Source organism: Phyllostomus discolor, chromosome 9 (genome assembly GCF_004126475.2).
Source record: "Phyllostomus discolor isolate MPI-MPIP mPhyDis1 chromosome 9, mPhyDis1.pri.v3, whole genome shotgun sequence".
NCBI lineage: Eukaryota > Metazoa > Chordata > Mammalia > Chiroptera > Phyllostomidae > Phyllostomus > Phyllostomus discolor.
The window spans coordinates 82,858,731-82,988,049 of record NC_040911.2 but is presented as its reverse complement, the minus strand read 5'-3'; the positions used below and the strand labels follow the sequence as shown (position 1 = coordinate 82,988,049).

The 129,319-nt window shown below is 44.2% G+C and overlaps 2 protein-coding genes and 2 pseudogenes across 5 annotated transcripts; 2 read left to right on the top strand and 2 right to left on the bottom strand.

The window, feature by feature from the left end:
* Nucleotides 1-20,285: 20,285 nt before the first annotated feature.
* LOC114506267 (signal-regulatory protein beta-1-like) lies at nucleotides 20,286-25,482 on the bottom strand. Its single transcript, XM_028523877.2, has 3 exons — nucleotides 25,150-25,482; nucleotides 21,367-21,687; nucleotides 20,286-20,787 (listed from the first exon to the last, which is right to left on the bottom strand). The coding sequence occupies exons 1-3, from the start codon at nucleotides 25,415-25,417 to the stop codon at nucleotides 20,372-20,374; spliced, it is 1,005 nt and encodes a 334-aa protein (XP_028379678.2). The 5' UTR covers nucleotides 25,418-25,482; the 3' UTR covers nucleotides 20,286-20,371.
* A 202-nt stretch (nucleotides 25,483-25,684) lies between these two features.
* Nucleotides 25,685-26,699, top strand: LOC114506269 (annotated as a pseudogene).
* A 16,454-nt stretch (nucleotides 26,700-43,153) lies between these two features.
* On the bottom strand, nucleotides 43,154-129,080 carry LOC114506266 (signal-regulatory protein beta-1-like). Of its 4 annotated transcripts, none has more exons than XM_036009650.1 (6): nucleotides 99,334-99,455; nucleotides 95,191-95,541; nucleotides 88,995-89,315; nucleotides 88,153-88,467; nucleotides 83,890-83,998; nucleotides 43,154-44,053 (listed from the first exon to the last, which is right to left on the bottom strand). In XM_036009650.1, exons 1-5 carry the CDS (start codon nucleotides 99,401-99,403, stop codon nucleotides 83,892-83,894), a joined length of 1,164 nt encoding a protein of 387 aa, XP_035865543.1. In that variant the 5' UTR covers nucleotides 99,404-99,455; the 3' UTR covers nucleotides 43,154-44,053; nucleotides 83,890-83,891. The 4 variants fall into 4 exon arrangements, with proteins under 4 accessions (XP_035865543.1, XP_035865544.1, XP_035865542.1 ...); XM_036009651.1 differs by lacking the exons at nucleotides 83,890-83,998; nucleotides 88,153-88,467 and adding exons at nucleotides 45,971-46,079; nucleotides 50,292-50,600; XM_036009649.1 differs by lacking the exons at nucleotides 43,154-44,053; nucleotides 99,334-99,455 and adding exons at nucleotides 83,247-83,347; nucleotides 128,970-129,080.
* Nucleotides 117,766-118,569, top strand: LOC114506275 (annotated as a pseudogene).
* Nucleotides 129,081-129,319: the final 239 nt, after the last annotated feature.

The following is a 129,319-nucleotide window of genomic DNA, read 5'->3' as shown; positions in this document are numbered from 1 at the left end:
TGGAAAATTGAGACCTAGAAGGCTTACTAGACTTTCCAAGGTTTAGGGGCAAACCTGGGCTCGGGAACACATTGGGTCTATTGTAATCTATTTCCTGGACCTGAACATCTGTCACAAACACTTGGCAGTCACATCTTACCTTCTAGATTCAGGATGAAATATCAACATGGATGAAGTTGTTCCTAAATGCCCAATATCTCCTGAGCCAAAACAAAGGGAATCATCACCAGGCAGAATCTCAACAAGACTGATAATTACACTCACCCATTTCCAACTGGAATGTGATTGGAGCCAGGTAGCAAGTACCTGAGAAATCACCACGATTCAGTCAAGGGTGTTCTTCCCCACGTAGGAAGACAATGAGTAGGTGTGGTTTCTTCCTATGTCAGAGGTAGCTTCTGGGAATCATGAGACCAGAAGGATGGGTCTTGAGTGTCTCCCACTTCCAGGTTTTGATTGGAAAAGCCCTCCTGGAGGAGCTGAGTCACTTTCTTGCTACTCTATCTTTCCCTGGTCTGCACGGAGAGTACTACTCCCAGCCCTGCTGTTCTCTTGTTCTTCAAGGGCATCCCATGTTTTCTTCTCCTCACCACTCTCTGAGTTAATGTCATGAAAAACAGGGAGATGAGAGCGTCCCTTTGTCTGCCAGGACAACTGGTCTTCCCCAGTAACATTTTCCTCAAGTCCAGCCACATTCCATGGCGTCCAACTGGCCATGGAGAAGTCACATATTTCTCTCAAGCTGAAAAATGTGAGTATGGCAGCTTGGGGCTGCTATAATGAAGCATCATAAATTGGGTGGCTCACACACAACAAAAACTTATTTCTTACAGTCCTGGAAGCTGGAAGTCTGAGACCAGGGTGCCAGTATTGTCTGGTTCTGGTGAGAATCCTCCTTTGGGTTGCAGACTCCTGACTTTTCCTTGTATTCTCACATGGTGGAAGGGGGAGCCAGCTCTCTGGCCTCTTCTTACAAGGGCACTAACTCTACTCATAAGGGCTCCACCCTCATGGCCTAGTTCCCTTTCAAATACTGAACCTCCAGATACCATCACATTGGGGATTAGATTTCAGCATAGGATTTCTGGAGGACACAAACATCAGTTTGTAGCAGATTTCCGTAGTTTTTACCTAATACCCTTTTCTGTTCCAGGATTTCATCCAGGATACTACATTACATTTAGTCATCATGTCTCCTTAGTCACCTGCCCACTGTGACAGCTTCTCAGACTTTCCTTGTTTTTGATGACCTTCACAGTTTCGAGGAGCACTGGCCAGGTATGTTACAGAATGTCCCTCTACTTCAATTTGTCTGATTTTTTTTCAAAATTAGCCTGGAGTTCTGGGTTTGGAGGAGGAAGGTCACAGAGGAAAAGTGGCATTTTCAACACATTATATCAAGAGTACATACTATGGACATGATTCATGATTGTTGGTGTTGACTTATGACTGCCGGTACACCTTTGTTGGCTTGGCTAAATTGTCTTTGTCAGGTTTCCCATAGTCAAGTTATTCTTTTTCCTCCTTTCTGTCCTCCTTGGAAGGAATCACCACATGCAGCTCACACTTCGGGAGTGGGGAGGTAGGCTTCCCCTCCTTTAGGATGGAGCAGCTACGTTAATGGAGACTTTCCTGCACAGGACTCATATTTATTTCATATCTGGGGCTATAATCTGTCATAGTCTATTTGGGCTGATGTAATAAAATATTGCAGACTAGTTGGCTTATAAACAACATAACTTATCACTCACAGTCCCAGAGGCTAGAAGTCTGAGATCCGAGTGGAAGCATGGCTGGGTTGGGGCTCTTTTTTGGATCACAGATTTCTCATTATATCCTCACATGGTGGAAGGGACTAGGGAGCTCTCTGGGGTCTCTTTTATAAGAGCACTAATATCGTTCATAGGAAGGACCTTCCAAAGGCCCCACTTTCTAATGCCATCCACATTAAGCATTAGAATTCTAATGTGAATGGGGGGGGATACAAACATTTAGACCATAGCATATTCCAATAACACTTTATGTTAATTATTTTGCTCAAATTGTTCCAGCTTTAGCTTTTGGAAGGGGCTTTTAATTGGTTTCCATGTCCCTTGAAATACTCTAATTATTTGTTTTGGGTTTTTTTTTGGTGTTTTTTCCCCTTCTTATTTTTCTGGAGAATGTTTTGATGGAAATTTTTAAACACAAAGAAGAGAGTCATATTTAACGAAAGGGTTTAGGATACAAAAGCCAGGTGACTGAATTAAGAAAAATTTTATTTTGAAATCAATCATCTAGTAGAAACTAATGTCCTTAAGGAAGTATTCATTCATCTATTTTTTTTTTTTCAAAATGGGATGGCCTATTACCTGGCACTCTGTATTCTGGAACCAGGATAAAGACAGGCAGTCCCTTCCCTGTTAGCACTAACATCCTGTTTGTGGAGGAGACAAATGCATACAGCAGCTCTCCCTTTGCACAGCGTTGGCATGTGTGAATCTCAGTTACTACAGTTTAGTTAAATAACATCAGTCCCCCAACACACAGTTCCAGTTGCAGTTACCACAGTAAATTTATCAGGAGCAATTGCATAAAGCACACACTTGGCTGCTAGCTCTTCTCCAGTTCACAAAACCGTGTAGCCAACAACTGCTCATCAGGATCAGCCGCCCATCATGTCACTTCTTTCAAAATCTGTGGTGATGGATCCCTGTGACTGCTACTGAGTTTACACATAGACAGCATATTGCTGTGTTATCTCCTCGTCTCCCACGTGACATTAAAAATTGAGTAATTATAAAAGGCACATGGCAACAAAGATAGAAGTGCAATGGGGAAACAAAAAGTGATTGTGCTGAAAGTAAAATTGAAATTCAATCCAAGTGAAGTTGACAGAAGAAATTGCTGCCCGTGGGAAAGTTGACACTGATACTGTTAGAAAGAGTCTAGAAGACCTGCCAGAGGAACTTGGTAAAAGCAAACTCACCACGTAAAGGAGGAAAACGGGAAGTCCCAGAGGAAGTGACACCACAAGACTTCAAATTGATGGAACTTTGGTAAAGGTTTCACAGCATTGAGAGCACAGGGATAAAATGTTGGAAGGGCATCCAAACTTACAAGGGAGTGTGGTAGTTCATCAAGGCTCAGCAAAGAGGCTGTTGCATTGTAAATTATACAACAAGAAGAAGGAAAGTTCCATTCAAAATATTCTTGATAAATTTTTAAAAAGAAAGCCCTTCAGTTCTCAATGTTTTTAATGTTTCAAATTGCAGTATTTTAAATAAATGTTTTACTATTTTTATTTCCCTATACTTTTATAACTGACAGTAAGAGAGTTTCTAATGTTTTGGGAAAAAAATTAAAGGTCACAGAGCAGTCATGATTTCCCCCATTGATGACTGAGGTCATTTTCCATGGTTTCCGTTTGCCCAGCCATTTTCCCAGTATTTTGTGGGATATTCATTTAACTGCAAAAGCCTTCATGGATCCACTTCCCTCTTCCATGGAGATCCACGTGTCATGTTGGGGTCTGCTTTGTCAGCCCGGGCACCTGAGTGACAGTGACGTGCAGAGCTCCACACAATGCACATGTCATTTAAGTAAAAAGTAAAAACATTGTTTAAGTTCTTGGGATTTTTTCCCATAGCATAATCATGTGATATTAGTTTTTAAAAAATATTTTTTATCTTTCAATTACAGTTAATGTACAATATTATATTGGTTTCAGGTGTACAACCCAGTGATTAGATATTTATATAATCTAAGAATTGATTCCCTAGATAAGTCTAGTACCAATCGGACACTATATATTTTCACTACAATATTGCTGACTATAAAGAGTTTCTGTAGTGTAGTGGTTATCATGTTTGCCTTACAATATTGCTGACTATATTCTCTATTGTAAATAATGCTGCAACGAACATATGGATGCATGTGTCTTTTCAATTTACTTTTGAAATTTACTCTTCAGATAAATACCCAGAAATGGAATTGCTGGGCCCTTCTTTGTGCCTTATTATAGCCTTTATTTTAAAGCCTAGTTTGTCTGGTACAAGTATTGCTACTTCAGTTTTTTGTTGTTGTTGTTGTTCCCATTTTACTGCAATATTTTTCCATCCCTTTACTTTCAATCTGTGTGTGTCTTTTGATTTGAAGTGAGCATCCTATAGACAGCATATGTAAAGGTCTTGTTTTTATTACCTATTCAGCCACCCTGTGTCTTTTGCTTGGAGCATTTTAGCCATTTTCTTATAAAGTAATTCTTGATAGATATGTATTTATTGCCATTTTATTACTCATATTTTGATCACTTTTCCCTTCTTCTTTAAAAAACACCCTTTCACCTTTCTTATAATACTTGTTTCTTATAATATCTGTTGTGTGGTAATGAATTATTAGATTTCTCTTGTCTGTGAAGTTCTTTATCTGTTCTCTGATTTTAAATAATAGCTTTTCTGAGTAGAGTAATCATGATTGTAGGTCTTTTCTTTTCAATCACTTTGAATATTTCAAGCCAATCCTCCTGGCCTGAAAAATTTCTGTTGAGTAATCAGCTGACAGTCTTATGGGGACTCCCTTATAGGTAACTAACTGCTTTCTTGTGTTGCTTTTGAGATTCTCTTTTGTCTTTAACTTTTGCCATTTTAATCATGATGTGTCTTGGTGTGGCCTCTTTGGGTTTGTTCATCCTGTTTAGGCCTCTTTGTGTTTCCTGAACTTGTGTGCCTATTTCCTTCACCAGGTTAGGGGAGTTTTCTGTCATTATTTTTTCAAATGGGTTTTCCAGTTTTTGCTTTCTCTCTTTTTCTTCTGGCATGCCATATGATGCAAATATTGGTATGCTCAATGATGTCCCAGATTCCCCTTAAGCTATCTTCGTTTTTTTGTAGTCTTTTTTCATTTTGCTGTTCTGACTGGATGTTTTCTGCTACCTTGTTTTCCAAATTGCTGATTTGATCTTTATCTAGTCTAGTGTTGTTCTTTATATTAGTATTAATCCTACTTGAGTGGTCCTTTTTAGGTTTTCTAACTTTTTGTTGGAGTTCTAAGTTCATCTACTCTTCCCCTAAGTTCATTGAGCATCCTTACAACCAGTGTTTTGAACTCTGCATCTGATAGTTTGTCTTCATTTTGTTTAGTTCTTTTTCTGTAGTTTTGTTCTGTTCTTTCACTTGGGACATGTTTCTTTGTCTTGCCATTTTGGCTGTCCCTCTTTGTTTCTATGTACTAGGTAGAGCTGCTATATCTCTCAGTCTTGGTAGAGCAGCCTTATGTAGCAGGTGTCCTGCGGGGCCCAGTGGCACAGCCTCCTCAGTCATCTGAGCCAGGCACTCCAGGTGCCTCCCTCCCATCCCTGTGTGGGCTCTGAGCACCCTCCCATTGTAGTTCAGCCTTGATTACTGTTGGCAAATCAGTGGGAGTGCATGACTCCCTGACTGATTTGTTGCAACAATGGATGCAACTCTAGCAGAGGAGCTTCAGAGGCCAACCCTGTGGAGCAGGACTTGCTTCAGTGGGGCTCTGGTGCCCACTGAGTTCACTCCTTGCGTGTGTCCCTGGTGGAGATGGTTGGGTGGTGCTCCAGTGTGGTAATCTTGCTTTTCTCTATGTTCTGTGGTAATGTATTTTCAATTACAAATTAGAATAATTTAAAACTCATGTCACCTTTTTCTTTGAAACCTTGCAATGGCAACCATTTCACTCAGAGCAAAAGCCCAGATCCTTGAACACAGCAGGAAGATTCTACTCCCATGGACTTTGCACATGCAGTTTCCTGTCACTCAGGCTCTTCTGCCAGGTAACCACAGGGCTCACTCCCACTTTTTTTTTGTTTTAATCTGTACTCAGACTTCCCCTTCTCAGTGATGGCCACACAGACTACCCTGTTTAAAATACATTCTACCCGACGGATTCCCCCAATTCTCTTGTCCAGCAATACTTTCATGTTTCCTTAATGCTTATTAATTTCCATATACTCTATGGTTTACTTATTTATTATGTCTATTATTTACTATAATTTCCTCACTAGGAAAAGCTCCATGAAGGCAGCTACTTCATCTCTTTTACTCACTAATACACCCCAAGTTCCTATAATGGTTCCTGGCACAGAGTAGGTATCCTATAAATATTTGTATGATATGTGTGAATTGCCCAGTGTAACACCTCCCTGAGACCTGAAGGCTATGTTAAGGGTAAATCTGTGGAAATTATGTCATTAACTGAGTTTCCCAAGAGAATACTTAGCGAAAAACAAAAGCATCTTATACAGATGCAAGAAGCAGAAGAGCCCAAGAGCAGAAAACCACAAACCCTATACCCCACACTCACCCTTCCCCATTAGCAGGAGCTCCTGAAATACCATGGGGTGGAAGTGAGATTACAGACATTTGAGAAGAGTAATGATAAGCCCATGAGCTCTAGATCAGCTGCCTGAGTTCAAATCACAGCTCTACCATTTACCAGTGAGTAACCTTGAACCTTTTGTACTTCCCTTTGTTATCTGTGAGGAAGAGGTGAGAAGATGTTTTCTTTTGGATATAATGGTCACATGAAATAACAGTCACAGGCATTTGCAATAGTGTCTGCACATGGTGTGTGTTCAATAAATTGAAAAGTTATTACTTGTTAGATTTCCTGAGGCTTTGAGGGTTTAACAGATTAGATGATATAGATTGGATATAGGTACAGATACACATATGGACATGGATATAATTACATTTATATATATCGCTCAGAGAGGAGTCCATATCTTTTCTCATCTTCATTCTTTCCTCCTCACACCCATCCATCATGGAGGAGGAACTCCAAGGTAGTAATGCACAATAGTTCTACTGATTTTACCAAAAGCAAAACTTGCTTGTCTTAAGAGTTTGGGAGAGGGCTGGGGGTAAGTTTAGAGAAATAGAAAGGAGGGAGGGTGGCTGAGAGACAGAGAGAACTAAAGATTTGTTCATGTCATTTCATATAGACTGAGAATGATTCAAGGAGAACAATAAAAAAAGGCTTCTCAAGAATTCCATGTGTATGTGAGGGTGCACTTCCTTGAGTCATCTCATACACACACATACATGCATCACAAGTATACTCGTATATAGAAGTGTGGCCTATCACTCTGGTGCACAGGTTGTTTTGAGGATTAATGAAATTATAATATATATTAGAAACTTAGCAAAAATTAGGAACATAAAAACCATCCAACACATCCTTAACAAAAGTGTGCCAATAAGGACAGTAGAATCTGAACTCTGCCAATCTCCGAGTGGCTGGGTGGGTGATGAATATTGTTTCTCCCTCTGTGTTTTCTGATTTTCCACAATCAGCCTCCACTGAGAAGCCATATCACATGGTTAAAAGAATGAGCTCTGGAGCTGCTTGGCTTGGACTTGAATCCAGCTGAATCTCTGCCTCACATAGGTGGCATTGCACAAGTTACTTTCTCTGCCTCGGTTTCCCCATCTGCAAATGCAGGATAATAGTCATACTTCTCACACGAGCATGTTGAGAGAATTAAACAAGTTAATATGCATAGAGCTGTCACTGTTGCAGTTTGAAGCATCATCTATTTTGATGCCTCTGGTAACATGGTGCTAGTGATGGACCCCCAGAAAAATGCTCAGATCCCTGATTTTATGCTCTCAGATAATGTCTTGTCCTGGGCTTTTTGTGAAAGCAGTGGGTGATGCACCCTGCTTTTCTGGAGGGTCCAAACCTTTTGAAGAGTAGGAGGATGTCCAAGAGTAAGCAGAGTATATTGTATGCCAAGGCATACTCACCTGTAAGGCCCAGCAGCAGACTAGCAGCAGGCAAGGAGTAGGGAGGGGCCAGGAGGCAGGGACAGGCACACTGGAGGCCTGAGGAGCCTGTTCTGTACTAATGTGTGCTGGGAGAGCCCAGACTCTGCTCTGTGAGAAGAGAGGCCGCACTTCTTGTGATATAAGAGGAAGTCCCCAGGATGGGGTGCAATGGCTGTGAGACAGTAGCTGGCTATTAGATTTGAGACAACACTTGCTTCTAGATTGTGAAATAGAATCAGGCAGAGAAGACAAATACAGGGTGAGGAAATGCTCATAGTTTTTAGCCACAGATTGAGGAATTACTCATCTTAGTTGTTAGAGAGAATTGGACACACCTACAGGAAATAGTGCTTCCCCTGCATGGGGCCTCTTCTCTCCACTGGACCTCTCACCCCATCTGAGATGTTTATGGTGGTACCCCACTTGGGGCCCAGGACAAGAAGGGTCTGCAGTTGTGGGCTGTGTCCTAAACTTCCAAGTCAAGGACCCTAGGATGAGACCACAAGCTAGCCAGCTTGTGGCTGCATCCTCACCAGCCTCACCAAGAGCTATTCAGCTGGAGAAGAGAGAGGGTTTACCAGAGACTATTTGACATTGAGACAGAAACAGATCTGCTACTGAATGACTCCATGTTCTACCCTTTATTGTTGGGACTGGTAAAACTTAGCCCAAATGCACAGTGTGCTCTGGACCTCAGAATCTATGTGCTTCCATCCAACAAAAGGAATAATACCCTGACTTCTTTCAAAAGAGGAAGTGAGTTATTAAGACCCACCAAGTACACTCCCAAGCATTTATTTCAGAGAAATAAAGCTTACATTGCAACCAAAACCTGTGTGCTAGTGTTTAGCAGCTTTCTCTGTAATAGCAGAAAAAATGGAAACAATCAAAAAGGTTATGTAATAAGTGAAAAGTTAATCAAACTGTAATACCTTGTAATGCCTCCATACAAGGACATGCTACTTAGCCACAGAAAGAAATAGATTATTTTAAAAAGTTGTTTTTATTTGTTTATTTTTAGAGAGGAGAAGGGAAGGAGAAGGAGATTGAAACATCAATGTGTGGTTGCCTCTCACGTGCCCCCTACTGAGGACCTGGCCTGCAACCTAGGCATGTGCTGTAACCAGGAATTGAACTAGCAACCCTTTGGTTTGCAGGCCTGTACTCAATCCACTGAGCCACACCAACCAGGGCAGAAATAGATTATTTACATGTGCAACAACTTGTAAGTTTCTCGAAAGCATTATGTTGGGTATGTAAAGCTAGTCTCAAAATTTCACATACTATTTGATTCCACTCATATAATATTCTTAAAACTATAGAGTGGAGAGCAGACTGGCATTTCCAGAGGTTGGCACAGTGGGCATGGGTCACTGTAAAGGCAAGCACAGGGGACCTCTGTGGTCATGGAATTGCTCTGCATCCTGGTCATGCTGGTGGTGACACAATCATACATGGGAGGGATCAGCATAACAAAGCAGGAAATGTTACAAGATTTAGCTGTAAGTACCAACCTCATAGTTGTTGTAATGAAGACATGGACTACTCAGTTATCCAAAGTTATACTGCAATGACATCAGGGTAATGGGAGTAGAAAGTGTGCATGTGCGGCATGAGGTCAGGAGTAAGACTTATGTCCCACCTTCCTTAGCAGGACGTCCACACATAAATCTTGAGGGTCAGAGATCAAGAAGTGCAATAGAAGTGTGTCGTATGAGGTGCAACAGTAAACTCTAAAATAATCAGTTCACAGAGTGGAGAATGGTTGCTTCTTGGAAGTAGAAAACAGTGGGTGGCTCGGGAAACTCCAGTTTTCACATGTAGAACTTGTAGAACTCTTTGATTCTTTAAACATGTGCACATGTAACTTTGATGAAGGTAGAAACTAATTATAGATAATTGATGTTGTAATTGTACAAATAAAATGTGTACATACTATTAGCACTAGTTAGGGTTTCATAAGCTTGGTGGATATAGAATGATGATTGAAATCAATTACCATCTTAAACAGTACTAAAAATACACTAATAATAGTAATTATTGTTTTTAAAGTTTTCATGAACTAGAAAGTGTTAAACATAGTTCTAATTAAAGATGCCTAAGACCATTAAGGAGAAAAATTATGTACTGAGAGTCAAAAAGTAAACTTTAATAGATGTATATCATGTCCATGAATTAAAAAATCTTAATAGTATAAAGATATAAATTTATGTGAATTAATATATAAATTTAATACAGTCAAATAATAATTTAAATATAGTTTTTCATGAACTGTGAGAAAGTCATTCATGGACAGCAGTGTGGTGTTGCGGTGATGGGGGGTGAGGGGTATAGGGGATTAAATGGTCATGGAAAAAAATACAATAAAAAATATAAAGAATGCATTTTGGCCAAGAGTAACACACAATTTTGAAAACAAGAAAAGGTGGGAAGATTTCCCAATAGTGCTATGAAAACTGATTATAAAACTATTCTAATTAAGTTAAGGAAGTTCTGACAGTGAGATAGACAAGTAGCTCAATGCAACAGAGAGCTCATAGAAAGAAGCATGTATTTATGCAGACTTGACATACAGCAAAGGTGGCCATGCGGACCAGTGAGTGTGGGGCAAATCATCCTTGTGGAATAAAAAAGATCCCAACTACCTATAGCGCATGCACACACACACACACACACACACACACACGGAAAATCTGCCTAGATCAAAGGCATAAATTATAAGAGCAAGGCACGATCAAATATTAAAAACCATTTTTGGTGAACCAAAAGCTCCCAAATGACCCTGACTTGCTTCTTTGCAGCTCACACTAGGGAAATAGGAGGGACTCTCCCATAGGTGCCATGGAGCAAAAATTAGAGTGTTTATTGCAAAACATTAGATCTAGCTTTAATGCAATACAAATTGTAGCACATCTTACAACAGAAAACTATAGAGCATGGAAAATAAAAAAAATGGGGATACATATATAACACACAAAACTGTTAGGCAATAAAGTTCCAGAATGTTGTATACAGTATGATAGCATTTAAATAAAATTTAAAGCATGCAAAGTAAAATTAAATATTTCATGAAAATATGTCAAAGATTTTCATATATATTGTAAAAGTATAAAATTACACTCAAGAAAATAACACCAAATTCAGAATAGATTTTTCAAAATGAACACAAATCATCAGGCAACATGTTACTATTTTGCAAAGACTTGGTGGTAGGTCCATGGGTTTTTTACATTATTCATTACATAGTTCAGAATACCAGAATGCTTATTCAGCTTAGTGGTTTTAAATATCTATGTGATAAAATGATGTCATACTTGCAAAATCTCTGGATAAAGTAAAATCTTCTCTGAATATTAAAGACTGTTTACAATAAAAAAGAATGGAAACTTGTTACCTTGCCCTGAATGGGCCTCTTTTGGGAAAAGGCAGGGCCAGTTTGAAGCTCAGTGCATCTAGGTCCAGACATCTTGGATTCTCCATGACCAAAGTTCATTTCTGACTTATCTTCATCATCAGAGAGCAGGACCATTAGGAGGGTACATGGAGGACCATGTTCGTGGTTCAGGTGGGACTGGCAGAGTAAAGGGCCAGGGTTTTGGGTCACCTGCAGGTCCTTGAAGCTTCTTATCTCCAGTGGAGCCCCTTGGAGAAGGCAGGAGACAATGCGTCACAGGGCATGGAAAGATGTAGTGACATTCATTATTCATTCATTCAGTCCCTCCTTTTAATTCCGCAAATATTTATCAAGCACATACTAAGTGCCAAGCACTCTTTCCTGGGTTGGGGGTACAGATCAGTTTACCTGAACCCCTCCTCTGAGTTCTGCTCCCCCTTTCAAACCCACATTCATCTTCACCACTGGTCAGCACCCCCAAGTCTCTCGGGTTGTATTAGTTGATTTTAGTTCTATTTTTCTGTTTATATCAAAGATATATCATATGAACACTGAAATATATAGCAGTTTATGGAGGACTGTTTTTAGTTTGGGTCTCAGAACTTTGGCCTTTATTCCACCTCCACACTTTGGACCACCATTGCCAGGGTCCTGGGGCACTTAGTTTGAAAACCTTCAAAATCTAAGACATGATACAAGGTAGAAGAGTTGATAGCCTCTAAGATTCCAAAGATATATAGAGAAAATAAAAGCTTTCACTACCTTCTGCTGAGGCTGAATCAATCTTGTGGAGACCATGTGACTATGCAGCCACACCCTGGACTTCTCCTGACAGCCCATGAGGTTTGCCCTGACCTTCCTCCTTAAGGACTAAGGCCTGCCTCCAACTCACCTGTTACAGGTTCCACCACCTGCGGATGTAGGTGACTGTGAAACTCATCACCAGCAGCACCTTGAGGCCCAGGAGAAACATCACAAAAATAATGGCAGATGTCTGTGAACCTAAACACCAATGGGCAGAAGAAGACATCAAATGGAGCTCTGTGAGTTTAAATACCTCACAGCACTTAGGAGACAGAGGTGACCTAGCTGTTCACAGGAGTGGAGGTGAGTGAGCTTCTATGCACCCCCAATAGGCTCTATGTGGTATGGGGTGCTGTGGACAGTATGAGGTTGGCTGGATTGGAGGATGTACCTCATGCTGCACCATATAGGTGAGCACCCTCTGCAGTGATACATTCATCAATTGCAAGCTTTCCATGCTTTAGGTCCCATTGCTCTTCTGCATGTATGTGGGTTTCTCAGTTCTCTTGAACATATGACTGTTGTTCTCTAGCCAGGTGAGATGCGCACTCTGTGTACAGAATCTCTGTGCCTGGCAAATAATAGCCACCAAGCCCGGCAAATAATATTCTGAGGAGAATGAAGACTAGGACACTGTCACTGCAGGGGGGACTGACACAGCACAGAGAAAGCTGACAATTACTATAGGAAGTCCACTGTGGGAGACTGGGAGCTCCTTGAGGGCAGGTCATCTGCTAGGGCCTGGTACAGAGATGATCCCTGTAGGCATTGATTAACATATACATGCCTAAGCAAATGTACAAATGAATGAGAGTGTGAATGTATCAGTGAATGTATGCTGGGATAGATGGATGGATGGATGGATGGAAGGATGGATGGATGCATGCATGCATGCATGCATGAATGGAGAATGATTGGGAATCTGAATGGGATCAAACATCCTACTCTTTTCTTTCTTTTCCAATTTGGAATCTGGTCACAGGCTACAACACGAATTAAACTTAATGACACTGTGCTAAGTGAAATAGGCTAGTCACTAAATGGCAAATACTGCATGGTTCTACTTATATACGTATCAAAAGGTGTCCTATGGAGGGAAACTCTCCCCTAGAGAAGGAACATAGCCCTGCCAATGCTTTGCAGAGTTCTGTCCTCTAAAACTGTGAGACAATAAATTTGTCTTGTGTTAAGCCACTAAACAGGTAGTCACAGTGCCAATAGAAATCTAATCCAGGGAGTCAGGAACGTTTAAAGAGGACAGATGTAATTAAAGGGACAGACACAATTTAAAGTTCATAACTTGTGTTTTTGATCAAGATGGTGGAATAAGTAAATGCAGTACACGCATCTTCTTATGAACACATCAAAATTACAACTAAACTGCAGAACAGTCATCATTTAGAACCACCTGGCTTCTAGATGAACAGAAGAAGCCACATCTATTCTTGTAAGAGAAACAGAGATGTGGAATGGGCTGGTCACACACCCATGTGTGGTGGTTAAAACATTTTGGAGGGATATGAACTGTGGAGGTTCTCCCTGAGGAGCAATGAGTCCCTGACCCACACCAGGCCAGCTGCCCCAGAAATGCAGTGCTGGAAGAGAGTCCCCATGGCTCCTTGCTGTGAAAACCAGCAGGGATTGTGGCTGAGAGAGACAGAGAGTGGCTGGAGTCCCAGGCATTCCTCTTTTTATTTTAAAAAATAATTCTTTAAATATTATTTTTAGTGAATTTATTGGGGTGATAGTCTGAAAAAGAGAAATACCATATGATTTCACAAATACATATAAAATATAGTGAACAAAATAATCTAACAAACAAAATAGAAACCAGGCATCTCTCTTAAAGGGCCCACACCCAGACTTAACCAGACTCACTCTCTCAGAGCTCCAGCACTGGGGCAGCAGTTTGAAAGGTGCCAGGGGATGGGAAGAACTGAAATGTCTGGCTTTGTGGCAAGGCTAGAGAGGCAGCTTTTTCCTAGACAGAAATGCTGGCAGATGCCATTGACCTCTGCTAAGCCCTCCCCTGCTGGCACAGGTGGGCACTATGTCTGAATTTCCATCAATGTGGCTAACATTGTTAGCCCCTCCCTGGTGACTCCCTGAGACCCCATCCCACACAAGTTGTGGGCCTACCCAGGCCATGTCTATGGTGTTCTTTGCAAATGGCCTATCTTGGCTTATTCTTCAGACTTTTCTAAAATCTCTCAAGGGTCCACAAACCCTTAATAAGCTGCATCTGGCCTCAGTGTGTCCCAGACCTCCTGCTAAGTGGCCCCAGACCCAGCATTAGTGGCAGCCAACTTCAGTGTGCAGCTGGGCCTCTCCCAGGCACCTCCAGGCCCAGCACAAATAGCAACCATCTGCAAATTATTTTGTAGCTCATGCAGGGTAGCCCCGAGATGGCCCCAGGCAGTGGCTGGTCTTTTTCTGCACCTCCAGGGAGACTCCAGAATCAGGGAACCCAGTGGACAGCTTTTGACAACAAAGGAACACCACCTAACCACCTCCCAAATTGACATAATCAAGGGGTGGGCTCATTGGGCACCAGAGCCCCAATGAAGTGAGTCCTACTCTGTGGGGTCAGCTCCCGCACAGCAGCTCTTTTGCTGTAGTCACAGCCAGTTCTCCCAGCTGACTGGCCTGAGGACAGGTTCCTATCATTGATATACCAACATCAATCAAAGCTCAACCACAACAGGAGGATGCACACATCCCACACTGGGGGTGCACCTAGAGCACCCAGGTAGGGTGGCTGGGAAGGCTGCACCACAGGGCACTATAGGACACTTACTATATAAAGCCACTCTACAAAGATTGGGAGATATAGCAACTCTACCTAATCCATAGAAACAAACACAGGGAGGAAGCCAAAATGAGGAGAAAAAGAAACATGTACCAAATAAAAGAACAGAACAAAACTCCAGGAAAAAAACTACAAAAAATGGAGACAAGCAATCTACTAGATGTAGAGTTCCAACACTGGTTACAAATACGTTCAGTGAACTTGGGGGGAGAGCAGGTGAACTTAGTGAGAATGCAACAAAAGAATAGGAAACATAAAAATGCAGATAGATGCTGTGGCCAGGTGGCTAAGTTGCTTGGAGTTTTGTCCCATGTACAAAAAGTTTGTGGTTCAATTCCTGGCCAGGGCACATACCTAGGATGTGGGTTCGATCCCCAGTTGCGGTGTGTGGGAAAAGCAACCCATCAGTGTTTCTCTCTCATATTGATGTTTCTCTCTCTCTCTCCCCCACTTCTTCTCTCTTTAAAATAAATAAATATATTCTTGGGCAAGGATTAAAGAAAATGGAGATAGAATATGTTTAAAAAATTAAAAAATGGGTCTTCCGGCAAGATGGAGGAATAGGTGGATGCACCGTACCTCCTCGCACAACCAAGATTAGAACAACAATAATTTACAACAATAATTTACAGATAGAATAACGCCCAGAACCGATAGAGGATTTATCTGAATGGAAGTCGGACAGCCAAGAAGTTGAAGTAGACCCGTTCATCCAGACTGGTAGGAGAAGACAAGCCGGGCGGGCACAGGGCTGGCACGGGTCGGTGGCGCGCGGAGGTCAGGGAAAGTTTGGCTCGAAATGGGCACGACAGCCATCTGGGGTGCAAGAATGCAGCGGTGATCCCTGAGTACGCAAGCTGTGGCTGGCGGACCCAGAGGGGCAGCGATTGTGGACCAGGGCAGAATTCACGGCCCAGGATCCCAAAGAAGGGTCTGGGCCCAGGAGAACGGAACTGCCGCCATTGTTCCCTCCGGTCCCCACTCCCACCCCCACCCCTGCCCCCACATATAACGTCACAATCTAGTGACTGGGGTGCCCAGCCCCAGTGAACACCTAAGGCTCTGCCCCCCACCATAACAAGAGTGACCAGACCAGGGGAAAAAAAAGGAGAGACAGGGAAAAATATGTTTTCAACAGAGCAGATCAGTCCCCCAGGACTCATCCTTTTGAGCGACCAAGAAATAGCCAATCTATCAGATGCACAGTTCAAAACACTGGTGATCAGAAAGCTCATGGAATTGGTTGATTTTGGGCGCAATTTAGATGAAAGGATGCAGGTTACCATAAAAGAGATGCAGGAAGATACGCGGAGGAGAGCCAATAGTGAAAGGAAGGAATCTGAGTCTCAAAACAATACAGTGGACCAGAAGGAAGATAGAATCAACCAAGCAGGAAAGCATGATGAAATAAGAATTCAAAAAATCGAGGAAAAGCTTAAGGGCATCCAGGACACCTTTAAACGTTCCAATATCCGAATTATAGGGGTACCAGAATTGGACGGGGAAAAGCAACAGATTGAGCACGTATTTGAACAAATAATAAAGGAGAACTTCCCCAATCTGGCAAAGGGAACAGTCTTCCAAGAAATCCAAGAAGCTCAGACAGCCCCAAAGAAGTTGGACCCAAGAAGAAACACACCAAGGCACATCGTAATTACATTAGCCAAGGTAAAAACGAAGGAGAGAATCCTAGAAGCAGCAAGAGATAAGGGGACAGTAACCTACAAAGGAGTTCCCATCAGACTGTCAGCTGATTTCTCCAAAGAGACCTTATAGGCAAGAAGGGGCTGGAAAGAAATATTCCAAGTCATGAAAGACAAGGACCTACATCCCAGATTCCTCTATCCAGCAAAGCTTTCGTTTAGAATGGAAGGGCAGATAAAGTGCTTCTCAGATAAGGTCAAGTTAAAGGAGTTCATCATCACCAAGCCCTTATTTTATAAAATGCTAAAGGGACTTATTTAAGAAAAGAAGATAAAGAAAAGACATGTATAGTAAAAGGACAGCAAACTCACAAATATTAACAACCACACCTAAAGCAAAACCAAAAGAAACTAAGTAAACAACTAACAGGAACAGAACCACAGAAATGGAGATCACATGGAGGGTTAGCAGCAGGGAGGTGGGAGGAGGAGAGAGGGGGAAAAGGTATAGAGAATAAGTAGCATAGAATGTAGGTTGAAAATAGATAGGGGGAGGGCAAGAATAGTACGGGAAATGTAGAAGCTAAAGAACTCATAAGTATGACACATGGACATGGACTAGAGGGGGGGAATGTGGGTGGGAGAGGGGGCACAGGGTGGAGGGGAGTGAAGGGGGAAATGGGACAACTGTAATAGCATAATCAATAAAATCTATTAAAAAATTCAAAAATGAAGAACACAATAACTGAAATGAAGAATACATGATAGGGAACAGTAGAGTAGATAAAGCTGAGGATCAAATCAGTGATTTGAAAGATAAGGAAGAAGAAAACACTCATTCAGGACAGCAAAAAGAAAAACAAAAGAAAATGAAGATAGTTTAAGGAGTCTCTGGAATTACTTCAAGCATTCCCACATTCACATCATAAGAGTGTCAGACAGAGAAGAAAGCAAGAAATAGTAAAGCATTTAAAAAAATAATGACAAAAGACTTCCCTAACCTGGTAATGAAAGTAGACAAACAATTTCAGAAAACACAGAAGAGCCCAAACAAGATGAACCCAGAGAGACCCACACCAAAATACATCATAATTAAAATGACAAAAGTTAAAGGCAAAGAGAGAATCTTAAAAGCAGCAAAAGAAAAGCAGTTAGTTTCTTACAGGAGAGCTCTCATAAGACTGTCTCAGCTGAATTTGAACAGAAACTTTGTAGACCAGAAGGGATTGGCATGAAATATTCAAAGGGATTAAAAAAAAACCCAGCAACAAACTGATGAAAAGCAAGGACCTACAACATGATTATTCTACCTAGCAAAGTTATCATGTAGAATCAACAGGCAGATAAAGAGCTTCCCAGAGAAGAAAAGGCTAAAGGAATTCATCACCACCAAACCAGTATTATAAGGAATATTAAAGGGTCATCTTTAAGAAGAAAAAAAAAGATAAAAATATGAAAAATATGATGGCAATAAATACTACCTATAACAATTACATTAAATGCAAAAGGGCATTTAATGTAATTGTTACATTACACACAGATAAAAGATACACAGTGGCTGAATGGATAAGAAAACAAGACCCTTATACGTGCTGCCTACCAGATACTCACCTCAGGTTGAAAGACACACACAGACTGAAAGTAAAGGGAAGGAAAAAGATGTTTTATGAAAATGGAAACAAAAGAAAACAAAACAAGTGGGGCAGCAATACTCATAGCAGACAAAATAGACTTTAAAACAGAGGCTATAAGCAAGAGACAACAAAGGACCCAGCAATTGCACTTCTGGCTATTTATTCAAAGAACCCAGAACACTGAATTGGAAAGACATATGCACCCATGTTTATTGCAGCATTTTTTACAATAGCCAAGATATGGAAGCAACCTAAGTGTCCATTAATAAATGATGGATAAAGAAAAAGTTGTGTATCTATAAATGAAATATAACTTAACCATGAAAAATGAATGAAATATTGTCATTTGTAACAGCATGGATGGATGTAGAGGGTATTGTAGTGAGTGAAATCTATCAGACACAGAAAGACAAAAGCCATACAACTTCAATTATATGCAGACTCTAAATTAAATAAACAAATAAATAACAAACAAACAAACAGACCAGGAACAGACCAATCGATACAGAGAACATTTTGGTGGGAGAGGCTTTGGGGTTTGGTGATAAAGGTGAAGGTATTAAGAAGTACAGAATAGTCACAGGGATGTAAATTGTATATAATATTGTAATAATTAGGTATCATACAGATGGGTGCCAGACTTATTGAGGTGAGGAGACAAATTATATAAATGTCTAATCACTGAGTTGTACACTTGAAACTAATATAATACTATATATGAGCTGTAATCCAAAAAAAAACATTATTAAAAAATAAAGTGTGTAACTGCTGGAGGCATAAGGCAAAAAAGAGGGAAGAAGTGCTGTTTCATAATTAGGTGATGAAAAGAAAAAAGGAAAAAGGGAGGGGGCAAATTTAGGGTTCAAATTTGGCAAAAGAGAACCAAAAAATCTGAAGACTCAGAATCTTTCTCCCACTATCAAACCTAACCAATAAACTCCATCAACATAATCTACACTGACAGAGAGAGGTTCACTAATCAAGACATATTGTAAACCACCCCAGCATTATACACATGACCAAAACATTGTGCATCCTCACACTAGCCCACTGCTCCAGGACTGCACTGACCACAGACCTCAGATTCCATGCAGGGTGTGGCACTGCACTGCAGAGGGTCACATAGGCCCTTCCATGTGGCTCCACTGGCTACCCAGACAAACTAAACACCATCCTCACTCTCATACTCTGCAGATGTGCTGGATCACAGGCATTGAGAGCACTGGGAGGTGACAGGCTGGGCTGAGCAGCCACAGGAGATGAGACTCAAAGTACCCGAGGTGGCTCCAGACCTGATGGTGCAGACACAGCTCTCCTGCTCTCCCCACCCAGTGCAGCTCCGACCCCTAGAGATGACACCAGGTACAAGGTACACGCAGACAAGGACTCTGAGCAATGGAAGGGGGAGGCAGACAGGCTCAGACCTGAGGACTGGAGGAAGAACAGAGTGACAGGCTTCAGAGGTTGTACTCCCCTAGATCTCCAGGAACAGAAGGTGACTCAGGTGTGGCTCAGGGAAGAGAAAAATGCTAAAATTAGTGATCTACGTTCCCATCACAAGAAACAGGAAAACAGGAGCAAAGTGAACCCAAAGGGCAGAAGGAAGGAATTTGTGAAGTAAAGGGGGAAGATCAATGAAATAAAAAACAGAGAAACAGAGAAAAATCACTGAAAAGAAGCAGGTTCTTGGAAAAAAGAAATAAAATTGAAAAAATCATATCAAGACTGACAAAGAAAAAACAACACATTTCCGACATCAGTAATGAAACTGGGGATGTCACTTCAGACCCTGCATCATCACAAGGACACTAAGGGAACAGTATTAACATCCCCACAAGCAGACATTTGTGATGATTGCTGGTTCATTGTCACAACACTGGGGACAAAGGAGGCCTGTGCTGTCACCACCCACGGTCACTTGGATGACTGTCCTGACTCAAACTCCACGTCCTCGGGGCTCCCCTTCTGGAATTTCACAGAGCGGCAGGTTCAGGCACTTGCTGGGTGACCTTACTGATGGGGATGGAAAAGTCTGGAATGGAACAGAGACCAGGAGGAGGTCGAAAACAGCAAGGAGGAGGGAGGGGCTGATGTGGACAGAGGACACAGGGACTGTTAGGAGAAGGAAGGGAAAGGCAGGACACTGAAAAGATGATCACCCTCAGTCATTTTTTCTTTCTTTAATGTGTATTGATATCAAAAGATCTATAAAGATTTGTACCAAACTCTTACTAGTGATGACTCTTATATTGTGGGGTTTAAGGTGGGGAAGCTCACTTCAAAATTCTACTTTCTATTGATTGACTTCTAGACTATTCTATAATAAGCATGAATGAATACTTATTAAAAATGATAAAGTTTAAATAGAGCTGGTCAGTTGGGGTGGAGGCCTCACCAGAAGGTCCATTTGCGCTCTGGTCCTTCGGGTTAGGGGCGGCCTCCAGGGTGAGGTTCCTGCTGACGGCCGGCTGCCCATCATGCTGCACCAGACAGGTGAGCACCATGGCCTCCCCTTGGGCAGGTAAATTCACCAGGATCCAGCTCCTCCAGGTGAAGGTCCCATCTTTGTTCTCCACTCGAGTTAACAGCGTTTCTGTTCGGGACGTGTTTCTGTTCTTCAACCAGGTCAGCTGTAGGTGCTGGGGATAGAAGTTCTTCACCTGGCAGACGATGATGTTCCCCTGTTTCTCTGACAGGGTGTGTTGGGAAACCTCCAAGGTGGGCGGAACTGAAACAGCACAGGGCAGAGGTTCTGACCTCATGGGCACACAGATCACAGAGGAGGGTCCCGTAACACAGCTCCCCCACCACAGCAAGGGGTCACCCAGGGCAGTGCTAGGTAAGCAGCAGGTGCTCAGAACTCAGGGTTCTCTTTGTGTGTGAATAAAATCACTAAACACTGTGCACTGTATACAGTAGATGCTCAAAGACTGGTAGCTCCTGTTAGGTTAATATGAATGAAATCAACCAGCACAGCCCATGCATGGAGTGGGAACATAATAACTAGCAAAACAAACAAAATTGAAAAGCACATATGAGTTTTGTTTGTAGTAGGTGCTCAGTAATTGAAGTTGGTAAAGTAGATAAAACTACTGAGTACACTGCTTGGCACGTGGTAGATATTTACCGAGCAGCTTCTATTAAATAGTGGCTTTTTTGACTGGCAAATCCATGTGCCTGGTGATGGGAAGGACTGTGAGGAATCATATTCCCAGCAATTGCAGGTTTGGAGCAAATGGCAGGGGGAGGAGCAGGCTGTAGGAGAGGAGCCACGTATGGGCTCAGGCTGGGTGTGAGGGACATCTACCTCGGATGGTCTCAGACAGGTTGGCAGTCCCACGAAGAGGAGGGCCCCCCTTCAGGGTGACATGGTCCACCTGGCAGATGACCTGGGAGTGGACATCCCCCCGGGCCAGCCGCACCCTGGCTGTGCTGGAGATGTTGTAGGAAGGGCTGTCTCCCTCTGGGTCCACAGTGGTCTGGGAGGCTGGGAGCTCATTCCCGTCTTTGAACCATCTCAGGACGATGCTCCTGGGGGAGAAGCCATGGGACTTGCAGGTGAAGCTCGCTGTCTGCCCAGGTGTGGCCCTGCCCATGGGGGCTGACACCACGGGGGGAGAGGGTTGGGCTGTAAAAGGAGCACAATGAACAATGAACACGATTATGACCATCACCACCAGTGACAAGCATGTGACTCTGTAAGGATCCTTCTCATACATTGTCTTTATCCTCTGACAATGCTGGGAGGGTGTGTCATCATCCTCATCCTACAGAGCAGGACACTTGGGTCCTTGGAGATGAACCCTGAGAGAGAACCTGGACAACTAGCAGGTCCAGGAGTGAGTTCAAAGTGCACCTTCTTTCATCCCGAGGTGATCTCCCACCCGTCTGGGCTCAGGAACAGCATTCCTCGTCAGTCTCAGTATTTGCACTGACTGTTTGTAGCCGACCTCCGCCCTTGCAGACCCCTGAACAGGAGCAGCGATTATCATCTCCATCAAGTGGAGAAACTGGGGACTGAGTGAAACCGAGCCTTCCCAGGAGCACCCAGTGGAGGGATGACAACGCAGAGGCTCAGCCAGGGCTGTGCTGTCCCAGGCTCACCTTGTAACACCCTGTGAAGGTTGATTTGACTTGATGTGATCAATATTTAATTAATCATTTGATTATATTACATTATTAACTTATTGTACAGACTTTCTGCAAACGAGGACCTGAGGCCCTGCAGTGTTCCCTGGGTCATGACACTGACATGACACCTGACTTGTGGGTGCTGCACCGTGCTGGGTGACTCAGACAGAGCACCTCAGACCCTTTCTACACTTTTCAAAAGCACCCGTGGTTATCACCATTTTACAGATGAGAGAACTGAGGCTGAGGGAAACCAAGGGACTGTCACCTCCCACACTACTGTGTCCCAGAGATGTTTCCTGTGCCTCCTAAATATTCATGACCAACAGCACAGCAGGTGCCCACCTTCAGGAACCTGACACTAACTGTCACCCACTTCAGGGAGGAGTGGCTTCCAAGTGCCCAGGCCTGGGGACCCTGTAGCAATGAATGGAAGGATGGGCTCCTGACAACTGGGTCTAGAAAATGAGGTCCTGCTCACCTGGGGCCCTGGTACTTTCTCGGGAATGCCCCCCCCCGCCGCCTCATCCTCAGTCTGTGGGGACAGGAAACATGGTGCACAGTGTTGCTGGGGGTGCAGTGACCCCTCCCTGCTCTATCCCCACTACTGTCCCCAGGCTGCTCCGGCAGACTGCTCAGTGAAGGAAAAACACTGCGTTTAGAACTAGTTTCAGAACAACATGGGATGTGTCTCATTTCAGTTGTAAAGCTAGCCCTGCCTCCCCCAAAGGACCTTTTCAGAAATTTATTTATTTATTTACTTATTATTGAAACATAATATGTGATTTTAAAGAAGAGGGTTGGAGATTTCTCTTCACATTGAAAAGCGTGGTGGGGCAGTGCAGAGAGCAGGGCTGTGATTTATGCCACTTGGGGTTCAAATCTTAGCTCCCCTTCCTCTGAGTTCAAGTCCCTCTCCAAGCATCAGTGTCCTCATCTAGCAAAGGGGCAACAGAGGCCCCTCCCTCACTGCACTGGTTATAAAGTAAATGCCTCCATGAAGACGTAGTTTCTGCTCCATTCTGCCTCCCTCCTTTCTCACCCAGGGCATCCTCTGGGCAGGCAGCTTGGGGAAGAGGAGCCAGGACTTTACCAGGGGCAGCAGACCTGAGATGGAACCGCTTACTACCTGTGGTTGCCTAGGGAAGGGACACACCATAAGGAACTTCAGAAATATCTGAAAATTCAGGATAAGGCCACCTTCCCTGCCTATGTCCAGGAGTTGTGGGGAGACTCCATTGCTACCATGTCTAGGAGGGAAATCTGGAAATGTTCACACAAGTTAAAATGCACTTACTTTCTGACCCAGCAATGCCACTTCCAGGGGGCATCTCCCTCTTGGGCAGGTGACACAAGGGCAAGGTTATCCACTGCCTCGCTGTTCTAATAGCCACAGGTTGGGAACAACTTATATCCATCAACAAACTGTCAGTGAATGATGCTGTCCCCATACACTGGAGGGTGAGGCAGCAGTTGAAGAAGGGGCAGCTCTAGGTGCTAATGGGGATGCTTGATTTGGGGGACGGGGCTGAAGGATCCGGTAGATTTCAGTAACGTTGGGCTTCAGGGTCTGAATCTGAGGAGCACCTGAACCTTTGAGAAAATGATGAGAAAAATATTCTGGCTTCTTCTTTTTTTGAAAGATTTTATTTATTTATTTTTAGAGAGATGGAGAAGGGAGGGAGAAAGAGAGGGAGTGAAACATCAATGTATGGTTGCCTCTAGCATACCCCATACTGGGGATATGGCCTGTAACCCAGGCATGTGCCCTGACTGGGAATCAAACCAATGATGCTTTGGCTTGCAGGCCTGTACTCAATCCACTAAGCTACACCAGCCAGGGCTGGCTTCTTTTTTAATGGTTTGGGGGTAATTAGCTTTTATTCAGTGCTTAATATGTGCCAAGTCTTTCATGGAAAGAGGGTCCTATGCACAATAAGGGAAAAAGGAACCTGTTTGGAATCAGACTGGGTTCTGGGCCATTCCCCTCACTCACTGGCCATGTGATGTGGGCAAGGCCACTGTCACCTCTGTGTATCAGGCTCCCTTCTGTACGTGGGTGGGCCAAGCAGGGTGGTCTAACAGTCCTTTGTGGGCTGACATTTCAGGATTCAGGATCCTGGGCCTCAGGCAAAAGCCTAAATGAGCTCTTTTGCTGCCTCAGTGGGATAAGTCCTATGTCACCCACATGGGGGGAACCTCCTCTCAGAGTGAAGGACAGTCCAAGAAAACTCTCCTCAGACCCTAAGTGACAGTGTGACCGGGTCCCTGAAATAAAGAGGGTTTATCAGACAGACCCACAGTGAGCACCCAACCTCTGGCACCTCCTCCCAGCAGGGCTGGCAGAGCAAACAGGGAGTGTGTGACCCTTAGGGATGTCTTCTCCTGTAATGCTTCTGAGGAGGAAATAAAGAAACACGTTCCCCCTCCCTACCCTGCATGGGTCTCTCCCAGCTGCAGGGAGGAGAAGGAAGCTTCGTGGGAGAAGAGCTCTGCCTGCTCAGTGCCCTGCAGCTCCCACAGCACCCAGGGCAGAGCCTGGCTCCCAGCGGGTGTCAGTGAGTGACAGTGAGGGGGGCTGGGCCACACTGAGGGGAGCACTCTCTGGAGGCAGGGGTGAGGCCTGACCTCGGGACAGGCGAGTCCCTCAGACCTTCAGTTCCCTCATCCCTGGAACCTAAGGGCTGGACAGCATTGGAGAAGGGACGTGCTCAGGAGCCAGGCAAATAGGGGTTCCAGACTTTTCCCACCATTTGCCAGCCATTGGGCCTGAGAAGATAACAGGATCTCCAGGCCTCAACTGCCCTGACCTGCAGGAGGGGTGACATCAGACCAGGAATCAGACCCTGACTATAAGCACTTACCTCTGTACCTGATTTCTAGATGATGCTCAAAAAACAGAGATTGTTCTTATCAACTTGTCACACGCCAGGGACAGAGGGTCCCACACTGTACTCACCACTCACGATGAGCCGAGTGCCTGCTCCAGACTTGAACTCTGTGTTTTTAGGCTCTGCTTTGCGGAACTTCACGCAGTAGTAGGTGCCAGTGTCTGCTGGGTTGATGTTGCTGATGAGGATGGAAAAGTCCATGTTGTTTCTCCTCGTGGTGTCTGTAACACTTGTTACATGGGGGGAGTGGCCTCCTTGTTGACTGTAGATTAACTCCCGGCCTGGCCCTGTCCCCCTGAACCACATGACAGGCCCCACAGGGGAAATGGAGGTCATGGTGCAGTTCAGAGTGGCCGTCTCTCCAGCTGCCACTGACACTGACTCAGGCTGAATCACCTGCAGCTCCTCACCTGCCCCTCCTGCAGTAAAGCACAAAGCAGTTTTTTATCCATCCATGTGTGATGGTATAGGTTTTGTAAAGTCTTTATCGACAACGGCTTTCATTGACTAAGTGCACACCCTGAGTGGGCCTGAGCTCAGCACATTGCATGTGTCATATGTGTAATCCTCACAATGAGCCTGTAATGTGAGACCCTATTAAGAATGAGGAAACTGAGGCACAGAGAGGTAAAATGATGTGGCAAAGAGTGGGTGTAATTTTTTTCTTGCCAAGTGGTTCTGCTTGATGCCAGCAATGGAGAGCATGTGCTGGGCCTTTTCCTGTGATGCTTGGCTGCCCAGCTGAGCTGAGGGGCTGTCGGTGGTGTGACCCATCCAGCCTGAGGTGAAGGAGTGTGTTGCCCAGACTGTCTGTGCCCGGAACGCTAAGGCAGCCATGGCTGGTCTTCTGATGATGAGGAAATTAGTTACATAGAAATTGAGTATCCCTTAGAATAACATTAGTTTGCAAAGAACTGTGACAGAAAAATAAGTTCTTGCAAAAGACTTACTAATTCCTTATTCCATTTCAGCTTTAACCTCTCGCATTAAAGGGACTGCGCTGCACCTGCTGCTGAACCTGAGCTACACGTTAGAACTAACACAATGAACTTTAGTTTTCCAGGGTGTGGTTCAATTTGGGAATGCTTTCATATTAGGAAACGAAAGTTTACCAGCAAGGAATGAGAAGTGATCAGAAGCTTTAAAGCTGAATGTAATCGGGTGGATGTGTTTTACAGGGACTGGGCACTGAAAGTAACCCTCATAAAAGTCACAGGTGTGGGACTGGGATTTGAACAGCAATGATTTGAATTTGATATATTCCCATTAAACCTGGATATAGACCAGGTTTATAAAGAAACACATTTGTTTATGGATGAAGAAGAGAAAACAATGGGCATTTGAAGAACACAAAATAGATGAGCACCCTGTTTCTTCAGTAGCTCTGAGCAAATGCGATGGATGCACACACAGGATGTTTTGTCTCCAGATGATTCTAAACCTTCCCAGAGCAGGTTACTGGTCTCACCCATGACTTACATCATCTGTGGTTCCTATGGCCCCTGATGAGCCTTCATTTTAGGTCCGCTTTTGCTTCACAGAAAAAATTCTGATACAAAATGGTACAAAGTCATGATATGATAAGAAGGGGAAATGAAGACTGTAATATGCTATATTCCCTAAACAGTTTGTAAAAGAAAAACACAACTTTTCCAATTAAAAGACTATACACCCACTAGAGATAGCTTTGTAGTTTACATATTTACCTTTTCTTCCTCCCCAGTTTGCAGTGAATTGACAGAAGAAATCAAAGAGTATGGCACAATTTTAAGTGACACAGGCATTCTTTGTTTTATTGTGCTTTTTTCATGGCGCTTCACAAGCTTGCATTGTTTACAAGTGGGAGGCAAGGAGACCCTCCACCAGCAACAGGATTGTGACTCGCCTTATTACAGAGGACTGGAGCTGAACCCGGAGTATCTCTGAGGCATGCCTGCACATGCTTGTTAAAGATGAAACGGAAAATGCAGGTGTGCAACAGGGAAACATTTAAATGTCTGCCTTTCAGACATAACTATGTCAGAGATAACTATTTCTAAAACCTTTGTCTTGGCAAATAAATCCATATTTAATGCACCTATTTTTTGAATAAAAATGGGAACATACTATTTTGTAATGTTTTTGTTAACTGCACATCTACTGTTCATAAATAGTTCTGTGACATAACTTTCACTGGCTTGGAAGTATTCTATTGTGCAGCTAATATCAGTTAGGATGCTTTTGACCAGAGGTAAGTGTCCAAACATAATGGACTTAAGTAACCAAGCACATTCATTGTCTCACACACCACGCAGCTCAGACACGTCATTAAGGACTCTGTTTGGCCTCAGCCTCAGTGTGTTTGGCCTTAGGCTTGTCTCCTGGTCCCCAGAGCTGCTGCTGTAACGGCAGCTTCACATCTTCACAGAATTGAGTCTAAAAGTCAGAAAGGCTGCTCCTCCTCTCACGTCTCAGGTTGTCAGTGAGGAGTGTACTTCCCTGGGTCCCCAGAAGATTCCTCCTCAGTTCCCTGGACTCAGGTCAGCTCACTGAGGAAGAGATTGATGGTTAGACCCTGTGGGAAGTGGACTCTGGAGTTGGGGGAAGGAGCTGAGGGAGGCTGGGAGGGTGGCATGGAGGGGACGCCCATGGCCTGCCGAAAGGGAGGGGCCACTGCTTACTCAGTGTTCCTCCAGGTCAGACATCTGGTCATGTGCAGACGTCACTGTGAGCAGTGGTGCGAGGAGCACCCTGTGACCATGTTCTGAGGTGTGTGCTTAGTCGTGTTCTTGAGAGAGGTTCTGGATTGATTGGTTCAAAGAAAATAAACAGTTTTAGAGCTTTGATAAGTATCACCAAATAGTTTTCCAAAACAGCTGTGCAAATTACATTTCCAGCTAGTTTTATATGTGTGACCACCCTTTCACCCCCACCTGCACACTCCCTGGTAAACTGTAGATACTATCTCTTAAAAAAATTTAATCTTTGCCAATGGTACCTTAATTTTTAAGTTTTTATTTCTTCAAGATAAAAAAGATTGATATATCAATGTTGTTATTGGCTCTTTGTATTCTTTCATTTAATGAACTGCCTATTCATAGTCTTTGCCTGTTTTTGTGTCAGTAAATAGGACTTAATTTAAAGTGGGAACATAATATCTAAAATGCCAAGTCCAGTGTATTGATGACAGAATCTATTATATGCTTGTAGTGCATGTCTTGGTGAGTAAGTGCTGCTATTGTTTAATATGAAGAAGTGAAATAATTTCATCTTTCCATTACTAAATGGAATGTTGTGTGTAATTGTATAAGATTAGATTCTTTGCTTAGTAAAAAAAATTGGAATGACAGCTTCTGGTCAAGATGAAGGCGTAAGTAAACAGAGCTTGGCTCCTCCCACAACCACATCAAAATTACAACTAAACCACAGAACAACCCTCTCAGAACCATCAGAAACTGAGTTGAATGGAAGTCTGACAACTACAGAACTAAGAAACCACATTCATCCAGACTGGTTGGAGATGAGGAGAGGAGATGCAGAGACATAGAACAGGCTGGTCCCACACCCATGTGTGGTGGCTAAAAATTCAGGGAGGGGACTTGAGGTGACAATGGTGGTGTAGACAGACATGGCTCACCTCTTTGCATGACCACAGCAAATTTAAAACTAAAATATAGAAACACCACAACTCAGAACTGTCAGAACTTGAGTTGAATGGATGTCTGACAACTATGAAATTAAAGAAACCATATCCATCTAGACTGGTAGGAGGGAAGCAGATGTGGAATGGACTGGTCCCTCACCCACATGTGGTGAATACAAATTTGGGAGGGAAATCTTGGGAGTAAGGAGTCCTAGTCCTACACTAAGCCTTCCAGGCTAGGATCCCAGGACCAGGAAGTAAGTTCCCACAATTTCTGGCTGCAAAAACCAGTAGGGATTGAGTTGGTGGGAGAAACTGCTGGAACCACAAACAGTTCCTCTTAAAGAATTCCCACTTGGATTCACTTACTCACACTCACTCCCTCTGAGCTCCAGCACTGGGGCATCAGCTTGACAGGCACCAGTGTTATATAGAGAGAAACTGAAGTGTCTGGCATCAGGGTGAGCAGAGGCCATTGTTCCTTTTCTAAACACTATTTCCACAAAGCCAATAAACTCATGCCATATCTGAGACCCCGTCAACCTGACTAAAACTGTTTGACCTGCCTTGGAGATCCTCAGAAACTCTGCTACATCTAACTTATGGACCCACCCAAGCTGCTTTTCCATATGGATGACTGGTCTTGGCTCATGCTTCACAACTTCATAAATCCACTCAAACCAAGCAACAGCTGGCCTCAGTGAGCCCAAGGCCTAGCACTAGCAGCAGCAAGACTATATTCACAGCTTGGATTCACCTGGGAATCTCCAAGCCCAGCACAAGGAGCAGCCATCTCAGATTGCTTTATAGCTCTGGCAGGGTGGCCCTGGGAAAGAAACAGGTAGGGGCTGAACTTGGCCTGTGCCACCTGGGAAACCCCAGGGCCAGTGCACCCAGTGGACAGCTACAGACCACATTGGAGCACCACCACCCTGTCCTCACATAGCTGATCCCCCATGAAGGGCAGAGGTTTGTGGTCAGTGGTCACAGCCAGTTCCTGCAGCTGACTGGCCTGGGTAAATCACTCCCATTGATCTGTCAACAGCAACCAAACTTCAACTACAAGAGGAGGGTATACTCAGCCCGCATGAAGTGTGCACCTCATGTACCCAGCTTTGGTGACAGGAGAGGCTGTGCCACTGGACCTTCAGGACACCTAATACATTAGGCACACTACCAAGACACAGACTCAAAGCAGCTCTACCTAATACATAGAAACAAACACACGGAGACAGCTAAAACTAGGAGATAAAGAAACCTGGCCCGAGTGAAAGAACAGATCAAAACTCCAGAAAAAGAGCTAAATGAAATGGGGATAAGCAATCTATCAGATGCAGAGTTCAAAACACTGGTTATAAGGATACTCAAGGAACTTAATGAGGACCTCAACAGCATAAAAAAGACCCAGTCAGAAATGAAGGATACACTAATTGAAATAAAGAAGAATTTACAGGAAAATCACAGTGGAGTGGATGAAGCCAAGAATTGAATCAATAATTTGGATCATAAGGAAGTGACAACAACCAGTCAGAACAAGAAGAAAAAAGAATCCTGACTTCTGGTCAAGATGGAGGCATATGTAGATACTCTTTGCTTCCTTGCACAACCAAAAGAAAGACAACAACCAATTTAAAAACAACAAACAGCTGGAACTGCTAGAAAATTGAACTGTATGGAAGTACAACAACCAAGGAGTTAAAGAAGAAACATTCATCCAGACTAGTAGGAGGGGTGAAGATGGGCAGCTAGGGTAGAGGATGCACATCAAGGCAGTGGCTGGCAAACAAAGCAGTTGCACATTTCTATACAGATAGATCAGGAGGAACAACTGGGGGGTGAGAGACCATGCAATCCAGGGTTCCAGTGTGGTGAAATAAAACCTCAAAACCACTGGCTATAAAAACATGGGGGTTGTGGCAGAGGGAGAAACTCCCAGTCTCGTAGGAGAGTCCATTGGAGGGATCCACGGAGTCCTAGAATGTACACAAACACACTCACCTGGGAATCAGCGCCAGAAGGGCCCAATTCGCTTGTGGGTAGGGGGGAAGTGACTGAATGTGGGGTGAGAGCTGAGCAAGTGGCATTGTTTCTCTCTAACCCCTCCCTCACATACAGTACCACAATGTAGCAAAGAACGTTACCCTGCCCTGCTGAATACCTAAGACTCTGCCACTTACAACATAACAGGTGTGCTGAGACAAAGAAACATGGCTTAAATGAAAGAACAGATCAAAACTCCAGAAAAAGAACTAAGCAATGAGGAGAAAGCCAACCTACCAGATGATGAAAAATAAAGGAAGAAGTCAAGGCTATACAAAGTGAAATAAAGAAAAATGTACAGAGAACCAACAGTGAAGGGAAGGAAACCAGGACTCAAATCAATGATTTGGAACAAAATGAAGAAATAAACATTCGACCAGAACAGAATGAAGAAACAAGAATTCAAAAAGATGAGGAGAGGCTTAGGAACCTCTGGGACAACTTTAAATGTCACAACATCTGAATCATAGAGGTGCCAGAAGGAGAAGAGGAAAGCAAGAAAATGAAAGTTTATTTGAAAAAATAATGAAGGAGAACTTCCCCAGTCTGGCAAGGGAAATAGACATGCATGTCCAGGAAGCCCAGAGAGTCCCAAGAAGTTGGACCCAAAGACGAACACACCAAGACACATCAAAATGACTGGACCATAAGATGCATGTAGGTTTTAGAAGAGGAAATTAGAAAAAAAATTTTTGAAGCAAAAAATGTGGTAAAATATTTAATAACATAAATAACACAATATTTAACCAATGTAAATGTAAACAGAACTCAACAGGAGCATTAACAACCATTACTCCTCTCAAATTGGTGTGTGGGGGGGTGCATCTTATAGTCTGAAAAATACGGTGAATTACCCAAGATTAAAGATAAGGAGAGAAAATGAGAGCGTTACCTACAAAGAAGTTTCTATCAGACTGTCAGCTGATTTCTCAAAGAAACCTTATAGGCAAGAAGCTGCTGGAAAGAAGTATTCAAAGTCATGAAAGACAAGGACCTACATCCAAATTACTCTATCTAGCAAAGCTATCATTTGGAATGGAAGGGCAGATAAAGTGCTTCCCAGATAAGGTCAAGTTAAAGGAGTTCATTATCACCAAGCTCTTATTATATGAAGTGTTAAAGGAACTTATCTAAGAAACAGAAGAAGATCAAAACTACGAACAGTAAAATGACAATAAACTCACAACTATCAACAACTGAACCTAAAAAAAACCCCCAAAACAAACTAAGCAAACAACTAGAACAGGAACAGAATCACAGAAATGGAGACCACATGGAGGATTATCGGTGGGGAGGGTGAGGGGGAAGAATGGGGGAAAAGGTACAGGGAATAAGGAACATAATTGGTAGGCACAAAATAGACAGGGGAAAGTTAAGAATAGTTTAGGAAATGTAGAAGCCAAAGAACTTAAATGTATGACCCATGGGCATGAACTAAGGGGGAGGAGGATTTCTGCAGGGGTGGGAGGTGCATGGAAAAGGGGGATAAAGGGGAGAAAAAATGGGATAACTGTAATAGCATAATCAATGAAATAAAAAAGAAAAATATCTGAAAAAATGAGGATAGTATAAGCCTCTGGGAAAACTTCATGAGGTCCAACATTTGCATCACAGGGATGGTAGAAGGAGAAGGGAAAGAGAAGGAAGTTGGAAATCAATTTTAAAAAGGAATGAAAGAAAACTTCCCTAATTTGATGAAGGAAATAGACATGCAAATCCAGGAAGCACAGAGAGTTCCAAACCAGATGGATGCAAAGAGGCCAACTCCGAGACACATAATTAAAATGCCAAATGTTAAAGAGAGAATCTTAAAAGCAGCAAGAGAAAAGAAGTTAGTTATCTACAGGGAAGTTCCCATAAGACTGTCAGCTGATTTCTCAAAAGAAACTTTATAGGCTAGGAGGGATTGGCAGGACATATTCAAAGTGAGGAAAAGCAAGGACCTACAACCTTGATTACTCTATCCAGCAAAGCTATCATTCAGAATGGAAGGGCAGATAAAGTGCTTCCCAGAAAAGGTAAAGCTAAAGGAGTTCATTGTTACCAAGCCATTAATACATAAAATGCTAAAGGGACTTATTTAAGAAAAAGAAGAAGGTCAAAATCATGCATATTAAAATGGCAACAAGTTCACAACTATCAACAACCAAATCTAAAAAAACAAACTAAGCAAACAATCAGAACAGGAACAGAATCATAGACATGAAGATCATTTGGAGGGTTATCAGCTGGGAGAGGGAAGGGGGAGAACGGGGGAGAAGGTGCAGGGATTAAGAAGCATAGTTGGTGGGTGCAAAATAGACAGGGGGATGTAAAGAAAAGTATAGGAAGTAGAGAAGTCAAAGAACTTATGTGCATCAGCCATGGACATGAACTAAGTGGGGTGGGGGGAGATTGCTGGAAGGTGAGGGGTACTAGGCAGAGGTGGGCAAAGGGAGAAAAATTGGGACAACTGCACTAGCATAATCAATAAAATATATTTAAAAAAGAAAAAAAGAAATAATGTCACTCAGAGATGGAGACAGATGTGGCACCACAAGCAAATCCTGTATTCTTTTCTGTTTCTTCTCCTCAGGGAGAAAATCTGTGGGTCACTTTTGCAGAGAGTGAACTGGTGAAACCCTCCCACTTAGCACTGTGTGTGACCACACAGCCCCCACGGAGGCTACGTGCTGTCACAGGGCAGGTCCCTTGGAGCCAAGCACATCATGGTTCATGTTTTAAAGTCAGGAGAAGAAGATTGAGAAGGGGGAAGCTGGACAGCTGAGACAAAAATTGGAGAAATAGCCGTGAGTATCAAGAGAGAAGTAGAGGGAAGAGAGAAAGAGAGAAGTGGACTCAAAACTCTGACATCCATGCATCTCTAAATCTCATATTTACATCTCTGTCCAGGCCTTTCCTTTGAACTCTGGACTGTGTGTCTAACTGCCCACTCACATTTTTCTTTGGATGAAGACAAACACCTCACAGTTAACATGTCCAAAGTGAACTCCTGAATTTCCCCCACAGCTCTTTCTCCATCTTACCTGAGCACCATTATTTTTCCAGATGCTCAGGTCACCAACATGTGGAGTCTTGCTCTCCCACCCAAATCCTATGCATCAGAAATCCTGTGGCTCCTCTTCAGCATGCATCCAAGTCTCCGTCTTTCCCCTGTCTCTACTGCCCTGGTACAAGTCACTTATTTCTGTTTGTGTGAATGCTCTACCTGCTTCTTTCTATGTCCTGTTGTAGTCTATTCTCAACTAAATGCTATGGTATTTTAAATCTTATGTCACTTATTTCTTCAAAACCTTGCAATAGAAATCTTTTCACACAGAGAAAAAGCTAAAATAACCACACAAAGCAGAAAGAGTCTACTGCTGTGGACTTTACACATGCTGTTCCCTGACAGGAAGGCTCTTCCCCCAGATAACACCATGGCCCACTCCCAACTTTCTTTTAATTTTGGCTTGAAATTCCCCTTCGCAGTGATGCCCACCTAGGCTACACTGTTTAACCTACATGCCAACTTACAGATCCCCTAACTCTTTTATTTAAAATATTTCCATTTCTCCCTAAAACTTAACAATTTCTAATATTCTATGTAATTTACTTATGTCATTATTCTATATAATTTACTATGTTTATTGTTAACTGTCATTTCTCTATTGGGATATAAGCTCCCTGAGGGCAGTTGCTTTGTTTCTTTTATTTACCAACACACCCCAAGTTTCTATGATGTTTTGGTACATTGGAGGTGTCCAATAAATATTTATTATATGTATGAACTGGACTGTCAAACTCCTCTTTGAGCCTCTGAAGCTTATTTTAAGTGGGAAAACTGTGGAAATGATGTCCGGAACTGAATTTCCCAACTAGATGACTTGGTAAAAAACAAACGCATCTTCTGCATGTGCAGAAAGCAGAAGAGCCCAGGAACAGAGAACCACAAACCCTCTCCCCCAACACCCAACCTTTCCTGCACTCTCTGGTCCAAGTAGTGGAAATGAGTTCTAAGATCAAACTGTTTGAGTTCAAATAATGGCTCTACCATTTACCATTGAGTGACCTTGAACCCCTCTGCAGTTTTGTTTCCTCCATAATTAGGGGTAACAAGGTATTCTACCTTGGATATAACGATCACATGAAATAAGAGACAAGAATTTCTAACAGTATCTGCACATAGTCAGTGTTCAAGAAATTGATACGTTATTACTCATTTTACTTCCTGGGGCTTGATGCTTCAATTGATATTATAGGATATAGATACATAGATATAAATGCAGATGTATTATATATAAATATAGAGATCATACAGGCAGAATTGTATGTATCTTTTATGCCCTCTTTTTTCTTCCACCCACAACCATCATAGAAGAGGGACCCCAACATTATAATTCACAAAATTCTACTCATTTTATTAAGGAGAAGCTTGCTTGTCTTACAAGTTTGGGGCAGGGTAAGGAGCACATTTAGAGAAGTAAAGGAGAGAGGGTGTCTAAGAGACAGAGGGAACTAAACATCTGTTCAATCATTTCATATGGACTGAGAAGGATTTGAAGAGAACAAAAGGGAAAGTCTTTTAAAAATCCCAGTTGTGGGTGTGTGTACACTCCCTCAAACATTCTTGTACACACACACAGGATACAAGCATCACAAATACACATATAGAAGTGTGGCCTGATGGGAGATGACTAGTCTTCAGTTTAGTTCTCTGTGTTTTCTGATTTCTCGCAGTCAGCCTCCACTGAGAAGCCGTATCATGTGGTTCAAGAACGAGCTCTGGAGCTGCTCGGCCTGGACTTGAATCCCAGCTGAATCTCTGCCTCACACAGATGACACTGGCAAGTTACTCTCTGTGCCTCAGTCCCCTCATCTGCAAATTAGGGATGATAGTCATAGTTTTCACACAGGGATGTTGTGCAGATTAGAGCATTCAATATACCCACAGAGCTGTCACTGTTGTGGTTTGAAGCATCATCTGTTTTGATGTCTCTGGTACCCAGGTTCAGGCATGGACTCACAGAGAAAAACAATGGACCCTGATTTCATGCTCTCACATATTGCACTCTTCTTGGCCTTCTGTGACAGCACTGGGTGATGCTCCCTGTTTTCCTGGGCGTTCTAAATTTTCAGGGCAGGAAAAGGTCCAGGGGGAGGAAGCAGAAAATCTATTCCAAGGCATGCTCACCTGTGAAGCCCAGCAGCAGAGTCAGCAGCAGGCAGGGAGGAGGGTGGGACCAGGAGGCAGGGACAGGCATTCTGGAGGCCTGAGGAGCCTGCTCTGTCCTAATGTGTGCTGGGAGAGCTGGACTCTGCTCTGTGGGAGGAGAGAGGCCCCACTTCCTGTGATGTAAGAGGAAGTCCCCAGGATGGGGTGCAATGGCTGTGAGACAGTAGCCTGCTTCCAGGATAGAGGCAGATTCTGCTTCCAGATTGTGAAATAGAATCAGGCAGAGAAGGCAAATACAGGGTGAGGAGTTACTCATCTTCATTCTCGGAGAGACTTGGGCAGGCCTACAGGAAATAGCGCTTCCCTCTGCCTGGGGCCTCTGCTCTCCACTGGGCCCCTCGCCCCATCTGAGATCTTCATGGTGATGCCCTACTTGGGGGCCCTGGACAAAAAGGGGCTGTAGTTGTGGGCTATGTCCCAAACTTTCAAGCCCAGGCTCCCAGGATATAGCCAGCTTATGGTCTCATTTCTTCATTCTGACCAACAGCTGCTCAGCTGAAGGAAGGAAGAGGGTTCACCAGAGCCTGCTCAATGTTAGCATGGAAGCAGATCTGCTCCTGAATGACTGCCTCTTCCAACCATTTGTGGTTGGAACAAATAAAAACCCAAATGCACAGTGCAGTATGGACCTCACAACTTGTATGGGTTTGAGCCAACAAAATGTCTGTCCAATAACAAGCAAATGACTAAACAAACTGGTGCTTCCAGACAAAGAAATACTATTTAGCAGTAAAAAGAAATGGCTTACTTACATGGACTACAATTTTAAGTTTCTTGAATACATTATACTAAGTGAACTAAGGCAATTTAAAAATGTCATGTACTATATGATTTCCGGTATATTACACACTTGAAACTATAGAGCAGAGAGCAGACTGGCATTTGCAGATTAGGTATGGTATGATGGGGATTGGGTCACTGTAAAGGGTGAGCACAGGGGACCTCTGTTATCATGGAATAATTGCTCTGCATCCTGGTCATGATGGTGGTGACACAAACATACACCTGAGGGACCAACACAGCAAAGCAAGAAATATTACAAGATTCAGCTGTACACATCAACCTCAAGTCATTACAGTGTAGACACTGACTATCCTGTTATCCAAAATTAGAATGTAATGGTAGTAGGGTGATGGGGAGTAGAAAGGGTGCATGTGCAGCATGAGGTCAAGAGTAACAGAACTTTATGTCCCATCTTCCTGAGTAGGAAATCCATAATCATGCCTAAGAGTGAGATATCGAGAAATGGCATTTTAAGCATGTTATGTGAAGTACGGGGCAAAAAATCCCCACACTCAAATAATCAGCTAAAAGAGTTGCACATGGTTGCCTCTGAGAGGTGGAAAATGGTGGGGGAGGGGGTGGGGGAGACCCCCATTTTTATATTCAGAACTTACAGAACTTTTTTACTTTTTAAACATGTGCATGTGTAACTTTGATGAAGGTAGAGACCAATTCCAGATCATTAATGTTGTGTGATAAATAAAAAGAATATCCATACTATTAGCAGTAATAAAGGGTCCATAAACTTGGTAGATATAAAAGCAATGATCAAAATCAATTACCATTCTAATCCATAGTAAAAAAACATTGTAAACAGTAATGATAACTTTTAAAGATTTCATGACCTAGGAAGTGTAAAGATAGTTACAGTTAGAGATGAATGATTAAGGAATGGAAGCATGTAAAATTGTGAATTAAAAGTCATAAAACTTAAATTTCATATCCATGACTAGAAAACCCAAAATTGAAAAGATATCAATTTGCCTGAATTACTATATAAATATAATGCAATCAAATGATAATTCTAATATGGCTTTTCATGAAATGCAATGAAGTGATTTTTAAATACTTTTGGGCCAAGAAAGCACACCATTTTGAACAACAAGAAAAGGTAAGAAGATTTTCCCAAAAGAGTCATAAAAACTGATTATAAAACTATGTTAAGTAAGGCAGAGTAGTTCTGACAAGAGACAAGCAGCTCAGTGGAGCAGAGAGCTCATGCAAAGAATCACATGTGCATGGAAACTTGATGTTTGACAAAGGTGGCCGTGTGGACCAGTGAGTGCTGGGTAATTTATCCCTTTGGAAGAAAAAGAGATCCCCACCACCTATTACACACACATTCACACTTCCATATGTGCACTCAGAAAAGATAGCTAGGTAAAAGACATAACTAGAAAGAGCAAAATCTGATCAATAACTGAAAGCAGTTATTAGTATAACCAAAGCTCCAAAATGACACCAATGTTGCTTCTTTGTGAGCACATTAGAGGAACAAGGACTCTCCCATATGAGCCAAAGAAGGAAAGATAAGAATGTTTGTTTAAATGTTAATGTTTTGTACTAGCAAAACATTAGATAAAATTTAAATATCTGGAATGAGAAGAATCAATAAATTTTAGTATATTGTTATAATAGGAAGCAATACAGCAGTACCACATTCATAAAATGAAGCTACATATGGCAACATGAATAAATTACACAAACTGTGTTAAGCATAAAAAATAAAATGAAGTCCCAGAATGATATATATAGTATAATAGTTTGTAAAAAAATTAAAACATACAAAGTAATATTAAATATGGCCTAAATATTAATGCATATATTATAAAAGAATAAACTTAATATTTTCAAAGAGATCTATGGATATTTTGAATAGTATTCTTTATATGTTTCAGACTAGAAAAATATTTATTTGACTAAGTGATTTCAAATACCTATGTGTTAAAACGAAATTGTACTTGCAAAAGCTCTGGAGAAGGGTAAAATCTGCTCTGATTGTTAAGGGTTGTTAATAATCAGGGAACAATTGGAAACATGATTTTGCGATCTGCTTGGTTCTCTTTTGAATGGGGCAGAGCAAGTTTGAAGCTCAATGCATAGGATCCACACATCCCTGAGTTCTCTTGACCAAAGCTCATCTTTGATCTAAATGTCAGAGAGAAGAAACATCAGGAGAATGTGTGGAGGGAGCATGTCCTTGGTGCAGGTGGGGCTGACAGAGTGACAGGCAGGCATGTAGGGTAACCCGCATATCCTTGCAGCTTCTCTCCACTTACTTGAGCCTATTGTAGAAGGCAGGAGGCAATGCATCACAGGGTGTGCTGGAGCTGGAGGGAAAATCATTCATTCATTTGTATATTTTTAATATATATTTTATTGTTTATGCTATCACAGTTGTCCCATTTTCCCCACTTTCCCCTGCGCCCTGCACATCCCTTCCCATCTGCATTCTCTCCCCGACTTAGCTCATGTCCATGGGTCATACATTTAATTTCTTTGGCTTCTCCATTTCCTATACTGTTCTTAACTTCCCCCTATTTCCTACCTACCATTTATGCTACTTATTCTCTGTACCTTTCCCCTCCTTTTCCTCCCCTGCCCTTCCCCACTGACAATCCTCCATGTGATCTTCATTTCTGTGATTCTATTCCTGTTCTAGTTGTTTGCTTAGTTCAGTTTTTTTTTAGGTTTGGTGGTTGATAGTTGTGAGTTTGTTGTCATTTTACTGTTCATGTTTTTGATCTTCTTCTTTTTCTTAGATAAGTCTTGTTAACATTTCATATAATAAGGGCGTGGTGATGATGAACTCCTTCAACTTGACCTTATCTGGGAAGCACTTTATCTGCCTTTCCAGTCTAAACGATAGCTGGATAGAGTAATTAGGATGTAGGTCCTTGCCTTTCAAGACAGCCCCTTCTTGCCTGCAAGGTCTCTTTTGAGAAATCAGCTGATAGGCTTATGGGAACTCCTTTGTAGGTAACTGTCTCCTTTTCTCTAGCTGCTTTGAAGATTCTTTCCTTATCTTTAATCACAGGTAATGTAATTATGGTGTGCCTTGATGTGTGCTTCTTTGGGACTCTCTGAGCTTCCTGGACTTCCTGGAAGTCTATTTCCTTTGCCAGTTTGGGGAAGTTCTCCTTCATAATTTTTTCAAATAAACTTTCAATTTGTTGTTCTTTCTTGTCTCCTTCTGGCACCCCTATGATCCGGATGTTGGAATGTTTAAAGTTGTCCTCGAGGTTCCTAAGCCTCTCTTCATTTTTCTGAATTCTTGTTTCTTCATTCTGTTCTGATTGGATGTTTCTTTCTTCCTTCTGGTCCAAACCGTTGATTTAAGTACCAGTTTCCTTTCCATCATTGTTGGTTCCCTGTACATTTTCCTTTATTTTAGTTTTCATAGCCATCACTTTTTCCTCTCTCAACCAATTGTGTAAGCATCCTGATTGTGTGACCATATGCAACCAGTTCTGTGAGCATCCTGATTACCAGTGTTTTGAACTGTGCATCTCATAGGTTGGCTATCTCTTTGTCGCGTAGTCATATTTTTTTCTGGGGCTTTGATCTGTTCTTTCATTTGGGACTTTTTTTTTTATCTCAGTGAGCCTGTTACATAGTAGGGCAGAGCATTAGGTATTAGCCAGGGTGGGGCAACCCACCTGGCTGAGTTGTTGGGGAGGGGCCCGACAGGGAACACTGGCACTTGTTCAGCTCTCTGCCAGCTTTCAGTCACTTCCATCACTATCCACAAGCAAATTGGGCCCTTCTGGTGCTGATTCCTGGGTGGGTGAGTTTGTATATGTTCTAGGACCCTGTTGGTCTCCAAAAAAATCTCCTGTGAGGCTGGGAGTTTCTCCCGCTGCCTCAACCCCCACAGATTTTTTCAGTCAGAGGTTTTGAGGCTTTATTTACCCACATTGGAACTCTGGGTTGTGTGGTCTGTCTTGCTCCCCCCATTGTTCCTCCCAGTTTATCCACCCACAAATGTGGGACCACCTACTCCTCCAGCGAAGGCAAGAGGACTTGCCTTGTGCAAGTCCTCTCCACCCTGGCTGCTGGTCTCTGCCCCTCCTACCAGTGTGGATGAATATTTCTTCTTTAACTCTTTGGTTGTCAGACTTCCATATAGTTCTATTTTCTGTCAGTTCTGGTGGGTTTTTTATTTTTAAATTTGTTGTTGTCCTTCATTTGGTTCTGTGAGGATGCACAGTGTATCTACCTACACCTCCATCTTGGCTGATCATTCATTCATATGTTAAATACACAAATATTTATTGAGTTTCCACTATGTGGCCTTGTAGGGAAAATGAAGTCAGTCAGGCTTCCTCACCCAGATGTCTGGACAACTATGATATTCAGCAGTATTCCCATAACCTTGAGCATGGGCCCACATGCACAGAATCATGCTTTGTTATATAATATCTTGGCACCCTGTCAGCTTTGTGTGCATTTACTATGTAAGGGAGTTGGGACTCCCTGCTGGTGCAACATGTGGCTTGTGGCATGTGTGGATCACTCCACCATAGAATAAAGGCATTTCAGGCATCCCTACAGCTCCACACATTTTCTATCATCTGCCTGAATCCTGTGTGAACCTGTCTGGCCTTGAACAGCTGCAGCCCAGGTCTGCATACTCCTTGACCTTGGTGCACAGTACAAAATCAGAAATGAAGTCCCCATTCACTTCACCTCAACACTTCTTTCTAAGTTCTGAACTTCCTTTTACACCCACATTCGTCTTTGTCATGAAGCAACACTTCCACATTTCTCAGATAGGTTCTATTAGTGGATCGAAAATATTTATGTTAAACCTAAAATATATAGCAGTTTATATGCAGACTGTTTGCAGTTTGGGTTTCAAAGCTTTGAGCTTTATCCCATCTCTAAACCTGGGATACCCACCTCCATGTCCCAAGGAACCTAACTTTGAAACTCCAGGGCACTATGCAATGAGTAAGAGTTGTAAGACTTTGAGATTTCCAGGAGATATTTGGAGAAAATAAATGTTTACAACTTTCTTTTGAGGCTGAAATAGTCTTGTGGCCTTTGTGGCATTGTGGGTGTGCCCAGACTCTTCTAGGTACCTCATGACAATGGCCTGACGTCTGTTCTAAAAACTTAGGCTTGCACCCAACTCACTTGTTGTAGTTCCCACCATCTGTGGTTGTAGGTGGCTGTGAAACTCATCATCATCAGTCCTTGAAGCAGAGAAAAAAAGCCACAAAGATAACAGCAGGCATCTCTGGACTTAAATACCAATGGGGAGAATGAAAAATCAAATGGGATGCTTTCCGAGCTACTTTTTTTGGTCACCTCTCAGGGAGAAGTTTAACACTTGGAATGCTAGACATTGGGTCCAAATCCTATTCCTCCAGAAGCTACAGGTTGTGTGTCTCTCCTGATTGTAGGTCTCTGTGCTGAGGGTGGGGTTTATGGTGAGATTGTGTCTCATTCTCTTCTGTTTGCTTGGATGTGGGTTTTTTCTTGAGTGTCCAATGTATGGGAGTCTCCCAAATAGTTTCTGGATTTCTTTCTCAGGGAATCATTGCTCTAATAGCTATAGATTTGGGAGGTAGCAGCTAGGAATGAGTGGCCAGAGGGGAAATAAAAGCAGGGCCCTCACCACACAATCTGACAAAGCACTTAATACAAGAGGCTAGAAGCAAAAGGAAGACGTGTCTCACCAATCAACACAGCAGTCCTGAGCTCAGTTTGATAAGACTGCCAGGAGTTCCAAGCAAAATAGCACAGGAGGAGGGGAGATTTCTTGAGCTGGTACTGAGAAAAAGGGTTTCTGTAAGTGGATGTAATGGTTTTACTAAGATTGCTGGATGTCCTGGGTGTCATGAGCAGGAATGGTGCAGGAAGGAGGGCTAGTTTTTGAGATTCTATGCTGGGAAAGGGAGCTTCTGTAGAAATTTTGCGAAGTAAAACAAAGAGCATTTACTGAGAAGGAAAGCCTTTGTAGCTGTACATTATTCCCAAGGAGCGAAGAGGGGAAACCTAGGAACTAGCTAAGGTATATAACCCCTGGACCACAATAGTTGGCATAGATAGATTAGCCAAGTACCCAGCTGTAGCCTTGGCTCAAGTGTATAGCACAAACTTACAAGTTTCTTTCCTCTATATGTGGGGCATTTAGACTAGCTGGGTGCCAGCATGCAGCTTTGTGCTTGTATGTATTTCATAAATAAAATTGCTATCTCATTTCCACTATATGTATTTGTCTCTCACTTGAATTATTCTCTTGCAGGCAAGACAAGCACTGAGGCAGGGGAGAAAGGCCTCCTGACTTGGTGTCTCTCTCTCTATGAGTAACAAATTCAGTGAGTCTCTGGGTGAAGGTGAGTTCAGGTGCCTCTTAAGTCACAATCTTGAATCATTAGGTTTTGCTTAAAAGAATAAAAACTTATTTTTTACATTTTAGCCAACACGTCAGCCAGTCTGATGTCTGATGCTTACAGAAAAGTCAAAATCTGAGGCAACAGGGTTTCATAGAGAAAAGAATTATTTGTTCAACTGGCAAACCAGGAGACAAGAGAGAGGGCTCACACCAGTCTCCTCCCACACCTTGGAATATAGACTTAAAGCAAATTTTAAAAATAATGGTAAGAAGGAGTTACATATATTAATTAATTCCAATTTGTGATCCTTGCTTGGACGATTTTGGCACTAAGTTATCAAAGGGAAGGAATGGGAAAGGTGAGAGAAGGTATAAAGGAATTCCTCGTGGGCAGGGTCTCATTGGGTGAGGTCTAGGGGCCTGGCCAAGTGCCAGTTCCTGGGCCTCTGTCACTTCTGACTACTGTCTCTGAGGACCAGGTCAGTGCTCAAAGTTTCTGGGTTGGTGTGAATATAGCTTCAGGCCACCCTTCAGGGTTAATTGGAGTTCATTTGTTGACTTTCTGAACATGCCCATGCCTCTGAGACCAGTCTGATGTGGTTTGGTCTTGTGTCCCTGGGGCTCTGTGAGAAGACCTGCTGTTATTTCCTGAAACAAATAAAAGCAAAACAAAACAAAACAACCCCCCCAAACCCAAAACTATTAGGTCTTCTTCCAGTGTTAGAGCCTAGTTTCAATTACATTGATTTCCCTCAGTTTCCCCTTATGTTAGCAAGTGTGTCCCCAACTTTGAAGCAAATGTCACTCTTGCTGTCTGTAAAGAGATTCTTGGATCCAGATGCCAGGCTACAAGTACGGAATTTTTTCCCAGAAAAGTCTGAGAACATCTTCAGGCAGCCAGGCCACTGGAACACTTTCAATGTCGTCTCTTCACAGGGCTGGAAACCCGCAGATGGTGTGAGTTCCTCACTGAACAAAGGAAGAAAAGGATCTTATCACACACAACCTTGTTCCAGGCCCTGTGTGCTTCACACATTGTTCTCCCCTTTAAAGCTCCCACAGCTCTTTGAGGCAGCCTGACTCCCATTTTTCAGAGGAGAAAATAGGCTCATGGAGTGTCAGTGAGATGCCCATGGTCGCATAGCTGGTATGTGTTTTCCAGTATCTGAACACAAGTCTGCCTACTAGACTTCAGAGGGGAACCTCTCTGCTTGATTCTCTAAGGAACTGTGGACACACTGCCCCTCAGTGTCTGATGGATCACAGGATGGTGTGGTCTTTAATGGGTCATCAGGTCCAGAGATTCCTACACTTAGACACTATAGGTCAACACATTGTTGAAAAATAATTGTATACCTTAATTTTTCAAGAAAGAAAAATTTGAAATAGTATGACAGTTGCTGGAAATGTCATTTTACAGAATAAAGAAATTTAATACCCCCTAAGTAAAAGGAAAGAATTCATTTCATCATTCATTTAAGACATATTCATTGACTGCCTTTGGTGAAAAATCACTTAAAATCCCCACAAATAATCCTAAAGGTATACCTTAAGGGAAATAACATAGACCAAGAAAATCTACTAAAACTAGGGAAGAAAAGTGAGCATCTCTGGTGTCTGAATCAAGATCTGGCCCCTCATCCCCCATCCAGCTCAACAAGACCAGCCCCACTCCAGACTCCTACAGCCTGGAGAAATCTCAACTCACTTGAACTTACTGTTCCTCAGTTTCATACTATCCTTAAAGAGCAATCAAAATATTTTAAAATGGAATATCCATTATTGAACCACTAGCAATATTAATGTGACTAGCTTGCTGTATCAAATTGTGCAACTTGGTCATATTATTGCTTTCTCTTCCTCTAGCTCCTGGTTGACAGTGATTGGTAAAGGTCTGATTGCATAAGTATCAGTCTCTTCCATTTTCTCCATTCCCAGCAGCTCATTTTTCCTTCTTATCACATATAAGTCATGTGTATACGATAATAGAGCAGCAGACAATTTGGAAATTTGTGTGTGTGTGTGTGTGTGTTTGTGAGAGGATCATGTATGGAGATCCAGCTCTGGGGGCATCAAGGACTGTGAGAAGGAACAGCAGGAGTCTGTGAGCAGCTGATTTGGGTTGAGCGGAAGCAGAAGCTTCTAGTCAACTTTGTCTCTTAGGCTGGGCCCCTCATAGAAAGAAGGAGGCAGCAGAGACTGAGGGAGTCAAGTGGAAGGGGAGGATGGAAGGACTTGTGGGAAACATCCACTCATAAATATCTGCTCATCATTTAAGACATGTTCCCTGAATGTCTCCTAAGTCTTGGACTGTCTTTCTCCTGGGATGTCCATTGTGAGAGGACAGGAAGTCCCAGACATAGGACTCTGCCCCCTCAACCTTCTTCCCCAGGTTCTGAACCCTTGTTTCCATTCTTTCCACTCTGTCATCCACAGGGTTAGGCTAGGAACAACCCCTCTGAGCCGGTGATCTAGGACTTCTGAACATTATTCTAAAATGTAGATCCTTTTGCCTTTAGGAACCTCAGTGATCAAAAAAATTGAGAGGTGATCTCCGAGATATCCACCCTTGTAGTTGCCCCGCATTAATTTCCCTCTACCCACTTCCTGCACAGAAGGCCTAGGACTGTGTGAACACCCTTTGAAAACACTTGTACAAACCAAGTTCTAACCCCCCCCCCACACACACACATTTCCTGTGAGTTGGGAACCCCTTAGAGTGATTCCTGAGACTTCAGAAGGTACTAATGGAGTAGTGATAGTTGAGTCACCTTTTCTTAATATCATATAAGCCCTGACCATGTGTGACTTGTGGGCTGGCCTCTCCTACTGACCTTGCCCCTTCTGGGACAGACCTTGGTCTGCCCTCCCTGCCCAACAACTTACAGTCAGGCTCTCCATTTCCTGTGGACATAGAGGGCAGAGACACCAGCCACCAGCAGCACCTTGAAGCCTAGGGGGACCGCTATGAGGATGTCAGTAGATAGTCCTGGGCCTGAAAACAGAGAAATGGGAGGAGCCATTAGAGGAGACCATTCCCAGGGTCCTCCACTTACTCTGTCTGATGCTACCCATGCCCATCAATGCTCTGAATCTCTCAAATCCTTCTCTGGCCTCAGGCTCAAGGCAGAAATCAGGGTAAAGAGGTTCCTCATCATTAATCAACCCTTTCTTAGCTTGCCTGGGTTGTCTTCCTTGAGGGAACGGGTGGAGAGAATGTGTGCTTAATGACTTGTAGGTGAGGTACCTGATTAACTGACTTGGTCCTCACACCCTTATGGGGCTGTTACTATTCTACTCCTTCTGAAGAGGAAACTGAGGCTCAGAGAGTTAGGGAAAGCACAGATTAGTCAGATTCAAATGCAGAAAAATTCATCACTGTTGTCCATACAATGACTCTAAGACCTTGTCTTTTGAATGGGGACAGGTCCAAACTCTCAGAGTTTTAGGAACAAAAGTGAACAGAGCAATTGAGTAGACTGAGGACCGATTTCACAGTGAGAGAGCTGCAGTGCTGCTCTGCTGGCACCATGGACAGGGCTGGGTGACCCATGTTCTTAGGAGCGGAGGGAGGACTCACTGCCCTGATCTCATGAGACCTGCTGGCTGGAACACTCAGGGAAATGTCACATGTTTGGGAGGAACTGAAACACGATTCAGCCAGCCTTGACCCCATTGTCAATGTCAGCTGAAACCTTTCTATTGGACACAGAAAGTCAGATGGGAAAGCACAATTTTAGATTCTTTGCAGATTTACAATGAGACAGTTTTCTTTAAATAAAAAGAGATATTAAACAGTTTTATAATTATAATAGTCCTTAATGTAGGACTGAGGAATTCATGTGGGAAGGTAGAGAATGGCAATTCTCATCTGAGAGTCTTTCTGGGATTTTCTCTCAGGTAAAGAGAGCTTCATTGTAAGTTTGCAACCACCCTAGAGGGCAGCCTGGGTAGAGGACTGGCTAGACTAGGAGTATAAAGATTCAGCCTCCTCCCCTCCACATAAACAACTCTCAGAGACTGTTCTTTTGTCCAGGTCCCTATAGAGCAACCAAGTCTGGTACCTGCATTGCAGTTCAGCAGCTCCTCTGCTAGTCCTGCTCCTTTACTCCCTCAGGGATGTGGACCCTGACAGCTCCCCACAGTGAGCTTCTCACACTCTTATGTTCCTTTAGCATTTGCTTCCAAGGCAAATGACTTGTGGGAGTCAACTGTGAGTCTTCTGGAGAGCAAACTCTAAAATGCAATTTGGAAACGGGATCACTCATCAGCTGGCTGGTCAAGAGGACTGGTGGGAAGTGCAGTAGGGGAGGGCCCAGCAGGCCCTGTTGTTGCAACTGTTAAAATTCTCACCAGTGGTGAACTGGGATGGAGTAACCAGAGGAAGAGAGTACCTGGGCATCAGGCATTTGGAAGTGAGTTGGGAAATGATCATTATAAGGACAATGGGATTGGATGACTATTGTTGGGGCATCACTCCTTTGGAGACAGATGATGAAAAGTTTAAGTGTGAGTCAGAAGACTTCTTGATAGTATTTCAGATCCTTTTCTTCTAGAGTCAGAGGGTAGAAAAAGTTGAGATTTGGGCCAAGGACATAATTCTAGGCATAGCAGAGGGACAGAGAAGTTCAATTCTCCATTTAAATGAGGCCCTGACTGGGAAATAAGGGACCTGAGACAGGGGCCTATGGACCAGAGCACCCAACAACCTTCAGTCCCCTTCTGAGCTGCTGGGGACAATAGCAGCAGCACAGCTACTTATCTCCAAATACGGCCTCTCCAAACCAAAGAAAACACACACACACAAAAACAAAGTAAATACACACACAACTGGCTCTCAGTATTATGTGAATAGAAAAACAGAAAAAGTAAAAAAAAAACCCTGTGAGTTAAAAGAGAAAAATCATCAAACCCCATAGCATAATCTTCCAGGTGGCACCTTCCCACCCTCACTCAGGCACAAGGCACAGGGCAGCTAACAGAGGGGCTGAGAGCTACTGGGGATGCACCACCACCAATACTGAATCCACCCTAACTCTGAAATACTGCAGAGTGTCCTGGAGATCAGAGGACAGAGCATAGCAGAAGGCTTCAAAGTAAGTCTGGACAAAAGGATCGGCACAGAATCCCCATAATCTGTGGCTGTGTTACATTTCCTGGCAAAAGGATTTAGTTGTAGTGATTAAAAAATGAAATGGGGACATGATCCAGGATTTTCCAAGTGGAGCCAATGTACTCACAGATCCTTCCAAGTGAAAGTGGAGGTAGGCGAGCCAGAAAAGGAGACGTGATGGATGATAGGGGCAGAGTTCAGCATGGTGTGAGGCCTCAGCCTCTGTCTAGGGCTGCAAAAGGCAAGGGACCCAGAGGCTCCCCCTACAGCCTCCAGGTGGAGCCCAGTCCTGCCCACCCACTGCAGACCTCTGACCTCTAGAGCTCATGATAATAAACTGGTGTTGTTTAAGACACTTAATGTGTGGCAATTTGTTTCAGTACAGGCTAATGCAAGGAGAAAAGAATATTTAAAAGGACAGATGAGATTGAAGGGACAGGCACAACTCTAAGCACACAACTCCTGTGGGTAAAAGGCAAAAAATAACCGGGAAAAAAGAGGCTGTTTGGAACTGAGAGTTAACTGGAAATAGAAATAGTGGAGGTAGAAAATTTAGAGTTCTGAAAGACAAAAAAGAAGAAAAACTATGGGGACTCAAAACCATGTTCTCATTTACAAAACCAGTCATCTACTACAAATCTGCATTGATAAATGTGGATTTTGCTATATTGACAGAAGAGAGGTTTATCCATCTAGAAATACTGTAAAACATCTCAATGCCATAAACATGACCAAAAAGACATGCATTGTTACACCACACCCATTGGCCCAGGACTGCAGTGGCCTGAATCCTCAGATGCTGGTACAGACTGTGACATCCCAGTGCAGATGGTCACATACGTATCTTGCACTTTGCTTCAGCCAGTCAACCCAGACAGCCCAAAAACCATTTCCAGGTTAGTGCTCAGCAGTGTGTGGGGCCAGGCCCACTGAGGGCACTTGGAAGTAACTGCCTGCTCTGAGACACGTGGGAGGTGGAGACTCTAAAGCAAACCCAGGATGGTGCAGGGAATGTGGCAGAGACTGGTCTCTCCTGCTCTCCTTGTTCAGCACTGCTCTGACCCCTGGAGATAACACCAGGTTCCAGCACAGGAGGACTGGAGACATGGGAGAAAAGGCACACTAGCTCGGGACCTGAGGATGGGAGAAGGAACTCGGCATTCAGGCATTGGAAGTGGCACCACCCTATCACCCCAGCCCAGAATGCAGCCCAGGTGTTGCATTTAAAAAGTCTAAAATCAACAATCTATGTTCTTACCTCAGGAAACAAGAAAAGGGGGAGCAAAATCAACCCAAAGCAAGCAGCAGGATAGAAATTATAAAGAAGACAAATATCAGTGAAATTGAAAGTATAGAAACTCACTGAAACAACAAGTGGGATCTGTGAAGAAACCCATAAACTGAAAATTTTCTACCAAGACTGATGGAAGAAAAAAGGAATGACTCATTTTCGTATCAGGAACAAAATGGGATAGAATCACTGACCCCGCAGACATCAGCTGTGTATGAGGGAATCTCTGAGCAATTCTGCAGGCAGATGGGTGTGATGACTGCTGGTCCACTGTCCCAATCTGGGGAAAAGGAGGCCTGTGCTGGCACCACCCATGGTCACTTGGATGACTTGTCCTGACTCAAACTCCACATCCTCAGGGCTCCCCCTCTGGAATTTCACAGAGCAGCAGGTTCAGGCATTTGCTGGGTGACCTTACTGATGGGGATGGAAAAGTCTAGGTTGGAATGGAGACCAGGAGGAGGTTGGAAAGAGCAAGGAGGAGGAAGGGGTTGACATGGACAATGGGCACAGGGACAGTTAGGAGGAGGAAGGGAGAGTCAGGACACTGAGCTCACGATCTCTGTCCCTCTTTCTTTCTTTAATGTGTACTGATGTGAACAGATCTATAAATACATGCACCAAACTCTTACCAGTGGTGACTCTTGGAGTATGTAGTTTAGGGAGGGGGATCCCTCCCAAATTCTAGTTTCTATCAATAAACTTCCAGATTTTTTCTATAATAAGCACTAAATGTTATTGGTAACAGTAAAATTTAAAAAGAGCTGGGTGAGTTGCAATAGAGGTCTCTCCCTGGACTTTACCTTTGTCCTTCTGGTGAGCCGAGGCCTCCAGGGTGAGGTTCCTGCTGATGGCCGGCTGCCCATCGTGCTGCACCAGACAGGTGAGCTCCACGGCCTCCCCGTGGGCAGATGAGTTCATCAGGAGCCAGCTTGTCTTATTAAAGGTCCCATCCTGGTTCTCTTTGAGAGTCATGGTCGTTTCTGTTTGGGACATGTTTCCATTCTCCAACCAGGTCAGCTTTAGGTGCTGGGGGTAGAAATTCTGGACCTGGCAGGCATTCACCTCACTCCCTGCCATGAGGTGGTGGGCAACCTCCACGGTGGGCGGAACTGAAAGAGCACAGGACAGGAAGGTCTGACCTCGTGGAAAAGACAGATCACAGGTGTGGGCTGCATAACATAGCCCCCCAACCTCAGCAAGGGTATCACAGGGGACAGGTACTCAGACATGGGGGATCTGCATGTGAATGAAATCACTAAGCACAGTGCCCTGCACACAGTAGGTGCTCATAAGCTGGGAGCTGCTATTAGGGTAATAGGAGTGAAATCACCAAGCACAGCCCTGGAATGCAGTTGGAACATAATCACTGTACAAAATAAATGAAGTCACCAAACACATAGTGGCCAGGTTTATAGGTGCTTGGTGCTCCTCAGTTATAGGTGCTCCAATAACTGAGTAGGTGCTCAGTTATTGGAGTTGCTATTGGTAAAGTAGATGAAACTACCAAGTACAGTGGTAGGTGATCACCTGGTCACTGCCATTAAACAGTTGGTGAGTGACAGGTGAGTGACTGGTGATGGGAAGGATTGTCAGGAATTACATTCCTGGGAAATTAAGTTGGAACAAAGAGCAGGAGGAGGCACACACTTAGAAGGTAGGAACCAGGTGTGAGGGGCATCTACCTCGGATAGTCTCAGACAGGTTGGCAGTCCCATGAAGAGGAGGGCCCCCCTTCAGGGTGACATGGTCCACCTGGCAGATGACCTGGGAGCGGACATCACCCCGGGCCAGCCGCACCCTGGCTGTGCTGGAGATGTTGTAGGGAGGGCTGTCTCCCTCTGGGTCCACAGTGGTCTGGGAGGCTGGGAGCTCATTCCCATCTTTGAACCATCTCAGGATGATGTTCCTGGGGGAGAAGCCATGGGACTCACAGGTGAAGCTCACTGTCTGCCCAGGTGTGGCCCTGCCTGTGGGGGCTGACACCACAGGGGGAGAGGGTTGGGCTGTAAAAGGAGCACAATGAACAATGAACACAATTGTGACCATCACCACCAGTGACAAGCATGTGACTCTGTAAGGATCTTTCTCATATATTGTCTTCTATCCTCTAACAATGCTGGGAGGGCGTGTCATCATCCTCATCCATCAGAGCAGGACACTCTGGTCCCCAGAGGTGAACCCTGAGTGAGGGGCAGGGCCCAGAGGCAGCTCCAGGCCTGAGTTCAAAGTGCACCTTCCTTCCCCCCCAGGTGACCTCCCACCTGTCTGGGCTGGTGAACAACAGCACTGAGCGCTCTCCCTCTTCGTATTAACTCCCCTATCTGGCCTCCCCTGACACCTCCCTGACCTCACATGCAGTGTTCACAGAGTGAATGAGGGGGAAGCAGTGGGGACGGGACCCCATGGAGTGAACAGGCTGGCAGCCGAGGAGAGGGGCAGCCTGGGCACATCCCAGTCCCGTCTGTGACAGGGGACAGCAGGCACTTCTCTTTCCTGGGCTGCAGGGAGGGTGAAATCCAGCAACGGAAGTTGTTTTGCTTTGAGTGAAACAGAAGATGCTTCGCAAAGGTAAATAAACACAGGTCCATCTTGAACCTGGATCTAATTTATATCTGGAACTCTCCCTTCAAGCACTAATAAGTTTACTCCATAATTTTCATTATTTGAACAAATATACCAGTAGGGTCGAACACGTGTCAATTGCTCAATTTCAAGGGATGGGTTTGGGATGATCTTCTGATTTTGAATTATTCTCTGGGGTATGTTTTGGTTTCAAAAAGAAAAGTGCCAAGAGAGTCAAATGTGGTTAGTTTCCCAATCGTCATGAAATGAGAAGAGATGCAGACACAGGCCCCTGAAGCAGGCAGCACCCCCCACCCCCACCCCCGTGTCCTGAAAGGATCTGCACTGATTGTAAGGATCATTGAATCAAAACAAGTGCTGTTTCTCCCTGTGGAAAGATTCTGCAGGGTGTCTTGAAATTGTTAATTATCACCCAACACTTTCTCTAACGGTGGACAGACATCAAATATGAAAAAGCATTAGTGTTTGTAAACATCCACCTTGCTTCCTAAAACTCATCAAACATTTTGAGGACATAGTTAAAGGGGTGTCACTTGAAGAAGTCATGCAAATCCTAGCAGCCTGGATGTCACTGGGGGGATAGATGCTGGGATCAGTTACTATGGATCAAGAGCCTCTTGGGCTCCTGCCAATGCTCTGATGCCTCTGCCCCCTCAGCTGCTCACCTTCCTGCTGCCCTGCAGGCTGGCCCTGGTGAACTCACTCATGGGAGGAGGCTGAGAGAGGAACCTGGCTGGCCAAGGGCACACAGGGAGCAAAGGGCAGGGCTCGCCTCTCTGCCCTTGGGTTAATTTTAGCATCTCTGTTCTTTGTCATTGAGCCTCAGTGTCTGTTTCTGCATGAAGTGGATCGAAACACCACCTGGTAGGAGGAGTGAGGAGGTTTGTGAAACACAGAGACTGGTGTATAGAAGGCACTTAATAAATAACACCTATGACTGTAGCATGACATCTGGTATTTCTCTTTCTGACATGGCTGATTTGTTCTGTGGGAAGAAAAAACAAACCCATAACAGGAACACCCAGGAAAGTCTCAAACCCTGCTTTCCATAGCTGCTGTGCAAACACCCAGATGAAAATAAAAGCAAAGAAACCACCTAATTAGGGTTCTCTCACTATTCATTTTAATGCTCCCTCCCCTCAGGAAACAAGTTTGGTGAATTAGTTTTCAAAACACACAATAGGTCACAGGCATTTCCCTGCACATCAGCTATTTACAGAAACTGGGAGCATTTTGAAAAAGGAGAGCAGATTCCAGGACTGACAAGCTGGTGTGTTGGGCAGGAAGGGCTCTGGGACTGAGCAGTTAGTATTTGTGGGGTTTCAGAGACTGTTCACACATACATGTGTTTGAACATAGGAAGGTGTCCCCAGCCATGGAGCTTGGATCTCACAGGGTGTCTAGGTGCACGTCCTCAGGCCTAGAGACAGCAGGGTGCCACTCTCAGCCCCCTCTGCTCCGAGGGAGGGTGTCCCTGCCCCTCCACTCAGGCTCATTTTCTAGGTCATCTGATGAGCTGTCTGGCACAGGAGATTCTGAAGCACCAGCACTACCCAAATGTGTTGTTCTCACATCCCAGCAGCAGGGGGAGCCACTTCTGCCAGGGGAAGGAATACGAGGTTTCCTCTGTGACCCCAGAGAACATCCAGCTTAGGGTCTTCAGCCTCTGGATAGTGAAGAACTTCAGCTGCCAGACCCACGTCTGAAACTTATCATATTTTTCAGACTATAAGACTCACTCCCTGCCCACGCCCCCAAATTTGGGAGGAATAATGGTTGTTAATACTGTTGTTGAGTTCTGCTTACATTTACATTGGTGAAATATTATGCTATTTATGTTATTAAATATTTTACCACATTTTTTGCTTCAAAAATTTCCCCCTTCTAAAACCTACATGCATCTTATGGTCCGAAAAATAGGGTACATCAGAATTCCAAGGGTGGAGCCAGGGTCTGGGGACCTTTTCAAAGTTTCTGAGGTGATTCCAATGAGCAGGGAAGGGTGAACAGCACAGAACTCCACCTACAACCACATCATATTGAGGCTTGGGAAGGAAAGTGTCCCATCGAAGGCCCTATGTCTTTGGCATAGCATAGACCACACTCATCACACATCTACTACGTGCCAGGTACTGCTCTGACCACTGCGCATGCATTCACTCACTCAATCCTCAGAGCTGCTCTGTGAGGTTGGTGCTGTCCCTGACAGATGAGGACACCAGGCACAGTGTGGGCAGCGATGTGTCAGAGGTCACAGGCCAGGAAGTGGCAGAGCTGGGATCTGGGACCAGGCAGGGAGCTCAGCCAATGCACTCACCAGCTGGGCACTGATGCTCAGTGACACCCTGACCTGCCCACCGGGGGCTTTCTAGACATCCCCTCCTGTCCTCACAGACCCCTGAGTGGGAGCTGGGACTATCACCCCTGCACAGATGGGGACACTGAGGCCCCAGGGACACTGAGACTTGCCCAAGAGTGCCCAGGTTGGGGAGGACACCTTCACTCACTGAGGCTCTGCCCTCTCACCAGGCTCACTGTAGCCTCAGTCCTTCCTGCAGAGGGTGGGGAGAGCAGCCACTGTCTGCAGGTGAGGAAATGCGGCCAGCAAGAGAGAGTGGGCCATGACATGAAATAACACCCAATTTGGGAGCAGCTCTGTGCTGGAAGATTCAGACAGAGCACCTCAAATCCTTCCACTCTCCCAAAGGAGCCCATGATTATCACCATCTTACATGGGAGCAAAGGGAGGCTGAGAGAAATGGAGGGGCTGTCCCTCACTCAGTACTAGGTTCTGGGGTATTTGCTGTGGCCCCCAATTCATGTCCATCCACACAGAGCCCAACACTGGCTGCATACTCCTCTTTGCTCTGTGAGAATTTTGACTTTAAGGAATAATAGGGAGGAGTCAACTCCAAGTGACCAGGACTTGAGACCCTCTCGCAATAAACAAAAGACATGGCCTCCTGGAAAATGAGTCTAGAATAGGAACTCGGCTCATGCAGGGCCCCAACCAGCTTCTAGGAAATGGCTTCCCCTCCTTTTCCTGAGTCTGCATGTCCAGGATTGTTATTCAAGGTGTTTCTGGGGTGCTGTGATCCCTGTTTGCTGCTCTGTCAAGGCCACTGTCCCCAGGCTGCTCCTGCAGGTGCTCAGAGAGGGACAAACAGCACAACAGAGGGGGAAGGCCTCCCAAATTCTTCTGTATGCTGAGTCCTGTCACTAGGAGCAGGGTCAGCACATGGTGAGACTTTTGCATACATGTCTGATCTGGGTTGTAAGGTTATCTATCCTGCCCATCCAAGAGAACCTGTTAAAAAGTGCTTATAGCTGAAGACAAAACAATTGAAGTTTTAAAAGACAAGTTTGGAGCTTTCTGCACTCTTTGACAAGCACAGTGAGGTGTGGCAACAACCAGGGGCTGTCAGTAAGGCTGTTTGGGGTCAATCTTAGCTTCCCTACCTGCTAACCAGTCAGTTCCCCGCTCTGAGCCTTAGTGTCTTCATCAGTCAACAACAACCTCGGTCACAGCACTGGTCATAAGAGTAAACATCATGGGGAAGGTACGGTACCTAGAACACTGCAGATCCTGCCCACTCCCACCTCCCTGCCTTCTCATCCAGGGCATCTTCTTGGGGAGAAGGAACCAGGACTTTACCAGGAGCAGCAGATCTGAGATGGAGGCACACACTGCCTGTGATTGCCTAGGCAAGGGACACATTATTAGGAACTACTGTAATATCAGAAAATTTGGGATAAAACCACCTTCCCTGCCAATGTTCAGGGGTTGTGGGAGACTCCATTGCTACCACATCAAGGAGGAAAATTGGCAATATCCACACAAATTAAAATCACATACCCTCTGACCCAGCAATGCCACTTCCAGTGGGCATCTCCCTCTTGATCTAGTGACACAAGGGCAAGGTTCTCCCCTGATCACTGTTCTAATAGCCACAGGTTGGGAACAACTTATATCCATCAACAGACTGTCAGTGAACGATGCTGTCTCCCTACACTGGAGGGTGAGGCAGCAGTTGAAGAAGGGGCAGCTCTAGGTGCTGATGTGGCTGCTTGATTTGGGGGGATGGGGCTGAAGGATCCAGTGGATTTCAATGACCTTGGGCTTCAGGGTCTGAAAGTGAGGGCACCTGAACCTTTGAGAAAACAATGAAAGGAATATTCTGGCTTTTTGTTCAATGGTTTGGTGTAATAACCTTTTAATTTGAACCTACTATGTGTGAGGTCTTCCATGGAAAGAGGAGGCTCTTACAATAGGACAGGAAGGAATGTTCCTTGGACTCAGATAGGGCTCTGGGATGATGACTTCACGCACCGGCCATGTGAACAAAGGCAAAACTACTGTCACACTTTGGCCACAGGCTCCCTTGTTTGCATGGGGGTCAGGCAGGGTGGTCTAACAGTGCTTTGTGTTCAGACATCCTAGGATTCGGGATCCTGGGTCTCTGGCAGAAACTCTAAGTGAACATTTTTGCTGTCTTAATGGGGTGACCCTGAAGGCACCCACACTTGTAGTAACCCTCTCCCAGAGTGCAGGACATCTGAGAAAACTGATCAGAGCCCAAGTGACAGTGTGACCAGGTCCCTGAAATAAAGGGGGTTTATCAGACAGACCCACAGTGAGCGCCCAACCTCTGGCACCTCCTCCCTGCAGGGCTGGCAGAGCAAACAGGGAGTGTGTGACCCTTAGAAATATCTTCTCCTGTGATGCTTCTGAGGAGGAAATAAAGAAACACGTCCCCCTCCCTGCCCTGCATGGGTCTCTCCCAGCTGCAGGGAGGAGAAGGAAGCTTCATGGGAGAAGAGCTCTGCCTGCTCAGTCCCCTGCAGCTCCCTCAGCACCCAGGGCGGAGCCTGGCTCCCAGCGGGTGTCAGTGAGTGACAGTGAGGGGGGCTCGGCCACACTGAGGGGAGTGCTCTCTGGAGGCAGGGGTGAGGCCTGACCTCATGATGGGCGAGTCCCTCAGACCTTCAGTTCCCTCATCCCTGGAACCAAAGGGCTGGACAGCATTGGAGAAGGGACGTGCCCAGAAGCCAGGCAAATAGGGGTTCCAGACTTTTCCCACCATTTGCCAGCCATTGGGCCTGAGAAGATAGCAGGATCTCCAGGCCGCAACTTCCCTGACCTGCAGGAGGGGTGACATCAGACCAGCAATCAGACCTTGACTCTAAGTACCCATGATCACACCTGATTCATAGTTGCTGCTCAAAGAATGGAGGTTTTTCTTATGGACTTGTTGTCACACAGCAGGAATGAAGGGTCCCAAACTGTACTCACCACTCACGGTGAGCCGAGTGCCTGCTCCAGACTTGAACTCCGTGTTGTTAGGCTCTGCTTTACGGAACTTCACACAGTAGTAGGTGCCGGTGTCTGCTGGGGTGATGTTGCTGATGTGGATGGAAAAGTCCGTGTTGTTTTTCCTTGTTACATCTGCAGCAATTGTTACTCGGGGGGAGTGGCCTCCTTTCTGATTGTAGATTAACTCCCGGCCTGGCCCTGTCCCCCTGAACCACTGTACAGGCCCCACAGGGGAAATGGAGGTCATGGTGCAGCTCAGAATGGCCGTCTCTCCAGCTGCCACTGCCACTGACTTGTCAGGCTGAATCACCCGCAGCTCCTCACCTACCCCTCCTGGAGGGAAACACAGAGCAGTTATTTATCTTCCATGTGTGATCCTGTGGGTTTTGTCAAGTGTTTATCAGCAACAGCTTTCATTGATGGAGTGCACACTCTGAACGGGCCTGGATTTGAGCACACAGCATGTGTCATACATGTGAATCTCACAACACACCTATAATGTGAGACCCTATCAGGTATGAGGAACCTGAGGCACTGAGAGGTAAAGTGATGTGACAAAGAGTGGGTTTAAATCTTTCCCGCCAAGCGGTTTTGTTTGGTGCCTGCATTGGAGGGTGTGTGCTGGGCCATTCCCTGTGACACTGGGCTGCCCAGCTGAGCTGTACGGCTGCTGGCATAGTGACCCATCCAGCCTGAGGAGAAGGAGTGTGTCCGTCAGTCCATGTGTGGCTGAGACACTAAGGCAGCCATGGCTGATCTTGTAATGATGACGAAACTAGTTGCTAAAGACTCAGTGAATTTTTACCCCAACTTTACCTCAACGTCAACATCTCCCGTGAAAGGGACTGTGCTGCTGAACGTGGGCCTCAGGTAGGAACTGATGTAAAGAGGAGAAGTTTTTTAAGTAATGGTTCAATTTCAAAAGTCTTTCAGATTATAAAAAAACGTTAACAAACAAAGAAACAGTGAGAAGTTTTAAGGATGAATGAACAAACAAAGAAACAGTGAGAAGTTTTAAGGATGAATGCATTTGGCTGGGTATGTTTTAAAGGAATTTGGCCCTGAAAGAAAACCTCATAATGGGGTTGTTTGTCTTCCTGGAATGCAGCTGTGTGAGTTCTTTATGTATTTTGGAGATCAAACCCTTGTCTGAGGTATCACTGGCAAATATGTTTTCCCATACGGTTGGTTCCCTTTCATTTTGCTGGTGTTTTCTTTTCTTCAGATTTAGCAATAATTTCATGGGTGTGACACTAAAATCACAGGTGAAAAAAAAACACAAAGTCCCTCAGAGGAGGCAGCTGTGGCACCACCGATAAACCCTGTGTTCTTCTCTGTTTCTCAGCTTCTGCTCAGGGAGAAAATCTGTGGGTCACTATTGCAGAGTGTGAGCTGATGAAACCCCCCCACTTAGCACGTTTGTGACCACACAGCCCCCAGGGAGGCCATGTGCTGTCACAGGGCAGGTTCTTTCTTGCCAAGAAGAGGAGACTGACTGAATTTGAGGTCAGGACAAGAAGGATGGGGACAGGGAAGCTGAACAGTTGAGACAAAAACGGGAGTGACAGGAATGACAGGAATGCAGGAGTGACAGGAGAAGTGAAGGGAAGAGAGGAGGAAGAGAGAAGAGACATCAGAGCGTGGAGAGGAGCTGGGAATGACAAACTCTGAGTCTGTACTTCTGTAAATCTCACATCTACATCCGTGACCCAGGTGTTTCCCCGAACTCTGGGCTGTATGTCCAGTTGCCCACACTACATGTTCCTTCTATGGAAACAAACACCCCACAGTTAACATGTCCAAAGTGAACTCCTGAGTTTCCCCCACAGCTCTCTCCATCTCACCTGAGCCACCTTCATTCTTCCAGATGCTCAGGTCACCAACACATGGAGTCTTGCTCTCCCTGTTCCTGAATCCTGTGCATCAGAAATCCTGTGGCTCCCCTTCCCCATGCACCCAAGTCTGCAACTTCCCCCTGACTCTACCAGCTACTGTCCTGGTACCAGTCATTTATTTGCATAACTGCTCTGTTACTTCTCTCTATCTCCTGTTGGAGTCTATTCTCAGCCAAGTGCTATGATAATTCAAAACTTATGTCATATTAGATAATTTCGTTCTTCAAAACCTTGCACAAAGCAGGAAGATTCTACTCTTATGGCCTTTGCAAGTGTTGTTCCCTGACAGGAAGGCTCTTTCCTGAGATGACACCGTGGCTCACTCCCGACCTTCTGTTAATCTGGCTCAAACCTCACTTTCTCAAGGATGCTCACCCAGACTACACGGTTTAAAGTTCATAGCACCTTAGAGATTCCCCCAATTCTCCTATTTAGCAATACTTTAATTTCCCACTAAATATTATTTTCTAACATTCTATATTATCTATTTTTATTCTATCTATTGTTTACTGTCATTTCCCCACTGGGATCCAAGCTCCATGAGGGCAGCTACCTTGTCTCTTTTATTCATCAGCACATCCCAAGTTCCCATAATGTTCCTGGTACATCACACAAATCCAATAAATATTTGTATTATGTGTGTGAATTGCCCAGTCCGACTCCTCCTGGAAATCCTGAAGCCTACTTAAGTCAGCAAATCAATAGCATTTATGTCAGAAACCGAGTTTCCCAACTAGATGATGTGGTGAAAAACAAAAGCATCTGGTGCATGTGCAGGAAGAGGAGTAACCCAGGAGAGAGAACCACAAACCTCTCCCCCAGCACCCACCCCCTCCCCACACCCACTGGTCCAATGGAACACATCTCATGGGATGGATGTGCCATAGCAGGGACACCAGTGAGCTCTAGGATGAGACTGTTTGGGTTCAAATAATAGATAAATCACCTACTTTTGAGTGACCTTAAACCCCTTTGTGCTTCTCTGTTCTCTTCTATAGGTATAGGTGACAAGAGGACCTGCCTTGGATATATAACTCGGCCATCCGTGCATCTCTAAATCTCATATTTACACCTCTGTCCAGGCCTTTCCCTGAACTCTGGGCTGTATGTCTAACTGGACACTCACACTTTTCTTTGGATGAAAATGAATAGCTCACAGTTAACATGTCCAAAGTGAATGCCTGCATTTCCCCCATAGCTCTCTCCATCTCACCTGAGCACCTTTATTCTTCCAGATGCTCAGGTCACCAACATGTGGAGTCTTGCTCTCCCACCCTGAATCCTGTGCATCAGAAACCCTGTGGCTCCCCATCTGCATGCACCCAGGTCTCCATCTCCCTCCTGTCTCTACTGCTCCTGTCCTGGTACCAGTCATTTCTTTCTGTCTGTATGAATGCTCTACCTGCTTTTCTCTATGTCGTGTTGTAGTCTATACTCAACTAAATGCTGTGATATTTTAAAACTTATGTCGCATTATGTACCTTCTTTCTTTAAAACCTTGCAATGGAAAACTTTTCACACAAAGAAAAAGCTTGAATAATTGCAGAGCAGATGATTCTACTCTCACTGACTTTGCACATGCTGTTCCCTGACAGGAAGGCTCTTCCCCCAGATAACACCAAGGCTCACTCCTGACCTTCTATAATATTGGCTCAATCTTCCCCTTCTCAGTGATGCCCACCCAGACATCCCTGTTTAACATACATCCCAACTTACAGATTCCCCCCACTCTCCTATTCAGCAATACTTTCTTTTCCCTCTAAAACTTACCACTTTCTGACATTCTATAATATTTAATGATTAATTATGTCTATTGTTTACTGTCATTTCCCCACTAGGATATAAACTCCATGAGGGCAGCTACTTAGACTCTTCTGTTCACCAGCAAACCCCAAGTTCTGATAATGCTTTGGTGCATTGGAAGTAGTTAATAGATAGTTGCATTATATGTGAGAATTGGCCAGTCATGTTTCTCCCTGACACTCTGAAGCTTACCTAAAGTGTGAAAATTTGTGTATTTATAGGAGACATTGAGTTTCCCAACGAGATGATTTAGTTAAAAACAAAAGCATCTTGTGCATATGCAGGAAGCAGAAGAACCCGAGAGCAGAAAACCACAAACCCCCCTCCCCCAGCACCCACCCGGCTCCACACCCACTAGCCCAAGTGTCAGAAATCTCATGGGATGGATGTGGGGTAATGGGGGAATCTATGAGCTCTAGGATGAGGCTGTTTGAGTTCAAATAATAGCTCTACCATTTATCACTGAGTGACCTTGAACCTCTCTGTTTTTTTCTCTTCTGTAATTAGGGGTGACAAGGGAATCTACTTTGGCTATAATGATCACATGAGATAAGAGACACAGCAATTTCCAAGAGTTTCTGCACATGGTAGTGTTCAAGAAATTGACAGGTTATTACTCATTTTACTTCCTGGGGCTTTATGCTTCATCTGACATTATAGGATATATTATGAATATACAGGTATCTCTATATTCATGCAAGCAGGATTCTCTTTACCCCTTTATTATATTATAATATATTATATTATGAATATAGAGGTATCTCTATATTCATACAAGCAGGATTCTCTGTATCTTTTAATCCCCCCTTTCCTCCTTGCCCCCATTCATCATGGAAGAGGGAGGCCAAGAGTATAATGTACAAAATTCTACTCATTTTACCAAAGGAGAAGCTTGCTTGTCTTAAGAGTTTGGGGGAGGATAAGGGTACATTTAAAGAAGTAAAGGAGAGAGGGTGCCTAAGAGACAGAGAGAACTAAATATATGTTCAATCATGGCATATAGGCTAAAGTGATTTGAAGAGAACAGAAAGGAAAGACGTTTTTCAATCTCATGTAGGGTTGTGTGTGTACACTCCCTCATCCCTTTCATACACACACACACACACACACACACACACACAGATACATGCACCACAAGTATGTATAGAAGTGTGGCCTCACATGCTAGTACACAAGTTGTTCTCAGGATTAAATGAAATGACTATAGCAATAGAAATGATTATATCAAAGCTCAGTAACACACTTGGCACATGGGAACCATGGAACACAGCATAAACAAAAGTTCCTGAGTGAACAGCAGAATCTGAACTCTGGGTCTCTGAGTGGCCTGATGGGTGATGACTAGTCTTTGGTTTACTTCTCTGTGTTTTCTGATTTTCCATAGTCAACCTCCCCTGAGAACCCGAATCACATGGTTAAAAGAATGAGCTCTGGAGCTGCTTGGTCTGGACTTGAATTCTGGGGGAAACTCTGCCTTACCTAGACAACACTGGGCAAGTTACTCTCTGTGCCTCTGTCTCCTCATCTGCAAATTAGAGATAATAGTCATAGTTCTCACACAGGGATGTTGTGCAGATTAGAGCATTTCATATACTCACAGAGCTGTCGCTGTTGTGGTTTGAAGCATCATCTGTTTTGATGTCTCTGGTACCCAGGTTCAGGCAATAGACTCACAGAGAAAAACAATGGACCCTGATTTCATGCTCTCAGAGATTGCACTCTTCTTGGCCTTCTGTGACAGCACTGGGTGATGCTCCCTGTTTTCCTGGAGGCTCTAAATTTTCAGGGGCAGGAAAAGATCCAGGGAGAGAAGGAGAAAAATCTACCACAAGGCTTGCTCACCTGTGAAGCCCAACAGCAGAGTTAGCAGCAGGCAAGGAAGAGGGCAGAGCCAAGAGGCAGGGACAGACATCCTGGAGGCCTGAGGAGCCTGCTCTGTCCTACTGTGTGCTGGGGGAGCCTGGACTCTGCTCTGTGGGAGGAGAGAGGCTCCACTTCCTGTCATAGAAGAGGAAGTGCCCAGGATGTGGTGCAATGGCTGTGAGACAGTAGCCCACTTCTAGATTTCAGACAGTTTCTATTTCCAGATTGGGACATAGAATCAGGCAGAGAAGGCAGCTATAGGAGGAAGAGTAACTCATGTTCATTCCCAGAGATGCTTGGACAGGCCTGCAGGAAATAGTGCTTCTCCTGCCTGTGGCCTCTGCTCTCCAGTGGGCACTTCACCCCATGAGACCTTCATGGTGATGCCCCACTTGGGGACTGAGACAAGAAGGGGCTGCCATTACAGGATGTGTCCAAGCCCAGGACCCTACGATGTAGTCAGCTTATGGCTTCAGCTTCCTTATTTTCACCAGCAGCTAAGTTGGAGGAAGGAAGAGGGTTCACCAGAGCCTGTTCAACATTGGGATAAAACCAGGCCTGCTACTGAATGATTCCCTAGTCTAACCATTTACTGATGGAACAAATAAAAACCCAAATGTATAGTGCGATATGGACCTTCCAACTTGTATGCGCTTCAATCCAACAAATTGTCCACTAACAACAAATGACTAAATGAACTGTGTTGCATCCACACGAAGAGACATTAGTCAGCAATAGAAAGTACTATCCAAAGCAATTTATAGACTCAACATAATTCCTATTAAAATACCAATGACATATTTCACAGATATAGAACAAACATTTTGAAAATTTATATGGAACCATAAACGACCCCAAAGAGCCACAGCAATTTTGAGAAAGAAGAACAAGGTAGGAGGGATCACAATACTTGGCATCAAACTATATTACAAGGCCACGGTAAACAAAACAGTCTGGACTGGCATAAGAACAGACACATAGGTCAATGAAACAGAATAGAGAGCCCAGAAATAAACCCATGTCTCTATGGCCAATTAATATTCAACAAAGGGGGAAGAAGCATGAAATGGAGTAAAAATAGCCTCTTCAACAAATGGTGTTGGGAGATGTAAACAGCTACATGCAAAAAAACAAAACTCAACCAACAACTAATACTATATACAAAACTAAACTCAAGATAAATAAAATTCTTAAATATAATTCGTGACACCATAAAAGTCCTAGCAGAAAACATCAGCAGGAAAATCTCAGACATTCTATGCAGCAACATTTTCACTGATACATCCCCTTAGAGCAAGGAACATAAAGGAAAGAGTAAAAAACTGGGACTTCTTCAAAATAAAAAGCTTCTGCACGGCCAAAGAAAACATCAGCAAAATGAAAAGGGGACCAGCTGTATGGGAAAATGTATTTGCAAATGGTACCTCTGTGAAGGGTTTGTTCTCCAAAATATATAATGAATTCACACTACTCCACCCCAAGAAGACAAACAATGCAATTAAAAAATGGGCGAAGGACCTGAACAGATACTTCTCCAAGGAGGACATACAGAGGGCCCAGAATCATATGAAAGGATGCTCAGATCACTAGCCATCAGAGAGATGCAGATTAAAACCACAATGAGCCACCTCCTCACACTGGTCAGAATAGCCATCATAAACAAATGAACAAACAAGCGTTGGAGAGGATGTGGAGAAAAGGGAACCCTAGTGCAGTGTTGGTGGGAATGCAGACTGGTATAGCCACTGTGGAAAACTGTATGGAACTTCCTCACAAAACTAAAAATGGAATTGCCTTTTGACCCAGCAATTCCACTGCTGGGATTATACCCTAAGAATCCTAAAACACTAATTCAAAAGAACTTATGCACCCCAATGTTCATAGCAGCACAATTTACAATACCAAGTGCTAGAAGCAACCTAAGTGCCCATCAGTAAACAAGTGGGTCAAAAAAATGTGGTACATTTACACGATGGAATACTGTGCAGCAGAAAGAAGGACCTCCTACCCTTTGACACAGCATGGGTGGAACTGGAAAGCATTATGCTAACTGAAATAAGCCAGGTGGTGAAAGACAAATACCATATAATCTCACCTGTAAATGGAACCTAATCAATAAAACAAACAAGCAAGGAAAATATAATCAGAGACATTGAAATAAAGAAGAAACTGACAGTAACCAGAAGGGAGGTGGGTGGGGATAATGAGGGGAAAGGCAAAAGTTCATCAAGAAACATGTGTGAAGGACACATGGGCAAAGCTAAAGGGGGGGTAGAATTGAGAGTGGGAGGTGGGGGTGGATGGGGTGGTGGGGAGTGATGGGGAGGGAAATGGAGACAACTGTACTTGAACAACAATTAAAAAAAGAGAGAGAGAAAAAGTAATGGCCTATTTACCTGTGCCACAATTTTAAGTTTCTCAAATGTATTGTGCTAAGTGAACTAAGGCAATCATAAAATGTCACATGCTGTATGATTCCATTTATTTAACATGAAACTAGAGAATGGACAGCAGACTGGCACTTGCAGAGGTTGGCACAGTGGGTGTGGGGTCACTGTAAAGGCGAGCACAGGGACCTCTGTTGTCATGGAATAATTGCTCTGCATCCTGGTCATGACAGTGGTGACACAAACATACACCTGAGGGACCAACACAGCACAGCAGGGAATGTTACAAGATTCAGCTGTACACGACAACCTCAAGTCATTACAAAGTAGACACTGACTATCCTGTTATCCAAAACTAGAATGTAACGGTAGTAGGGTGATGGGGGGTAGAAAGGGTGCGTGTGTGGCATGAGGTCAGGAATATCAACACCTGATGTCCCATCTTCCTTACAGGGAAGTCCATAATGATGCCTAAAAGTGAGATATCAAGAAGTAGCATTTTATGTAGGCTACATGAGGTATAGCAGAAAAAACCTCACCTGCAAATAATCAGCTAAGAGTTGCACATGGCTGCCTCTGAGAGGTGGAAATGGTGGGGTTGAGGAAGACCCCCATTTTCATGTGCAGAACTTACAGAACTGTCTGACTCTTAAACATGTACACGTGTAACTTCAATAAAGGTAGAGAGCAATTCTAGATCACTAATGTTGTAAGTGTGGCAAATAAAAAGAATGCCCTTACTATTAGCAGTAATAAAGCATTCATAAACTTGGCAGATATAAAAGCAATGATCAAAATCAGTTACCATTCTAATCCACAGGCAAAACCACTGCAAACAGTAATGATAACTTTTAAAGATTTCATGACCTAGAAAATGTAAAGATAGTTCCAACTATAGATGCATAAGATGATTATGAGGAACCACATGTAAAATTGTGAATTGAAAGTCTTAAAAAAATCTTAAAAGTTAAATCTGATATCCATGATTGGGAAACTCAATGTTGATAAGATATCAGTTTGCCGGAATCGATATATAAATAGAATGCAATGGAATGATAATTCTAATATGGTTTTTCATGAAACATGACAAAGTGATTTTTAGAGTTCTCATTTTACATGACAAAAGTAAGAATATTTTCCCCAAAGAAGCATGAAAACTGAACATAAAACAATATTAATTAAGACAGTGAAGTTCTGGCACAGAGATAAACACACTGCTCCGTGGAGCAGAGAGCTCATAGAAAGAACCGGCTACACAGGGAAACCTGATGCAGGGCAAAGGTGGCCGTGTGTATCAGTGAGCGCTGGGACATTTATCCTCGTGGGAGAAAAAAGGTACCTCACCACCTATAACACACACACACCAGGAAAATACAGCTAGATGAAAGGCACAACTACAAAGAATGAAACCTGATCAGTTGTAGGGGAGCTTTGTCCGCAGAGCCCCCTCATCTGACTGGATGAGAATAAGTCTACCAAGATATGATCTACTTGGGGAGAAAAGGTGACCGATCCTCTCTCACAGGAGAAGGGCCAAGAGCCTTTTCCTCATGGGCTTTTATTGGGTTCGTTTACACAGGAATTCAGGTAAAGCTCATTAATCATTGCCTGGCAGTAAGGATCAAACAATAGATAACAAGGAACTCTGAGGGCCTATTTTGAGTCAGGGTCAGATAGCTAAAAAGCTGTAAAAGTTTGAGGAACAAACTTATTTATTGCTTGGACCCTTATCATTTCATTGAAAGCATTCTAAACAAAGCAGGTTTCACAGGTTTCTACATATTCTTTCTTAGGCCTGATCTCCTGGGGAACCCGCCATTTCCAGCACAGGGCTGCACCACTCTCTGTCATTGTTTCAGGCTTAGGTGGAGCAAGGGAAATAAGACAGCCAAGAGATTAGAAGATTTCTTGCAGACACTGAGGACTCAGGCCATGTCAAGGCCAAGGGGCGAGGGTCCATCACCCCTTTTTGCTGTAGCCCCCAAAGTCCTTTCTTGGGGGCCTCCCATGTGATTGTGCCTGTCTTAGATCATCCCCCCACTCAGGGAATCTTACCCATCATTGACTAACCGACCAAGCATTGGGGTCCAGTTATGGATGAAGTAAAAGGAGCAGAAGCAGTGCTCCTGCCAGGGAGATAAGCTTTTGTCTCCTTGGTGGCTTATGGTCCAAGGTCACTCCCTCAGCCTTAGCCTTGGTGGGGGGGTTACAGCTTCTGAAACCAGGCAGGGAAGTTCCCAACAATCAGTAACTGAAAGCAGTTTTTGGTGTGAACAAGGTCCCAAATGATACCAACACGCTGCTTCTTTGTGGCCTTCACAAGGGGAGCAAGAGGGACTCCACCATATGTGTCAAGGAAGCAAAGACAAGAATGTTTGTTCTAAAGGGGTACTAGCAAAACGTTAGATAAATCCTCAACATCCAACATGATAAAAAACAATAAACTGTAGCATATCGTTACAGTAGAAAACAAACTGTAGCATATTGTTATAATAGAAAACAATAAAGGAATGAAAAGTAATAAAATGAAGCTACACATATCAACACAAATAACTTACACAAACTGTGTTAAGCATAAAAAATAAAGTTCCAGAATGATGCATAAAATATAATCATATTTGTACAAAAATTGAAACATACAAAGTAATATTAAATATTGCGTAAGTATTTATGCACATGTTATAAAATAATAAAATGTTAATATTTTGCAAGGAGATGTCCACAGATATTTTCATATTATTCTTTATATATTTCAGACTAGCAAAATGTTTATTTGACTAAGTGATTTCAAATATCTATGTGTTAGAAGGAAATCACACAAAACCTCTGATTTTATATCTGATTGACAATGTTTGTGTGTGTGACAGGGTTTACACTGACCCTTTCTCACTGGAATATTAAAGTTGGTGGTAAAGTTGTGGGGCTAGAAATCCAGAGCCTTTTCCATCTCAGCTACTGAGGCTGCTGATATCTCTTTAATGTACCCAGACTGTGTGTGATCCCATTGGACCGGGTCAGCCTGAGTCAGTAGTGTAGACTTTCAGTTTTATTTTGGCAACTTAAACCGTTACTAGTTCAGCCTAAACTCAGGTGACTATTATCAACTTTCACTATCCTTTCATTATAGAACACAAAGGTTTAACGCCATAAACATGTAAAGAACAATCCTTTCAATAAAATAGGTCTAGTTCTTTTGCCCCGTTTTATTGAGACATAATTGACACACAGCTTTTGCACATTAGTTTTAGAGTACAGGATAATGATTTAATATATATTGTTATTATTGTAAAATGATTGTCACAATAGGTTTGTTAACATCTATCACCTCACAAAGTCAATTTTTTCTTGATGAGAACTTTTTTTTTAATATATTTTATTGATTATGCTATTACAGTTGTCCCATTTCCCCCCTTCTCTCCCCTCCACCCTGTACCCCCCGCCCACCCACATTTCCCCCTTTAGTACATGTCCATGTGTCATACTTATGAGTTCTTTAGTTTCTACATTTCCCGTACTATTCTTGCCCTCCCCCTATCTATTTTCAACCTACATTCTATGCTACTTATTCTCTATACCTTTTCCCTCTCTCTCCTCCTCCCACCCCCCTGCTGCTAACCCTCCATGTGCCCTCCATTTCTGTGGTTCTGTTCCTGTCCTAATTGTTTACTTAGTTTCTTTTGGTTTTGCTTTAGGTGTGGTTGTTGATATTTGTGAGTTTGCTGTCCTTTTACTATACATGTCTTTTCTTTATCTTCTTTTCTTAGATAAGTCCCTTTAGCATTTCATAAAGTAAGGGCTTGGTGATGATGAACTCCTTTAATTTGACCTTATCTGAAAAGCACTTTATCTTCTCTTCCATTCTAAATGAGAGCTTTGCTGGATAGAGCAATCTGGGATGTAGGTCCTTGTCTTTCATGACTTGGAATATTTCTTTCCAGCCCCTTCTTGCCTGTAAGGTCTCTTTTGAGAAATCAGCTGACAGTCTGATGGGAACTCCTTTGTAGGTTACTGTCCCCTTATCTCTTGCTGCTTCTAGGATTCTTTCCTTCGTTTTTACCTTGGCTAATGTAATTATGATGTGCCTTGGTGTGTTTCTTCTTGGGTCCAACTTCTTTGGGGCTCTCTGCGCTCCTTGGATTTCTTGGAAGACTGTTCCCTTTGCCAGATTGGGGAAGTTCTCCTTTATTATTTGTTCAAATACTTGCTCAATCTGTTGCTTTTCCCCGTCCAATTCTGGTACCCCTATAATTCGGATATTGGAACGTTTAAAGGTGTCTTGGATGCTCTTAATCTTTTCCTCAATTTTTTGAATTCTTATTTCATCATGCTTTCCTGCTTGGTTGATTCTATCTTCCTTCTGGTCCACTGTATTGTTTTGAGACTCAGATTCCTTCCTTTCACTATTGGCTCTCCTCCGAGTGTCTTCCTGCATCTGTTTTATGGTAATCTGCATTCTTTCATCTAAATTTCGTCCAAAATCCACCAGTTCCGTGAGCTTTCTGATCACCAGTGTTTTGAACTGCGCATCTGATAGATTGGCTAATTCTTGGTCGCTCAAAAGGATGAGTCCTGGGGGACTGATCTGCTCTGTTGAAAACATGGTTTTTTTTTTCCCCCTGTCTCTCCTTTTTTTTTTTTTTTCGGTCTGGTTGCTCCTGTTACGGTGGGGGGCGGAGCCTTAGGTGCTCACCGGGGCTGGGCACCCCCGTCGCTAGCTTGTGACGTTATATGTGGGGGCGGGGCGGGAGCGGGGCGGGAGAAAACAATGGCGGTAGTTCCGTTCCCCTGGACTCAGACCCTCGTCTGGGCTTCCGGGCCGCAAGTTCTGCCCTGGTCCACAATCGCTGCCCCTCTGGGTCTGCCAGCCGCAGCTTGCGTACTCAGGGATCACCGTTGCCTTCTTACGTGCCGGATGGCTTTTGCGCCGATTTCGCGCCAAACCTTCCCCCGACCTCCGCGCGCTGCCGACCCGAGCCAGCCCTGCGCCCGCCGGCTCGTCTTCTCCTACCGGTCCAGATGAACGCGTCTACTTCAACTTCTTGGCTGCCCGACTTCCATTCAGATAAATCCTCTGCCGGATCTGGGTGTTATTCTGATAGTAAATTATTGTTGTAAATTATTGGTTTTCTAATCTTGGTTGTACGAGGAGGTAGGGTGCGTCCACCTATTCCTCCATCTTGCCAGAAGTTAAAACGAGAACTTTTAATATTGGCTCTTCAGCAGCTTTCAAATGTGCATGAAGCGTTGTTCACTGTGGTCGCCGTGTTGTATCTTGTGTCCTCAAGTGTAGTTGTCTTATCACTGGACATGTGTGCACTGGAGCACTTTCTCCTGTTCTCCCACACCCACGCCCTACCCCTGGCAGCCCCCAATCTGTTCTCTGTATGTATGAGTTTTGTTTTTTTGATTCCACGTATAAATGAGAATATACAGTGTTTGTCTTTCCCTCTCTGAATTATCACATTAGCACAATGCCCTTAAGTTCTGTTTATGTTGTTGCAAATGGCAATATTTTCTTCTTTCTATGAATGAATAATATCCCAGCACATTTTCTTTATGCTGTCATCCACTGACGAATAGCTACACTGGTTCCTTGACTCGTACATTGTGAATAATGTTGCAGTGAACATGGGGGTGCAGGTATCTCTTCAAGATAGTAATTTTATTTCACTTGGACCTACATCCAGAAGTGGAATTGCAGGATCGTGTGGTAGTTCTATTAATGTTTTTGAAGACCGCCTCTGCTGTATTCTGCAGTGGCTGCACCAAACCTCCAATTGGATGAATTTCACTGCAGTTTCTTTGATTTTCCTGATTCTCTTTTCTGCTTCATTTGGTCTACTGTTCACCCCTTCCTTTGAATTTTTTAGTTCAGGCATTGTATATCTTCACCTCTGTAATGTCTGTTTGTTCTGTTCTGATATACTTAATCTCTTTGTTGAAATTCTCACATTGTGCAATATTGTTCACCTGGGCAGGTGAGTATCTTTATCAGCACTAGGTAAAACACTTTTCTCCATTTCATTAAAGTATATTTCTAGAGTTTTATCTGATTCTTTTATTTGCTACATATTCCTTTATTTTTATCCACTTTCTTTGATTCTCAATGTTAGTTTCTGAGCAATTTGGATGAAGTGGTTTGTTGTAGATGAACTTTATAATTCAGTCCTGATCTAGCACTTGATGGTCTCTCCAAACCTTGTGATTGTCTAAGCTGTCTTGTCTGTTCTTGGTGGCCCCCGATAGTTGAGGTGACATTTCAGTGTCCTAAGGGGACAGTGTCAGTCTGCACCTAGGTGCAACCTTCTTGGAACCTGCATCTTTTCCAGTACATAGTTCATTAGTTAGTTATTGACCAGTGAAGGGAGCAAATGGGATCAGACAGTAAGCCTGATTAGCCAGGAAGAGGAAGCTTCACAGACACACGGGGAACTGCAGCATCCTTGCCAAACCACCACTAATCCCCTAGTAGGCAGGAAAGACCAGCTTTGCAATCTCCCCAAGGAACAACCAGGTGGGGAGGGAGACACAGTGAGGGGGAAATTCCTCTGCTGAGGCATGTGCAATAGAAGCCTAAGTGGTGACCACAAAGGGACAGGAACAAACCTGAGAAGACAGATTAGGTAGAAGTTGGCACCAGCATAACCCAGGGAAGATCCAGGAAAGGAACTAGGTAGTTTGAATAAAGCCTGCTTTAGCCCAAGCCCAAGGAAATATAATCAAAGCTTAACAAAGTTTAGGGGGCATCCAAACTCTCTCTCTTTTCAGCTGTTGTGCAGGCCCCAGCACAGTGCCATTGGTGGGCTGGTTGGGAACAGAAACTGTGCTGGATTACTGGGGCTTCATATTCCAGGCTAAGGGAATGGCAACTCTGGATCCTGACTGCCCTCCAGGACTTGGAGGGCCCAAGGGCAAGCCTGCAGCCCCGGAGGCTGGAATTCTTTCGTAGCAATGTGGAGCTGAGCAGCCTGGTCATGGATAAGACATTGCCTAAGCCCTTCCTTTGTTTTTGCTCCAACAAATCTTGCCACTACGCCTTAAGTCCTCCTAAGCATGTGTCCTCCTGAAATGTACTTCCTGTGTTACTGTGGACAAATTCTATTTCCTCTGGCAACAGATCCTCAGGCAGAAGCCTGTAAAGTATATAGACCTTTTTCAGGAAAAGACAGGGGGAGGAGAGATTCTGACTGCTGTCTATGTCTTTTTGTTGTTGTTTGTATTCTACAGTCCTGTGGGATCCACTAACACAAGCCCCATGGCCACCAGAGCCAGGCCATTAGTGGGTGCATCCCCTGAGCAGCAGTCACAAGAGCTAAGGGAGCAGACATGTGCACAGGCTCCTTCAGGGGGACACCAGAACCCGGAGTGCAGCTGAGGGAGAATGTGCAGATGACAGGGCTGAGCTCCCTGCTGTCTGGAGAAGACTGTTGGTCCTTAGATGTGGGTTAAATTAGGAGCCGGGCCCTCAGACTGAAGCTTTTACAGAACGTAAATACTGTAGGCCTCTTTCTTTTTTTTTTTTTTTTTTTTTTTTAATTTCAATCATTGTTCAAGTACAGTTTTCTCCCCCCTACTCCCATTCCAGCCCCTCCACCCAACCCTCCCCCTTCCCCCCATTACCCCCCACCCTTAGTTTTTGTCCATGTGTCCTCCAAATTTGTTCCTGTAATCCCTACCCATTCCCCCCTGAAATTCCCTCTTCTCTCCCCTCTGGCCACTGTCAGACTATCCCCTATTTCAGTGTCTTTGGTTATATTTTGCTAGTTTTTTGTTTTGTTTTGTTTTGTTGTTTAGATTCCTGTTAAAGGTGATATCATGTGGTATTTGTCTTTCACTGCCTGGCTTGTTTCACTTAGCATAATGCTTTCCAGCTCCATCCATGCTGTTGCAAAGGGTATGAGCTCCTTCTTTCTTTCTGCTGTATAGAATTCCATTGTGTAAATGTACCATAGTTTTTTGATCCATTCATTTACTGATGGGCATCTAGGTTGCTTCCAGCACCTAGCTATTGTAAATTGTGCTGCTATGAACATCGGGGTGCAAAGGTTCTTTTGTATTGGTGTTTTAGTGTTCTTAGGATAGAGTCCCAGCAATGGAATTGCTGGGTCAAAAGGCAGATCCATTTTTAGTTTTCTGAGGAAGTTCCAAACTGCTTTCCATAATGGTTGTACCAGTCTGCAGTCCCACCAACAGTGCACTAGGTACCCCATTTCTCCACAACCTCTCCAACACTTGTTGTTTGTTGCTTTGTTTATGATGGCCATTCTGACTGGTGTGAAGTGGTATCTCATTGTGGTTTTAATCTGCATCTCTCTGATGGCCAGCGATATTGAACATCGCTTCATGTGTCTTTGGATTTTCTGTATGTCCTCCTTGGAGAAGTGTCTGTTCAAGTCCTTTGCCCATTTTTTAATTGGGTTACTTGTCTTCTTAGAGTGGAGTCGCGTAAGTTCTTTATATATTTTGGAGATTAAACCCTTGTCTGAGGTATCATTAGCAAATATGTTTTCCCATACAGTTGGTTCTCTTTTTATTTTGATACTGTTTTCCTTAGCTGTGCAAAAGCTTTTAATTTTGATGAGGTCCCATTTGTTTATTCTTTCCTTTATGTCCCTTGCTCTAGGAGACAAGTCAGTAAAAAAGTTTCTGCGTGAAATATCTGAGATTTTCCTACCTACGTTCTCTTCTAGGACTTTAATGGTGTCACGCTTTATATTTAAGTCTTTTATCCACCTTGAATCTATTTTTGTATAAGGTGTAAGTTGGTGCTCGAGTTTCATTTTTTTGCACGTAGCTGTCCAGTTCTCCCAACACCATTTGTTGAAGAGGCTATTTTTATTCCATTTTATGTTGCTGCTTCCTTTGTCGAATATTACTTGACCGTAGAGGCTTGGGTTTATTTCTGGCCTCTCTGTTCTGTTCCATTGGTCCATGTGCCTGTTTTTATGCCAGTACCAGGCTGTTTTGATTACAGTGGCCTTGTAGTATAGTTTAATGTCAGGTATTGTGATTCCTCCTACTTTACTCTTCTTTCTCAAAATTGCAGCAGCTATTCGGGGTCGTTTATGGTTCCATATAAATTGTTGAAGTGTTTGTTCTATGTCTGTGAAATATGCCATTGGTACTTTAATCGGTATTGCATTGAATGTGTAGATTGCTTTTGGTAGTATGGACATTTTAATGATATTAATTCTTCCAATCCATGAACACGGTATATGTTTCCATTTGTTTGTGTCTTCCTTGATTTCTCTCCTCAGTGTTATGTAGTTTTCTGAATACAGGTCTTTTACCTCTTTGGTTAGGTTTATTCCTAGGTATTTTATTTTCCTTTTTGCTATTTCAAATGGGATTTTTTTCTTGATTTCTGCTTCTGCTGTTTCATTGTTGGTGTACAGAAATGCCTTTGATTTCTGGATATTGACTTTGTATCCTGCTGTTTTACCAAATTCATTTATTAGGTCAAGCAGTTTTTTGGTGGAGTCTATAGGATTTTCTATGTACACTATCATGTCATCTGCAAACAGTGACAGTTTTGTTTCCTCCTTTCCGATTTGGATTCCTTTTATTTCTTTTTCTTGTCTGATTGCTGTGGCTAGAACCTCCAGTACTATATTGAATAGAAGTGGTGAAAGTGGACATCCTTGTCTTGTTCCTGTTCTTAGTGGAAAAGATTTTAATTTTGCCCATTGAGTATAATGTTGGCTGTAGGTTTCTCATATATGGCCTTTATTATGTTGAGGAATGCTCCCTCTATTCCCACTTTACTGAGTGTTTTTATCATAAATGGGTGCTGTACCTTATCAAATGCTTTTTCTGCATCTATCGATATGATCATGTGGTTTTTGTCTTTGCTTTTGTTTATGTGATGTATTACATTTACTGATTTGTGTATATTGTACCATCCTTGCATACCTGGGATGAATCCAACTTGGTCATGGTGTATGATCTTCTTAATGTACTGTTGGATGCGGTTTGCCAGTATCTTGTTGAGGATTTTAGCGTCAATGTTCATCAGCGATATTGGCCTGTAGTTTTCTTTCTTTGTTGTGTCTTTATCTGGTTTTGGGATTAAGATGATGTTGGCCTCATAAAAAGAGTTTGGTAGTCTTCCATCTTTTTGGATTTTTTGAAATAGTCTGTGAAGGATAGGTGTTAGTTCTTCCTTAAATGCTTTGTAGAATTCTCCTGTGAAACCATCTGGTCCAGGGCTTTTGTGTGTTGGGAGTTTTTGGGTTACTGCTTCGATTTCTTTTGCTGTTATTGGTTTGTTGAGGCTTTCTGCTTCCATTTTATTGAGTTTTGGAAGGTTATATTTTTCTAGAAATTTGTCCATTTCATCTAGGTTTTCAAATTTCTTGGCATACAGCTCTTTGTAGTAATTTGTTACAATCCTTTGTATTTCTGTGGTATCTGTTGTAATCTCTCCTCTTTCATTTCTGATTGTGTTTATTTGGGTTTTCTCTCTTTTTTTCTTGATGAGTCTGCTTAAAGGCTTGTCGATTTTGTTTATCTTTTCAAAGAACCAACTCTTGGATTCATTGATCTTTAGAATTGTGCTTTTAGTCTCTATGTCATTTAATTCTGCTCTGATCTTGGTTATTTCCTTCCTTCTGCTTGCTCTGGGCTGTCTTTGTTGTTGTTCCTCGAGTTCTTGTAGACGTAGGGTTAGGTTGTTTGTTTGAAACGTTTCTAACTTTTTTAGGTGGGCCTGTATCGCTATGATCTTCCCTCTCAGGACTGCCTTGGCTGTGTCCCGTAAGTTTTGGGTTGTTGTGAGTTCGTTTTCATTTGTTTCCAAAAACCGTTTGATTTCTTCCCTAATATCATTCTTGACCCATTCATTGTTTAATAGCATGCTGTTTAATCTCCATGAATTTGAGTGTTTTGGGTTTTTTTCCTTGTGGTTGGTTTCTATTTTCAGTCCCTTGTGATCCGAAAAATTGCTTGGTATGATTTCAATTTTTTTGAAATTGTTGAGGCTTGTTTTGTGTCCTATCATGTGGTCAATCTTTGAAAATGTTCCATGTACATTTGAAAAAAATGTGTATTTAGCTTCTTTGGGATGGAGGGTTCTGTAAATATCAGTAAAGCCCAGCTCGTCTAGGGTATTGTTCAATGCCACAATATTTTTGTTGATGTTTTGTTTGGAAGATCTGTCCATTTTTGATAGAGGGGTGTTAAAATCCCCCACAATAATTGTGTTGCTGTCCATATCTTTCTTGAAGTCCTCTAAGATTTTCTTTATGTATTTAGGTGCTCCTATGTTGGGTGCATATATATTTACTATGTTTATGTCTTCTTGGTGAATTCTTCCCTTGAGTATTATGAAATGACCTTCTGGGTCTCTCTTTATGGATCTTCTTTGGAAGTCTATTTTGTCAGATATGAGTATTGCTACCCCGGCTTTTTTCTCCTGTCCATTTGCTTGGAAAATTTGTTTCCAGCCCTTCACTTTCAACCTGTGCAGATCTTTTATCCTGAGGTGGGTCTCTTGTAGACAGCATATGTGTGGGTCATGTTTTCTTATCCAATCAGCTATTCTATGTCTTTTGATTGGAGCGTTTAGTCCATTTACGTTTAAGGTTATTATTGACAGGTACTTATTCATTGCCTTTTATGTACGTGTGATCCTCTCTCACTCTCTCTTTTCCTTTCTTTCCTTAAAGCAGTCCCTTCAGCATCTCTTGCAGAGTTGGTTTAGTGGAGGTGTATTCTTTTAGACTTCTTTTGTCTGAGAAGCTTCTTATTTGGCCTTCTATCTTAATTGAGAGCCTTGCTGGGTAAAGTAGTCGTGGTTGCAGGCCTCTGGTTCTCATTACTTGGATTATTTCTTGCCATTCTCTTCTGGCTTGGAGTGTTTCCATTGAGAAGTCAGCTGTTAGCCTTATTGGGGCCCCCTTGTATGTTACTTCCTTCTTCTCCCTTGCTGCCTTTAAGATTCTCTCTTTGTCTTGAAATTTTGCCATTTTAATTATGCTGTGTCTTGAGGTGGGCCTCCTTGGGTTCCTCTTGATTGGGACTCTCTGTGTTTCCTGTATTTGTGTGACTTTTTGTCTCATCAAATTAGGGAAGTTTTCCATCATCACTTGTTCAACTAGGTTTTCTATCCCTTGTTCTTCTTCTTCTCCTTCTGGTATCCCTATTATACGGATATTATTACGTTTCATATTGTCTTGCATTTCTCTTAATCCCTCTTCATTCTTTCTGAGCCTCTTTTCCCTTTCTTGCTCTTTCTGGGTGTTTTCTTCTATTTTGTCCTCTAGCTCGCTGATCCGATCTTCTGCTTCATCGATCCTGCTTTTCATTCCTTCTACTGTGTTCTTCATTTCAGAGATTGTATTCTTCATTTCCTCTTGGCCCTTGTTGAGAGTTTCTATTTCCTTTTTTATGCTGATGTAGTTTTCATTGAGTTCATTGTAGCTTCCCTGTAGTTTCTCGTAGCTCATTGTGAGCTCATTGAGCTTCCTGACAATCACTGCTTTGAATTCAATATCTGATAGTTGAATTGCCTCTGTTTCATTTAGCATTCTTTTTGAGGCTTCCTCCTTTCCTTTCATTTGGGGAGTATTTCTTTGTCTTCCCATTGTTTGTGAGACTCTTCTTGTTCACCTCAGCTTCTTATATTGATCTGTTCTATCTCCCTCAGTTTATGATGTGAACTTCTTTAGTAGAGTAGCAGTGAGTTTCAGTGGTACTGTTTCCTTGACCCCCCAAGCTCGCTGGTCTTGGGCTGTTGTTTAAGTTGGCTTTGTGTTTGCCTTTGGGTTCTGATTGTTGTTGAGTCTTTCTTTGGTGGTTCCTTCCCGCCAGCTGGTTAAATGTGGGTCACTCTGTCCACCACCTTCTATATTTTGTTGTGCTGGTGAGGGCAGGTTGTGTTGAGGCTCATTCTTCTGTGTGTACAAGGTTTAAAGAAATCTTGTTCAGTTGTTTGTATTGGGTACTGTCTCTACTGTTTAGTTGTATTTCCAGATAAGCCCTGGATTGAGGTTTGTGTGGTTACTACTCCCTCCTTCACCTTCTTCTGCTGTTATCTGTTAGTGGTTCCTTAGTTGTTGGGTTTCCTCTTCCAGTGGGTATCCTGGTGTTCACCTCCTCCACCTATTCTTTTTTGTCATCAGATGGAGGGGAGGGCAAAATGGTTTAAGACAGCAACTGAGAATTCTATGCTATTTACAGTAGTAGCAAGTAGGGAAGATATAGGAGATCCTTTCACTATGTATAGTGTTAACCGTGGTCTTCCACCCAGCTAGCTGATTTTTAGAGAGGATGGGAAGAAGATAAGACTCTTGTTGGGGGAGGAAGGATTGTGAGTTGGATCTATAAAGCAGAGAGGTTGTGGGCGGTCAGATTCTGGGGTAAGGTGAGAGTAAAGGGTAGTAAATAGGTGTAGTGTGTGAGAGAATAGAGTTAACCACTACAGTAATAGAGTTCAGGAGACTTTGAAATGGGCTACGATCTGGGGGGGGGGGGGTGTTGTGAAGTAATTACACTTGCATGGAACAGCAGTTATTTACAATAATATTATGGCAACATTCATATGGCAGAGTCTATGAAATCTAGGTAATAAGGATATGGAGTACCGAGCATTGAGTAGTATGCTTATAGGACACAGGTGAGTTAATGGACAGTAGATTAGTAATACGGTATAGAAAGAGATATCAGGGGAAAGCTGTCAGGTCATACAATAAAACCAGCCTAGCAAAGCAGGCTATATAAAAATAAGAGGGATATAAAAATATTGTTAAAAAAAAAAGATGTAGGAACACTGGAAAAATAATAATAATACAAATTTGCAATAACTTGCAGGTTCTCTGTAATAGCAGAGTGACATTTATCTCACTGTCCCAGCTGTTGTGATGCCCCTTCTTTGGGTTCAACTTTGGTCTTTTCACCGTTCCAGGATTTTGTCTCACTTGTAGGTATTTAGGAAAAAATTTAAAAAAGAAAAAAAATAGAAAAGGCAGACGAAGGCAGGAAGAAGAGATAAAATTGGAGGACAGGAAGGAGGAAGGAATAAAACAAGAAATCAGGTAAGAGAGGAAAAAGAAATCAAAAGAGAATAAAAACAATAAAACTTAAAAAATTAAAAATTGTTAAAAAAATAGAATCAAATTAAAAAGTCTCTTGATTTCAAAGTGGCCAAACCGGTTTTTCTGCTCTTGCTGGCTGAGGCAGTCTGAAGGATGACTTGTTTGGCTTTTCTTCCTAGGCCCGTGGGGTTCGCACTGGCTCCATGGCCCGTCCGCCGCCCGGCGCGACCGGCGCGACCCTCGCTCCCCGCGCTCCGGTGAGCGGGCGCGGCCCGTCTGCTGCCTGCACGGCCATCTGCCGCACGCCGGTGCCCCCGCGGGCGGGCGGGCGCGGCCTGTCCGCAGCCTGCGCACTCACAGCTGGGGAGCAAACAGGCCAGAGCCACTGATCACTTCAGGAGAATTCCCCAAACAGTGTCTGTGTCCATTCACTCCTTCCTCTTGGGAAATTCCTCCCGATCGAGCCCGCCGCTCTCCAATGGCCCGGTTTCTCTCACCACCAAAGCTCCAGCCAGAACGGTGACCCTGGGAGTCCGGGTCCGCAGCGCGACTCGGCTCTGGCGTTCACTGCCTCCAAAGCTGCTCGCCACCCGGTGTGCCCGCCAGCACCTGGACTCCTCCCAGAGCTGCCCAGACCTTGCTCGGCTGGGGAGGGAGCAGCCGACCTGGCTCTCTCCCACTAACCCTACGGCAAACCCAGCCGCGGCCCCCGGGCCTGGGGCTGCAGCCCCAGTACCACACGCCTGTCCCGGGAGCCTACCTTGATGCAGCGATCTGTTCTTTGTTCTTTCGGTTCTGCCACAATCCTTGGTCCTCCGTTCTCAAAAATGCTGAAATATGTTGGTTGCTTGCTTTTCCACTCCAAAGATCGGTCAGGACTCTCTCCCCTGAGCAGAGGAAAGCCAAATCTGCTCCTTCCTACTCCGACGCCATCTTAGATCCCCCTCTGTAGGCCTCTTTCTATGAAAGACTGGGAAATGGGCATTTCTCTCTGGCTGCCTCTGTGCTGAGCCCAGGGTATTGGGATAGACAAGCAAGTTAGTCTTCACAGCCCACTGAGAACTGCATCCTTGTTCACTGCAGTGCTGTGGGCATTGTGGATCCAAGTCCCAGTGGCTTTCAGATCTACTTGTTTTGGGAGCTCATCACTCAGAGGAACTTCAACAATTAAGGTGGTAGATGTTAGGTTTAGATTCTACTTGTCTAGGAGATGCTGGGAGTCGTGAGTCTCTCCCGAGTGTAGGTCTCTGTGCTGAGGGTGGGGTCTAGGATGAGATTGTGTCCCATTCTCTCCTTTTGGTTTAGATGTGAGTTTTTTCCTTGGGTGTCCAATGCGAGGGAATTTCCCAAATAGTCTCTGGATTTCTTTCTCAGGGAATTGTTCCCCTAATAGCTGTAGATGCAGTGAGTCTCTGGGGAAAGGTGAGTTCAGGTGCCTCCAAATTCTTGAACCATTAGGTTTTGCTTAAAAGAACAAAATCTTATTTTTCTCATTTAAGCCAACAAAGGCAGCCAGTTCGATGTTCAATGTTCACAGGGAAGCCAAAACCCAAGGCAACAGGGTTTTGGAGAGACAAGATTTATTCGTCCAGCTGCCAAACCAGGAGACAGAGATGGCTCAGATCAGTCCCTCCTGCACCACAGAATACAGACTTAAAACAAGTTTTAAAAATAATGTTAAGGAGGACATTATACATATTTATTAAATCTAATTCATGAGTCTTGATTGGACAATTTTGGAACTAAGTCATCAAAGGGAAGGAATGGGAAAGGTGAGAGAAGGTATAAAGGAATTCTTCGTGGGCAGGGTCTCATTGGGTGAGATTTAGGTGTCCCGCCAAGTGTGGATTCCTGGGCCTCCATCAGGTCTGATTACTGTCTCTGAGGACCACCTCTGTGCTCAGAGTTTCTGGCTTGGAGTGAGTATAGCTTCAGGCCACCCTTCAGGGTTAGTTGGAGCTCTTTTGTCAGGTTTCGGAACATGCCCTTTGCCTCTGGGACCAGTCTGATACGTTTTGGTCTTGTGTCCCTGAGACTCTGCTCTGTGAGGAGGCCTGCTGTTTTAAAAGGGGGGGAAAACCCCAAACTAGTAGGGTCTGGTTTCAGTGTTAGAGCCTAGTTTCAATTATATTGTGATTTGCTCCAGTTTCCCCTCATCCTGGCAAGCATTTCCCCAACTTTGAAGCAAATGTCACTCTTGCTCTCTTTAAAGAGATTCTTGGATCCAGATGCCAGGCTACAGGTAGGGAAATTTTTTCCAGAAAACTCTGAGAACACCTTCAGGTAGCCAGGCCACTTTAAGACTTGCAATGTCCCTGGCTGGTGTAGCTCAGTGGATTGAGCATGGGCTGTGAACCAAAGCATCACAGGTTCAATTCCCAGTCAGGGCACATGCCTGGGTTGGAGGCCAAGGCCCCCAGCAACCGCACATTGATGTTTCTCTCTCTCTTTCTCCCTCCCTTCCCTCTCTAAAAATAAATCAATAAAATCTTTAAAAAAATAATTGTTTAAAAAAAAGACTTTCCATGTCATCTCTTCACAGGGCTAGAACCCCGCAGATGGTATGTGTTGCTCACTGAGTAAAGGAAGAGAAGGCTCTTATCACACACAACCTTGTTCCAGGCCCTGTGTGCCTCACACATGGCTCTCCCCTTTAAAGCCCCACAGTTCTTTGAGGCAGCATGATTCCCATTTTTCAGAGGGGGGAATTGGCTCAGAGAGGGTCAGTGAGTTGTCCAGGTTCAAGGTCGCATAACTGAAACCAGGTATCTGGACCCAGGTGTCTACCAGACCTCAGAGGGGAATATCTCTGCCTGATTTCTCTCAAGACTTTGAACACACCCTTACTCAGTGTCTGAGGGATCACAGGATGGTGTGGTCCTTGAAGGCTCATCAGGTCCAGAGATTCCTACACTTAGATATTGCAGGCCAACACATTTTTGAAAAATAATTGTGTATATCAATTTTCAAAGAAAATTAATTTCAAATGCCCATCCAGTTACTATAAATGTCATCTTACAGTAGAAAGCTAATGCCTGGAAAATACAAAGAATATAATTCATTTTTTCTTTCATTAAGGCATATTAATTGATTGTCTATGTTGAAAAATTACTTATAATATGTAGAGATAATTCTAAAGGTATACATTAAGGGGATAGCATGTATTCAAGAAAATATACTAAAACTAGGCAAGAAATGTGAAATTCTGTGGTGTTTGAATGAAGATCCTGTCCCTCACCTGCCTTCCACTCAACAAGATGAAAATCACTCCAGACTCCAACAGCCCGAACACAGGCTGCCTTGTGGCTCAGCTCCCAGTTGAAACAGTTGAGGATTCTCAGCTCACATGAAATTACTGTACCTCAGTTTCACACTGCACTTTAACAGCAATGAAAAACATTATTTAAAAGGCATATCCATTATTGAACCACTGCCAATATGAAGACAGCTACCTCGATCATCCAACTGTACAACTTGGTCACAGCATTGCTTTCTCTTCTTGAGGCTCCTGGTCGATGGTGATGGGTTAAGGTCTGATACCATTTATGTCACCGTCCCTTCCATGTTCTCAATTCTCAGCAGCCCATTTTTCCTCCAACCACATTTAAGTCATGAGTGAGAGAGAATGGCGCAGGTGACCATGCGGGGTTCTGTGTGAGATTCTGAGAGGACCATGAATGAAGACCCAGGTCTGGGGGCATCACAAACTGTGAGAAGTGGCACTAGGGGCCTGTGGGCAGCAAGTCTGCTCTAGGAAGAGGCATTTGAAGAAGAGTCAGTGACACTTTCAGTCAATCTTTTTTTCCTTAGGCTGAGTATTTCCTAGAAGGAGGGAGACTGCAGGGATGGAGGGTGGCATGCAGCAGGGGAGGAAGGATGGGGCTGCAGAAACATGTTCTTATGTAATTATCTGTTCATCATTCAAGAAGCGTTCCCTGCATGTCTCCTGTGTTCCAGGCTGTCTTCCTCCTGACACGCCTGTCATGAGACAACATACAGCACCTGGCATAAGACTCTGCCACCTCAGCCTTTCTTTTCTCCCCAAGTACTGATGCCCCTTCCCATCCCTTCCCCTCTGTCACAAGGAAGATCAGAGCCAGAACAGCCCTAAGAGCAGCAGGTTCAGGAATTCTCAATAATACTCTACAGTGGGAATTCCTTTAACTTACGAAATACCCAGGGATCAAATAATCTTGAGATGGTCTTCAAGGGAACCACCCTCTCAGCTGCCCCTGCTTCAACTCCCTCTGTCCATTTCCTTCAAAGAAATCCTAAGATGTTGTGGAAACCCTTTAACACCTTTGATGCAGGCCACCTCCTGCAGAACCCCACCTACTTCATAGGAAGTGAGAATCTCTTAGAGGGATCTTAGAGACCCCCGAGAGTATGTATGGAGGTATGTCACCTTCTCTTTACACCATGTTACCTCTCACCCTGTGAGGACTGTGGACTGGACCCTCCTGCTGACATTCCCCTTTCTGGGACAGACCTTGGCCTGCTCTCCCCATCACACAACTTACAGTCAGGCTCTCCACTTCCTGTGGACATAGAGGGCAGGGACACCAACCACCAGCAGCACCTTGAAACCCAGGAGGATCCCTACAAGGACGTCAGTAGATACTCCTGGGCCTAAGAACAGAGAAACAGAGGGGGCCATTAGAGGAGCCCATTCCCAGGGGCCACTACTGGCTCTGTCTCAGGCTGCCTGCACACACCAATGCTCTGAATCTCTTCAATCCTGCTCTGCTCTCAGGCTCAAGGCAGAAATCAGGGTAAAGAGATACTTCATCCTCAGTCACCTCCTTCCTCTTTTGCCATGGCTGTCTTCCTCGAGGAACAGGGTGAAGAAAACTTGTGCTCAGTGACCCATGAGTGCGGCCCCTGATTTACTAACTTGGACCTCACTCCCGTATGAGGCAGGTAGTATTATCCTCAGTCTAAGCAGGAAACTGAAGCTCTGAGAGTTTATGGAGGTCACAGATTAGTGAGATTCAAACCTAGAAAATACATCACTCTTGTCTATTCGATGATCCTAAGCCCTTGTCTTTTGAGCAAAACAAGACCATCCTCTTAGAGTGGTAGGAACAATGTACTTCTCATGAGAGCTGCAGCTGGAAAACATCCCAGGATTCAAAGAAATGACGTCAAAGATTGGGAGGAGCTGAGACATCATTCAGTAAGCTGTCACCCCTGGGTCCATGTCACCTGAAACCTTTCTACTGCACACAGAATGTCAGATCTGGGAAAGCACATTTTTAGACTCTTATAATGACCCATTTTTGCTTAAATAAAGAAACAAAGACATTAAATAATTCATTATAATTGAAATAATCCTTAATGTAGGATTGAAGAATTCACCTATTTCCTGTGGGATGGTGGAGAATGGCAATTCCCAGCTGAGAGGCTGTCTGGGACTTTCAGGGGAAGGGAGCTTTGTTGTAAGTTTGCACCCCTCCTAGAGGGCAGCCCGGGTCAGAGGACCAGCTGGACTGGGAGTAAGTACAAAGGCTCAGGCCCTCCCCTCCAAGTAAACAACTCTCAGAGACTGTTCTCTGTCCAGGTCTCCATAGAGAGGCCAAGTCTGGAGCCTGCATTGCAGTTCAACAGCTCCCTCTCCTGCTCCCTCTCCCACTCCTTCACTCCCTCAGGCATGTGGACCCTGACAGCTCCCCACAGTGAGCTTCCCACACTCTTATGTCCATTTAGAGTCTGCTTCCCAGGAAAACTGACCTATAGGAGCATGTCTGGGAGCCCTCTGGAGAACAAACATGAAAATGCAATTTAGAAACTGGATCACTCATCAGCTGACTGGTCAAGAAGACCCAGCTCTGACTGGAGGAAGACCAGGGGTCAGCCCCTCTGGCCCTGTGGATGTAATGGTTAAAATTTTCACTGGTGGTGAACAGGAATCTCTAACAAGGACAAAGGAATAACAGGGCATCAGTCATTAGGAAATTAGTTGGGAAATGGTAAGTAAAAGTAGTATGTGCTTGGATGGCTGCTCTTGGGACATCAGTCCTTTGGAGAAAGACAAAGAAGATTTAAGAGGGATTAATTGTAAGGTAAAGGTTAAGTGTGAGCCAGAAAAGTTTTTTCATAGTAGTGCAGATTGTTTTACTTCTAGAACCATAGAGCAGACAAAATTGAGATTTGAGTCAAGGATGTAATTGTAGGAGTAGCAGGACACAGAGGAGATTGAACTCTCCACTTCAATAGGCCCTCTCTGCCAGAGCAGGGCCCTGACTGGGAGACAGGGGGCTCTGAGATAGAGGCCCATGGGTCAAAGCACTCAACAATCTTCAGTCCCATTTTGGGCTGCTGAGAACACTGGCAGCAGCACAGCTACTTAAATGCAACTATGGCCTCTCCAAACCAAGAAAAATCACAAAAGGGAAAGTAAATCTTACACACAACTCGCCTCAGGATTACTTGAAAAGAAAATGTAAAAGTGTCAAAATAACTGTAAGTGAAACAGAAGAGTGACCAAATTGTAGTGCAAAGTCTTCCAGGTGGCACCTTCCCACCCTCACTCAGGCACAAGGCACAGGGCAGCTGGCAGAAGGCCTGAGAGCTACTGAGGATACACAACCACCAATACTGAATCCACCCTAACTCTGAAATACTGCACAGTGTCCTGGAGTACAGAGCACAGACCAAAGGAGAAGATTTCAAAGTAAATCTGCACAAAAGGGTTGGCACAGAATCCACATAATCTCTGACTATGTTACCTTTTCTGGCAACAGGATCTGGTCATAGTAATTAAGAAGTGAAATGGGGACATAATTCAGGGTTTCCCAAGTGGAGCCAGCAACATAACAGATCCTGCTAAGTAAGTGAAAGGGGAGGCAGATGAGCCAGAGAAGGAGATGTGATGACAGGGCCAGAGCTCAGAGTGCTGTGGGGCCTCAGCAGAGGGTGCAGGCAGCCTGTAGGGCTACAAAAGGCAAGGTCCTGGATTCTCCCCTAGGGCCTCCAGGGGGAGCCCAGTCCTGCCCACCCACTGCAGACCTCTGACCTCTAGAGCTGGAGATAATAAACCTGTGTTGTTTAAGGCACTGAATGTGTGGTGATTTGTTATAGCAGCCATAGGAAGCTAATGCAAAGAAGCAGGAATGTTATAAAAGGACAGAGGAGATGGAAGAGACAGGCAAAACTTCCGCTGAGAAAAGGCAAAAACATAACAGAAAAAAAAAGGTTGTTTGGCAACTGCATGTTAACTGGAAAAGGAAATAGCAGAGGTGGGAAATTTAGAATTCTAAAGACAACAAAGAAAAAAAACTATCAGGACTCAAAACCATGTCTTCTTTATTGAAACCAACCATCCACCATGTATCTGCATCAATATATGTAGATTTTGCTATATTGACAGAAGAGATGTTCATTCATCTAGAAACAGTGTAAAACACATCAATGCCATAAACATGACCGAAAAGACATGCATTGTTACGCGACCCACATTGGCCCAGGACTGCAGTGGCCTGAACTCTCAGATGCTGGTACAGACTGTGACATCCCAGTGCAGAGGGTCATGTTTGTATCTTGCACTTTGCTTCAGCCAGTCAACCCAGATAGCCCAAAAACCGTTTCCAGGTTAGTGCTCAGCAGTGTGCAGGGCCAGGCCCACTGAGGGCACCTGGAAGTAACTGCCTGCTCTGAGACACGAGGGAGGTGGAGACTCAAAAGCAAACCCAAGGTGGTGCGGGGAAGATGGCAGAGACTGATCTCTCCTGCTCTCCTTGTTCAGCACTGCTCCAACCCCTGGAGATAACACCAGGTTCCAGCACAGGAGGACTGGAGACATGGGAGAAAAGGCACACTAGCTCGGGACCTGAGGATGGGAGAAGGAACTTGGCATTCAGGCATCGGAGGTGGCACCATCCTATCACACCAGGCACAGAATGCAACCCAGGTGTGGCATTTAAAAAGTCCAAAATCAGTCGTCTATGTTCCCACCTCAGGAAACAAGAAAAGGGGGAACAAAATCAAAGCAAAACAAGCAGCAGGAAGGAAATTATAAAGAAGACAAATATCAATGAAATTGAAAACATAGAAACTCACTGAAACAAAAAGGGGGTTCTTTGGAAAGATCTATAAAATTGAAAAATTTCTGCCACTACTGATGGAGGAAAAAAGGAATGACACATTTTCATATCAGGAATGAAATGGGATAGCACCACCGACCCCGCAGACATCAGCCGTGTATGAGGGAATCTCTGAGCAACTCTGCAGGCAGACGGGTGTGATGACTGCTGGTCCACTGTCTCAATCTGGGGAAAAGGAGGCCTGTGCTGGGACCACCCACGGTCACTTGGATGACGGTCCTGACTCAAACCCCACGTCCTCAGAGCTCCTCTTGTGGAATTTCACAGAGAAGCAGATTCTGGCATTTGTGAGTGACCTTACTGATGCAGATGGGAAAGTCTAGGATGGAACAGAGACCAGGAGGAGGTTGGAAAGAGCAAGGAGGAGGGAGGGGCTGACGTGGACAGTGGATGCAGGGACAGTTAGGAGAAGGAAGGGAGAGGCAGGCACTGTGCGTCCATCCCTCCCTCTTTCTTTAATGTGTATTGATATCAAAAACATCTATAAAGACATGTACCAAACTCTTACCAGTGATGACTCTTTTAGTGGCGGGTTTGTGGAAGGGGATCTCCCTCTCAGATTCTACTTTCTATCAATAAACTTTAAGTTTTTTTCTATAGTAAGCACTAATTGCTATTTGTAACAGCAAAATTTAAAAAGAGCTGAGTGAGTTGCAATAGAGGTCTCTCCCTGGACTTTACCTTTGTCCTTCTTCTGAGCGGAGGCCTCCAGGGTGAGGTTCCTGTTAACGGCCGGCTGTCCATCGTGCTGCACCAGACAGGTGAGCACCATGGCCTCCCCACAGGCAGATGAATTCACCAGGATCCAGCTCCTCAAGTTGAAGGTCCCATCTTTGTTCTCTGTGTGGGTTGAAGGCACTTCTGTTCGGGACATTTTTCCATTCTCCAACCAGCTCAGCTGTAAGTGCTGGGGGTAAAAGTTCTTTACCTGGCAGGTGACCACATGCACCTGGTTCTCTGACATGGCATGTTGGGAAACCTCCAACGTGGGCGGAACTGAAAGAGCACAGGACAGGAAGGTCTGACCTCGTGGAAAAGACAGATCACAGGTGTGGGCCCCATAACATAGCCTCCCAACCTCAGCAAGGGTATCACAGGGGACAGGCACTCAGACATGGGGGATCTCCATGTGAATGAAATCACTAAGCACAGTGCCCTGCACATAGTAGGTGCTCATAAACTGGGACCTGCTATTAGGGTAATAGGAGTGAAATCACCAAGCACAGCCCTGGAATGCAGTTGGAACATAATCACTGTACAAAATAAGTGAAGTCACCAAGCACATAGTGGCCAGGTTTATAGTAGATACCCAGTTATTGGAGTTGCTATTGGTAAAGTAGATGAAACTACCAAGTACACTGGTAAGTGATCACCTGGTCACTGCCATTAAACAGTGGTGAGTGACAGGTGAGTGGTGATGGGAAGGATTGTCAGGAATTACATTCCTGGGAAATTAAGTTGGAACAAAGAGCAGGAGGAGGCACACACTTAGTGGGTAGGAACCAGGTATGAGGGACATCTACCTCGGATGGTCTCAGACAGGTTGGCAGTCCCACGAAGAGGAGGGCCCCCCTTCAGGGTGGCATGTTCCACCTGGCAGATGACCTGGGAGTGGACATCCCCCTGGGCCAGCCGCACCGTGGCTGTGCTGGAGATGCTGTAGGAAGGGCTGTCTCCCTCTGGGTCCACGGTGGGCTGGGAGGCTGGGAGCTCATTCCCATCTTTGAACCATCTCAGGACGATGTTTCTGGGGGAGAAGCTGTGGGACTCACAGGTGAAGCTCACTGTCTGCCCAGGTGTGGCCCTGCCTGTGGGGGCTGACACCACAGGGGGAGAGGGTTGAGCTGTAAAAGGAGCACAATGAACAATGAACATGATTGTGACCATCACCACCAGTGACAAGCATGTGACTCTGTAAGGATCCTTCTCATATATTGTTTTCTGTCCTCTAACAATGCTGGGAGGGTGCGTCATCATCCTCATCCATCAGAACAGGACACTCGGGTCCCCAGAGGTGAACTCTGAGTGAGGGGCAGGGCCCAGAGGGAGCTCCAGGCCTGAGGTCAAAGTGCACCTTCCTTCCCCCTCAGGTGACCTCCCTCCAGTCTGGGCTTGGGAACAACGGCACTGAGCGCTCTCCCTCTTGGTATTAACTCCCCTGTCTGGCCTCACCTGACACCTCCTCAACCTCACAGACAGTGTTCACAGAGTGAATGTGGGGGAAGCCATGAGGGTGGGACCCCATGGAGTGGAACAGGCTGGCAGCCAAGGAGAGGGGCAGCCTGGGCACATCCCAGTCCTGTCTGTGAGAGGGGACAGCAGGCACTTCTCCTTCCTGGGCTGCAGGGAGGGTGAAATCCAGCAACGGAAGTTGTTTTGCTTTGAGTGAAACAGAAGATGCTTCGCAAAGGTGAATAAACACAGGTCCATCTTGAACTTGGACTTAAATTATATCTGGAACTCTCCCTTCAAGCACTAATAAGTTTACTCCATAATTTTCATTATTTGAACAAATATTCCAGTAGGGTCGAACACGTGTCAATTGCTCAATTTCAAGGGATGGGTTTGGGATGATTTTCTGATTTTGAGTTATTCTCTGGGGTATGTTTTGGCTTCAAAAAGAAGAGTGCCAAGAGAGTCAAATGTGGTTAGTTTCCCAATCGTCATGAAATGAGAAGAGATGCAGACACAGGCCCCTGAAGCAGGCAGCACCCCCCACCCCCACCCCCGTGTCCTGAAAGGATCCGCACTGATTGTAAGGATCATTGAATCAAAGCAAGTGCTGTTTCTCCCTGTGGAAAGATTCTGCAGGGTGTCTTGAAATTGTTAATTATCACCCAACACCTTCTCTAACGGTGGACAGACATCAAATATGAAAAAGCATTAGTGTTTGTAAACATCCACCTTGCTTCCTAAAACTCATCAAACATTTTGAGGACATAGTTAAAGGGGTGTCACTTGAAGAAGTCATGCAAATCCTAGCAGCCTGGATGTCACTGGGGGGATAGATGCTGGGATCAGTTACTATGGATCAAGAGCCTCTTGGGCTCCTGCCAATGCTCTGATGCCTCTGCCCCCTCAGCTGCTCACCTTCCTGCTGCCCTGCAGGCTGGCCCTGGTGAACTCACTCATGGGAGGAGGCTGAGAGAGGAACCTGGCTGGCCAAGGGCACACAGGGAGCAAAGGGCAGGGCTCGCCTCTCTGCCCTTGGGTTAATTTTAGCATCTCTGTTCTTTGTCATTGAGCCTCAGTGTCTGTTTCTGCATGAAGTGGATCAAAACACCACCTGGTAGGAGGAGTGAGGAGGTTTGTGAAACACAGAGACTGGTGTATAGAAGGCACTTAATAAATAACACCTATGACTGTAGCATGACATCTGGTATTTCTCTTTCTGACATGGCTGATTTGTTCTGTGGGAAGAAAAAACAAACCCATAATAGGAACACCCAGGAAAGTCTCAAACCCTGCTTTCCATAGCTGCTGTGCAAACACCCAGATGAAAATAAAAGCAAAGAAACCACCTAATTAGGGTTCTCTCACTATTCATTTTAATGCTCCCTCCCCTCAGGAAACAAGTTTGGTGAATTAGTTTTCAAAACACACAATAGGTCACAGGCATTTCCCTGCACATCAGCTATTTACAGAAACTGGGAGCATTTTGAAAAAGGAGAGCAGATTCCAGGACTGACAAGCTGGTGTGTTGGGCAGGAAGGGCTCTGGGACTGAGCAGTTAGTATTTGTGGGGTTTCAGAGACTGTTCACACATACATGTGTTTGAACATAGGAAGGTGTCCCCAGCCATGGAGCTTGGATCTCACAGGGTGTCTAGGTGCACGTCCTCAGGCCTAGAGACAGCAGGGTGCCACTCTCAGCCCCCTCTGCTCCGAGGGAGGGTGTCCCTGCCCCTCCACTCAGGCTCATTTTCTAGGTCATCTGATGAGCTGTCTGGCACAGGAGATTCTGAAGCACCAGCACTACCCAAATGTGTTGTTCTCACATCCCAGCAGCAGGGGGAGCCACTTCTGTCAGGGGAAAGAATACGAGGTTTCCTCTGTGACCCCAGAGAACATCCAGCTTAGGGTCTTCAACCTCTGGATAGTGAAGAACTTCAGCTGCCAGACCCACGTCTGAAACTTATCATATTTTTCAGACTATAAGACTCACTCCCTGCCCACGCCCCCAAATTTGGGAGGAATAATGGTTGTTAATACTGTTGTTGAGTTCTGCTTACATTTATACTGGTGAAATATTATGCTATTTATGTTATTAAATATTTACCACATTTTTTGCTTCAAAAATTTCCCCCTTCTAAAACCTACGTGCATCTTATGGTCCAAAAAATAGGGTACATCAGAATTCCTAGGGTGGAGCCAGGGTCTGGGGACCTTTTCAAAGTTTCTGAGGTGATTCCAATGAGCAGGGAAGGGTGAACAGCACAGAACTCCACCTACAACCACATCATATTGAGGCTTGGGAAGGAAAGTGTCCCATCGAAGGCCCTATGTCTTTGTCGTAGCATAGCCCACACTCATCACACATCTACTACGTGCCAGGTACTGCTCTGACCACTGCGCATGCATTCACTCACTCAGTCCTCAGAGCTGCTCTGTGAGGTTGGTGCTGTCCCTGACAGATGAGGACACCAGGCACAGTGTGGGCAGCGATGTGTCAGAGGTCACAGGCCAGGAAGTGGCAGAGCTGGGATCTGGGACCAGGCAGGGAGCTCAGCCAATGCACTCACCAGCTGGGCACTGATGCTCAGTGACACCCTGACCTGCCCACCGGGGGCTTTCTAGACATCCCCTCCTGTCCTCACAGACCCCTGAGTGGGAGCTGGGACTATCACCCCTGCACAGATGGGGACACTGAGGCCCCAGGGACACTGAGACTTGCCCAAGAGTGGCCAGGTGGGGGAGGACACCTTCACTCACTGAGGCTCTGCCCTCTCACCAGGCTCACTGTAGCCTCAGTCCTTCCTGTAGAGGGTAGGGAGAGCAGCCACTGTCTGCAGGTGAGGAAATGCGGCCAGCAAGAGAGAGTGGGCCATGACATGAAATAACACCCAATTTGGGAGCAGCTCTGTGCTGGAAGATTCAGACAGAGCACCTCAAATCCTTCCACTCTCCCAAAGGAGCCCATGATTATCACCATCTTACATGGGAGCAAAGGGAGGCTGAGAGAAATGGAGGGGCTGTCCCTCACTCAGTACTAGGTTCTGGGGTATTTGCTGTGGCCCCCAATTCATGTCCATCCACACAGAGCCCAACACTGGCTGCATACTCCTCTTTGCTCTGTGAGAATTTTGACTTTAAGGAATAATAGGGAGGAGTCAACTCCAAGTGACCAGGACTTGAGACCCTCTCGCAATAAACAAAAGACATGGCCTCCTGGAAAATGAGTCTAGAATAGGAACTCGGCTCATGCAGGGCCCCAACCAGCTTCTAGGAAATGGCTTCCCCTCCTTTTCCTGAGTCTGCATGTCCAGGATTGTTATTCAAGGTGTTTCTGGGGTGCTGTGATCCCTGTTTGCTGCTCTGTCAAGGCCACTGTCCCCAGGCTGCTCCTGCAGGTGCTCAGAGAGGGACAAACAGCACAACAGAGGGGGAAAGCCTCCCAAATTCTTCTGTATGCTGAGTCCTGTCACTAGGAGCAGGGTCAGCACATGGTGAGACTTTTGCATACATGTCTGATCTGGGTTGTAAGGTTATCTATCCTGCCCATCCAAGAGAACCTGTTAAAAAGTGCTTATAGCTGAAGACAAAACAATTGAAGTTTTAAAAGACAAGTTTGGAGCTTTCTGCACTCTTTGACAAGCACAGTGAGGTGTGGCAACAACCAGGGGCTGTCAGTAAGGCTGTTTGGGGTCAATCTTAGCTTCCCTACCTGCTAACCAGTCAGTTCCCCGCTCTGAGCCTTAGTGTCTTCATCAGTTAACAACAACCTCTGTCACAGCACTGGTCATAAGAGTAAACGTCATGGGGAAGGTACGGTACCTAGAACACTGCTGATCCTGCCCACTCCCACCTCCCTGCCTTCTCATCCAGGGCATCTTCTTGGGGAGAAGGAACCAGGACTTTACCAGGAGCAGCAGATCTGAGATGGAGGCACACACTGCCTGTGATTGCCTAGGCAAGGGACACATTATTAGGAACTACTGTAATATCAGAAAATTTGGGATAAAACCACCTTCCCTGCCAATGTTCAGGGGTTGTGGGAGACTCCATTGCTACCACATCAAGGAGGAAAATTGGCAATATCCACACAAATTAAAATCAGATACCCTCTGACCCAGCAATGCCACTCCCAGTGGGCATCTCCCTCTTGATCCAGTGACACAAGGGCAAGGTTCTCCCCTGATCACTGTTCTAATAGCCACAGGTTGGGAACAACTTATATCCATCAACAGACTGTCAGTGAACGATGCTGTCTCCCTACACTGGAGGGTGAGGCAGCTGTTGAAGAAGGGGCAGCTTTAGGTGCTGATGTGGATGCTTGTTTTGGGGGGATGGGGCTGAAGGATCAAGTGAATTTCAATGACCTTGGGCTTCAGGGTCTGAAAATGAGGGCACCTGAACCTTTGAGAAAACAATGAAAGAAATATTCTGGCTTTTTGTTCAGTGGTTTGGTGTAATAACCTTTTAATTTGAACCTACTATGTGTGAGGTCTTCCATGGAAAGAGGCTCTTACGACAGGACAGGAAGGAATGTTCCTTGGACTCAGACTGGACTCTGGGATGATGACTTCATGCACTGGCCATGTGACCAAAGGCAAAACTACTGTCACATTTTGGCCACAAGCTCCCTTGTTTGCATGGGGGTCAGGCAAGGTGGTCTAACAGTGCTTTGTGTTCAGACATCCTAGGATTCAGGATCCTGGGTCTCTGGCAGAAAACTCTAAGTGAACATTTTTGCTGTCCTAATGGGGTGACCCTGAAGGCACCCACACTTGTAGTAACCCTCTTCCAGAATACAGGACATCTGAGAAAACTCTGATGAGAGCCCGAGTGACAGTGTGACCGGGTCCCTGAAATAAAGGGGGTTTATCAGACAGACCCACAGTGAGCACCCAACCTCTGGCACCTCCTCCCAGCAGGGCTGGCAGAGTAAACAGGGAGGCTGTGACCCTTAGGAATGTCTTCTCATGTGATGCTTCTGAGGAGGAAATAAAGAAACATGTCCCCATCCCTGCCCTGCATGGATCTCTCCCAGCTGCAGGGAGGAGAAGGAAGCTTCTCGGGAGAAGAGCTCTGCCTGCTCAGTGCCCTGCAGCTCCCTCAGCACCCAGGGTAGAGCCCGGCTCCCAGTGGGTGTCAGTGAGTGTCAGTGAGAGGGGCTCGGCCACACTGAGGGGAGCACTCTCTGGAGGAACTGGTGAGGCCTGACCTCGTGATGCGCAAGTCACTCAGACCTTCAGTTCCCTCATTCCTGGGCAAGGGGCTGGATGAGATTGGAAAAGGCAAGGACAGAGAGGGGGGTCAAGCAAATGAGGGCTCCAGTCTTTTCCCACCATTTACCAGCCATGGGGCCTGAGAAGATAGTAGGACGTCTCCAGGCCTCAACTTCCCTGACCTGCAGGAGGGGTGACAACAGACCAGCAATCAGATCTTGAGTATAATTGCCCACAATGACACCTGATTACTAGTTTCTGCTCTAAAAACAAAGTTTATTCTTATGGACTTTTTGTCACACACCAGAGACAGAGGATTGCACTGTACTCACCACTCACGGTGAGCCGAGTGCCTGCTCCAGACTTGAGCTCTGTGTCAGGGCTTCCTTTGCGGAACTTCACACAGTAGTAGGTGCCGGTGTCTGCTGGGGTGATGTTGCTGATGTGGATGGAAAAGTCCGTGTTGTTTTTCCTTGTTACATCTGCAGCACTTGTTACTCGGGGGGAGTGGCCTCCTTTCTGACTGTAGATGAACTCCCGGCCTGGCCCTGTCCCCCTGAACCACATGACAGGCCCCACAGGGGAAATGGAGGTCATGGTGCAGCTCAGAGTGGCCGTTTCTCCTGCTGCCACTGCTACTGACTTCTCAGGCTGAATCACCTGCAGCTCCTCACCTGCCCCTCCTGGAGGGAAACACAGAGCAGTTATTTATCCTCCATGTGTGATCCTGTGGGTTTTGTCAAGTGTTTATCAGCAACAGCTTTCATTGATGGAGTGCACACTCTGAATGGGCCTGGAGTTGAGCACACAGCATGTGTCATACATGTGACCCTCACAATACGCCTGTAATGTGAGACCCTATCAGGTATGAGGAACCTGAGGCACCGAGAGGTAAAGTGATGGGACAAAGAGTGGGTTTAAATCTTTCCCGCCAAGCGGTTCTGCTTGGTGCCTGCATTGGAGGGTGTGTGCTGGAACTTTTCCTGTGACACTGGGCTGCCCAGCTGAGCCTAGTGGCTCCTGGCAGAGTGACTCATCCAGCCTGAGGAGAAGGAGCGTGTCTGTCCGTCCATCTGTGCCTGAGACACTAAGGCAGCCATGGCTGATCTTGTAATGATGACGAAACTAGTTGCTAAAGACTCAGTGAATTTTTACCCCAACTTTACCTCAACTTCAACATCTCCCGTGAAAGGGACTGTGCTGCTGAACGTGAGCCTCAGGTAGGAACTGATGTAATGAGGAGAAGTTTTCTAGGTAATGGTTCAATTTCAAAATTCTTTCAGATTATAAAAAGAACATTAACAAAGAAACACTGAGAAGTTTTAAGGATGAATGCAGTTGGCTGGACATGTTTTAAAGGAATTTGGCCCTGAAAGAAAACCTCATAATGGGGTTGTTTGTCTTCCTGAAATGCAGCTGTGTGAGTTCTTCATGTATTTTGGAGATCAAACCCTTGTCCGAGGTATCATTGGCAAATATGTTTTCCCATACGGTTGGTTCCCTTTCATTTTGCTGTTGTTTTCTTTTCTTCAGATTTAGCAATAATGTCATGGGTGTGACACTAAAATCACAGGCGACAAAGAAAAAGCAAAGTCCCTCAGAGGAGGCAGCTATGGCACCACCAATAAACCCTGTGTTCTTCTCTGTTTCTCAGCTTCTGCTCAGGGAGAAAATCTGTGGGTCACCTTTGCAGAGTGTGAGCTGGTGAAACCCTCCCACTTAGCACGTTTGTGACCATACACCCCCAAGGAGGCCATGTGCTGTGACAGGGCAGGTTCTTTCTTGTCAAGAACAGGAGACTGACTAAATTTGAGGTCAGGAGAAGAAGGATGGGGACAGGGAAGCTGAACAGCTGAGACAAAAACGGGAGTGACAGAAATGACAGGAATGCAGGAGTGACAGGAGAAGTGGAGGGAAAGGAGGAGGAAGAGAGAAGAGACATCAGAGGGTGGAGAGGAGCTGGGAATGGCAAACTCTGCGTCTGTGCTTCTGTAAATCTCACATCTACATCCGTGACCCAGGCCTTTCCCTGAACTCTGGGCTGTATGTCCAACTGCCCACACTATGTGTTTCTTCTATGGAAACAAACACCTCACAGTTAACATGTCCAAAGTGAACTCCTGAGTTTCCTCCACAGCTCTCTCCATCTCACCTGAGCCATCTTCATTCTTCCAGATGCTCAGGTCACCAACACGTGGAGTCTTGCTCTCCCACCCCGAATCCTGTGCATCAGAAATGCTGTGGCTCCATTTCCGCATGCACCCAAGTCTCCAACTTCCCGCTGACTCTACCGGCTACTGTCCTGTACCAGTCATTTATTTGCATAACTGCTCTGTTACTTCTCTCTGTCTCCTCTTGGAGTCTATTCTCAGCCAAGTGCTATGATAATTCAAAACTTATGTCAGATTAGATCACTTCTTTCTTCAAAACCTTGCACAAAGCAGGAAGATTCTACTCTCATGGACTTTGCACGTGCTGTTCCCTGACAGGAAGACTCTTTTCTGAGATGACACTGTGGCTCACTCCCGACCTGTGGTTAATCTGGCTCAAACCTCATTTTTTCAAGGATGCTCACCCAGACTACATGGTTTAAAGTTCATAGCACCTTAGAGATTCCCCCAATTCTCCTATTTAACAATACTTTAATTTCCCCCTAAATATTATTTTCTAATATTCTATATCATCTATTTTTATTCTGTCTATTGTTTACTGTCATTTCCCCACTGGGATACAAGGGATACAAGCTCCATGAAGGCAGCTACCTTGTCTCTTTTATTCGCCAGCACATCCCGAGTTCCCATAATGTACCTGGTACATTGTACAAATCCAATAAATATTAGAATTATGTGTGGGAATTGCCCAGTCAGACTCCTCCTGGAAATCTTGAAGCCTATTTTAAGTCAGCAAATCTATAGAATTTATGTCAGAAACTGGGTTTCCCAACTAGGTGATGTGGTAAAAAACAAAAGCATCTGGTGCATGTGCAGGAAGAGGAGTAACCCAGGAGCAGAGAACCACAAACCTCTCCCCCAGCACCCATCCTCCCCACACCCACTGGTCCAATGGAACACATCTCATGGGATGGATGTGGCATAGCAGGGACACCTGTGAGCTCTAGGATGAGACTGTTTGGGTTCAAATAAAAGATAAATCACCTACTGTTGAGTGACCTTAAACCCCTCTGTGCTTCTCTGTTCTCTTCTATAGGTACAGGTGACAAGAGGACCTGCCTTGGATATAATGACCACGACAGAGAGCACACGTGGGAATTTCCAACATATCTGCACGTGGTGAGTGTTCAGGTGATTGAAAAGGCATTACTCATCATACTTCCTAGAGCTCTGATGCTTCATCTGACATTAGAGGATGTAGATGTAGATATGGATATCGATATAGGTAGATATATTGATATTGATATTGATATTGATATTGATATAATTATAGTTGCAGATACAGGGAGGCATCTCTGTATCTGTTATCCACTTCTTTCCAGTCACTCCCATCCCTTATAAAAGAAGGAATCCAATATAATAATGCACACTTGTACTCATTTTACCAAGAGAGAAGCTTGCTTGTCTTAAGAATTCAGGGAAAGTGAAGGGTAAGTTTACAGAAGTAGAAAGAAAGGAGGCAACAGGGAGAACCAAACATCTGTTCATGTGCATTTCCTGTAGACTGACAAGGGCTTGAATTAAACAGCAAGAAAAGACTTTTCAAAAATCTCATGGGTCTGTGTGCATGCACTTACACCAACTGTACACACAAACATGCATGGGTATATATGTCACGAATATGTATACAAGTGTGGCCTTGCATTCCAGTCACAGGTTGTTTTGAAGATTAAATTAAACGATTATACATATTAAATGCTGAGAACACGCTTGGCACACAAGCTCCATGCCACACACCACTAACAGAAGTTCCTGAGTAAACAGCAGAACCTGAACTGTGGGTCTCTGAGTGGCCCAATGGGAGATGCCTGTTCTTCCTCTTTGCTCTCTGTGATTTCTGATTTCTCCAAAATCAGCCTCCACTGAGAAGCTGAACAGCATCACATGATTAAAAGATGACCCCTGCAGCTGCTGGGCCTGGACTTGAACCTGTCTGAACCACTGCCTCACATAGGTCTCGTTGCCAATTTACTCTTTCTGCCTCAGTTCCCTCATCTGCAAATCAGGGATAAAAGTCATAGTTCTCACACAGTCATATTATGAGGATTAGAGGGGTTAATACTGTCACAGTTATGGTTTGAAGCATCATCTGTTTTGATGCCTCTAGTAAACAGGCACAGACAATGGATCCACAGAGGAGACTCCCAGATCCCAGATTTCATGCTCTCAGATAATGCCCTGCCCTTGGCCTTCTGTGAAAGCACTGGGTGATTCACCCTGCTTTCCTGGTGGCCCTAAAATTTCTGAAGGTCAGGAAGAGGTCCAGGGGTAGAGAGAGGAGATTCTACCCCAAGACATGCTCACCTGTGAGGCCCAGCAGCAGAGTCAGCAGCAGGCAGGGAGGAGGGAGGGGCCAGGAGGCAGGGACCAGCATCCTGGAGGCCTGAGGAGTCTGCTCTGTCCTGCTGTGTGCTGGGAGAGACGGGACTGTGCTCTGTGGGAGGGGAGTGGCCCGACATTGCAGGATATAAGAGGAAGTGCCCAGGATGGGGTGTAATGGCTGTGAGACAGTAGCCTGCTTCTAGATCCAAGACAGTTTCTATTTCCAGATTGTGAAATAGAATGAGGAAGAGAAGGCAAATACAGGGTGAGGAGTTACTCATCTTAGTTGTCAAAGAGACTTGGATAGGCCTACAGGAAATAATGTTCCCTCCTTCCTGGGACCTCTGCTCCCCATTGGGCCCCTCGCCCCATCTGGGATCTTCATGGTGATGCCCCACTTCGGGCCCAGGACAGGAAGTGTCTGTGGTTGTGGACTGTGTCCCAAACTCCCAAGCCATGAACCTTAAGATGTATGGCTCTTGGCCACGTCCGCACCAGTCTCACCAGGAGCTACACTGATGGAGGTAGGAAGAGGGTTCACTAGAGTTCACCAGAGTTCACCAGGGTTCTGGCCAACATTGGGAAGGAAGCAGGTCTGGTCCTGAATGACTCCCTGTACCTAACCTTTATTGATGGGACTGGTAAAACGTAGCCCAATGCACAGTGTGTTCTGGACCTCAGAACTTGTATGTGCTTCCATCCAACAAAAGAAATAATATCCTGACTTCTTTCAAAAGAGGGGGGAGGATTATGAGACCCAGTGTTGATTCCCAGGCATTTATCAGTGATGAAATTTATGTTACAACCAAAACCTGTGTGCTAGTGTTTATAGCAGTGTTCTCTATAATAGCAGCAAAAAATCAAATAGGTCCAATAATAAGTGAACAGTTAATCAAACTATAATACCTTGTGGTGCCTCCATACAAGAACATGCAACAACTTGTAAGTTTCTCAAAGGCATTATTTTGGGTAAATAAAGTAAATCTCAAAATCTCATATCCTGTATGATTCCACCTATAGTGCATTCTCAAAACTATGGAATGGAGACAAGGTGGGCATTTGAGGGATTTGGTGAGGTGGAGATGTGGTCACTGTAAAGGTGAGCACAGGGACTTCTGTGGTCATGGAATTGCTCTGCCTCCTGGTCATGGTGGTGGTGACACAAACATACACCCGAGGGACCAACATAGCACAACTGAAAATGTTACAAGATTTACTTGTAAGTATCAACCTCATAGTCATTGTAATAAAGACATGGACTACTCAGTTATCCAAAGTTATACTGCAATGATTTCGGGCTGATGGGACTAGAAATGTGGGTGTGTGGCATGAGGTCAGGAGCAAGACTTATGTCCCATCTTCCTTAGCAGGAGGTCCACACATAAATCCTGAGGGTTAGAGATCAATAAGTGCAATAGACGTGCGTTGTATGAGGTGCAACAGTAAACTCTAAAATGATCAGTTCACAGAGTGGAGAATGGTTGCTTCTTGGAAGTAGGAAACAGTGGGTGGGTGGGGAGACTCCAGTTTTCACATGTAGAACTTGTAGAACTCTTTGATTCTTTAAACACATGCACATGTAACTTTGATAAAGGTTGAAACTAATGATAGATTATTACTGTCTAAAGTGTTGCAAATAAAAAGTGTACATACTGTTAGCACTAGTAAGGGTTCGTAAGCTTACTGAATATAGAATGATGATTGAAATCAATTGCCATCCTAAAGAGTAGTCAAAAAACACTGAAAATAGTAATTATTACTTTTAAAGATCTCATGAAATAGAAAGTGTTAAATGTAGCTCTAAGTTAGAGATGCATAAGACCATTAATGGGAAAAACCATGTAAAATTGTGAATTGAAAGTCATAAATGTAAGTCTGTGAAGATGTCCATCTTACAACAGAAAACTATAGAGCATGGAAAATTAATAAAGTGCAGCTAAATATGTCAACATTATGAAAACTCACAATACTGTGTTAAACACAAAAATAAAGTTTCAGAATGTTGTATACAGTAGAATGGCATTTAAATAAAATTTATAACATGCAAAGTAATATATATTGCTTCGATATTTACACATATATTGTAAAAACATAAAATCATACTTGAGATTAATAACATAAAATTAAGAACAGGTTTTTCAAAATGAATACAAATCATAAGGCTAAATGTAACCATTTTGCAAAGATAGGGTGGTGAGTCCATGGGTATTTTTACATTATTCCTTACATAGTTCAGAATACCAGAATGTTTAATCTGCTGAGTGATTTCAAGTGTCTATGTGCTGCAATGATAACATACTTGTAAAATCTCTGGATAAAGTAAAATCTTCTCTGAATATTAAAGGTTGTTTACAATAAAAAAGAATGGAAACCTGTTGCCTTGCTCTGAGTGGGCCTCTTTTGGGAGGAGGCAGGGCCAGTTTGAAGCTCAGTGCATCTAGGTTCAGACATCTCAGAGTCCCCATGACCAAAGTCCATCCTTGACTTATGTTCATTATCAGAGAGCAGGACCATCAGAAGGGTGTGTGGATGAGCATGTTTGTGGCTCAGGTGGGGCTGGTAGAATGAAGGCCTGGGTCTTGGGTTACCTGCAGGTCCTTGCATCTTCTTCTCTCCAATGGAGCCCCTTGGAGAAGGCAGAGGACAAAGTATGATAGGGCATGGAAAGATGAAGGGAAATTCATTCATTCATTCACCCTTGTATTATTTTCACAAATATTTATTGAGCACATACTAAGTGGCAAGCACTTTGGCCTGGGTTGGTAGCACAAATCACAAATCAATCCCCTATTCAGTTTACCTGAACCCCTCCTCTGAGTTCTGCTCCCCCTTTCATACTTACATTTGTCTTCACCACTGGTCAACACCCCCAAGTCTCTCAGGTTGTATTGGTTGATTTTAGTTCTACTTTTTTGTTCATATGAAACATATATCATATGAACACTGAAATATATAGCAGTTTATGAAGGACTGTTTTTAGTTTGGGTCTCAGAGCTTTGGCCTTTATCCCACCTCCACACTTTAGACCACCATTGCCAGGGTCCCAGGGCACTTAATATGAAAACCTTCAAAATCCAAGATATGATACAAGGTGGAAGAGTTGGAAGCCTCTGAGATTCCAAAGATATCTAGAGAAAATAAAAGCTCTCACAACCTTCTCTTGAGGCTGAAGCAATCTTGTGGCGACCGTGTGACTATGCAGCCACACCCTGGACTTCTCCTGACAGCCCATGAGGTTTGCCCTGACCTTCCTCCTTAAGGACTAAGGCCTGCCTCCAACTTACCTGTTACAGGTTCCACCACCTGCGGATGTAGGTGACTGTGAAGCTCATCACCAGCACCACCTTGAGGCCCAGGAGGAACACCACAAAAATAATGGCAGATGTCTCTGGACCTGAACACCAATGGGCAGAAGAAGACATCAAATGGAGCTCTGTGAGTTTAAATATCTCACAGCACTCAGGTGACAGAAGTGACTCAGCTGCTCACAGGAGTGGAGATGAGTGAGCTTCTATGCACTCCCAATAGGCTCTATGTGGTGTGGCTGCTGTGGACAGTATGAAGTTGGCTGGATTGGAGGATGTACCTCATGCTGCACCATACAGGTGAGTACTGCTCAGACCCTTGGAATGACACATTCATCCACTGCAAGCTTTCCAGGTGATAGGTACCATTACTTTTCTCCATAGACACAGGTTACTCAACTCCCTTGAACATATGATAGTTCTCCAGCCAGGTGAGATGTAGACTCTGTGGGTAGAATCTCTTCACCAGGCAGGTAACAGCCACCAAGTCTGAGGAGAATGAAGACTGGGACACTGTCACTGCAGGGGGGACTGACACAGCACAGAGAAAGCTGACAATTACTGTAGAAAGCCCACTGTGGGAGACTGGGAGCTCTTTAAGGATGGGGTCATGTGCCAGGGCCTGGTACGGAGGAGGAGGTAGGCATTGGTTAACAGCCGCGTGCCTAAGTAAATGCACGATTGAATGAGAGTGTGAATGCATGAGTGAATGCATGCTGGGATGGATGGATGGATGGAAGGAAGGATGGATGGAAGGAAGAATGAATGGGAATCTGAATGGGATCAAAGACATCCTACTTTTTTCTTTCTTTTCCAATTTGGAATCTGGTCACAGATTACAACATGATATACACTTAAGGACATTGTGCTAAGTAAAATAGGCCAGCCACCAAATAATAAATACTGCATGGTTTTACTTATATACGTATCCAAAGGTGTCATACTTGGGGAGACTCTCCTCTAGAGCCTCCAGAAGGACTCAGCCCTGCCCACCCCTTGCAGACTTCTGACCTCTAGGACTGCAAGATAATAAATTAGTCTTGTGTTAAGCCACTAACCATGTAGTTACAGTGTCAATAGACATCTCATTCAGAGATTCAGGAACATTTAGAGGACAGATGTAATTAAAGGGCCAGACACAATTTAAAGTTCATAACTTGTGTCCTTGATGAAGATGGTGGAATAAGTAAATGCAGTACACACATCTTCTTATGAACACATCAAAATTACAACTAAACTGCAGAATATTCATCATTTACAACCACCTGGCTTTTAGCTGAACAGAAGTTCTATGTACAGAAGAAGCCACATCTATTCTTGTAAGAGCAACAGAGATGTGGAATGGGCTGGTCACATACCCATGTGTGGTGGTTAAAACATTTTGGAGGGATACGAATTGTGGAGGTTCTCCCTGAGGAGCAATGAGTCCCTGACCCGCACCAGGCCAGCTGCCCCAGAAATGCAGTGCTGGAAGAGAGTCCCCATGGCTCCTTGCTGTGAAAACCAGCAGGGATTGTGGCTGAGAGAGACAGAGAGTGGCTGGAGTCCCAGGCATTCCTCTTTTTATTTTAAAAAATAATTCTTTAAATATTATTTTTAGTGAATTTATTGGGGTGATAGTCTGAGAAAGAGAAATACCATATGATTTCACAAATACATATAAAATCTAGTGAACAAAATAATCTAACAAACAAAATAGAAACCAGGCATCCCTCTTAAAGGGCCCACACCCAGACTTAACCAGACTCACTATCTCAGAGCTCTAGCACTGGGGCAGCTTGAAAGGTGCCAGGGATTGGGAAGAACTGAAATGTCTGGCTTTGCAGCAAGGCTAGAGAGGCAGCTTTTTCCCACACAGAAATGCTGGCAGATGCCATTGACCTCTGCTGAGCCCTCCCCTGCTGGCACACGTGACCACTATATCTGAGTCTCCATCAACCTGGCTAACATTGTTAGCTCCTCCCTGGTGAGTCCCTGAGACCCCATCCCACACAAGTTGTGGGCCTACCCAGGCCATTTCGAGGGTTTTCCTTAGAAATGGCCTATCTTGGCTTATTCTTCAGACTTGTCTAAAATCTCTCAAAGGTCCACAAACCCCTAATAAGCTGAATCTGGCCTCAGTGTGCCCCAAACCTTGCTACATGGCTCCAGACCCAGCATTAGTGGCAGCCAGCTTCAGTATGCAGCTGGGCCTCTCCCAGGCACCTCCAAGCCCAGCACAAGTAGCAAACATCTGCAGATTATTTTGTAGCTCATGCCAGGTAGCTACAAGATGGGCCCAGACAGTGGCTGATCTTTTCTGCACCTCCAGAAAGACCCCAGAGCCAGGAATCCAGCGAACAGCTTTAGAAACAATGGAATACAACCCAACCATCTCCAGTATTGGGAGGTGGGCTCATTGGGCACCAGAGCCCCAATGAAGTGAATCCCACTCTGTGGGGTCAGCCCCTGCACAGCAGCTCCTTTGCTGTAGTCACAGACAGTCCTTATAGCTGATTGGTCTGGGGACAGGTTCCTGCCATTGATGTACCAACACCAATCAAAGCTCAACCACAACAGGAGGATGTACACATCCCACACTGGGGGTGCACCTAGAGCAGAGGGTAGGGTGACTGGGAAGGCTACAGCACTGGGCACTGCAGGACACTTACTACATAAGGCCACTCTACAAAGACCAGGAGATATAGCAGCTCTACCTAATCCCTAGAAACAAACACAGGGAGGAAGCCAGAATGAGGAGAAAAAGAAATATGTACCAAATAAGAGAACAGAACAAAACTCCAGAAAAAGAACCACAAAAAATGGAGACAAGCAATCTACTAGATGTAGAGTTCAAACACTGGTTATAAAAATGCTCAGTGAACTTAGGGGGAGAGTAGGTGCACTTAGTGAGCACTTCAATATAGGGATAGGAAACATGAAAATAAGAGTAGAGTTCCTGGCTGGGTGGCTAAGTTACTTGGAGCGTCATCCCATGAAACAAAAGTTTTCAGGTTTGATTCTCAGCCATGGTACATACCTAACATTGTGGGTTCAATTTCCAGTTGGGGCACATATGAAAGGCAACTGATTGATGTTTGCCTTTCATATTGATGTTTCTTTACCTCTTTCTCCCTCCCTCCTCTCAAAGAATCAATAAATATATTCTTGGGTGAGGATTTTTTTTTTAAAAAGTGAAGATAGAAAACATTTAAAAAGTCAGAAATGAAGATACAATTAACTGAAATGAAGAATACATTATAAGAAATCAAAAGTACAATTGATAAAGCTGAAGCTCAAATCAATGATTTTAAAAATAAGAAAGCAGAAAACACCTATTGAGTTTGTTTTCTCAAACAATAGCAAAAGAATAGCAAAAAAAAAAGACTCAAAAAAAAAAAAAGCGAAGACAGTTTAAAGGCCTCTAAAACTACTTCTGGTATACCAACATTTGCATCATAGCAGTTCCAGAAGGAAAAGGGAGAAAGCAAGAAATAGAAAACTTATTTGAAAAAAAAGATGAGAAAAGACTTCCTTAACCTGGTGAAGGAAATAGACATGCAAGTCCAGGAAGCACAGAGAGACCCAAACCAGATGAACCCAAAGAGGTCCACTCCAAGATACATCAAATTAAAATGCTGGAAGTTAAATACAATAAGACTCTTAAAAGCAGTAAAAGAAAAGCAGTAAGTTATTTAGAAGGGAGCTCTCATAAGACTCTCTCAGCTGATTTTCAACAGAAACTTTGCAGGCCAGAAAAAAATGGCATAAAATATTCAATGTGATGAAAAAAAAAACCCCAAAACAAAATAAAACAAAACCAAAGTGATGAAAAGCAAGGACCTATGACATGATTACTCCACCCAGCAAAACTATCATAGACAGATAAAGAGCTTCCCAGACAAGAAAAAGCTAAAGAAGTGTATCACCACCAAACTAGTACAATAAGGAATAAAGGGTATTCTTTAATAAGCAGAAGGAAAAAAATAAAAAAATATGAAAAATAAAATGGCAATAAATATATATCTATAACAATTACTTTAAGTGCAAATGGATTACCTGCTCCAATCAAAAGACATGCTATGGCTGAATGGATAAAAAAACAAGACCCTTACATGCTGTCTACCAGAGACTCACCTCAGATTAAAAGACACACACAGACTGAAAGTAAAGGGAAAGAAAAAGATATTTCATGAAAATGGAAACAAAAGAAAACAAAACAAGCGGGGACAGCAATACTTACACCAGACAAAATAGACTTTAAAACACAGGTGGCAAACCCAAGGCCCATGAGCCAAATCCGGCCCTCTACCTTGTTTCTACCCAGCAGCAGTACTGAGCTCCTTGCCCCTAGTTAAGGAGTAGTTACATTTATACAGTCCTAAAATTACACTGTGCTCTTTGAAGGCAACCTCGATGCTGATGTGGCCCCTGGTGAAAATGAGTTTGACACCCCTGCTTTAAAACAAAGGCTACAACAAGAGACAACAAAGGACCTGGTAATTCCACTTCTGAGTATTTATTTGGAGAACACACAGCACTAAATTGGAAAGACATATGCATCCATATGTTCACTGCAGCATTATTGACAATAGCAAAGATATGGAAGCAACCTAAGTGTTCACCAACAAGTAAATGGATAAAGAAGAAGTGGTGCATATATAAATGAAATACGACTCAACCATAAAAACAAATGATATCTTGCCACTTGTAACCACATGGATAGATGGAGAGGGTATTGTGCTGAATGAAATATACCAGACAGAGAAAGACAAATAACATATGATTTCACTTCTATGTGGAATCTAGTAAACAAACCAGGAACAGACCAACAGATACAGGAAGCATTTTGATTAGAGGTGTTTTGGGGAGATGAGTGATAAAGATGAGGGGATTAAGAAGTACAAATTGATAGTTACAGAATAGTCACAGGGGCATAAATTATATATAATATTGTAATAATTAGGTATCATGTCAGATGGGTGCTAGATTTATCCAGGTGATCACTTTGTATGTTATATAAATGTGTAGTCACTGGGTTGTACACCTGAAACTAATATAATGTTGTATGTGAGGTGTAATCCAAAAATAAACCTTATTTAAAAAACAAAGTACATAACTTTGGGGTATGGGAAGTCAAAAAAGAAGGAAGAAGTGTGTTTCACAACTGAGTGGTGAAGAGAAAAAGGAAAAAGGGGGGAGGGAAATTGAGGGTCATGAAAGTAAAAGAGGACCAAAAGATTTGAAGATTCAGAATCTTTCTCCCACTATCAAACTTAACCAATAAACTCCATCAACATAATCTACACTGACAGAGAGAGGTTCATCAATCAAGAAATATTGTAAAACACTCCAGCATTATACACATGACCAAAATGATGTGCATCCTCACACTGAGCCCACTGTGTCTGGACTGCAGTGACCAGAGACCTCAGACTCCATGCAGGGTGTGGCCCCGCAGTGCAGAGGGTCACACTTGACCCTCTGCAGTGCAGAGGGAGGCCCTTCCACGTGGCTCCACTAGTTACCCAGACGACCCAAACACCATCCCCAGTCTCAGGACTCTGCAGATGTGCTGGGTCACACACACTGAGAGCACAGGGAGGTGACGGGCTGGTCTGAGCAGCCCTAAGACACTGAGACTCAAAACACCTGAGGGGGCTCCAGACCAGATGGTGCAGACACAGCTCTCCTGCTCTCCTTGCTCAGTGCAGCTCCGACCCCTAGAGGTGACACCACATACAAGGTACACGCAGATGAGGACTCTGAGCGATGGAAGAGGGAGGCAGACAGGCTCAGACTGGAGGACGGGAGGAAGCACATAGTGACAGACTTCAGAGATTGCACTCCCTTAGATCTTCAGGCACAGAAGACAACTCAGGTGTGGCTTAGGAAAGAGAAAAATGCTAAAATCAGTGATCTATATTTCCATTGCAAGAAACAAGAAATAAGAAATGGGGGAACAAAGTCAACCCAAAGGGCGGAAGGAAGGAATTTGTGAAGTAAAGGGTTTTTTTATCAATGAAATAAAAAAACAGGGAAACAGTAGAGAAAACTCACTGAAACAAAAAGCAGATTCTTTGAAAAGAGCCATAAAATTGATACATTTATCAAGACTGACTAATAAAAATAGAGAAATGACACATTTCCAATACCAGACACAACACTGGGGATGTCACCTCACACCGTGCATCATCAGAAAGTTACTAAGGGAACAGTATTAACATCCCATCAGGCAGACATTTGTGATGATTGCTGGTTCACTGTCACAACACTGGGGAAAAGGAGGCCTGTGCTGGGACCACTCATGGTCATGTTCATGACTTGTCCCAATTCAAACTCCACATCATCGGGGCTCCCCTTCTGGAATTTCACAGAACAGTAGGTTCAGGCATTTGCTGGGTGACCTTACTGATGGGGATGGAAAAGTCTAGGTTGGAATGGAGACCAGGAGGAGGTTGGAAACAGCAAGGAGGAGGAAGGGGCTGATGTGGACAGTGGATACAATGACCATTAGAGAAGGAAGGGAGGGGCAGGACACTGTGAACACACGACCTCCATCCCTCCCTCTTTCTTTAATGTATATTCATGTCATAAAAACCTATAAATACATGTATCAAACTCTTACGAGTGGTAACTTGGAGTGTGGTGTTTGTGGGAGGGGAGCTCACTCAAAAATTTTTTGTACTGATAGACTTTCAGAATATTCCATAATAAGCACACATTCCTATTCTTAACATTACAAAAAAATTAAATACCTGGATCAGTTTGGGTAGAGTTCTCACCAGAGTGTCCGTCTGTGCTCTGGCCCTTCCAATGAGCGGAGGCCTCCAGGGTGAGGTTCCTGCTGACGGCCGGCTGCCCATCGTGCTGCACTAGACAGGTGAGCACCATGGCCTCCCTGAGGGCAGATGAATTTGCCAGGAGCCAGCTCCTCCAGCTGAAGGTCCCATCCTTATTTTCTATGTGGGCTGAGGGCACTTCTGTTCGGGACATTTTTCCATTCTCCAACCAGCTCAGCTGTAAGTTCTGGGGGTAAAAGTTCTTCACCTGGCAGGTGACCACATCCATCTGGTTCTCTGACATGGCATGTTGGGAAACCTCCAAGATGGGTGGAACTGAAACAGCACAGGGCAGAAGCTCTGACCTCATGGGACACAGACCACAGAGGATCCCCATAACTTGGCTTCCCCAACACATCAAGGGTGTAATTCAGGACAGTGGTAGGGTGGTAGATATGCAGCAGGTGCTCAGAACTCAGGGTTCTCTTTGCATATGAATGAAATCACTAAGCTCAATACCCTGCACACAGTAGGTGCTCAAGAACTAATAGTCCTATTAGGGTAATATGACTGAAGTCTACAAGCACAGCCTTGCATGCAGTTGGAACATAATCACTGTAGCAAAATAAATGAGTGCACCAAGCACAAGGTAGCTTGGTTTATAGTAGGTACTCGGGTATTGGAGTTGTAAAGGTCTTCAGAATGTGTGTGAAATGTGGTAGATTCTTTCCCTGTTAAGGAACAAAACAAAACACAAATGCAAAAAATATACTCTTTCATCATCTGTTTTTTTCATCTATTGCTAAAGCAGATGAGACTACCAAGTACAGTGGGAGGTGTTCACCAGGTAACTGCCATTAAACAGTGGTGAGTGACAGGCACATCCAGGTGTTGGTGATGGGAAGGACTATTAGGAATTAGATTCCAGGGAAATTAAGTTGGAGTAAATGGCAGGGGAAGGAGCAGGCTTGGAGGGTAGGAGCCACGTATGGGCTGGGTGTGAGGGACATCTACCTTGGATGACCTCAGACAGGTTGGCAGTCTCATGAAGAGGAGGGCCCCCCTTCAGGGTGACATGGTCCACCTGGCAGATGACCTGGGAGTGGACATCCCCCTGGGCCAGCCGCACCCTGGCTGTGCTGGAGATGCTGTAGGGAGGGCTGTCTCCCTCTGGGTCCACAGTGGTCTGGGAGGCTGGGAGCTCATTCCCGTCTTTGAACCATCTCAGGATGATGCTCCTAGGGGAGAAGCCATGGGACTCACAGGTGAAGCTCACTGTCTGCCCAGGTGTGGCCCTTCCCACAGGGGCTGACACCACGGGGGGAGACGGTTGGGCTGTAAAAGGAGCACAATGAACAATGAGCAGGACAGTGACCATCATCATCAATGACAAGCATGTGACTCTGTTAAACACCTTTTTATGTATTATTTTTTATCCTCTAACAATGCTGGGATGTTGTGTCATCATCCTGATCCTACAGAGCTGGACACTCAGGTCCTTGGAGATGAAATCTGAGTGAGAGGCTGGCCAATGAGCAGCTCTAGGCCTGAGTTCAAAGCCCACCTGTATCTCTTACCAAGTGATTTCTCACCAATCTGGGCACAGGAATAAAATTGCTGATCAGACTCATTATTTGTACTGTTTTTTAAAATTATAATTTATTGATTATGCTATTACAGTTGTCTTATTATCCCCCATTTGCCCCCATCTATCCAGCAGCCCCCACTCCTCAGGCAATCCCCCCACCATTGTTCATGTCCATGGGTCATGCATTGATTCTTTGGCTTCTCCATTTCCTATACTGTACTTCACATCCCCATGGATATTCTGTACCTACCTATTTGTACTTCTTAATCCCCTCAACTCTTCACCCATTCCCCCACACCCTCCTCCCATCTGACAACCTACAAAATGCTTTCCATATCCATGATTCTGTCTCTGCTCTTGCTTTTATAGTTTGTTCTTTAGATTCAATTATTGGTAGATGTGTGTTTGTTGCCATTTTATTGTTCATAGTTTTGATCTTCTTTTACTTAAATAAGTCCATTTAACATTTCATGTAATAATGGTTTGGTGATGATGAACTCCTTTAGTTTTATCTTCTCTGCGAAGTCTTTATCTGCCCTTCAATTCTAAATGATAGTTTTGCTGAGTAGAACAATCTTGGTAGTAGAACAATGTAGGTGCCTGCTTTTGCTTTTCATGACTACGAATATTTCTTGTTGATACCTTCTAGCCTGCAAAGATTCTTTTGTGAAATCAGCTGGAAGTCTTAGGGGAACTCCGCTGTAGGTAACTAACTGCTTTTCTCTTGCTGCTTTTAAGAATCTCTCTTTATCTTTAAACTTTAGTGTTTTAATTATGATGTGTCTTGGAGTGGCCTCTTTGCCTCCCACTTGTTTGGGAATCTCTGTGCTTCCTGGATTTGCATATCTATTTCCTTCACCAAACTGGGGACTTTTCTTTCATTATTTTTTCAAATAGAATTCCAATTCCTTGCTCTTTCTCTTTTCCTTCTGGCACCCCTCTTATATGAATGTTGGAATGCTTGCAGTTTCCCCAGAGGCTGCTTACACTATTGTTGTTATTTTGGATTCTTTTTTTTCTTCTTGTTCTGATTGGTTGTTGTTTGCTTCCTTATGCTCCAAATCATTGGTTTGATTTGAGGCTTCATCTACCCTACTGTTGTTTACCTGTGAATTGTTCTTTATTTCAATTAGAGTATCCTTCATTTCTGACTGGATCTTTTTTTATGCTGCTAAGGTCCTTGCTGTGTTACTTGAGCATCTTTATAACCAGTGTTTTGAACTTTGCACTTGACGGTTTATCTCCATTTTGTTTGTTTGTTATTTTTTTTTTCTGGAGAGTTGATCTGTTTTTTTTATTTGGGCCATGTTTCTTTGTCTCCTCATTCTGGCAGCTTCCTTGTGTTTGTTTTTATGTATTAGGTAGAGCCGCTATGACTCCCTGTTTTGGTAGCATGGCCTAATGTATTAGGTGTCCTGTAGGGTCCAGTGGCACAGCCTCCCCATCCCCCAAACTGAATACTCAAGGTGTACCCTTTGTGTGGGCTGAGTACATCCTCCTCTTGTAGTTGAGCCTTGATTGCTGATGGCACACCAATGGAAGTGATTTACCCAGGCCAGACAGCTGCAAGGACTGGCTGTGATGAGTGACCACCAACCTCCACATTCCATGGAGGATCAGCTGTGCGGGGGCAGGGTGATGGTGCTCCATTTTGGCAATGTGGCTGTCCAGTGGGTGCACTGGCCCTGGGTGTACTGGCCCTGGGGTTTCCTGTGTGGTGCAGGCCAAAGTCCTCCTCCCACCTGTGTTTTGCCTGGGACCACCCTGCCAGAGCTATAAAACAATCTGAAGTGGCTGCTACTTGTGTTGGGCTTAGAGATTTCCAGGTGAAACCAACCTGTGATTCTAGGCTGGCTGCTGCTAGTGCCAGGTCTGGGACCACTTAGCAAGAGGTACAGGCGCTAGGGGTGCTCACTGAGGTCAGCTGTTGCTTGTTTGAGAGGATTTAGAAAGTTTTGAAGCATAAACCAAGACCAGCCATTCATATAGAAAAGCAGCTTGGGTGGGCCCTTATGTTGGGTGGGATGGAGTCTCTGGGGATCTCCAGGGTGGGGCAAACAGTGTTAGTTAGCCAGGGTAATGGAGTCCCAGATATGGCACCCACCTGCTGGTTCTGTGGCTTTGTGGGGGAGGGTTCAGAAAAGGGTAATGGCTTCTGCCTACCTTTCTGTGTGGGAGAAAGCTGTCCCCCAGCTCTTGCCTTGATTCCAGACACTTGAGTTTCACTCTGTGTGTCACTGGTGCCTTTCAAGTAGCTACTCTAGTGCTGGAGCTCAGAGGGAGGGAGTTGGAGTACGTCCATGTGTGGGTTCTCCTAGGAGTAACTGCTTAGGGCTCCAGAAGTTTCTTCTATCAACTTAATCCCCCCTGGTTTTTGCAGCCAGAAGTTTGGGGGACTTATGTTCTTGGTACTGGAACCCTCAGCTGGGGGACTGTTTGTGGTTTTGGACTCCTCACTCCTGAGATATCCCTCCCAAATTTTTATCCCCCACACCTGGATGTGGGACCAGCCCATTCTGCTTCTCTGTTCCTCCCAGCACTCTGGCTGAATATGGTTTCTTTAATTCCATAGTTGTCAGACTTCCATTTAACCTGATTTCTGATGGTTCTCAGTGGTAGTTGTTCCTGATTTTAGTTGTAATTTTGATTTGGTTGTGTGAGGAGGCAAGGCGTTGACCTATGATGCCATCTTGACTGGAAGTTGTGCTGTTTATAGCTGACCTCCAATCCTTACAGAATTCTGAAAAGGCACCATGATTATCTAAATTCATCAAGTGGGGCAACTGAGGACTTGAGTGCAACCGAGATTTTCCAAGAGCACCCAGCTGTGGGATGACAAGACCATGGCTCAGTGAGGGTCTGTTCTCTCACCAGGCTCATTTCATAACACCCTGTAAAGGTTGATTTGATCATATCATAAATATTCTATTAACCAGTGATTTGATTAACATTACATTAAAATAGTATAGAAATTTTCTGGCAAACAAGGACCTGAGGCTCAGCAAAATTACCTGGGTTACAACATGAACATGACACCTGATTTGGGGGTACTAGTCAGTGCTGGGTGACTCAGACAGAGCAACTCAAATCCTTTCCAGTCTTCTAAAAAGCATCCATGATTGTCACCATTTTACAGATGAGAAAACTGAGGCTGAGAGAAACAATAGTCTGTCACCTCCCCCACTACTATGTACCAGAGCTGTTTCCTATGGCCCCCAAGTATTCATGACCATCAGCAGAGAAAGTGCCCACCTTCAGGAGACTGTCACTTACTGCCACATGCTCCAGGGAGGAGTGGCCTCCAAGTGCCCAGGTCTGGAGACCCTGTAGCAATAAATGGAAGAATGGTCTCCTGACAACTGGGTCTAGAATATGAACTCTTGCTCACCTGGGTCCCCAGTACTCTCTAGGAAATACCCCCCACCTCACCTTCAGTCTGTGGAGACAGGAAAAGGGTTGCACAGTGTTGTTGGGGGTCTAGTAACCCTTCTTTGCTCTACCCAGGTCACTGTCCCCAGGCTGCTCCTGCAGGTGCTCGGTGAAGAAAAAAGAGCATTTGGGGCTATACAGATGAATGTTTTTATATGCTGAATCATGTCAATTAGGAGTAGCTTCAGGACATGATGGGACATTTGAGTATCTGTCTCATTTAGGTTGTAAAGCTAGAGATGCCTCCCCCACAGGACCTTCTTAAATTTTTATTTTTTGCTGAAGAACATAACATATATGATTTTAAAGAAGAGGGTTGGAGCTTTCTCTTTACATTGACAAGAACAGTGGGATGGAGCAGAGAGCAGAGGCTGTGATTTCTGCTGCTTGGGGTTCCATTCTTAGTTCCTATTCCTGCTGAGTTCAGGTCTCTCTGTAAGTATCAGTGTCCTCATCTGGCAAAGGGCAACAGAGACCCCTTCCTCACAGCACTGTTTCTAAGGTAAATGCCATGATCAAAATACAGTCCTGGTCTTCCTCCCACGTACTTGCTTTCTGACCCAGGGTGTCATCTGGGCAGGAGCTTAGGGAAGAGGAAGGAGCACTCTATCAGGAGACAGATGGAGTCACTTACTACCTGTGGTTGCCTAGGGAAGGGGCACCCCAGTGGGAACTTTTGCAATATCTGAAAATTTAGGATAAAGCCACCTTCCCTGACTATGTCCAGGGGTTGTGGGGAGACCACTGCTACGATGTCTAGAAGGAAAATTGGCAATATCCACACAAAGTAAAATGCACGTACCCTCTGACCCAACAATGCCACTTCCAGGGGGCATCTCCCTCTTGGGCAAGTGACACGCAGACAAGGTTATCCCCTGCACTACTGTTGTAATAGCCAGAGGTTGGGGCCAACTTATATCCATCAGTAGATGGTCAGTGAACGATGCTGTCTCCATATGCTGGAGGGTGAGGCAGCTGTTGAAGAAGGGGCAGCTCTAGGTGCTGACGTGGATGCTTGATTTGGGGGATGAGGCTGAGGGTTGGGAGTGGATTTCAGTCATCTTGGGCTTTAGCACCTGAATGTGAGGGGCATGTGAAAACAATGCAAGGAATATTTTGGCTCCTTATTCAATGGTTTGTTGTAATTAGCTTTTATTTGCACCTACCATATGCCAAGACTTCCATGGAAAAAGGGTCCTATAACGGGGCAGGAAGGAACTTTCTAGGAATCAGATTGGGCTCTGGAATGATCTCATCACTCACTGGCCATGTGACCATGGGCAAGGCCATTGTCACCTCTTGGCCTCAGGCTCCAAACTATACATGGGGTGGGGTCAGGATGGATGGTCTAAAGGTCCCTTGTGGGGACATTCCAGGATTCAGTATCCTGGATCTCTGGAAAAAACTGTCAATAAGCATTTTTGCTGTCTCAAAAGGAGGATACCTATGTCACCCACAGGGGGCACATCCTCTCAAAGTGAGGGACAGTCTGAGAAAACCCTGCTCAGACCTTAAGTGACAGTGTAACCGGGTTCCTGAAATAAAGAGGATTTATCAGACAGACCCACAGTGAGCGCCCAGCCTCTGGCACCCCCTTCCAGCAGGGCTGGCAGAGCAAACAGGGAGTCTGTGCCCCTTAGGGATGTCTTCTCCTGTGATGCTTCTGAGGAGGAAATAAAGAAACATGTCCCCCCCTCCCTGCCCTGCATGGGTCTCTCCCAACTGCAGGGAGGAGAAGGAAGCTTCGTGGGAGAAGAGCTCTGCCTGCTCAGTCCCCTGCAGCTCCCTCAGCACCCAGGGCGGAGCCTGGCTCCCAGCAGGTGTCAGTGAGTGTCAGTGAGGGGGGCTTGGCCACACTGAGGGGAGCACTCTCTGGAGGAACTGGTGAGGCCTGACCTCTTGATGCGCAAGTCCCTCAGACCTTCAGTTCCCTCACCCCTGGACAAGGGGCTGGATGGGCTTGGAAAAGGCAAGGACAGAGAGGGGGGTCAAGCAAATGAGGGCTCCAGACTTTTCCCACCATTTAACAGACAGGGGGCCTGAGAAGATAGTAGGACGTCTCCAGGCCTCAACTTCCCTGACCTGCAGGAGGGGTGACATCAGACCAGCAATCAGATCTTGAGTATAATTGCCCACAATGACACCTGATTACTAGTTTCTGCTCTAAAAACAAAATTTATTCTTATGGACTTTTTGTCACACACCAGAGACAGAGGATTGCACTGTACTCACCACTCACGGTGAGCCGAGTGCCTGCTCCAGACTTGAGCTCCGTGTCAGGGCTTCCTCTTCGGAACTTCACACAGTAGTAGGTGCCGGTGTCTGCTGGGGTGATGTTGCTGATGTGGATGGAAAAGTCCGTGTTGTTTTTCCTTGTTACATCTGCAGCACTTGTTACTCGGGGGGAGTGGCCTCCTTTCTGACTGTAGATGAACTCCCGGCCTGGCCCTGTCCCCCTGAACCACATGACAGGCCCCACAGGGGAAATGGAGGTCACGGTGCAGCTCAGAGTGGCCATCTCTCCAGCTGCCACTGACACTGACTTGTCAGGCTGAATCACCCGCAGCTCCTCACCTGCCCCTCCTGGAGGGAAACACAGAGCAGGTATTTATCCTCCATGTGTGACCCTGTGGGTTTTGTCAAGTGTTTATCAAAACAGCTTTCTTTTCAATTTGATTTTATTATTTTGTTGTTTTATTTTAATTGTTGTTCAAGTACAGTTTTTTGCCTTTTACTCCCATCCCAGCTCATCCCCCAGCCCTCCCCACCTCCCTCCCGTTTCCACACCCCCCTTGTTTTTGTGCGTGTGTCCTTTATACTCGTTCTTGTAAACCCTCCCCCTTTTCCTTTGAAATTTTCTCCCCTCTCCCTTCTGGTCACTGTCAGCCTGTTTTCTATTTCAATGTCTTTGGTTATATTTTGTTTGTTTGTTTGTATTGTTGATTAGGTTCCTGTTAAAGGTGAGATTATATGCTATTTGTCTTTCACCACCTGGCTTATTTCTCAGCAACAGCTTTCATTGACTGAGTGCACACCCTCAGTGGGCCTGGAGTTCAGCACATTGCAATGTGTCATACATGTAACCTTCACAATAAGCTTGTAATGTGAGACCTTATTAGAAATGAGGAAACTGAGGCAGAGAAAGGGAAAGGGATGTGGCCAAGAGTAGGTTTAAGTCTTTCCCTGCCAAGTGGTTCTTCCTGGTGCCAGCAAAAGGGGGCATGTGCTGGGCCTTTTCCTGTGATGCTTGGCTGCCCAGCTCTGCTGAGTGGCTGCTGGCAGTGTGACCCTTGCAGCCTGAGGAGGGCATCACCAGTCTGTCTGTGCCTGGGACGCTGAGGCAACCATGGCTGGTCTTCTGATGATGAAGAAATTAGTTTCAGAGAAATTCAGTATCTCTTGGAATAATATTTGTTTGCAGAGAACTGCAAAAGGTAAACCAGTTCTTGCAAGAGACTCACTGAATCCTTACCACAATTTCAGCTTTAACATCTCATGAAAGGGACTGTGCTGCACCTGCAGCTGAACCTAAGCTACAAGGTGGGATTGATACAATGAACACCAGTTTTCCAGGTCATGGTTCAATTTGAGAATCCTTTCATATTATGAAAAGAAAGTTTACCAATAAGTAATTAGAAGCAATCAGAAGATTTAAAGATTAATGGACTTGGCTGTGTATGTTTTACAGGGTTTGGGTGCTGAAAGAAAGCCTTATAAAGGCCTCACATGTGGTGGACTGGGATTTGAATTGCAAAGACTCGAATTTGCTATGTCCCCACTAAACTTGGATACAGGCCAGGCGTGTGAAGAAACACGTTAGGTTCTGGATGGAGTGCAAAAAAAGGAATGGGCATTTAAGGAGCACAGAATGATGGCGCCTGGTTTCTCAGTAGCTCTGAGCAAACCCAGTGGATCTGGACATCAGGTAGTTTCATCTCCAGATGAGTCTAAACCCTCTCTGGGCGGTTTACTGTTCTCACCCACAAGGACGCACATCATCTGCAGTTCCTGTGGGCCCTGAAAGGTCTTTGTTTTTGGACTCTTTCTGCTTCACAGAAAAAATTCTGATATAAAATTGTACAAAGTCATGATATGATAAAGGGATAACATTAAATGCTTGATACACCCAGATATTATTTCACCAAACATTTTGAAATAGAAAAACACAACATTTCCTATTAGAAAATCACCCTCCCAGTTCAACAAAGCTTAGCAGACTACATGTTCACCTTTTCTTCCTCCTCAGAATCAGGTTGAATAGACAGAAGAAATGGAAAAGGGGTGACAGAATTCTAAGTGATATAGGCATGCTTTGTTCACAGGTGTTGAGATTCTTGCGATCAAAAGGCAAAGAGACCCTCCACCAGCAAAAAGATTATGACTCGCTTTATTACGGAATAATATCTGTAAACCCCCTATATCTCAGAAGCAAGCCTGCACATACTTGTTGTAGAGAAACAAAATGAAAATATGCAAAGAGGAAACATTTAATTTCTGGCTTTCAGAGCAAGTAAATCCATATTAACATACTTGTTTTTTAATAGAAAATGGAGGCATACTATTTTGTAACTTTTCCCCCTTAACTATGCATTAACTGCTCAGAAATACTTCTGTGGCATACATAACTTTCACTGGTTCTAAAGCACAGGTGGCAAACACAAGGCCCACAGGCCAAATTTGGCCCTCCACCTTGTTTTATCTGGCCCAGCACCTTGTTTCTATCCAGCAGCAGCACTGAGCTCTCGCTTAACTGTTAAGGAGCAGTTAAATTTATACAGTCCTAAAATTACATTTGGCCCTTTGAAGGGAAATGTGAGGCTGATGTGGCCCCTGGTGAAAATGAGTTTGACACCCCTGCTATAAAGCATTCTGTTGTATGTATGTCTGATATCAGTTAGGATGCTTTTGACCAGAGGTAAGTGTCCAAACATAATGGACTTAAGTAATTAAGCACATTCATTGTCTCACACACCACGCAGCTCAGACACGTCATTCAGGACTCTGTTTGGCCTCAGCCTCAGTGTGTTTGGCCTTAGGATTGTCTCCTGGTCCCCAGAGCTGCTGCTGCAACTGCAGCTTTGCATCTTCACAAATTGCATCTAGAAGTCAGAAAGGCTGCTCCTCCTCTCACATCTCAGTTTGTCAGCGAGGAGCGCACTTCCCACGGGTCCCCAGAAGATTCCTTCTCAGTTCTCTGGACTCAGGTCAGCTCACTGAGGAAGCGATTGATGGTTAGACCCTGTGGGAAGTGGACTCCGGAGTTTCGGGGGAAGGAGCTGAGAGAGGCTGGGAGGAGGGCATCAAGGGGACGCCCACTGCCTGCTGAAAGGGAGGGGCCACCGCTTACTCAGTGTTCCTCTGGGTCAGACATCTGGTCGTGTGCAGATGTCACTGTGAGCAGTGGTGTGGGGAGCACCCTGTGACCACGTTCTGAGGTGTGTGCTTAGCCATGTCCTTGAGAGAGGTTCTGAATTGATTGGTTCAAAGAAAATAAACAGTTTTAGAGCTTTGATGAGTATCACCAAATAGTTTTCCAAAACAGCTGTGCAAATCACATTTCCAGCTAGTTTTCTATGTGTGACCACCCTTTCACCCCCCACTTGCATACTCCCTGGTAAACCTGGTAGATACTAACTTTTTAAAAATAATACATCTTTGCCAATATAAGTGAAAAATAGTAACTTAATTTTTAACTTCTATTTCTTTCATGACAAATAAGATTGATATATCGGTGTTGTTATTTGCAGTTTGTAATCCTTCTTTTAATGAATTGCCTGTTTATTGTCTTTGCCTGCTTTTGTATCAGGAAATAGGACTTAATTTAAAGTGAGAACATAATATCTAAAGTGCCAAGACCACCACGTTGATGACAGAGTCTGATATATGGTTGGGGAGCCTGTCTTGTTATTGTTTAATACCAAGAAGGGAAATAATTTCATTGTCTCCATTACTATAGTTTGAAGTTGTATGTAAATTATATAAAACTAGGAACTTTCCTTAGTAATGAAGCCGGAATGTTTTATAAATTAATATTTTATGAAAGATGTCAAAATATTCCAATCATAGGAAATAACATGCTTTAAAAGGAATAAGTAACATTCATATTAGAGAAAGCATTGTTATCCCTAACATAAATGTAATGGTGATATGAAAAAATACCATTTGTGTCGTCATTACAATAATAAAATGATTGACATTGAATTGAGCATAAAGAGTGTGTTTAAGTGCTGAGTTACCTCTGGAAGTGTCACACTTCCCCAGACATTTCTGGCTGTGCACTCTCTGCCTCATGGAGTGTCCCACTTCTAAACCATTGCAGGGTGGGGCTGTGAGACTTCTCTAAACCACTGAGCTGTGTGCAGGTGGGAACATATGTTGTGGGACCTGCATTTAACTGCAAGACCCTCTATGGAGCAACTTCCCTCTGCCACAGAGATGCACGTGTCACGCTGGGCTCTGCTCCCTCAGCCTGGGCATCCGAGTGACAGTGACGTGCAGAGCTCCACACACAATGAGCATGTCAGTTAAATAAGAAGTAAAACAAGGTTTCAAGTTCCTGAGATTTTTTCCCATAGCATAATCATGTTATATTGTTTCCTAGGCTGGTTTAAGAAAACACCAAAATCTCAGTGGTTTAAACCAACAACAATGAATTGTGTTATAGTTCTGGAGGTCAGAATCCAAAGTTGGTGCTGTCAAGCTGCTTTTCATGGGGAGGCTCTGTGCCCTGCCTTTCCAGATTCTGCAGGCTGCCCACATGCCTTTTCTCATGATTCCAGCTTCCTGTAACTACAACCTCTTTCTTTCTTGTCACTTGCTCTTCTCTATGACTTTTAAAAATATTTTTTATTGATTATGCTATTACAGTTTTCCCAATTTCCCTCCTCAATACCCTCTCTGCCTTGTCCACCCCCAACCCTCCAGCATTCCCCTCCTTAGTCCATGTCCATGGGTTGTACAGATAAGTTCTCTGTTTCCTATACCATTTTTTATCTCTCCCTGTCTACCTGATGCCTACTAACCATGCTTCTACTTCCCTGTACCTTCCCCTCCACCCCCCCCACTGAACTCCCTCAGTGTGATATCCATTTCTTTGATTCTGTTCCTGTTGTGGTTGTTTGCTTAGTTTTTGTTTTCATTGTTTTTCTTTTCTTTTAGGTTTCTTTGTTGATAGCTGTGTGTTGGTTGTCATTTTACTGTTCATATTTTTGATCTTCTTTTTCTTAGATAAGTCCCTTTAACATTTCATATAATAATGGCTTGGTGATGATGAACTCCTTTAACTTGACCTTATCTGGGAAGCACTTTATCTGCCCTTCCATTCTAAATGATAGCTTTGTTGGATAGAGCAATCTTGGATGTAGGTCCTTGCCTTTCATGACTTTGAACAGTTCTTTCTAGCCCCTTCTTGCCTGCAAGGTTTCTTTTGAGAAATCGCTGATAGTCTTATGGGAACTCCTTTGTAGGTAACTGTCTGCTTTTCTCTTGCTGCTTTTAAGGTTCTCTCCTTATCTTTAATCTTGGGTACCTTAATGAGGATGTGGCTTGGTGTGTTCCTCTTTGGGTGTAACTTCTTTGGGACTCTCTGAGCTTCCTGGACTTCCTGGAAGTCAATTTTCTTCACCAGATTGGGGAAGTTTTCCTTCATTATTGTTCAAATAAGTTTTCAATTTCTTGCTGTTGTTCTTCCCCTTCTGGCACTCCTATAATTTGGATGTTGGAAAGTTTCAGGTTGTCCCAGATGTTTGTAAGAGTCTCTTTACTTTTTCAAATTTTTGTTTCTTCATTTTGATCTGGATAGATGTTTATTTTTTCCTTTTGTTCCAAATTGTTGCTTTGAATCCCAATTTCCTTCCTGTCACTGTTGGTTCTCTGAACATTCTGCTTCATTTCACTTTAGGTATCCTTCTTTGTTTTTTCATTTTTTGACCAAGCTCAATTAGTTATGTGAGCATTTTGATTACTGGGGCTTTAAATTTTCCAACAGATAGGTTGGCAATCTCCTCCTCCCTTAGCTCTCTTTCTGAGGCTTTACTCTGTCCTTTCATTTGGGCCATATTTCTTTGTCTTGGTGCAGCTGATATGTTGTAAGGGGTGGGGCCTTAGGCATTCACCCCTTTGCTGCACTGGGAGCTGCCTGTGAGGGAAAGGCCAGAGAGGAAACAGTGTGGCTGGCCTGCTTGTCTCTAGTGCAATTTTGAATGGACTCTCGGACTCTCCTATGAGACTGGGAGCATCTCCTACGAGACTGGGAGCATCTCCTACTGCAGCAACCACAGCCATAGCCCACAGCCACCTCTGAGTCTCCTTAAGTTAGCCCCTCCCTCACAGCCTGCCAGCTCCACAGCCAGCCTGCCCCCAATGTCCTCATGTTGCTGTGGTTTTTCTGAGTTGGCTGGCAAGGTCCGCTGCCTTACCAGTCTGGTTGTTCTGGTTGATTTTTTGTTTAATTCTTTGGTTGTTGGAATTCCATGCAGTTTGATTTTCTAGCGCTTTTGGTCATTTATTGATTTCAGATTGGTTGTTGTCTTCCTTTTTGTTGTGCAAGGAAGTGAAGGGTCTCTACCTATGCCTCCATCTTGGCCAGAACTCCCTCTGTGATTTTTTTTAAACACCTTTTTTGTAAGAACACTTGTAATTATATTGTGCCCCCCTGATAATCTAGGATAACATTTTCACATCAAGAGTCTTAACTTAATGACTTCTCCAAAGTCTCTTTTACCATATAAAGTAAAATATTCACAAGTTCTGAGCACTAATACATAGACTTCTTTTGTGGGGTCATTGCTCTGCTTAATACACACATCTCTTCCAACTATTATAGAAACCAGTTGCTGTAAGTAAAAACACATGTATGTGGCCTTGTCACACTGTATGAATGGCAAGACCATGCCTGGAATCTACAAGAAGAACTACTGAAGCAGCAAAATAAAACTAGAAAGCAATTGCAGAAGGAAAATGGAATATTCACAAATAAAAAGAAATCAAGCAACACACACCAAAAATCCTTTGGTCAAAGCAGGAATCACATGATAAATTAGTGAATGCCTCATGGTGAATGAAAATGAAAACACATGATGCAGACAAAGCAGTGATAGAGGCAAATTTATAGCTATAAATGCATGCATTTAAATAGAGGAAATATCATAAATCAATAATTTCACTATACACATTAAGAAATTAGAAAAACAGGACAAAATAAACCCCTAATATAATGAAGCACAAAGAGGTATATTATAAAGATTAGTGTGGAGATCATTATAATATGAATAAAATAAAAAAACCCAGAAAATCAATAATTTTGAATTGAAAACATGGGCTTCAAAGAAATAAACAATGTGAAAGGTCACATCTCACTTAGAATTACCACACTGCTGCCTTCCTCCTCAGAACTGTAGGACTCTGAGGCAGAGCATCCACCACTGAAGGACAATGGGGCCTGCCTCTCTCCCAGATCCAGCACAGAACTAGCTGTCACCATTAAATGACCCTCCCTTTTCTTCTTCCTCCCAGTTTGTGGACTCCACTGGCATTTTGCAGGAGCGTCAGTGCTGTGGGGTTCTGAGAGCTACTGACAGACTCTACATACCCCACCTCAGGGTGCTGCTCTGAATGTGGCAACTGTGTAAGGGCTGCCATAGAGGAGGCAGCAAGGCATCACCAGCATTTTCTATGCTAAGAGGAATGACTGTACCATGTTCCTGAGCTATGGCAGTGAGACCTGGTATCTGTAACTTCTCTGCAGAAACCCCAAACCTGGCAAGGATGATTCAGATTTTGGCATATTAGGGCTTCATCCACATCCAATACTGATGCTACCAGAAGAGTAACTTAAATTGAAAGTTTTGGACTCCAGGTCAAGATGGAGGCATAGGTAAACACGCTTAGCTCCTCGTATAACTACAGAATGAATTACATCTAGACTAAAACAAGTAACACCCAGAACCATTGGAAAATCAAGCTGTAAGGAAGTTTGACAACCCTGGATTTCAAGAAGCCACAATCATCTAGACAGGTAGAAGGGGTGGAGAGGGGTAGAGAGGCATGGAGATGCAGCGTGGTACAGTGAGGTTGCAACAGTGCAACAGGTGAACCCACATTCATGTGTAGTGGATAAAAATTTGGAGGAAAGCCTAGGAGCAAGCATTCCCAATCCCAGGCTAGACTGCACAGCCCAGGAGGATAAATCTTTATAACTTCTGCCTGTAAAAACCAGTGGTGTTGGAGTAGCAGAATAAACCACTGTATTTTCAGGAGACTCTACTTAAAGGGCCTGCATGGACTTAGAAAGTATGCAGACTCATGCCTTCTGGGATTCAGCTTGAGAGGCACTGGTCACATCCAGGGAGTAAGTGCAGTGACTGGAAACAGGGTGAGTGCTGGGTGAACCTCCAAAAGCAAGGCAGCGGCACTGTCCCCTCTCTGAGCGCTGCCCCCACACAGGGCCACAAAGTGGTGAAGAGGGTTGTCCCGCATTGGCAACTACCTAAGGCTCTGCATCACGCAATTTATAGCTTCTTTTTCTACAATAAGCCATGCTACTGAGATAGGGAGTCAAAGCTCTACCTAATACACAGAAACAAACACAGGGAGGCTGCCAAATTGAGGAGACAAAAAAATATGGCCCAATTGAAAGAACAGAACAAAACCCCAGAAGAAGAACTGAAGAAAATGGAGATAACTAACCTATCAGATGCAGAGTTTAAAAGACAGGTTGTCAGGATGCTCAAGGAAATCACTGAGTATGGCAATATCAACAAAAAGTCCCAGGGAGAAAAATGAAGGTTACACTAAGAGATATAAAGAAAAATCTTCAGGGAACCAACAGTAGAGAAGATGAAGACAAGATTCAAATCAATGATTTGGAACATAAGGAAGAAAAAAAGCATTCAATCAGAACAAGGAGAAGAAAAAGAATTTTTTTTTAAATGAGAGAATAAGGACCTCTGGGACATCTTCAAACTTACCAACATCTGAATCATAGGGATGTCAGAAGGAGAAGAGGAAGAGCATGAAATTGAAAACTCATTTGAAAAAATAATTAAAGAAAACCTCCCTAATTTGGTGAAGGAAATAGACGTATAAGGCCAGGAAGCACAGAGAGTCCATAACAAGTTGGCGACAAAGAGGCCTACTCCAAGACACATCATAATGAAAATGTCAAAGGTTAAAGATAAAGAGAATCTTAAAAGCAGCAAGAGAAAAGCAGAGAGTTACCTACAAAGGAGTGCTCATAAGACTGTCAGTTGATTTCTCAAAAAAAAAAAAAAAAAAGAAAAAAACAAACTTTGCGGGCTAGAAGGGACTGGCAAGAACTATTCAAAGTCCTGAAAAACAAGGACCTACATCCAAGATTACTCTGTCCAGCAAGGCTATCATTTAGAATGGAAGGGCAGATACTGAGCTTCCCAGACAAGGTAAAGCTAAAGGAGTTCATCATTACCAAGCCATTATTATGTGAAATGTTAAAGGGACTTATTTAAGAGAAAGAAGATCAAAACTATGCACATTAAAATGGCAACAAATTCACAACTGTCAAAAGGTGATTCTAAAAAAAACCAACTAAGCAAACAATCAGAAGAGGAACAGAATTATAGACATGGAGATCATTTGGAGGGTTACTAGCTTGGATGGGGAAGGGGGAGAATGGTGGGAGAGATGCAGGAAATAAGAAGCATAGATTGGTAGGTACGAAATAGACAAGGGGATGTTAATAGTATAGGAAATGGAGAAGCCAAAGAACTTATCTGTATGGCCTAGGACATGAACTAAGGGGGTTGGATTGCTGTAAAGAATGGGGGTACTAGGCAGAGGGGAACAAAGGGGGAAAATTGGACAACTATAATTGTAGAATCAATAAAATACTTTTAAGAAAGAAAAAAGTAATCAATGTAACTAAGAGAAGGAAGCTGCTGTGGCACCACAGATAAACCCTGTGTCCTTCTCTGTTTCTCAGCTGCTGCTCAGGGAGAAAAGTTGTGGGTCACCTTTGCAGAGTGTGAGCTTTTGAAGCCCTCCCACTTAGCACTGTTTGTAACCACACAGCCTCTATCACCACCATGCACTGCAATATGGCAGGTCTTTTGGTACCAAGCACATCATGGTTCAAGTTTTAAAGGCATGCAAAAAAACATTGAGAAGGGGGAAGCTGAATGGCTGAGACAAAAATGGGAGAAATAGGAATGAACATCACAGGAGAAGTGGAGGAAATAGAGAAAGAGAGAAGAGGGCTCAAAACTCTGCCATCTGTGCATCTCTAAATCTCATATTTACATTTCTGTCCTCTGAACCTTGGACTGTATGTCTAAGTGTCCATTCACATTTTTCTTTGGATGAAAACATCTCACAGTTAGCATGTCCAAAGTGAACTCCTGATCCACCCCCACAGCTCTCTCTATCTCACCTGAGCACCATTATTCTTCCAAATGCTCAGGTCACCAACATGTGGAGTCTTGCTCTTTCACCCCAGATCCTGTGCATCAGAAACCCTGTGGCTCCAGTTTCACGTGCATCCAAGTCTCCATCTTCCTCCTGTCTCTACTGGCTACTGTCCTGGTACCAGTCACTTCTTTCTGTTTGTGTGAATGCTCCACCTGCTTATTAGTCCTGCTATCTTCTATTCTCAACTAAATGCTATGATATTTTAAACCTTACGTCACATTATGTCACTCTTTTCTTCAAAACCTTGCAGTGGAAATATTTTTCACACAGAAAAAAGATAGATTAACAGCACAAAGAATCTACTGCTATGGACTTTGCACATGCTGTTCCCTGACAGGAAGGCTCTTCCCCCAGATAACACCATGGCTCCCTCCTAAACTTCTATTTGTGTTGGCTTGAAATTCCCCTAGTCCAGATGCCCACCTGGACTATCTGTTTAACATACATCCCCACTTGCAGATTCCCCAGTTCTCCTAATTAGCACTTTCATATTACTAACAATTGTCACTTTCTAACATTCTGTATAATTTATTTATCTATTGTTTACTGTAATTTCCCCACTGGTTATAAGTTCCATGAGGGCAGCCACTTTGTCCCTTTTATTCACCAGTGCATCCCAAGTTCCTATCACGTTTTGGTACATTGTACGTATCCAATACATATTTATTGTATGTGTGAATTGGCCAGTTGAACTTCTCTCTGAACCTCTGAAGCTTATTTTAAGTGGGCAAATCTGTGGAAATGATGTCAGAAACTGAGTTTCCCAACTAGACGACCTGGTGAAAACAAATGTATCCTGTGCATGCGCAGGAAGTGGAAGAACCCAGAAGCAGAAAACCACAAACCCTCTCCCCCAACACCCACCCCTCCCCACACTGTTTCGCACAAATGGTAGAAATTTCATAGGATAGATGTGCGGTAATGATGAAATTTATGAGCTCTAGGGTCAGACTGTTTGAGTTCAAATAATAGCTCTACCATTTACCATTGAGTGACCTTGAACCTCTCTGTGCTTTTTTTCTCCTCTGTAACTAGAGGTAACAAGTGAATCTACCCTGGGTATAATGATCACATGAGGTAAAAAGATAAGAATTTCTAATAGTATTTTCACATAGTGTGTTTGAGAAACCGACAAGTTATTATTCATTTTACTTCCTGGGGCTTGATGCTTCAGCTGACATTATAGGATATAGATGTAGGTAGATAAAGATTTGGGTAGAGACATACAAGGAGGCTTCTCCGTATCTTTTATTCCCTATTATCCCTCTTCACCCCCATCCATCATGGAAGAGGGACACCAAGATTATAATGTACAAAATTCTACTCATTTTACTCAGAGAGAAGTTTTCTGGTCTTAAGAGTTTGGGGGAGGGTAAGGAGCACATTTAGAGAAGTAAAGGAGAGAGGGTGTCTAAGAGACAGAGGGAACTAAACATCAGTTTAATCATTGCATATAGATTAAGAGGATTTGAAGAGAACAAATGGAAAGTCTTTTAAAAAATTCCGAATGTGGGTGTGTGCACACTCCTTCAAACCCCCTTGTACACTCACACAATACAAGCATTACAAATATATATGTGGTATGATGGGAGATAACTATTCTTTGGTTTAGTTCTCTGTGTTTTCTTATTTTTCCACAATCAGCCTCTACTGAGAAACCGTATTATATGGTTAAAAGAATGATGTCTGGATCTGCTTGGCCTGAACTTGAATTTGGCTGAAACTTTGCCTTACATATGTGACATTGGACTAGTTAATCTCTCTACCTCGGTTTCCTCATCTGCAAATCAGGGATCATAGTCATAGTCCTCACACAGGGATGTTGTGATGACTAGGGCGTTTAATACCCATAAAACTGTTGCTGTTATGGTTTGAAGCATCATCTGTTTAATGCCTCTGGCACCCAGGTTCAGGTGATAGACTCACAGAAAAATAATCAGGTCCCTGATTTCAAGGTCTCAGATATCAGTTTGTCGTTGGCCCTCTACAAAATCACTGGGTGATGCTCCCGGTCTTCCTGGAGGCTCTAATATTTCAGAAGCAAGAAAATGCCCAGGGGGAGAATGAGGAAAATCTATCCCAATGGGAGCTCACCTGTGAAGCCCAGCAGCAGAGTCAGCAGCAGGCAAGGAGCTGGGTGGAGCCAGGAGGCAGGGACAGGCATCCTGGTGGCCTGAGGAGCCTGCTCTGTCCTGATGTGTGCTGGGAGAGCTGGACTCTGCTCTGTGGGAGGAGAGAGGCCCCACCTCCTGTGATACAAGAGGAAGTAATCAGGCTGGGGTGCAATGGCTGGGGGACTGTAGCTCACTTCCAGATTCAGGACAGTTTCTGCTTCTAGGTTGTGAAATAGAATCAGGTAGAGAAGACAAACAGAGCAAGGAAATCCTCATCTTAGTTTTTAGCCACAGGCTGAGGAGTTACTCATCTTTGTTCTCAGAGAGACT

What these genes read in the sequence shown, in the direction of transcription:
- LOC114506267 (XM_028523877.2), bottom strand. Translation starts at nt 25,417, where the DNA reads ATGACCTCCATTTCCCCTGTGGGGCCTGTCATGTGGTTCAGGGGGACA. An exon ending in CACTCGGCTCATCGTGAGTG is followed by an intron (nt 21,688 to 25,149) that starts GTGAGTACAGTG and finishes CTCCTTTTACAG; the next exon opens with CCCAACCCTCTCCCCCCGTG. An exon ending in CCTGTCTGAGACCATCCGAG is followed by an intron (nt 20,788 to 21,366) that starts GTAGATGTCCCT and finishes GTGCTGTTTCAG; the next exon opens with TTCCGCCCACCTTGGAGGTT.
- LOC114506266 (XM_036009649.1), bottom strand. Translation starts at nt 129,039, where the DNA reads ATGCCTGTCCCTGCCTCCTGGCTCCACCCAGCTCCTTGCCTGCTGCTG. An exon ending in CACTCGGCTCACCGTGAGTG is followed by an intron (nt 89,316 to 95,190) that starts GTGAGTACAGTG and finishes CTCCTTTTACAG; the next exon opens with CTCAACCCTCTCCCCCTGTG. An exon ending in CGCTCAGAAGAAGGACAAAG is followed by an intron (nt 83,999 to 88,152) that starts GTAAAGTCCAGG and finishes CTCTGTTCTTAG; the next exon opens with GCCCAGGAGTATCTACTGAC.